Below are 121896 nucleotides of genomic sequence, written 5' to 3'. Positions count from 1 at the left end.
CAGAGAAAGCAGGAACAGAAACCTTTCTGATTTTATCACAGATTCAAACTGAAGGCTGGGGAGACACGATCCCCCATGGTAGCTTAGAGTTCGCATGCTATGTTTCATTTGCAGTTTCTTCTTGGATAGAACTTAATTCTCCTGTAATTAAAAGGCGTCAGAAACCTAAGCTATTTCCAAAGCTCTTGGAATTGATGAGAGGAGGTACGAATCCCGACAGGCAGGACCGAGAGGATGTGTTAGCTGACACCCATCCTGGGGACAGTCTCTGTGAGATGCGTGAGGGTGTTTTGGATACACTAAACAATGCCGATGTGACCTTCCTTTAGGTGTCCTCCGAGTTCACACAATGCCACGAGAAGAGGATCACTTCAGTTACCCCAAGAAGGGGCACGGCCACTCTTATGTCACTGCTGAAGAGTAAGTTAATAAGCAGACTTTCTGGGCTTTCCAGTTCGCCATTTGCAGACAAAGCCTGTTGACTTCCACCCACACATGCCAACCACTGCCACCAGGGCAGACCTGGTGGCCCTATAATGGTCTCACTCACACCTCAAATGGTTGGGAGATGGAAGTGAGAAAAGTTAAATATTGCTATTTTTGTCTGTATCCTTGGGCCTTGGTTGTTGGTTCCAAAGTTGGGAAACATCTATCCAGGACCCAGCCATCTCCTTCCTCAGGCCAATCCCATCAACTCCTCTCAGGACTCCGGTGGGAACTCGGCAGACAGAATAGCGTTAAGATGCTAAACAACCAGCCAGTAGGGGCATGTGTGTGGGTGTCAGCCTGCATGCAGAGTCCAGACTGGAGATGGTGGCCATGACTTTTGCACCATGGTGCCGTTCGACAGAAAGATGTTTGGACTTCTGAGTTAATTAATAATAAGTATTTATGCGATCATGACTTCTAAGAACTCAGTACATGGTTCGGAGATACTGTTCTATATCTCTGAAAAAGTCCAGAGTCCACTGGGAAAGTTGGGCAGGAAGCAACTCCAGGATCTGTAAGTGCTCTCAGGGGAACCCAGGACCCACTCTGCAGGTGCTAGGAATGCGAAGGGTGTGGCAGGAGGGGAACCTGAGCCGGGAGTCCAGCCAGGCATTGATGAGACCAGCAGTTCTCACCCTTCCTAATGCCGCGGTTCCTCATGTTGTGGTGACCCCCAACCATAGAATTATTTCCCTGCTAATTCATAACTACTGTTATGGATCACAATATAAATATCTGATTTGCAGAATATTGATATTTGATCCTCGTGAGTCTTTTAATGGGGGGTGGTGATGACCCACACGTAGGAAACCACTGATTTAGACCATCTTTAAGCCATCTGTTCAGAACCCCAGCAGATCTGTTCCCCTTGTAGGAAGAGTTTCTGGAAACGCTTACATAAATCACACAGAGTCAAACAAGCAAATGAGGAACAGACTCCATCCACGGAGTCTAGCTGGGAGCATTTTCCACACCTCAGCATAGCCAGTGCAGAGGTAGGGGAAGTGATAAATTCCAGAAAACTGCCTCAGTAAGATAAAGATACTGCTTAGGTGGGGAGGTAGATTGGACGTGGTATCGTTTTGTCATCTTTAGGGTAACTCCACTTAAACTATATTCTTCTTAGACTAGAATTTTATTTTCTCTCATTTGGTAGTCCAGGCATCCTAGCCCACAAGTTCCCTTCCTTCTTGTTGTACCTGGACATTGCTCCTATCTAATAAGTGAAGATAGTGTGCCCTCAGCTTAGGGTTTCCCCAACAGAAACTCGGGAACCAAGGGAAGGCTGGGGGCTGGGGAACTGGGAGGCTGGAGGGCTGGGGGGCTGGGGCCACTGTTCCACTGGCACTCAGCCTCCATGCCCTACACCACGGCACCCACGTCTGCCCGCTGTGTGCCCCACACCACGACACCCATGTCTTCCCCACACACCACGACACTCATGTCTGCCCACCGTGTTGTATGTGGGAAAAAGCGCAGAGAAACCAGGAGACCAGGAGATACGCGACAGGATGTGGTGATGTTGGGATTTAAGCGCAGCTCTGTTTGTCCATGAAGCACTAAGCCAGTGGGCTAACAAAAGCAAGTATTTGCACAGTCCTATTCAAATAGAAGAGAGGCCAGAGATCAGCATCTCTCACTGCCAAGCCGGAAGCCGGAGGCAGGCATTGTCAGCTCAGTGGGCTGACAGCTGAATTGTCCTTTATGGTCCTTCACCATCAGTTCCAACTGGTGAAGCTAAGAGCCACACCCACAGCCAATGCAAAATTACTCTCCAGGTCTAGGAAGGAAGATGGACACCATTAAGTCACCTTCAGTATGAGGACCTGGTTAAGCAGGTGGAGCCTTGAGGAGACAAAGGCACGGAAGTAACAAGGGGCAGCAGACACTGCAGGATGTTGCTTCTGTCCCTGGGGCTGAGGGGACAACTAGGAAGGCAGGGGTCACTGGAACCTAAAATGGAGGAGAGCAACCCCTTAGAAAGGGGCCCAAAAGACTGAAGGGGATTTCTGTTGACTGCTTCCTGTGTGCTCAGGCCTCTGGCCAGTGGGGCACTGGTTAGCTGGTGGGGGCATGGAGAGGCCGGTTCTGAGAGTGGCAGGGAGAGAGGGGGCAACTGAACTGACCAGCAGTGTGAAGAGCGGCTACAGGGGATGCCGAACAAAGCAGGAATCAAACTGTCACCAGGACGCTTCCGCTTCCGTTTCTGGGAAACTCAGCAGGGGCCACGGGCAAAGCAGAATTAGGGTCTGCAGAGTCCACTGCCAGCATCCCAGAGCAGGACATAAGAAGGTGGGTTTGGAGTTGGGGACAGCAGTTTACACAGGGCCCCTGTGGCTTATTAGCATCATGTTAGGTCCCCTTCACTGAAGGTTCGTGCGTTCTTGCATCTGGCCAAAGAGTTTGTGCAGGGTCAGGAGAACACTATGGTGTTTTCCGAGAACCCAGAAAGGTCCCTGGTCCAGCGCAGAAGCAAAACAGCCGCTCAGTCTGCACATATGGATGTTGTCATGTCCATGACATCACCAGAGGCTCCAGCACAGTGCAGTAACACTTTGGACCCCAGTCCTTGAAGGACATGACCACAGAGTACCTGAAGCAACACGATTTCGTGCAGGGTAGTGAAAGAGACCAGGGAAGAACTCGAGAAAATCACCGCACAAGGCCACCGATATCAGGACCTCACTCATCTGGCTGCCTGTTTAAATGGGAGGGTCGGACACAGGGGAGCACAGGGGGACACAGGGAGCAGAGGAATCTGTATTGAAGCGATATATCTCTGTAATTCTCGGAGGATATTTCTCCTCCTCTGAAATCTGCCGGAGGTACAATGAGGAAGAATGATATGCAATAAACTCCCACAGCGAGTCAGAAAGGGCTACTGCTGCTTGTTAGCTCTCTCGGAAGCCTCAGTAGACGGGGGTCTTACACCCTCGACTGGGAATTTGCCTAAATGCAGATTCCTAGGCGCCCCCTCCAAAAGAAGTCACTTTAGGCCAGGCGTGGTGCCCCAGGGTCTGCACTTGAATTGCACTTCAGGTGACTGAGGAGCCTGCTAGGCTGGACAGCGGCTTCCTCTGGCGTGTCTGGCGTTCTTTGATGTCTTATGCTTTCAGTCACTCGTGTGCATAGTCTAAGGACAACGTGACCATGCGTAAGGAGCTGGAACAGAGCCCTGTCTGTGTCGAGACGCTCCTAGAAAGAGCAGAGGGTGAAGCGAGAGCACGCGCATGCTGGGAAATTGTGTCAGCTGCCTGCTGACATGACAGCCATTGAACACTCCTTGTGACAGCATCACCTTAGATGGTTCCCCCCCCCCCCAGGAAAGTGCTTGACAGTGGTCCTAGGTTGGGCCTGAATCCTAGAGCTTTCTTGATGGCTGGCTAGTATCACTATGCTGATTCCACCATGTGCTGGCTGCGCAGCCGGAGCATTTTGGCAGCCTAATGTCGGCTGTAAAAACAAACTACGCCTAGCTCAGAGAGATTGCTGTGAAGATAAAACATGGGGGCGGGGCAGTAGCACAGGGCCTGGTACAAAACGGTGTTCAGAGGAGGTCTCAGTGCCTGGGACTTGGGTGTTTGGGTCATGCAGTTGCTAACTTTACTCGTGGGTTGACCTACACAAGGGCAGAGCTTCCTTTGACACAGACATCTTCCAGGTCTCTCCATCCCATCTAGAGTTGACAACCTTGAGATGAAAGTAGGTGGTAATGGCAAAACTTCCTCCTTCATTCACCCTCGTACCCCTGCAGCCACTCGGTTCTGTAAGCATCACCCAGCCTGGCAGAGCATTTCTTAGCAAGCTCACAGTTGCAGACAGTGTCTGGCCCTCAGTGCGGATCGTACCGAGTACCATGCAGATGGCAGCTGACTGGCAGTTTCATACAGGAACACACATGCTAGGCCTTTGCAGCAACTGTACTGCTCCCCAGGGAACTCCGGACACAGGACACAGCGGTTGGCTAAGAGCCTCACAACAGCACCCTGATGCTCAGGACCTGATGCACAAATAAGAGACAGCGGAACTCTGCACTAGGGCCAGCTCAGACTCTTCTCCTTGGGTCACAGGGTCACATCAGTTTAGGGCAGGGATAGCCTCAGGCTCACACCCTGACTCTGCCTGGTGATAGCTCTGGGTGGCAGCCCACTGATCCTCTGAATTCATTTCTTCCTCTGTGAAGTGGCAATAATGATTGGTTCCTTGCTGCAGAGTTACAACACTGGCTCAAAGCCAGTGCTCATTTCTACTTCCCTTTTCTGGATTGAGTTGGGGAAAATGCCTAAAAGAGCTGTGTTGAGAAGAAAATATTTACTTCTTCAGTAAACGTTCTGTCCACACAACAGTCAGGTGCCAAGGCACGCCTTATGCTTGGGACTTGGGTGCTCCATGCTTAAGAGCTCCTAAACTAGGCCCTATCCTTAGATATTGGAGCTGGAGGTCTGGTCAGGTGCCCTGTGTGGAAAACAGCAAACTATCTGGAGACTAGAAGATGCTTTTCTGGACCATGGAAAGGGAGAAGGTTTGTTGTTTCACTGCAGTCTGGACCAGTGTTTCTGAGCAAGGTTGGACGTGTCTATCTCTTGGTCCAGGGCCGCAGGGATTGGCATCCTGACTGTGGTCCTGGGCATTGCTCTGCTCATCGGCTGCTGGTACTATAGGAGACGAAGTGGATACCGAACATTGACGGTGAGTCAGGGTTCCCTGCCGGGCCCCAGTCTTCTTCTGAATCTCTGAGGATGCCCTCACATGTGTGTGCATGCTGCACATGCCATGGTACGGGGGTGGAGGCAGAAGACAACTTTCTGGAGTTGGTTTTCTCCTTCCGCCATGTGGGGCTCGGGAGCAGTCAGTCTGGGTAGAAATCACTCTTCGCTCCCTGCCAAATGCCAAGTTCTTCTAACTCTGTCATACCATGGTCCCCAAGGGTTTGTTGCTGCTGCTCACACCAGCATGAGAAAAACAACCTCCCTGCAACATCAGGGTGTGCTACTGAGTTTTTTTTCCTTCATTCATTTATCTGTCCATTGGTCCTGAAGTGATCAAGGGCAAACTTGTCATAATGCTAATGTTAGAAAGGGGCCTTAACAAGATCTCCTGAGTAAACTGAGAGCATGGGGACCTTGGGGGAAGGTTGAAGGGGGAAGGGGAGAGGCAGGGAGGGGAGCAGAGAAAAATGTAGAGCTCAATAAATATTAATAAAAAATGTATATAAAAAAAGAAAACCAGGGAGGGAGGAACAAAAAGAAAGAAAGAAAGAAAGGAAAGAAAGAAAGAAAGGAAAGAAAGAAAAGAAAGAAAGAAAGAAAGAAAGAAAGAAAGAAAGAAAGAAAGAAAGAAAGAAAGAAAAGAGGCCTTAAAAACCTGAATATTTGTGTAGGTTCCCAAGCAAAGTCTGGGTGTTTTGAGACCGGCAAGGCACAGAAAGGTAGGAAGATTTAAGTGTGATCTCAAAGGGAAACCAAGGGCTACATAGTAAAAACAAGTATTTTAGTACTGAAAGCCACTATATGGGAGAGATGGCTCAGCGGCTGAGTGCCCTGGCTGCTCTTCCAGAGGACCCAGGTTCGGTTCCCAGCACCCACATGCTGGCTCACAGCCCTCTGTAACTGCAGTCTCAGGGGATCTGATAAGCTCTTCTGGCCTCTGCAGGAACCAGGAATGCTCATGGCAGCACACAGGCATACATTCTGGCAAGACACCCATAGACATAAAATAAATAATAAAATAAAAAATTAAAGCCACTAGCTAGGGATGGTAGTGCCTGCATGTAGTTTTCAGCACTTAGGAAGGCTGAGCCAGGAGGGCAGAGTTCGGGCCACCACAGGCTACCAGGAAGAAGGTGTTGAAAACAACAATAAAGCACCCCTCCCGATCCCCCATCAGACTTTCACACACATCACTTCAAAGTTAGATTGTCATAGAATCATCAAAATGTCTTGTCACAGAAACAGCAAAAGCATACTCAAAAAACAAAGCACTGAACTCGGGTGGGTGAAATACGGCAAAGTGGACGGAAAGTTTCAGAAGTGTGAACCCTCTGCAAGTCTGACCTGCACTTTGCTTTTCAAAACCTTCGCTCTATCCTCTCTGGAAGAAGGGAGACCCTAACAAAACTCCACCAGTACCAGGCACAGCTCAAGCTCCCCAGAAGGCATATGAACCCCAATTTCCAGCCCATAGCCCAGGCTGCCTCCCTGGCATGTGCATGCCCTCAGTCCACATACTCAAATCATACTCGCTTTCCTCTCCCTTTTTTTTTTTTTTTTTTTTTTTTGTTTTTTTTGTTTTACAAGATAGGGTTTCTCTGTGGTTTTGGAGCCTATCCTGGAACTAGCTCTTGTAGACCAGGCTGGTCTCGAACTCCCTCCTTCTTTCTCTTGAGACAGGGTTTCTCTGTATAACAGCCTCGGCTGTCCTGGAACTCACTTTGTAGACCAGGCTGGCCTTGAACTCACAGAGATTCACCTGCCTCTGTCTCCTGCATGCTGGGATTAAAAGCATGTGCCACCACTGCCCAGTCATACTCGCATTTTTTAAACGCTGGCTGTCTTCAGGCTCCCAGCTGAAATGTTCCTTTTCCAGGAAACTGGGTGGCATCTGTGTCTCTCTTTCCCAACTGCTTTTTAGCTGAGGGTCCAGAGTGTAAACCAGAGGCAAAGCACATCGGGAGCCACACCATCAAGCAGAGCCCTCTAGTGATGGCACTACCTTGCAGTTGGTTATTTACTGTTTGGATGCAGGGCATCAAGATTTGGCTTCATTGTGCACCACTGACTTCTGGGGGCCTTAGACACTAACTCTTCCATACCTCACTGGTTCTGCTCCACACCTTGTCATGGCAAAAACACAACAGAAAAAAATGCTTACTGTTTTCTTTTTTTTTTAAAAAAAAAAATATTTATTTATTTATTATCTATACAATATTCTGTGTGTATGCCTTTAGGCCAGAAGAGGGCACCAGACCCCATTACAGATGGTTGTGAGCCACCATGTGGTTCCTGGGAATTGAATTCAGGACCTTTGGAAGAGCAGGCAATGCTCTTAACCTCTGAGCCATCTCTCCAGCCCTGCTTACTGTTTTTTTTTTAACATACACATCTTCATCTTTTATTTTCATCTTCAATTATACACATGTATGTGTCTACATGTGGGCATGTATATGAGAGAGCCTGTGTTCATAGAGGTCAGAAGCCAGTCTCCCTGGGCTCAGAGCTACAGGCAGTTGTGAGCTACTAAACATAGGTGCAGGGAATTGAACATGGGCCCTTTACAAGAATAGCAAATACTTCTAACTGCAGTCATCTCTCTAGCCCCATTTCTCTCTCTCTCTCTCTCTCTCTCTCTCTCTCTCTCTCTCTCTCTCTCTCATCTATTTTGATGTGTATGAGTGTTTGCCTACATGGATGAAAGAGCACCACATGTATGCAGTACCCATAGAGGCCAGAAGGGGGTTTAGAATCCCCTGGAACTTGTATGATAGATGATGGTGAGCCATCACACCAGTGCTGGGAACGGAACCTGGGTCCTTTGAGAGAGAAGCAAATGCTCCTAACCACCAAGTCATCTCTCTAGCCCCATGTCCTTATTTTTTGAAGGACAATTTCACAAGCTGTTCATTTTGTAAATGCAGTCTTCCCGGGACTTCTCTTCAAAGCCTCCAGTGAGGGACAGCTGGTGCTGGGCACTTCCTTGGCAGTCTTTAGTTAGTTCCAACACAACTCTGAGAAGTGGGTTGTACTGTCCTGCTACTACAGAGCTAACAACTGGAATCAACAGAGGTAAAGGGAGTGAGGAGCCGCAGCAAGTCAGTGGCAGCAGCTAGTTTAAAGCCCATTTTAAAAATGTTGTTTCTTTTATCTTTTCGTTCATGGACTCAGTTCTTATATTTTTTTAAACTATTCATTTTTATGACTTTGTATTTCAGGACAAAAGACTTTATGCTGGTATGCAAAGTACCCTGAAGGAAAGATGCCCTAGTGATGGTCATCAGGAGAGCGGACTGTCTTTGCAAGAGAAAAAACAGCAGCCTGTGGTAGGTGGAGATTGTGCATCTGGGCATTTTCATGTTAGCTGCTTTCAGGTCAAGTGAACAAAGTAGTTTCCATTGAAAAAGCAATACAAGTCAGGTGGTGGCGGCACATGCCTTTAATCCCAGCACTTGGGAGGCAGAGGCAGGCAGATCTCAGTGGGTTCAAGACCAGTCTGGTCTACAGAGTGAGTTCCAGGACAGCCAGGGCTACACAGAGAAACCCTGACTTGAAAACAAACAAACAAAAGCAACTTAATATCACTGAACTCTTAACTGGCCAATAATGGTCAAAATTAGGGCTGGGATCATAACTCAATGGTAGAGCACTCGCCTTGCATGCATAAGGACCTAGATTTAATCCACACAACTGCCTCTCCTCCATAAAGGTCAAAATGGTAATTTTTATTGAAATATTTTATAATAAAAGCAAACAAAATGGGAAATAGATTTTCTTAAGTTTTATATTCTTACATTTAGATTTTACAGTCTCTGCATCTAAGAGCCACAGGAGGGTTTTTTCCTATAGAACTGAGCCACCACATCTATTAAACACTTGAAGCATAGTAGTTTGAAAGAAGTAGTTTCATGATGTATGTTTCAGAGGCAGAATACATGAATAGAGCTACTACTGACCCGAGGGTTTGATGTTGAAATGACTGTATTTAGTTAGGTATTTTATCTAATTTACCTGCTTTATAAAGGTGAAGTTATTAGGAATTTAAGTTCTACATGTGACTTGCATGCACTTCTGTAAACTAAGCACAGTAAAGTAATGGACATTGACTCTGGGGTCAGGTAACTGTGTTTGATTCTTAGCTCCATGACTTTACTGTTTGTGACCTAAGGCAAGTGACTTGTCCATGCCTCATTTCCCACTTGACAACATTTCTTATGACTGAGCATTAACTGGATAACTGACACATTTGTGCTCAGCTGGTAGATAAATGTGTCTCCCCCAACCTTCATGGTGTTGTCTTTGGATGATGTTTATCTCTGAGCTGCCCCTGCCCCCGGCCCTAAATATGCCTTTAGACACACCTAATAGAGAACTCTGTGGGTGAAGAGGCAGCATTTGAGTGACTCACACATGATTCGAGAATTCACAGGCAGGTGAGTTTCTTCAATGGGGACCTGCTGCCAAACTTGACAGCTTTGGGTTTGATCCCTGGGACCCAGGTGGTAACAGGAGAGAACCAATTTCCCAAAATTATTCCCTAACATCCACATGTATGCTGTGGCACAGGTGCTGCCCTCAAAACAAAGTAAATAATTTAGATTTTGGGAAGCCTCTCCTCTTGTTTTTTCCTCCACCACTGTTTCAACATATGCATTTGTGAGATCTAACCATTACTCCATTGGACAAAAACGTATGTATGAACATTTAGATGCTTTGGTCCAGAGCAAAGGTATCAATGAGATGCAAGCTGTGTTGCCTCACCCCTCCCAGAACATGTACACTGCTGTCAAGCTCACTGCTCTTCCTTCCTCATCCTCACAGGTTCCCAACGCTCCACCTGCCTATGAGAAGCTCTCTTCAGACCAGTGCCCACCACCATATTCACCCTGAACACCAGAAAGGGGCTGGGAATGCAGAAATGGTTTCTCTCACGCTTTTGCTTTAAGGCCGGCAGACGCCCGTGTTTTTCAGAAGGCTATATAATGAGCATCTCTACACTTAACAGGCCAGTGCTAAGTTCTTGTTAGGGCAACCAGAGGATAGTGAGGATTCACAAGAAATAGGACCCTGGGAAAAGTTTTAATAAACACTTTAATGCATCTGTCCCAGAAGAAATGCTATTAAATCATCGTCGTCATTTTGAGGGGTAAACTCCATGGATAATCTGTGAGCATCTGAATTGTGAAGAAAATACTTTTTCTAACTTTCTTTTTATTCTTTGGGTCTTTCACATCATTCATCTTGACCATTCACTTCCCATCCCTTTGTTTCCTCCCTCTGCCCTTGCAACCTCACCCCTCTTAAAATAGAATAAAATAAAATTTAAGAGAAAAAAGGAAATAAAGAAACTCACCCTGGAAGCTGTAGGCACATACAGGAGACTCCTCTCACTCTAGGGATTTAGTAGTGAGCTTCATGGGACTGAAGCTATGCCAGAGGCATCAGTGAACTAGGTTCCATGAGAGTTTAGAGAATTCTTTTGAGACAGTAGGTGAAGTTTTAGGTTACTTTGTTTTATAAATTGGGTATATAAACACATTCATTGAATAAGTCCTATCCATGTGTAATATGATACATTTAAAAAGAAGTTTTGCCAGGCAGTGATGCACACCTTTTAATCCCAGCACTCGGGGGGCAGAGGCAGGCAGAGCTCTGTGAGTTGGAGACTAGTCTGGTCTAGAGTGAGTTCCAGGACAGCCAGGACTGTTACACACGGAAGCACTGTCTTGAAAAAGAAAGAAAAAAAGAAGCAGAAAGTTTTATGTTCTATGCATTGGCGATTTGCCTGTGTGAGGGTGTCAGAGTTCTGGAACTGGGGTGATAGGCAGTTATGAGATGTCATGTAGGTGCTTGGAATTGAACCGGGTCCTCAAGTGCTCTTAACCACCGAGCCATCTCTCTCCAGCCCCCTACAATGCATTTTAAGCAGCACCCACATGACATCTCTTGAAAACCAAGTTTTTTTTGTTTGTTTGTTTTTTTGTTTTTTTTTTTAAATACTGATAGGGAAATGGGGAAGGGGAGGAGTAGGTGATCAAGTAGAGCAGAGACACACTGGTAAAGTAAAGGCAGTCTTAGAGCATGAATATGCATTTCGCGACAGAGAGAGAAGTGGTGTATGTCTGCATTGAGGTAGTAAGATCAAGGGTTTGGGGCTAGCCTAACCTACACTGACAAAAACAATTCTATTTTCCCTTTCACACTGAATAATTTCTTTTCTGCCCCCCTCCTGGATGCTAGGGATGGGACCTATGACCTTGTACAAATTAGGCAAACACTCTACCATTGAGTTAGTCATCAGTATAAAACAATTGTTTGAGAAATCTGAACAACATTTTAGGAACACTCGCTATCCTTTCCACCTCAATAACATTTTGATATAATTTGAATGGAAACCTTTAGGTCTCCTCATTTTCTTTTCTTACATATGTGGGTGTATATGTTGTGTGGGTTCTATGGAGGCCAGAGAAGGGTATGGGGTTCCCTGGAGCTAGAGTTACAGGCAGGTGTTGAGAATTCAGGTAAGGGAAGTAGAATGGCACCCAAGTACTCTGGAAGAGCAGCAAGTGCTCTCAAACACTAAACCAAACCATCTCTCCAGTTCTTCTCTTTTTGTAATAATGAAAAATATGTTTGGTTTTTTTTTTTTTTTTTTTTGGTTTTTCGAGACAGGGTTTCTCTGTAGCTTTGGTGCCTGTCCTGGAACTAGCTCTTGTAGACCAGGCTGGCCTCGAACTCACAGAGATCCGCCTGCCTCTGCCTCCCGAGGGCTGGGATTAAAGGCGTGCGCCACCACCGCCCAGCTTGAAAAATATCTTAAATAGTATTTATTTTGTGTGTATGTGTAGAGATCAGTGAACAACTTGCTCAAGCCTGTTCTTTCTTTCTTTTGATCATGTAGGACACAAGAACTTAACTCAGGCCCTTTGGTTTGGTGGCAAGCATCCTTACCCACTGACCCGCCTCATAGGTCTATGCCTACTCTTCCTAACAGTCTAAACTTTAGACTAGAATGCTGTGATGAGGCTTAATGTTTAAAGTTGAATGTGTATATCTAAGTGTATCTCAATAAGATAATAAAAAATAAAGCTCCAGTAAATACAAAGCTACCTTTTATTTACAATGAGGCACATTCTCAAGCACTACAAAGTCAAGCCCTGAGTCAAATCAACTGAGAACAAAATTTGTTTCATACTAGACCTTAAGCAGCGGCTCTATAATCTGAGTAAAAAAAGGGCACTATCCTTGCTCACTTTTAATTTCAAATGACAAAGAAATTCATGTTCTTAAATATAATTTTGGAAGTAACAATGAACTAAGACTTCAATTTAAACAGAAATGTGGAGAAGGATGGTGAAGGGTGACACTATCACTCTGCATTACTTTGCAACCTCTTACGAACCCAGGTTATTAAAAAATAAGTTTTGCCAGGCATGGCAGTACATACATGTCTACAATCCTGGTATACTCAGGGGGCTGAGGCAAGGTCAGTCTGGGCTATATGGAAAGTTCCAGGCCTGTTTAGGGCATAAAGAAACCTTAAAAAAAGTTTTAAGAAACATGTTTTGGATGTATAGACATAAACCAAATATTCTTATCTGAAAAACAACAATATCACATATTTGTTTTGATCGATATAGAATTTGGTGGTAGCCCAACTTTTTATTTATTTTTTAATGTTTGGAACCACAAAATTTTGAATGAAAACCTCTAAATAAAAGTAAAGTAGAACTATGGTGAAAGAATGTGAAGTATCTGATTCATGTCCTGGCTCTACTCCCCATGAACCAGGAAGTCTGGACATGCCACTTGGCTCCCAAGACTACTGCGCAAATCAAATGAGATACATGAAAGGAAACTCTGTCAAGTGTAAAGTCTGTGTGAGTGCTACTGTTTCGATACACTTCCCAATTTCAACACATTTTTAAAGGACTGTTCTCATTAATATCATTTTTTTTCTCAATGGACAAGAACACATTTTAAAAATGGCATTCAAACAAATACAGCAACTCAGTTTATTATATGCAGATTCTTCTGCATTGTTGCTAACAGTTCACTGGTCCAAAATTACTAAAATACTTAAAAAACTATACATTATGTAAACAAAACATAAATAAAGACAGTATTGTTCTTTGTACATATATTTAGTACAGATTATTAGGGATTTAAGGAATATGTACAATTTTACACCATGGACTGCATCTTCTTAATGCATAAATATATATATATATATTTTTTTACAGAAACAAAAAAATGTCACTAATGACACAGAATACTATACTGTAGATACACCACAACCATCCAAATTTAAGAAGAAACATCAATATAATTATGAAAAGGCTAGCTTACTTAAACCAGTCAAACTTAACTTTGTCCAATTTATGTTATATAGACAGCCAAATCTTGATGAAAATTTTCAACAAAGAACCTTGGAAAATATCCTTACACCAACAAGTGAAATGGTATACTTTGTCCTCCCCAAGAAAACAAAGTCTTGTGCAAGCTAATGAAGATACATTAACACACACACACACACAAACTTGTAACATACACACAATAATAAACAGTATGTTTCCAACAGTATAATAAAGTTAAAATTTCTATGGAAGTTACAACAATGCCCCATTTTTTAAAAACTGGCTCATTTAGTCTAAATTCAAGATGCAGCTGTGTCAGGCTTCTCTGAACCAGATGATTGAAAAGCAGGGAAGACAGAGGCAGGATTTTGACCAACAGATACAACTTGAGAAAGAGATGAAGACAATGAAGATACCTTAGATGCTGGAGTATTTATGGTATTTAAAATGGCTCCTTCTGGGCTAACCAGTAACTTTTTGACAGAGGTATCCAAATGAAATACCGATGTGCTACTTGGCAGTGGAGGATTATTGGAGGAAATGGCAGAAATCAAAGATGTCTTACCCAGAAGAGTAGCTGGAGGGGACTTAATTACTGAAGTCAATGGCACCGTTGGTACAGGTGGAACATAAACTTTAGCAGGTGTATTTATGATTTGTGGTGTTGAATGTACTGTAGAGAGAGAGCTTGGACTTCCAAGACAGTTTACAATCTTTGTAGAGTTTCTTACAGAATGCTTTAAAGGCTGCCCACTTAAAGAATTATTTGATGTCTGTATGATCTTCTGGACAGGATTATCAACAGGTGTAGCCGGTATGCTTTGGGCACTGTTAAGAACTAAGGGAGGTCCATATTTTGGATTAGTAGAGATAAGGAGGACATGGCTACCAGCTCCAAGACCTTGCGGTGGAACAATAAACCGGGCTCCGTTCATCATGATTTGAGTACCTGGTGCCAAAGGTGTACTGGTGTTGATAACTATTTTTTGATGAATACAAGGTTCATTGAATGGAACACCTGCCAGACTAGTTATATTTAATGGTGCTGTACAAGTGTGAATGGCAGAGCCGCCTGTAGTAGAACTGTTACCGGGAGTTGTTTTTACTAATGAAGGGGATATATGCTGGTTTGGTATAGATGTAACATTGGAAGTATTGGTTATTTTACCTGGACTTGGTGAGAGGGATGATATTTCAGCTTGAGGTTTATTTGTGTTTGCACTTGTTGGCACTGTAGCTGAAGTCCCTGGTGAATGAAACTGGAGAGAAGTCTGAGACTGTCTTTTGGAAAGAGATACAGGGCGTGTGGCTCCTGGTACTGTTGCTGAATGTGGAACTGTGTTGATTACTTTTGGAGATGTAGTCACAGGTGTGGGCAGGGCAACAGTAACAGGGATTTGCAAAGCTGATGTCAAACATTTAGAAGACACTGTTGGTTGTGTAGTTGAAATGAGAACAGATGATGCAAGGTGTCCTGTTTTTACAGTTGATATAGCCACAGTGTTTCCCAGATTTGACGTGCAAAGTCTATTTGACAAAACAGGCATAATCCTTGAAGAGGTATCGTTCCCACTGACTAAAACAGGAGGTCGTGTTCCAGCTGAAGCAGAGGATGAGGTCACTGAAAGGGAGTTCAAAGGTACATTTGTTCCTGTTCCTGAAAACATGTTTGCCGCTCTTGCTGAAGAAACCACTGACTCATTAACAGGAGGAAGATTTTGACTCACAATATTTGAGCTTGCTGGGACTGAGTTACCACTTGCTGACAAGGGCGAAACACAGCCCTTACTACTTTTGTCTTCTCCTTTTGCCATTACATTTTGCAATATATTAACTGATGATATAGCTGGCAGATTTCCTGGAGGGTTTATAATTGCTTGGCCTATGTTTAGCCCAATTTTTACATCTTTAATCTGAGACACAGTTGGTGAAGGATTTATCTTTATTGGTGCTCCCACTGTAGATGGAATCAGTACTATTTGGGGTTGTTCTGAAGTCTTAACATATGTTTTATTCAAGGAAGGAGGAAGTGTCTGTTTTAATGATTCTGCAACAATAGTTGTTGAAGTTGAAGGGCCACTAGGAACTGGAGCATTAATAAAAACTACTTTCTGGGTAGAAACACTTGTAGATGTTGGTGCTGGTGCCATATTAACTAAGGGTCCACTGCTACAAGGAAGAACAGGTGGAGCTGATACCAGCATAAGTTTTTGAACAGGAGTCTCACCGAGCACATCTCCGTTTATTGCTGCTGCTGCTTCTGATCTTGTAACTGGGTAGGTTTTTGGTATATAATCTACTTGTTGTGGTTTAGTTGATGTATGAATAATATTTGTATTGGTTTGTCCAAAATTTCCTGTTGATATGCTAATTACACTAACTGAATTATTTGTTGTTGATGGTAGCGGCGAGCTGGAAGAAACAGAGGGCTTCAAGGGTGAAGAGGACACGTATGAGGTTTTTTCTACCACAGGGCCCACATAGCCACTGTTGGAGGGTTGGTTTAACATAGGTTTGAGGTTTTTCCCTACAGATGGATGAAAGCCACATGAAATAGAAACAGAAGTAGGCGTTTGGCTGAAAGATGGGAGGTTAGATGTAGTAGTCATTCCAGCTACTTGTGAAAAAGCAGGGGATGATGTTGATTTTGGCACCAGAAATGCCTGAAGTTGAGGTGCAAAGGAGAAAACAGAACTTGAAGATAAACTGTTGGGTGAATTTTGTTCTGGATTAGTTTGTACTTTTACAACTCCAGTGTTCCCACCTCGAGTCCTAACAAGAATTGACTGTGAATCTCTTATACATACAGTTTTTAGTTCTTGCTTTGCTTCAGAAGAATCAACAGTTTGCTGTGAAAAACAGGTGAGGGAACTGCCAGAATCTGTAGATTCATCTAGTGTTGTTGCTGGTAGGAGAGGCTGAACTGTTGAGGAAATGGTGGGGGAAGTAAGAGGCTGGGGGAATGGGGCTGATGAAACTGTACTCTTGACTTTTCCTGCTTCACTTTGGCTAGTCTGAACTGGTGATGCTAATGCATTACTTACAGAGCTTACAGGTGACAAAGGCTGTGATCTAGCACTCACATTTGATGAAGGTGTAATTGTCTTACTGAAAACTTTATTAGGCAGTTGGGTAGATATTGTCCCTACTGAGGTGATAGGAACAGACACTAAAGAACAGGTCACATTTGTCGTCTGTGGGCAAGATGAACAGTGCTCGGCACCTTTCTGCTGAGGGGCTGCTAGCTCTTTTGGAATTGCTTTTCCTTCTTTGTGCTGAATCACAAAATTCTTAGGCAGAATAAGAACTTGCTGCAAGATCTTTTCTCCTGTTTTAGAATCCAGCACAGGCTGCATTTGAATCTTGACAGAACTATTGTGAAGGTCTACTGGCAACCACTGACCACAGGGCATTTTGTATACCATCTGCAAAGGTCCTTTTGTACTGGCGAGGCAAGTCAATGCTGGCTTTAGGGGGCTTGTTTCTGCAGGAGATAGAGCTGGCTTTTCCACAGCAGGAACACTTCCACCTGTGGAAGGGGGCAGTTGATTTGTTAAGGTCACTTTGTTCCCAATATTCTTTGCAAGCAAGGCCTGAATAGGTTTGGTCCCTTTCTGGAGAGCAGACACTGGTACTGATTCCTTTGAGGCAAATGACTCTGAAAATGGCAGTTCTGTATGTTTTGACTCATTCAAACAGTCAATCTGCATATCAACTTCTAAGTTCTCAAGTGATGCCTCATTTGTGCTTAGCTTTGCTCTCTTCCTTGGGGAAAGCTCTTTTGTGCTATCGTCCAGATAATTATTTTGTTTAGACTGTCGTTTAAGTGTTTTAGGCAGTGTCTTCACTACATCTTTAGATGACAATTCTTTTTTCAACAACTTGCTTCTGGCCAAAGGAAAGCCTATTTCTGATAATTTCATATCATCTGAAAATTATAAAAACAAGCATTTTGTTTATAGCAAACAAGTGACTGAGTAACACCAATTAAAAAAAATTATAGTCAATTTTTGAGCAGGCAATTTAAAAAGTTTATGGTCCAGTCATTCCAAAACTTCAGCACTACCAAAGAAGTTAACAGTGACCTTAAACATGCTGACTTCCTATATCCCAATTACAATAGGTTAAGAGCAACCTATTACTGAGATTAATTTTGGACTAATACTGCTGCCAATGCATAAGCATTAAGGAAAAACTCACAGCTTTTAAAAAGATACTCAATTTAATCTGGCTAGTTTTCTTTCTCTAGATAGGGAAACCCTTATATCATAGAGAAATGGTTATAATTCTGTACTTTAGTCTTTAGAGACAAAAAAATGAAAACAAATGTTTAGCCTTTCTTGTTCTTTATCCTTAAAGAATTGTGTTCATTTCTGATCAAAAGAAGTTCACTATTATAATTCACACAAGATATGAAATATGTTAACATATTACTAACTACAAGTTTTTCATATTAACTTCTTATTTAACTAAATAATGCCATTGATGAGCTGAAATGAATCACATGTAAATTGGTCTAGCTACCCATACTTATATGTGTTTACTTTAGTCTCACTCAGCCATCAACTTTGGCTGCACCTCATTTTAAAAAATATTCACAATCTTAAGGATTTCTCAAATTCATTTACGGCAAACTTTACCAACAGAGCTTTAAGAGTAATAACAATAAAAAAAACAAACAAATTCCAAACAGGTAACAGTTTAGCAGTGTATGATTTGCAACAGGCAATGACACATATATAACTTAGAGTTAGGCACTGGCTTCAGAAACTCTGAAAAATTTAATAATGATTGCCAAGAAATTGCTTACAAGAATGTGGATAGCATTTTGTAAATTATTAGATTTCCTCATCGACATTCACTGACCCGATTACCTTTTGCCTTCACAACAAACAAAGTTCTCTTTGTGCTTATATTTAAAAAGTTTGAATGCCTACCAGAATCCACGTGCTCTTTCTCCAGGTTGTCTAGAGGTTCTGCTGCATCTACAGACTTACTGATTTCTGCTGTAGGGGGATCTCTCTCAGGGTTCCCTTCACATTCTTCAGTAGTCCATAGTTCCCTAGTGAACTGACCATAATCAGGTTGTCTTCGGAAATCATCATAGTCTTTCTTCAGGCGGCTCCTGAAATAAATCAATGTAACATGGAATTTTTGGAAGCTAAATTAATTAGCATTTTAAATTAAATCTTGAAATATTTTCAATTATCTTAAAATTATGTTTTAAGTATATCTAAAATGCCTATTAGTTCAGTCTTACCAATTATTAATTACCCAAGAAGACAAAACTTATGATATATGCTTAAGAAATTAAAGGTTATATCTTAAAATTTCTGAATAAAATTTGAATACACCATCTATTTGTCTTTCTGAGGGTTGTAGTTAGAATTATTAAGAAAAGCAATAAATAACTAAAATTTTCTATCTGAATTGAAAAATGGCCCTGAGTCACTGGCCCGGGGCTCAGCAGGTAGACTGGCCAGCAAGCCCTAGGGATCTGCATGCCCTGTGAATGCTTGACTTTAAAAAAAAAAAAAAAAAAAAGTGATTTTTTTTCCCCCTCTTTTGTTTGTTTGTTTTTAAAAGATAGAATGGCACTATATAGCTCTGGCCATTCTGGAACTTACTATGATGAACAAGTTTGTCTTGAACTCATAGAGATGCCTGCCTCTACCTCCTAGGTGTTGGGATTAAAGGCATGAACCACAATACCTGGCATTAAACATGGGTTCTGGGGATTGAAATTCTGGTCCTTGTGCTTGCAAGGCAATCACTTTATTACAAGACAAGTATTCTACCAATTGAACTACTACTCCAGCCTGAATCAGCCCTAAATTACTCATTACAGTATAGTTTAGATTTTTTTCTTGGTTTTAAAAATAAGGTCTTACGCCACAGAGAAACCCTGTCTCGAAAAACCAAAAAAAAAAAAAAAAAAAAAAAAAATAAGGTCTTACTATGTAGCAGTCTAGGCTTATCTCAGATTTACAATTCAGACTCCTAGTTGCTGGGATTATAAGTGTACACCACTATTTCAGTCTAGAAAAATCATTAAAAATAATTGAAGTGATAATAGTTTTGCATTTTATTTATTTATTTAGTGTTTCCCCCTCCCCCTCAAGACATGGTTTCTCTGTAGCTTTGGAGCCTGTCCTAGAAACTAGCTCTTGTAGACCAGGCTGGCCTTGAACTCTCAGAGATCAGCCTACCTCTGCCTCCTGAGTGCTAGGATTAAAGGTGTCTGCCACCACCACCCGGCTGGTATTTTATTTTTGTTATTAGTGTGTGTGTGTTTGTGTGTGTACGTGTGTGCCTACCTCTGCCTTCCAAGTGCTTACCTTACTTCTAAATATTGCAATGTTCAATGTCTACATAATTTCCACTAATGTCATGACCTTAAATATAATCAATCTTGATAACTCCCAAATTTGTACCTCAAGTCTAATAAAGTCTTGAATTACTTATATAACTCAGATAATGCCTACTCAACACCACCAATTAGGTGTCTAGAAAGTATAACAAACTTAACATGTTTAAATCCAACTATTCCATTCCTGTTATTCTTTAGAAGGGCAGCCAGGATTCTTAACCACTGAGCTATCTCTCGAGCGCTTCCTGTTATTCTTCAAACCTGATTCTCCTTTAGTCACTCCTGTTTCAGCTAATGGCATATCCATCATGACAATCGTTTAGACCAAATTTAATTTTTACTCATCAATTTCTATCACATTTATATTAGCTACTTCATTAACTGCTTGTTTAAAATACTTGACAGAGGTAACTTATGGAAGGAAGAGGCATAATTATTCAGTCTGAGGGTATATTATGGCAGAGAAGTTATAGCAACAGGAACGTTGAGTGGCTGTTTCGTGTGCCCATCAGAAAACAGATGAATGCTGCAGCTCAGCTCCTCTTCTCTTTTTTGTTCAGTCTAGGGCCCCAGGTGAGGGTGAACCACCTCAACTAATCTAATCTAGGAAATCCCATACAGACATGCCTGAAGTTTGTTTCCATACTATTTTGGAAGACTATCAAGTTGATGATAGGATTAACCTACCACACTCTGAAGCACACTCTTTAGGCAAATTTTACCAACCCCACTTTGAAGCTATATCTAAAACCCAACCACTTCCTGTCATGTGCAATGCTACCAGCTACTCCCACTTTTTTCAGGGTAACTATTATAGTATAACTAGTTAATCTGCTTTCACGTTTACAACAATTTCAACATGGCAGTTAGAGTGAGCACTTTAAAAATTAAGGCCAGAGGGGGCTGGAGAGATGGCTCAGAGGTTAAGAGCATTGCCTGCTCTTCCAAAGGTCTTGAGTTCAATTCCCAGCAACCACATGGTGGCTCACAACCATCTGTAATGGGGTCTGCTGCCCTCTTCTGGCCTTCAGGCATAACACGGACAGAATATTGTATACATAATAAATAAATAAATATTAAAAAAAAAATTAAGGCCAGATAGCCTCAGTGATGGTTCAAATGAATAAAAGTGCCTTCCACCAAGACACACATAAGAGGAAGGAAAGAACCAACTCCCTGCAGACTCTTCTCTAACCTCCACTTGTGACCACGGTAAACACAAGTCTAATTCCCGTCCCCACCCTCCACACACACAGAAACAATCAACCAATGTGAAAAAAAACCAAACCAACCTTAAGGTGAGAGATATAGCTCAGTGGGTTCAAGTCTTAGCACTGAAAGCAAGCAGGCAAGCAAGAGAAACACAGGAGGAACATCCTGTCTCTGTAACACCCTTTCAAAAGCTTTTCATATTGGTCCATGTAAACTCTTAAGAGATTAAGTCCTACCTGACCTGGCTACTTGACCTCTGACTTTTATGTCCTATGTCAATCACCATCAATCATTTTTCTTTGGTTATAACTGACTCTTTGTGCTTCCTCCAAATGCCAAATACACTTCTATTCTTATAGAGTGCGCCCTTAGAAGAAAAAGGTGCATACTTTCCCTCTAATGTGCACCTTATTTCCTTTACGAGTAGCCTTCCCAGTCTCAGTCTCAAACATCTCCTCCATCATGATCCTCCCCATTAATATTCATGACCTTTTGAGCCCGTATGTTTCTTCCATTAGAAAGCAAATCACAGAACACGTTTTTGTATTTGATGAAATGCAAATGAATGGAAAAACCCCAAATCTTAAAATAAGGGCCTTAGGATAAGTTAAATACATTGTACAGTTTGTTACCTGTTTCTTTGAAATGCCTTCATTAACTTTGGTTCCCATGGCAGCAATTCATTTAAAAGGCGTATCAGTGTACTATGCAATTCTTTTACAGCTTGCCTCCGATGGTACCATTTGCCCTAGAAACGTAAGTTTAAAAAGTAAATTTCTTAGACTTACTCGAAAATCAGTATCAATCAAATTTTATCCTCTAACAAAGTAACAAAATGTTAATAACTCATCAAAAATACACAAAAAGAGGAAATATCTTTTAAGAAACCTGAATATGTTTAGTTGTAGCATGATTAATAAAAACCCAGAGGCAGATATTGGAGTTCAACCTGAAGACCAGAAAAGCAAGGCAGTCAGACACTGGCTCTTACCTCTACCTCAGTCCAAAAAATGATGATCCTGCCTCGAGGAATCCTCAGAACGACACTGAGACAGAAATCTTTCTCCTTCCTTTTTATATTCTTCTCTTGTGCTGAGATTAAAGGTGTATAACCACTACTGCCCAGCCTCTATAGCAAACTAGTGTGGCCACCAGGATTAAAGGTGTATGCCACTACTACCTAGTCTGTATGGCTGATCACTGCAGCTGTTTTACTCTCTGATCTTCAGGCAAGCTTTATTTATTAAAATACAAATGAAACATCATTACATCTAGTGATCTTCAGTTCTCCAGAATAAATTCCAAATGTTTATCATCTAAGTAGGAAATGCATACTTAAAAAAGTCTAATTATGTCAGTTATAAATATCTTAATAAATAATTTACCAAATGTATGTAGTCTTGGGTTTGAGCTCTAGTGCGAAAGGGGAGGGCCCACCAACAAATGATCAAAACCATTTAAAGGCACAAATATTTAAATAAATTCACCAAATAAGTAAATTAAGCCATGAAGCAAAGTTTTTGTAATTTGTAGGAGAGGGGAAAAAAAAGAGAGACTTTTTAACAAACTCCCTAAGAAAGTGCTATAATTATTTTAGCAGTTTCTAGCATAGAAAAGCAAAACGAGAGTTTACAAAAGAAATATCTTGCATCATATTATCCATATGTATTATTTCCAATGAAAGTCACACAATCATACATTACAGATCACATTTAACATGCATAAAATCACTTCATCCTATCAAGTCTATCTGCCATATCAAGAATAATAAGGTCACTATCTACAGCAAAAGTCTATTCTAGAGGTGTAAACGAAGTTGTCAACTTTTTATATACATATACATACACATGCACACACAAAATATCTTTGCTATTTTAAATGACAAGTCTTTAACTTTATAATCCCAAAGGTTTCAGAACTTTAAAGCAACAGGTTATCTATTTACATATACAAAGAGCTACATTTCTTTTGAGGTTTTGGATCATAGAAGGGTAACTGTTTATTAGAAGAGTAGGAAGATGTTGGATTTTATGCTGTGGACACACCAAATATGAACCCTATGCTAACTTATGTCTTAAAGAAGATTATTTTATTTTATGTGCACGACTGTTTTGCCTGCATGCATATGTGTGTAATGCATATGAAGCTCAAAGAGGGAGTTGAATCTTCTGGAACTATTTGCAGGTACTTGTGCACCTCTACGTGGGTGCTGGTCTTCTGCAAGAGCAGTACGTATTAACAACTGTAGTCATCTCTCCACCCCTAATTTACATCTTAATAGGATATTGGGTCACGGTTTTAAGAAAAATTTTAAGAAAAATCCCTCCCCTCCCAGACAGGGTCTCTCCACATAGCACTGGTTGTCCTGGAACTTTCTCTGTACACTAGGTTGGCTTTGAACTCAAACATCTACCTGCCTCTGCCTCTTGAGCACTGGGATTAAAGGCATGTGCCACCACTACCCAGTTTAAGAAAATTTTTATTTCCTACCACACAGTGGTTCTCAAGCTTCCTAATGCCATAACCTTTTAATACAGTTAATTTCTAATGTTGTAGTCACCCCAACTATAACATTATTTTTGTTGCTACCTCATAACTTTAATTTTGCTATTAATTTAAACAATGTGAATGCCTGATATGCAGATGGTCTTAGGCAACCCTTGTGAAAGGGCTGTTCAACCTCCAAAGGTGTCATGACCCACAGATTGAGAGACACTGCTATAGCATATTAAAATAGTCATTCCTTTTCAAATATATTCTAAGAAAAGCATAAGTCAGACCCAAGTAAGCAGTGAGTTATACCTTAGAAGTGAAAACTTTTCTAAAAGAATTGGTGAGATAGTAGGAAGTGCTCATTCTAATCCATGAATCAAAACTATTAAATGGAACAAGAGCTAGTATTCACTCTTTTGGTTTTAGACAGGATCTCACTATTCAACCCTTTGACTGGCTATGTAGCTTGGGCTAGTCTGGAACTTTTGAGCTTCCTGCTACAGCCTCTCAAGTGTTGGGATTACCGATGCCAATCATATACTCAGCAACTACTTGATGGAAAATGAAATGGTGAGAGAATAGAATTCAGTTTTCCTCAAACTTAAGAGAAGGAAGAATGTTAAGGAAGAAAGCAGAAAGAATATCCTGTGTGTGGTAGAATTCATTAGAAAAAGGATTAAAGTCTTTGAGAAAACTAGTGGGGACCAAAGGAGAAAAGTGACGCCTGCGGAACTAACCTGGCTTGTACAGTTACTGTCTGGATAAGTACAGTGGTGACAGGATAGGGAATTCAGATGACATCAGTTAGGACTAGCAAGATGAGGAACAGGAAGGGTAGACGGTATATCTGTACATCTTTATATCAAGACATTGCTGTAGTGGTGTCTCTGTTAAATTACTAAATTAATTTTTGCTTTATAAGATTTTAAAAGTGATTAAGAAGATTTTACATTTAATTCTGATTTTTAAAATTAATTAATGTCTACAAAATATATGACTGACCAAAAGATTCTATACAAGGAAGGAAACCTAAATATTTAATCAGAGAACAGATTTATAATTTTCATACAAGTGCCTTACCCATTAACCTGTTTTGAAATATCTATGGTGTTCTATCATAGAAGATTAATAAAATGTATAAAACTATAAAAGATATAATGACTCCTGTGAAAGGAACCTATACACTGCCATGGGAATGTGAATCTATACTCTTGAGGTGGTTAAAAGGGCAGAATCACTGCTTGTACTGGTGTTTAAACAGGGTTTTTACTCAACAACTCAAATGGAGGGGGAAATCAGCTTCAAGTGTTACTGGGATAAAATATGATGCTTACAATCCAAATGCAATTAAAGTAACAGCATTTTGTGCCCCACACCACTGTGCTAAGGACTGAATCCTGAGCCTTTAACTGTACTACCAAACTAACTCCTTAGTCCTAACACTGTTGCTTCCTACTGAGTTGGGACCTCATTTTTATAGTGCACAATGGAAGGAACTATTACAAAAAGCATTAAAAGTTTTGTTTTATTTTTTTTTTCCAAGACGGGGTTTCTCTGTAGCTTTGGAGCCTGTCCTGGAACTAGCTTTTTTTTTTTTTTTTTTTTTTTTTTTTTGGTTTTTCGAGACAGGGTTTCTCTGTGGCTTTGGAGCCTGTCCTGGAACTAGCTCTTGTAGACCAGGCTGGCCTTGAATTCACAGAGATCCGCCTGCCTCTGCCTCCCGAGTGCTGGGATTAAAGGCTTGTGCCACTATCGCCCGGCTTAAAAGTTATCTATTTTTTTTAAAGTTTTTTTAAAATATTTATTTATTTATTATGTATACAATATTCTGTCTGTGTGTACGCCTGCAGGCCAGAAGAGGGCACCAGACTCCATTATAGATGGTGTGAGCCACCATGTGGTTGCTGGGAATTGAACTCAGGACCTTTGGAAGAGCAGGCAATGCTCTTAACCTCTGAGCTATCTCTCCAGCCCCAAAAGTTATCTATTTTTAATGAGCAACTAGAGTTAATAAAAATCTTCTTTACCTTTGGTTCAATATAAAAAATCTACTTCAAATAAACAAATACTTATTGTTGTTTAAACTAAGTAACCACAAGCCAGAAATAGCTCTTCTGACTGACCAACTTTATAGATCATATATAGATATGAGAAAAAACAATTTTGATATTCCTTCCAAGATGGATCTATTAAAACTTAAAAGGGCATAATTTTCTAGAAGAAAGCTGTCTTAAAATCACTCTAGCAATGCCGATGATGATGATGACAGCTGAGCTCCAGCTGCTGTGGCCATGGTGTCATGTCCGTCCCCAGCCTCCCAGGGAAGTGCTGCGCTGTTTGTATTTGTCGCCTGGGCCTTTCTGCCTAGTTCTGTGATTTCGATTGACATGAAATGGTTATAAAAGGTTTTGTAATGAAAAAAAAAATCACTCTAGCAAATACTTGTAAAATAGAACTGACTTCAAACTAAAAGTTTGTATCTCACAAATGTTAAAATCTACTCTCCTTCTAAATCACCATGCTGTGTCTTTCCTGGTCCCCATAGAGCCAATTCCTAAATAAGTACTAATAGATTATATTGTGCAACTACTAATTCATAAGTACTGATATTATTATAACATAAGGTTATATTGTACAGATACCTTTGCAATCTTAAAAGTTACAATCTCTAAAGATTGTGTTAATTAAAAGTATAATAGTAATTAAAATGGTGACATATTTTAAAACTAAATCAAAGCAAAGGAAAACAACCTGGCATAGTGGCACAAGTAACCACTTCCAGCACTTTGGAGTTGGAGGCAGGAGGATTGCTGCAAGTCTGAGGTCAGCCTGGGTTACAGAGTGTGTGTTCAAGAAAAATAAGAGTGCAAATAGTGTGCTCCCTTACCTTTATTAATGTAAAATTCACTGATTTCAAGAAAGACAAAATCTTCATGTGTACTGATTACAGAACTAACAATCAAACTGGTAGACAGATGAATCAACAGTCAGGACAGGTAGTTGGGACAACTAGTCAGGTGCCCTAGTGCTAAAACATTAGTAAAAATGTACTTAGTATAATATTTAACATAAACTATGCATATAATCTGATTAGTACATTAATAAATAAGTGAACACAGGCACAATTTTTAACATTTTTATCAAAATTATGATCATTTTCAGGGCTTAAAAATTTTTAAGGTAAAATTCAAACGCATTATATACATTTAGCATTATGAACACCAAAGGTCACTTTAAGAAATAGGTTATGTATAAAAATCACTTATGAGTGAGTACATAAGATAATAAGTGGTTTTTAAACATAAGGCAGAGAAAACCAGCCTACAAATCACAACCCCAGAGAATCTAGACAACGAGGACCCTAAGAGAGACATACATGGGTCTAAGCTACATGGGAAATAGAAAAAGGCAAGCTCTCCTGAGTAAAGTGGGGACCATGGGAGAGGGTTGGAGGGGAGAGGAAGGGAAGAGAGCAGAGAAAAATGTATAGCTCAATAAATCAATAAAAAAGGAAGCAAAATAGGGTAGTTAAAAAAAAAGATTTATTCATTTTATTTTATGTGTGTTTTGCCTGCATGTATATATGTGCACCATGTGTGTACTTCATATCCAAGGAAGTCAGAAGAGGGCATTGGATCCCATAGAACTACAGTTATGGTGGTTGCGAAGCACCGTATGGGTGCTTGGAACTGAATCTGGTCCTCTGCAAGCATAACTGCTCTTAACCACTGAGCCATTTTTCCAGCCCAAAGAGTAATATATATATAAAATTAACAGATTATAAACTTTAATGTGAATATACAGCAGAAAAACAACAGCCAATAGTCTAAATTTTCAGCTTACCTTTCATTGTTTCTCATCCAATGTCCACAGCATTTATTGTTTGCCAGCTCCCTTTGTATTAGATGCTCAACTACCAAACCATGGAGTTTTTAAATGACCCTTTAGGGAATATTATTTAAAGAAGCTGATCTATGGTCACAAGGTAAGTCCTTTATTAATTATGCAGTTTCCTAAGTTTTTTGTGTATAACCTAAGGAATTATATGAGGAATAAAACTTAGAAAACTACACAATATTATAAAATGAAAAACTGCATCTCAATAAGTGTGAAATGAGCATGGGGGAACTCACCTAATGACTAGAGAACAATTCAGTAACCAGGGGTGGATTTGACAATGCCAGTTTAACACTTGCTAGGGTGCTTTACTGTAAAGAGGGAGCTGGCAATCTACTAATGCTGGGGACACTGGGAACCTAAGAGAAAAAAATAGGAAAACAAATTCTAGACGTATTAAGTATCTCATCATTATGGATATGCTTATATATTAATAAATGGTAAACCCACTTTTACAAACCATCCAATTTCTTATGTAGATTTTCTTGTAATGTTGTATATAATCAAAAAAGGTTATGAGGAGCCATATATTAAGGAAGTTAAGTCATGTATAAATGCACATGATTCTTTTTACATGCTACTTTCTAAAATGCTTTGCTTACAAATGCCAGTGCATAAAAAAAAAAAAAAAAAAACCAACCATCGCAAGGCAAAGTACTTGTATTATAGGCTTAATTCTTACAATGAACAAACATCCTATGGCGGAAAAGGACTGTCAATTTATTAGTATAACTGCATTATAATTTTCAAGAAAAATGAAAATAAACTGTCAAAGTGTCAGTGGATCCCTAATGACCAATGATAGTTCATTTAAAACCAAATACAATCCAAAGGTGACTTGTAAAGAATGTAAACTCATATGAACAAAAACAGCACAAATAAAATTTAAGTGTTTTAGTCAGAGGTAGTGGCAGACTCCTTTGATCCCAGCACTGAGGAGGCAGGGACAGGTAAATCTCTGAGTTCCAAGTCAAGCAGGGCTACACAGAGAGACCTTGTCTTGAAAAACAACAACAAAACCCCCCAAAACCCACCCCCTAAAAAACACAAACTATTTTAATAAACTATTTTAATAAATAAAGTTACTTGACATTTTTGTAGTCTAAGTAATATTAAGTGAAAATTGAATACTACATCACTAAATATTTTCTGCTTTTGCAATTTCTGACCTAGAAAAACTACCTCCTGCACATTCAGTTCAGAAGACAGAGATCACCCTAACCACACTGTTACATAGTGCCTTTTGAAACGTGATTGCTTTATAATACAGTGAAATGACTGCACATTACCATGGAAAAAGTTAAAACAGTATTTTAACAATGCCAGAGTAAAATTTTCTCTTGATACTCTTACCAATTTTCACTTAAGAGTAAGTCTCATATCTAAGAGTATATATAACATTTCATTATACACCTAAATTAGCATTAAAACCAAGTACAAAGGCACACAATGACCGCTGTGATAGCACCACTGCTTTGTACAGAGAAACACAGAGATCGCACTCCTAGTGAGGCAGTTTACTTTTCACTAGAGGAAAAAAAAAGGCATACACTTTTTTCTTATGCTCAATCTCTGGGCAAATGTTTGCTTAAAGGCAGATGCCTCTTTGGATAACTATGATAAAGCACAAATTGAGTAAACATGATGATAAAACAGGCTCATATGAAAAGTTCTTAAAGAGTAGCAAAAGTCTTTCATGTTTTTATTACCTAGAATGCGGTATGTCCAACAAGTTCTAAACACAGTAAGACTGAGTATTTATTAAAACATTAATGCTATTTCAGGAAAACTAAAAAAAAATCAGACTAGAAAGAATGTTTTCCAAATAATTCAGTACAATGGAAATTTTTATGTCAACTAAAGTCATAAGAACGCACGCAGTAAAAATGGGATTTGTCTTTGAGAACACTAAAAATTCATGCGACCTAAATTATGATGAGAAAAATTAAAAGGTTTTTGTCAAACTATGTTTCTCTCCATCTCAACCAGAGGCCTCACTTTAGACAAAGCTAGGCAGATGATTAAGCATTACAGAATCAAAAGGAAACAACCTTGATTTAAGAAATTATAACCTTTCATTGTAATAAGCAGCTCAATGGCAAAGCCTGATATATTTAAAGCCTTTTAACTATCAAGTGCTCTAGAATATAGTCTGTTAAATAAGAAAACAAAAATAACCTTTTTTAATGCACTCTTGACTGGATAAGAAAATGGATTTTTCTCTACCCCCAGGACAAGGTCACAGGTAGTCTAGGTTGGCTTCAAGCTCACGATGTGGATGAGGATAACCTGGAACTTCTAATCTGCCTTTCCTGTACTCTACTGCTAGGATTACAGTGATGCACAGAATGCCTGGTTTATCTTGTTATTTGGTAGGAAACAGTATCTTGATAGACCCCAGAGAGAACTCTCTGAAACAGCTAAGTGCTTATTATATGAATCTGTATTACATCAATATCCCATGTGCAATTTCTAAATTCAGTAATGACGCTTATGGGGAACTAAACATTAACATCTTCTGTTATTCACTGTTATTGAAAAATTAAAATCATTATTAAATGAATGTTTGATTCTAAATATCATTTTAGTCTTGACATTAATCCTCAGGGGATAAATATCAATCCTTCATCTATTACAAGAGAAGGAGTAGGTCAAGGCAGCTATCTGTATGGTGAAGTTCATACATTCTATTATGGTCTTCACTGTAAGCCCGATCCTAGCAAGCATGGTTACCTGCATTTTTAGTCCACAGCATTCCAACTAGGGCAGATAAACTGACACAACAAGAGGGGATAACTGACAGCCTAGCAATGGAAAAAAAAAAAAAGACGAGAAGCAAACATACCAAAATAATCCTTAAAAATATATAGATGAATTTTTAATAAGAACAAGTGATAGCAACAGATTTTTACAGTAATAAGACAACTGATATTCACAACAGTGACCCTGGAATCAATTACAAAGGCTTACATTGTATCCAGATAGTAGGAGGCAAGAAAGCTCTTCATTAAATGATTAATATAAGGATTTTTGACATTATTTATGTTTACTAATGTTTAAGTTTTAGTTTATGTAAAAATTCTGTTAAGGAGAGCATATTACTCTTAAACGATACCAAATATAAGCCACTATTAAATAGTAACAAATACCGAATAAGGTAATTTCTGCAACTTACAGATATTCATTAATAGATTTTTGTAAAGGAAAAAGGTGTGTTCAGGGAAAGAGAATTCTGAAATGAAAGCTTATTTATTTTATGCTATGTGGTCATTTTCGCTGGCTGAGACAATTGTCTATGTAATAATCCTCTAGGCAGTTTCAGTCAGGGGAAATAGTTTATACTCTATGCTGGTACGTCAGTAAAATTATCCCTATAAAGTATAATTCCAAGAACCCCATTTCTTCAAGAAATATTAAAAGCAACCTGTGAATACAAAAGAATGTAGTTTGGAGACACAAAAGGGAATCCATCAAACTCTATATAAAGCCTGAAACTTTTAATAAACATTCTCACAGACTATACTGTCAGATACCTTTAGTTTGTTTACTTTTTCTTCTACGTGATCCTGTGAAGGAAGGCAATGTGCTAACACTGCAGTCCGCTCCACTAAGGGAGGAGGACGACTTTGTGGAAAATCCTGTAGTATGTGCTGAAAGTACTTCAATCAGCTATGCTTAAACTACACAGTAGGAAAAATTTTTTTTTATATACACAAAATAAAGTTATGGTTAAGTATATAAAGGTTTAGCAATTTACAGAATTCTGTTCAGTTGTGAAATATGAAAACAATAGCTTCTGAGGCAATAATTAAAAGCAATAGCTTCTGCAAAACTATGTTATGCTCTGATTTTTTTTAAAAAATATTCTTTCCTACTAAATAATCATTCTTTTATGAACATAAAATATTAAATATGATAATAATTCTGGCTGAAAATATTCTCACATGAATTATTTTTTTAGTAGAACATACTACTGCAGTAAGTTTTAATAAAAGTCTTCCACATCAAGAGACTTCCCAGATACCTAAAGTAATATGAAAACATACAGGTCTTTACTATTTTTAAATGGAAGTATTTCTGAAATGTTTCCTCTACTCTCTGATGGTATACCGACCATAAGGTTTTTCTTGTTAACTGATGACGGCTAATTTTGTTTTTGTTTCTTTTTGAGACAGGGTCTCATTCAGCAGTGTTGGTTGGCCTGGAACTCACTACGCAGACGAGGCTTGCTTTGTACTCTCACAGAGATCCTTTAGGCACTGCCTCTCCTAAGTGCTAGTATTAAAGGTGTGTGCCACCACATCTGGCTGATGACTATTCTGAACATTTATTTCACTTCTTAGATCACAGTCATCTAAGACTTCTGAAATATTTAAGGTTCTTTCATTTTTGTGCTAAATAACTCCAGAATGCTGAAGTTTTCTGATACTTCCATCTGCTCCCTTCAAAGTACTTCCACATATCACTCCTAACAGCATGTAAAATGGCTACTGTAAATCTGTTGAATCAGTCATCATTATTATACATATTTATATTAACAGGTTTTAAGTACAAAGCAAGCGGTTTCATGATAAAAGGGTTCTTGTATGATTAATTTTTCTTAAATATTTGACACTTTCCCTGTTTATCTATTGGTATATAATTATGTTTCCACTATGACATAATCCAGTTATAAATGCCAGTTAAGTAGGTGTTATCTACTTGATAAAGAACAACATGGAGCACTTTACCAAGTGAGTGCAGATATGTGACACTCTCATGCTGTAGTGACTTAAGGAAAACTTCAGGAAATTAGTTGACCAACTATTGTTAGGAAATACAGTAAAAATTAATCTTAAAAACCTATAGTCTGATAACAGGTTTTTTTAGGCGTTATCCTGGTAAGAATAAGAAGAATTTATGGTCTGGTATATGTTTTATACTACACATAATTAAAAGTTTGTTACTATGTAATAGGCTTCCATTAAAGATATGTAATTAAGAATATGCAGTATCTAGAAAGCTACCAGTTAGAAAACAATCAGTATACTGAGAAATATCTAAGACTACTTGTTATAAACCAGGCAAAGAAAATGAATCTTCTTGCCCCGATACCATCTTTTTGTATTAAAAATAAAAATTAGACCACATGGGAGAAATTGAAGAAACAATGCTTCTATCTTTAATTGTAAATTTTCATGTAATTAAGAGAACAAGATTTTTAAAAACTTGGAAAAAAGCAGGAATAAATTTTAATGCTGACAATAACAGATAGAACTTTTGGATAAACACCTACCGATTTTTTTCTACTGTTTTCCAGATCTTTGAGTTCATTCTCGATTTTTGTGATTAATTCCCTGAGTTCATCAAGATTAGTGCAAATAAGCTAAAATAAAACACAAAAACACAGCTTGATAACACATAATATAAAACACCAAAAATGTGGTAACAGAAATTGTTTAACATACACTGAAATTAAGACTACTTCTCTGCAATAATAAGAGGAAAGCTCTACAGTTACTATCTGAGATATTTATTTGTTATGATGTATGAACTTCAGGTTTCATATAAAATAAGCTAAAATCACAACACTGGCAGTCTCATCCCACACCCCTAAAATTCTGCATTATAATCCATTACTTTCTAAGTGTTATTAGCTTTAAGCCCAGAATGACAAAGATCTGGAAACTCATTAGATTTCACAGGTGACTGAATCACCTGTAAGAAATAATTGCACCAGGCAGTCTCCGAGAAGGTGAATTGAAGCCCTGTGAGAGTGGCCGCTTTCCTTTGCTTTGGCTTGCTAACTATATAATTTAACAAACTGAGTTATTGCTGCTGGCAGGAGTACTAAAGGAGGACCCAAACTATGTGTAATATATTCAAAAACATGAACAAAATTAAGTACACATTCTTGTCAGGAGTTTAATGGATTTTACCGTTGCTGTTTTTGTTCTTTTTTTTTTTTTTGAGAAAGGGTCTTACTATGTATCCCTGGCTGGCCTCAAACTTATAATGTCCTGCTCAGCCACCAGGTGCTAGATTTCAGACATGTGCCACCCAGCCAACTGACCTTAAAAGGTTTTAGTAAAACCATCTTTACAAGCAGTATCAATTTCTTTTTGTAATTGTGTGATTCATTTTATTTTAGTTGGTTAACTCTGGCAAATGACCAAAATAATGAATTCTTAGTTGTTAACTGACCTATCTTGGTTTAATTGCAGTTTTATAAACTAAAGCATCAGAAATACTAACAAAAAATACTCCATTTGGTTCCTGTAAAATTATATTAAATTTCCAATGAGTTTAATATATTTAACCCCTTTCCTACAATAATTTAAACAAGAGCATCTAAAGGAACAGAAAATTCAGAAAACAAAATGCCATTTACATAGAAAAGTTTCAGAGTCAAGAAAATTTTGATGTTTATACCATATAACTTAAAATACACTATATATTTACAAATTATCACCAACATTTATCATCACTACATTCATTAGTGTAGTCACTGTTTTCTTAAAACATACACTTTCTTTTATTATTAAGATCAGACAAAAGTAACAAGCAAAAGTGGGTCATACAAGATACATGCTAATTGTTATTGAGTTGGTTAAAAGAGGAGACAGGAAATGATTTAAATTTGGTTAAAACTAAGAAATTCAAAAATACATTTACCTACAAAAATGGCAATTTGGTACAACCTAAAAGATTAAAAAAATTATTACAGATACTATACCATAATTAGTACTAATAATTACTTATCAGAAATATCTATAAAACTCCAAATGTATTGATAAAACAGGGAAGTATATACTTAAGTAATCCAAATTAAACAATTTGAGGACTGGGGATATGCTCAGTGGTAGAGTACTTGCAAAATGCAAAAACAAAAGCAATTTCAGAGTAGAAAGCATTACACAGTATTGTAGTGGGATAATGCAATTGATAATTATTAGAAATCACACATTCCAATGTGCTAAATCTGGTTATGAAAGAAATGACGATGGTCAAGCAGGAGACTGACAGCTATGTAAGCACTTGTACAACTAGGTAACACAGTCAGCTTCTACTGAATCTATGAAGTCACAAAGCACAGCTTTCCAGTAGGTTTTAGCGGGGACTCACTGTTGTTATTACTACTACATCAGATCTGTTCTTTGTCACTGAACTTGATGTACTGGTTAATATCACAGCATAGATTTTCACTTACCTACATGACAAGGCTCAGAGAAAGTTTCCTTCTATTTTAGGATCACATGTAAAATGGATGAGCATGCTTTATGTGCAGCATATAGAAATTTACAGGAACAATGAAGGCATATACCCAACAAACTAAACACATCCTAAAAACTTTAAAGGCAGTCATGGTAATAAATAATTATATTTCATCTACTGGAACATAGCTGAGGCCAAAGTGTTAAAAGCTATACGAAGTAACACTTCTTAGTGGCTGACCGAGTTAATAAGCTGTGTTAAATCAATGCTTATCAAATTTCAGTGAGCCTAAGAACTACACGGAACCTTTACAGTTTCATATTTAGTATGTCTCATATCTGACAAATTTATTGAAATAGTCAGTGGATTGCACTTTTGAGTAGTTATGTATTTAATGACTGTGAATTATAAGCCAGCATAGCTACTGGGACATTAAAACATTCTGGTGTTATGTAGCTAATGGACATGCAAATTCAAAATAATTTCTGAACTGAAGGGGATGAGGTATTTTTAGGATAATGTTCTTAAATTACCCTAAGTTCTAAATGTAATTTTTCTATATTTAAGGGTCAAAATATTTTTAATGATATTTATCTTGAAGGTACATTAAAATAACTTAATATCTACATAATAATTTACAGGCTTTGTTGCTGTGGAGATAGGATCTCCTTACATAGAACAAGATGCCCTCAAACTTATTATGTAGCCTAGGCTAGTCTCAGTGTTCCAAGTGCTGGGGTCATAGATATGTGCTATCACAGCCTGCTTTATATTTCTATATAACTAATGTATACCTTATATACAATATGTTAAATCATGCTAAGCAGATAGAAAATTCTGGAATAGAAACAGTCTGATTTATGCCAACTTTATGACACAATCAATTCCTACTTTTTAAAAAATGAAGGTCTTCAATTTCAGATGGTGATCCTATGAAAACTAGTATCAACAGTAAAAATTCACTGTAGTAAGAAGACAGATGCATTTAGTAAGAACAAAGAAAAGCCATCTCATTAAATCTCTTTCTCATTGGTATTAATTTATAAAGTGCTTCTGAAACACAGAGCCTCCTGGGTGAAAAAGATTCCTCCTGAGCAGCTGGGATTATCACACTCTGAGAGGCTTCCCTGCAGGGAGAACATTAAGAGTGACACACTTATGTTAAAGTAAGTCTTTCACTTGACTCAATCAAGGCCGAGCCACAATCAATTTACAGATGAAATGGATTAAAGTCATGTAACTTGGTTCAAGGCTTAGAGTCGGCTAAGAAGAAGGCATCTCTTCAATTGATACACAAGTAAAAGCAACAGATGTAAAGTGACCTAAGATGAAGACCTGGGAGAGGAAACAACACAACTTTAAACTCCATCTACTGTATCACAATCTACAAGGGGTCTTTTTAAGCAAAATAAAAAAACTTAAAACTAGTAAAAACTGAAGACATAGTTTTAGGATACAATTCACAATTAATTATTTATACTGAGTGACAGTATTAAAAGGCCTCCTCTAACTACAAAATTAGGAATGAATGGATGTATTAGGGTAAGGGAAGTACTATATAGTTAAAAGAATTTCATGGCCATATTTCAGAAAAATTACATAATAAAAATTTCCTTACATAAACATCAATCACCAAAATCATGCCATTCTGGTAGAGGCTCACTAGGTTTGAAAGACATTTTCAAATAAAATATCATAGAAAATAAAAAATGTAAGTTATATTAAAAAAGTGAAAAGTAAAAATAGGCAAGTTCCAACAAAATGAATTATTTTCACTACCATTCTAATAAAAAATTCTATGATTTGTCTTAAAAATTATAACTAAAATATTAAACATATGATCCAAATTAAAAATCCACACAGTATTTAAACAAAAAATTATATTAATAGTTGTTAGAATTATGCAGATAGGAAAATTACTTATTTCTTAAGATCACTATGCCACAACAGCAAGGACAATAAATTATAAAAAATATTAATTTGACATAAAAACAAAATAATTTTGACAAACAAATTAACAAAATATTTTAAAATACCATGCAGTTAAAAATATTTTCAATGCTTTAAAGAAAATTGAATAGTTTTTAAGAAGTAAAGTTGAAAATATGTATTTTAAATGGTAGCAATTAAAATATGATTTAATCTATAGGTCCTTATAACATAGTAAAGTTAAAAATTCTGATTTTAATTTTAGTCCCAACTTGTTTTATTAAGATAATTAATACTTGGTTTCTTATTCTTAAATTGGCTAGGTAGAGAAATACAATTCTTTTTTTTTCCTGGGATATTAGTTAAAAGTTTTATGTTTGTAAACAAAATTGTTTAAGTCTTAGCATATGAACTGTGCTTTCCAAATTAACCTGAAGAATGAATAACATACATAGATCAGATGCCAAGTACACACTCATCAAAAAAGTACTTTTGTGTTTGTGTGTATAGGAGATTACCAGTGAGAAACAGAAACATGGCGATAATTAAGGTCACTTAATTATTCTTACACTTTTAGATTTTATCTGTTATTATTTATGTATGTTTGCTTAAGTGAATACCAAGCATGTGAGTGGCTGAAGGCCAGAAGATGGCACGAGATCCCTTGCAGAAAGAGTTACAAGCTCTTGTGAGACAAATCAGATGGTGCTGGGAACAGAACCTGTATCCTCTGGAAGAACAGCAAGTGCTCTTAATTGCTGAGCCTTTCTCCAACCCCTACTTACTAGCACTTTAAGAAATTATTTTGATTATTTTTAACTGTGTGTATGAGTGTATCTGTCTGTGTCAGTGCACGACAAGCACAGGTGACTGCAGAGGTCAGAGGCACTGGATCCTCTAGAGCTAACATTACTGGCAGTCAGTTTGTGAGCTGCCTGATATGTGTGCTGGGAACTGAACTCGAATCCCTGGAAGAGCACTGAGTATTCTTAGCTAATGAACTATCTTTCCAGCCACTCCTTTTACAAATGTGGCTTAATGGAACTAGACACATCAAGTTTAAAAATACTTTCTAACTTAATTAGCACAAAAAAGAGAACTGATATACAATTACAGCTCTAAAATACTGAAAAAAAATGTTCTCAGGGGGGCAAGAATCAACTTTAACAGGAAAACTGACATTTACTTTTGAGTCTAAGAGTCTTTATGTTACAAAATAAAGAAAAAATTAATTTATAAAAGCATAACTGTTAAATCTGATATAAAACCATCAAAGTTATAACCATCTGAAATTAAAAAAAAAAAACTCTATTTTCTTCTTCTTTTTTAATTCTGCTGCCGGTCACTGTGTACTAATCAGGACACTAGAGTAAGCAAGTCTGAGTTTTCGCTCTGCGGTCAGATGTTGTTATTTGGTTTTTCACTTTAAAATTCTTATTAGTTTCCGTCAAGCACTATTTTAATGAGAGCAAACTCAAGGCTTATTTCAATGTCATAAATAGTGAGAAAAGTGCTAAAGTCATTTATCACTTAGTACAATAGATGCAATTAAGTAAATCCCTAACTTAATTGCCCTAATTAAAATGCAGCATTTTCCAACAGAAATCTATGCCAATTTGAAAAATAAAAAGAACAGCTAGAAAAGTAAACTATGAAATTAATCCTCACAACGACTCTAAGAATGTTATCACTCCTCTGTGCAATGAAGAACTTGATTCAGAGGCTGACTAACTTACCTAAGGTGACAGAATAGTCAGGTGGTAGGTTTGGTATTCAAATTCAAGTAGTTAGGATCCACATGTTTTAACTACTGTATCACAGTGGGTATCATTGATACCCACTACTCACTCAATGTCTGTGGAGAGGATGAAGAATCTTCACTTTTAATAAAGGCATCAGATTATTTTAATACTTTATAAACTTAAAGAACCAAGGGTATAGTAACATAGATACTTAGTTTCTTTACAATACACACACAAAATAAAACCAAAGCCATCACTTCAGTGTCCCTAGTGCATACTCTAAATCCGAATGGCAAGATATTTTCTGACATGGAGTTTTATAGTATACATATAAACATGAATTCTCATGAAGCAACTAAGGGAGGCAAATTTAACTTCTAGCACTTAACAAGTCAACAAAAACACTGTCAAAGAAACTGAAGTCAAAACAGGCTTCACTTTTTTTTTTTTAGCTCATTAAGACTTAAAAAAATTTAATTCTTTAAATTGTTTCTCTCTAAGCATATTTTTTAGCAATCAAAGATCAGCCTTTTAGTAAATATGTCAGGTTTTATAAAAGTGATTTTATATTTATGCATCAAAGTTTTATTTTCAGTAATAAGAATGGATATTTTAGTTTAGAATGGCTACTATTAAAATCTTATTTATTTTTACAAAGTATTTTTATGTTCAATACTAATAAACAAGGTGCTAAATATACTGCCAGTACTTTGGGAAGAAAAAAATTCACTTCTTTACTAGATAATAATTGGTATCTTAAAATTAACCTATTTTTATTTTATGCATATGAGTGTTTGCCTACTGTCCTTGGAGGCTAGAAGAGGATGTTGGGTCCCCAGGAACTAGAGGTACATATACTTGTGAGCCACCATGAAGATTCCTCTGCATGTTCCTCTGCAGGTACAGCAGAAGCTCCTCCTAGCTAAGCTACCGCTCCATTCCCTTCCATCTCTATTTAGAGTTTATCTTCATGAATCACAACACAGCACTCACACTGCAAACTAGAAATGAGAGTTACCTTACAAACTCTCCAAAAAGATAGCTACACACACACATACAGAGAGAGAGAGAGAGAGAGAGAGAGAGAGAGAGAGAGAGAGAGAGAGAGCTCTCCTCTACCCCCATGCCCCATGCCTTAAGAACCAGGAAAGGGACTTTATTTATTTTGAACCGTTCAATCTAACAAAACATGTACTTTTGACCTTAAATTTCTGAGTGATAAGCAAATGGTCAATAACTAACACTCACAACAATGTTTTCCAACTTTTTTCCATGAGCCAGAGTCAAAAATACATTTTACCATGCATGTCAACACACATACACACAGAGGAAACTAAAACCAAAGTTTAATAAAACAATATATGCAACTATACATATTCATGGTATTGTATGTAGCACACTGAATATATGTGATATACTTATAATTTTTTTAATATTGATAAAAAAGAAACACTAGTCATGCAATCCACTACGTTGATTTCATAAATCACTAACACCACCCGCACCTGTGCAAAGCACAATACTTATGTGGTCTGTGTTACTATTACATACAAAAGTCTATTCATTAATATAGAAACAAGGAAAATACTAAAAATGGACCATTCTGTTCTAAGCTATATAGAATTTTATAGTAAAAAATTTGAGGAAAAAAATGAATGAGAGAAATAATAAAAGCTAGCATGACTACTAGTGGAAGCATAAAAATATAATATCATACCGTTACATTCCACAAGCAATGAATAGGGAAGGATGGCCTCCAACCAAACAGTAAATTATATTTTACTGAATAACATAAAGGTTATGTAAAAAAATTCTAAAGAATATAATTTATCATAACAATGTCATTAAGGTAGTCTATTATATATATTTTTTTCTTTTACTATTTAAAGGTATCTGATTTTTATCAATTTTCAACTTTCCCCAATAGAATTTTTACTGAAAATAGATGTATGATACTGTCACACAGTATTTCTCTTGTCCCTTTATTTTCATACCTACTTAGACTACAAATTCAAATATATCACTTTTATTTTATGAGTTTACAATTTTGGAAATGGCCACAATACTACAAAGAAAAACTTGTAAAGAAAGTGTCATTTGTTGAAGAAAACACTTACCGGAAAAATAGAAAATAAAAGCATTCTCCCTCACGATGACGTCGCTTATTTTCAATATTAGCATTTCACATATGGCAGCAAATTTTATTTTGCAAAAATGTTTAAAGACTTATATTTAGTCTTTACTGAATATTCTCTCTGAAGCTTATTTATAGCTAATAGTTAAAATACCTATATTCATGTAAATCAGTTCACCACTTCCATATTGGTTAAATACGTAAGAATGGCTTGGCAGAATAACATTATGTGTATAAACCATGATTTTTTTCCTTAGAAAACTTTCATTTATATATTTGTTTACACATACTGAGGAATATGCATAGGCATAAAGAAGAAAGAAATGTATACACACATCTCCATTAAACTATATCTACAAAAGTTAGTATAGGTTGGAAACTAAAAATACCAAGGTTTGTAAGACAAAGAGATAAAAAAATTACACTTTTGCCTACATCTGTACTTTAAAGCAAAGCACACTGTGAAAAAGCCATTAAAAGTATACACCTTGTAGTTTCTGGAAATTCGGCCGTTCTCTCAAAGAACGACACTAAAGAAAAAAATGAAACAGAAGAACTTGTGGCAATGTTGAAACATTACCTGAAATTCCGGCACAGCAGGTGACTTTGTGACAGTTTTCCTCTTCTTTGTGATTGCCTTTTTAGATATGGATTTTTTTCCTTTCAAGATTAAAAGAGAAAGACTTCATAATGCTGTTTACAGCACCTCATTAACAGAAACCAAATTACATAGAGCCTTGAAAGTTAAACAGTAACTAACAGATGGTTGCTAGTAAGTCAAACGAAAATAATGAATCAAACAAGCCTCAGTGAAAGCAAATATTAAACTGTAACCACCGTAACAGACACATAACCCTGCCTCTTTATGTAAGAACCAGAACTACTACACTGTTCAAGGTGATATAAAAACATTAGTTTATTAAGAGGAGTAGGCATGAAAGCCACAAACAAAACTACTGCTCAATTAAAATCTACATTCACAACTTACAAGAGACTGAAAAGAGCCTCACCTAAACAATGACTTCTGCAGTCAGGAATCTGGGTAAGCATTTTATCTAAAGATTATGGACTTCTCAATCAAAAGCGGAAAACTCTTAGTAACATAAGGATGCCTGCGTTCCTTTAGCTCTGTGTTTAGTGAGTTGCTTTGGGTAGTATTTGATACCCAGGTTTTTAGAAAGTGTAATTAACATATCCCTTTAATGTTCAATTAGTACTTTGGGCACTCAGAAATCATGAGAGAAATTAAACCTCATTTTTAAGGAATCAAACTTCTAGAATACACCTGATATTCTACTTCTTTGCATTTAATGTCACAAAGTAAAACACATAAATGCACTTTTGGCAAGGAACATGCTAAAATTTTTCCTTATTTTTTTTAATGTTGAGGATCTCACACAGTAACCAAGGCTGCCTGGGCTCAACCTCACAAAAATTCTCTTCCCACAGGCCCCCAAGAACTGTGAACTATCACATTTTGCTCTCATGTGGAATTATCAAATAATAAATTTATTTAATTGTAGACTGGAGAAATAGCTCCAGGGTTCTAAAAGCATTGGCTGCTCTTCCAGAGGACTTAGGTTCCACTTCTAGCAACTACAGATGGTGGCTTACAACTCTAGTTCCATGAGATCATTTTCTTCTGACCTTCACAGGCTCTGCACGCACATGGTATACAGACACATATAAAGGCAAAACATGCATATACAGAATAAAAAATGAAAAATAAACATATTTACTTAATTTTCAACAAATGATATAAATAGTGCACTAGTTTATAAGGACAACAAGGAATTATTAAATGGAGATCGTTTCTTCTAGAAGCTCACAATTTCTAAGAGCATGAAAATGTTTCTGTTAAATTTTCAGTGTATGCTGGAGATGAAATCCAAAACCCTGGGCAAGTTAGGCAAGTGCTCTACCTCAGAGCTACATCTGCAATCCTCTGTTAATTTTTTTTTTTTTTTTTTGGTTTTTCGAGACAGGGTTTCTCTGTGGTTTTGGAGCCTGTTCTGGAACTAGCTCTTGTAGACCAGGCTGGTCTCGAACTCACAGAGATCCGCCTGCCTCTGCCTCCCGAGTGCTGGGATTAAAAGCGTTCGCCACCACCGCCCGGCCCTCTGTTAATTTTGATTCACCATTATTTCTAGGCTAAAATCAACTTAACATTAACTTTTTCAGAAGAGAAAGATAAAATTACATAATTCTAATATCCTTCTCTAAACAATTTTTTAAACTGGTAAGATTTCACATGAAAGATGTTGATTTTGTTGCAACATTTTACTAAGCCCAACTAAAATAATTTCTAATTATAATAAAATTGTTATTTTTCTGTATTCCCTTTCAATGAAATCACAAAATTATAATTGGATAATTCCTAACATTTGACTCAAAATGTATGTATACTATGAATAACTGTGAATTTTGAGGTGCTTATGTTCATACAGATTTCAGTGTTTGGTTTAAATGAGCATCAATCTGCTGTAACTTAACTCTTACTTTAATTAAATGAGTATATAATTGCCCAACATACATCTCCTTTCTCATCACCATTACTTGCTTCTGTGTTTACACTGTCACCTATGAGAGCACTAAATCTAGGAAACTGGAAGTGAGTGAGCTGTTAAATGAGCAATATTCAAGCAGAAATGACTCTTTGTAGTGGCATGTTATTTGTATTTTGATAAATAAATCTTGCCTGAAGACCAGAGGCAAAGCCAAAGTCATTAGAGGTCAGGTAATGTGACAGATCCCAGGATTTGGAAGACAGAGGCAGGTGGTTTCTCTGTGATTTCAAGGCCACCCTTGGCTACACAAGATCAATGCAGAAACAAATCCAGGTGGGGGTGGCTCACACCTTTAATCCCAGCACTAGAGGGAATATAAAATGGGAGTAGAGAGAGAGAGGCTTAGTCTGTTTTAGTTTACGGTCACCCAGTCTTGGTAAAGGTTAAGATTTTTCTAGGGGCTTGGCTGCTATGCTTTTCTGTTTTGGTTTGAACCCCAATTTCTGTCTCTGAGTTTTTATCCGTGTGCTACATAGCTTGTGAAAATTGGTTCTCTCTGTCCACACTATAGGTTCTGGGGACTGAACTCAGGCTATCAGGCTTGGGAGCAAGTATCTTTAATTGATATGATGTGCCATCTCACTAGGCCCTGCTCCCCCCCCCCATTGTTTCTTCTTCATAGCTTTTGTTTGTCTCTCTCTTTCTCTTTCTCTCTCTCTCTCTCTGGCTTTTCGAGACAGGGTTTCTCTGTGTAACAGAATCACTTTTGTTCTTATATCCGTGTTTCTTGATGTTATTATTATTATTTTTTTTTACAGTAAGTCCACTGATGTGACACCATCAGGGCATCATACCAAATGTTTTCCCCACTGATGACAGAAAATATATTACTTACGATACACAATGCACAGCTTCCAAGAAGTGATCCTCAAATACCAGAAACCCACTTTTCACCAGAAATTTTGATAGTGTAGGGAAAAAGAGAGGCAAGTCACATCTTAACTATTATGTGCATCTATTTCAGTCCATTTTGTACTGAAGAGCACACTGAAATGATTTTAAGTAATTAGTACTTTTTTTCAATACTGGGAATTGTACCTAAAAGCACCATGCTTTCTTGAACAATACTCTATCAGTGGGTTATATGTCGAACTTTTATTAAATTTTGAGATAGGGTCTTGGTAAATTGTACAGGTTGTCCTTGAACTTGAAATCCTCTGGCTTCAGCCTCTGTAGCACCTGGGATTATAGGTGGGCATGATCATTCCTGATTTAATTTATACTATTTACCATAGACATAAAAGGACTAATGTTTATAGTAGTAATAAGAGGACTAATATTTATTGGGATATTGTCATATAATACATGGCATATACTTACTAAAATGATTTTATATAAATTATTTTATTTAATTTTCAAAACTGTTGAAACCAATATTTTACTAGAGATGCTAGAAATAACTAACGATAAAAAGGATCAGTTAACTTACTCAAGTGCCAGTAAGTAAGCACCACACCCAGGGATTCTAACTTCAAAGTCCAAGTTCCTCCATTACATAATTCTATTTCACAAAAATCAGTTACCATTTGTTGATTCTTTCTACGAAGCAAGTGACGAGCATGATAGGCTTTATGAATTTGCTACTCTAATTTATCTTGCTAGAAATTAGCAAACTAGAGTCTATATTAGCTCATTTATACTAATGAACAGACTATAAACAGAAATCAAAGGAGGCTTTATAGCTGCTATGTACTGGAGCAGATATTATCAGCTACATTTTCCTCACTTCAATTCTGTGTTGTTTCCTTTCAGATTTACACAGGGATGAAATATGCTTATGATTGACTTCAGAGTAATCATTTTTTAAATCAGGATTAAAAGATTTGCATATTCACTGTTACTTAACACCTTGTGCAACCTCAAAATATAGTCTGGATATTTGTTTTCTCCTTGTTTGCTAAATTTCAGGCCTTTAAAATTAAACACTTTTTAAAAGAAGCATAGGTTAGTACAAAACCACACAGCTGTTATTTGGGTTTATTTGGAGAAGTCAGCAGTGAAGTACAGACACCTAGTGCTACAACTGAGAAGGGTCCTTTTCTTTCAGGGAAAAGCTGTCCTCACTCACTGAGCAGGCAGCTTGGCAAGGGACCCATGAACAGCTGTGAGGAGAGGGCACTGGGCTGCCTGGCCAGGTAAAGGCAGATCAGCTCTGGCTGACTAATGGAATAAAAGAAGCCACAGCCAGATCACCTTCATATTCCAGTGATTTGGTAATTTGCTTTTGTTTCAGGACAAGACATATACTAACTGCCATCAGTAGAGCATTCTCATGGCTTGAGCATTCCCAGAGCCCCATAACCCAGACCTAAGAGTGCGGAACAGAACAGTTACACAGCATGCACATGTGTGTTTAATTTCCTCCTCACAGTCATCTTCCAGCTTTCCATTTAAACTCTATCAGCTTCTTTTCATGGCTATTTAGGGCACCCGAATTATCTTTTAAGATTTTTTTCTCCAAATCCCACCATTTATTAGCTATGTAACATTGGATAAGTAAATAGATCTTCTTGTTTCTCATTTTAAAGAATATCTATAAAATCTTGGTCCTGGAGAGATGATTCAGGAGTTAAGAGCAGTTGCTATTCTTGTGGACGACCAGGGTTCAGTTCCCAGTACCCACATATTAGCTCACAACCACCTCCAACTCCATTTCAAGTGGATCCAATACTTCTTCTGGCCTCATCCAGCACAGGCACCCAGTGATGTTCACATACAAACGAAGGCAAAACACATACATAAAATAAGTCCTCAAAAACATATAATAAATAAACAAATAAGTAAGTATAAGACTAACAGTAGTTATCCATTTTTAGAGTTTTATAATTAAACAAAATAATATGTACAAAGGCTAACATTTAGTGTTAGATGAGTATTAATTCTCCTGAGGAAAAAAACAGAAGGGAGAGGATGTAACTTAGTGGTTGAACACATGCCTGGCATGCACGAAGACCTGGATTTCTTTTCTAGCACTGCAAAGTACTAAAAATAAAGATAAACTGACAAGATGTACAGTGAATTCTTTCACTCTCACATAATCTTGCAGTCTCTAGTTAGTACTCTAAAAATATTTTCCACAAAGACACATAAAGTTAGGTTCTAGGTGCTATCAATATAGAATTCTACAAACTTTTCAAAAATATAGCCTTATAAGTAACCAAATATTACGAATTATGTTATTTCTGTTATTTTCTATAAACTAACTGCTTTTCTTATATTGGACACATCTCATATATAGCTCGTTCATTTGCTCTTGGATCATGATCCAATTATTTAAGCTGGCATCATATGCCTAGAAAAGGTCTCTCCCAAATGGCATACTCTTGAATAGATTCAAACACCTCAACTTTTACTTCAAAGATTTTTATTGTGCTTTTTAAAAAATGACTTAATTATAAGTATGCTTTACTTATGATATTAATTGCTGTTTACATATTCAAGCCTAATTATTCTTCAAAGTTCTTCATTCTTTATGAAATCTTCCCATGGCATACACTGAGTTTTCTGTTTGCTTCCTCTTTTTGTTGTGTGGTCTTATTAAATTGAGAAGGCTATTTTTCAAGTGTTTTTTTTTAATATTTATATATTCTTATAAGTGTTTGTCTGCATGTATGTAAGTGCACCACATGTATGCCTATAGTCAGCAGAGGCCGGAAGAGTGTCAGATCCCCTGGAAGAAGAGTTACAGATGACTGTGAGCCTCCTTGTGAGAGCTAGGGACTGAACTCAGGTCCTCTGAAAGAGCAGCAAACACTCTCAATAGTTAAGCCACCTCCACAAACTCATATACTTATCAGTTTTGAACTTAATTTTCCCTTTCTTTTTTAATTAGTCAGGTATGCCTTTAATTCTAGTACTCGTAAAGCAGAGGTAGGTCTGGATCCCTTTGAGCTCAAGGCTTGCCTGGTCTTATATAGAGTTCCAGGCTAGCCAGAGCTACACAGTAAGACCCTGTCTCTAAAGCAAAAAAATTACACACACACACTTTTTTTTTGTTGAGAGAGAGAGAGAGAGAGAGAGAGAGAGAGAGAGAGAGAGAGAGAGAGAGAGAGAGAGAGAGAGAGAGTGTGTTTAGGTCAAAGGACAACGTGTAGGAGTTGCTTCTTTCTTTCTACCCTAGGGGTCCCAGGAATGACCTCAGAACATCAAGCCTGGCAGCAAGAACCTTTCTTTACTCAACTGGGCCATCTTGATGACCATAGTTTCTTAGGGATTAGTGAAGAGCTGTAGCTGAGAAAGTGTAGAGTAGAAATGATTACATATTTTATACATAATCATGTATTAAATTCTCAGAAAATAATAAAATACCCAAACTGACCTTCCCCTGTAATCAGACTGGTGAATACCCCAACTATCATATCATAACAAAGCCTTCATCCAGTAACTGATGGAATGAGATGCAGAGATCAAGAGCTCCAGGTGTCCAGTCAAAGAGCGGGAGGAAGAAATATATGAGCAAGGGAGGTGAGGCTCATGATGAAGAAATCTACAGATAGCTAAATTAAGCTCATAGAAAATCATGAACTCTAGACTGACAGCTGTGGAGCCTCCATGGGACCGAACTAGGCCGTCAATATGTGGGAGACAGTGGTGAAGCTTGGACTATCTGAAGGGCTCCTGGCAGTAGGAGCAGGATCTATCCCTGGTGCATGAGCTGGCTCAATGGAGCCCATTCCCTATGGTGGGATACCATGCTCAGCCTTAATGCAGTGGGGGAGGGACCTGGTCCTGCTCCAATTTAATGTGCCAGACTTTGTTGACTTCCTATGTGAGCCCTTACCCATTGGGAGGGTAGATGGGAGATGAGCTGGAGGGGAGATTGCGGGGGAGGGAGGGGGGAGAAGGAAAACTGTGATTGGAATGTAAAATAAAATTTAAAAAAATAAGTTTAAAAAAATGCAAATAAAAAAGAATTATTTTTAGTCTATTCTCGGTTAATCTCACTAGCTCACCTTAAATGATAAGGGTAAAAGGCATAAGTGACTAAAAAAATGAAACTACAATCTATAAAACAGAAATAAAACCCAAGTCTAAAAGGCAAACAAAATACTTAAAAGTTACAAAACTAGATCACAGTGCACTAAAATTATCAAATCATCCAAATTGATTTACCTTTGTACCTTCTATTTAAAAATATCACCTCCCATCACAATTAACTAAAATTCAGAAATACCTAAAAATTTAAAGCCTGTACACATTTTGGACTAGACAACTACATGAGGAATTTAGTCCACTCTAGTGTAAGTTCATAAATCAGTCATGGATGACATCACTTATCCCAGAGTATGCTCTATAAAGCACATGAGCTAACTATTGCTTGAAAAGTTGTTTTAAAGTAAACTTAAAAGAGAATACTATATTAATAAAAAAGTTTTTGTTCCTTTGAAGTCTTCCAGAATTCTTAATACATGGGCCCCAAATCATTTATCTAAAATTTTAAGTTGAAAAGGCTCTGAAAACTAAAAATTTAAAAAAATTTATATGCTTAACAAATTCAGCACTGAACTGTTATAAGATTCCAAAAACAACTTCATTTCCTCTGCTCTAGCCACCCACAAGCTCTACTAGCAATGCTATTTAGTAAGTACTAGATATATCATAATATTCCTTTAAAATCTGAAGATTTCCAAATTTCAAAACAAATGTGGTAGGAGTTTCCAAGAATGCTCCATGAACGTATACTAAGACATAGTAAGAGGAAACCTTGTCAAACTATGACTACAGAGCTCAATTTCTAAAAAATATAAAAAGTACTGGACTCAAACATGATGGAAACTCAACTTTTAAAAGACCCTGCTCGCTCAACACCTAATAAAAATTTATAGAACAAGTGGCCTGAAACCAAGATTTTACCTTATAGCATCTGATACGATATCATTACATCTAAGGTTTGTGATACCTGAAAGCAAGAGAACGAAGACCATCACACGGTCTTTGTCAATTTTCATTCCACAGGCTTATTTCTAAAAGTTACTTTAAAAAGTTAGGTCAAGGGGCTAGAGAGACAGCTTAGGGGTTAAAAGCTCTGGCCGCTCTTCTAGAGGACCCAGGTTCAATTCCCCGCACCCACATGGCAGCTCACAACTGTCTGTAACTCCAGCTCCAGGGGGTCTGACACCTTTGTGCCAATGCACATAAAGTTAAATAAATTAAAAAAACTTTAAAAATATTTTTAAAAAAGTTAGCTCAATATGGATCACTTTGGAAGTTTTAGTCAAACAAGCTAGGCCTGGTTTTGGTAGGAAACATTACACTTCTACTTTAAAAACATATTGTGTGTTACCTAATTCCCCCCCCCCCACACACACACCATGTGCACATGTGTGCACTTGCTAGAACTCAGGTCATCAGGCTTGGTGGCAAGAGCTTTTATCTGCTCAATCATCTCTCTGGCCCTATTTAATGATTTAAGCAACAAAAAACTCACTCCCTCATTTGACGACTCAGTAGCAAATTTCTGCCAATTTCATTAACTATGCTGCTGTTGGAAGACATAAAAATGGAACCCACAATGACGACTGGAACCACAACTCATTTTAGTAAGCAATTCTTATTTTTTAGTTCCATCAAGCAATTTTTTATAAAGGCTAATAAAACTGACCATGTTTTTTGTCTCACCTATTCTGTGGTAAATGAGGCATAAACTGATCAAGAAACAGGAAAAGCAAAAGCAACAGAATCCCCCCAAAAAGAAAGAAAAACAAAAAAGAAAAAGAAAAGGAAAAAAAGGGGGGGGAGCAATGAACCAGCACAGAACTTGTGTTGTTCAAATAGGCTGCTGACAAGCATATAGGGTATTTAAATTGGGCAAAAAACACACTTAAAAATTCTTTTTGAGTTTCTCTGCCTAACAGCTCTGAGAAATCACAGGGACCTGCCTGCCTCTACCTCCCTAGTGCTAGGATTAAAGGTGTGAGCCACCACTGCCAGCTTACAAACCCTTTTATAAGTATATGCTTTATACCTGGTGTTTTATTAGTTGACATAATTGCTAGGTTTAGTTTTTTAGATATGAAAATATATACTGAAAACAAGTGCTAAAAATATGTAATATGGAGAATAAGTTCAGACCCAGTAAATAATCCTATTTCTCTAGATAAAGAAATGGCTGCTATACTTGTGCTGTCCTTAGCTTGGAAGAAAAAAAAAAATCACTTAAGGTAAGTGATGAGACACATCATTACAGGGGAAAATATAAGAATATAATATCCAAATATGTAATTGAAAATTCATTCAAATGTATTATACTAGTTTTTGTTAGTATGTAAAAATCTTTTCTGCCCTGGGTTTTTTTAAATCATGTGAAATAAAACTTGACCCCTACATACACGAGAGTAAGTACACACATGCATTTCATTCTATCAATCAGAGTTCATGATGCATAAATCAAAAAGAAAAATGTAAAGACACTTAAATGTAGGTCTTGCCCATTAGGTCAGCTTACCAGACTTGTGCTTCTTGTGTTTGCCTTTCTTTTTAATGATCAATAACTTATTTTGGATCTCAGGTTTGTAAGACTTGAAGGCAAGAGAATGAAGACCTTCACGCTTTCTTTGCAAATTTTCATTCAAAACATCTTTCAATTTCTTTTTTTTCTTTTTCTTCTTTTTTGCCCTCATTTTAGTTAGTTTGAGTTTTTTGTGGCTCTGCAACGATTGCTCTAACAATATCTCTCTTACAACTTTGTGGCAGTTTATATCTTGATGATCAATGTGACTTCCATTTATATGAATTTGGCAAGATTTCAGAGCATTTTCTTTTAAGGGACTGGGTTCTGTCTTTATTCTGGAAGCTTCACCATATTTTCCCTGATTTTCTATAAACCTTATTTCACCTGGACTGAGTGGCTCTCCAAAGCCAGTAACTTCTCCTGGACTTACGGGCTTCTCCAAATTTTCTTTACAACTATCAGTTTTTTCAATTTCACAGGGCCTGTGGACTTTAACGTCACAGTTGGGTTTTACTTCCATCTCAACAGAAGCGTCATAATTATCAAAGTTCATTTTAGCAGGACGACAGGCTGGATCAAAATCAATTTCCTGCTCTTTCTTGAAGGCCGAGGGCAGACTTTCTCTATTACATCTATGCTCTCCATTCCTTGTACTAATGTAGTCACACTTCAATTTCTCCAGTTTAATTCGAGGTACTCTTTTTACTTTAATGGGTGGAACTGGAAATTCTGGGGCCTGAAAGGGTCTTTGTTTATAAATCCGTACATCTGCACCACAGAACTGTGGAAAGTGCACATAAGCGTTCTCCAGATAGTCGTAGCCAAGGATGACCTCCCTACACTCATGAATGGGCTGCCCAAGCACTGCATCCTGAACTTCCTTCTGTGTCTCATACACAAAGTCACAGAGTCCTTTAAGTAACCACACTTTCTGGTAGAAAGGTAGCTCGTGAAAAGGTTTTTCTTCCAATGGATTCACTTCTCCAAGAACTTTAAAAAACTGAGGACAAAGGCCAAGTTTTTCAGCGCAGTTATCAGGATTTTCAGTCTGTCCTACAGCAATATACCACTGCTGTACCTTCTGCCTCAGCACTGCTTCCCAAGTCCTGTAAGGCAAAGTAGGTCTTCGATGTAAGGTAGGTCTGCGGTGGGGAGGACTTAGTAAAGAAGTCATTATTTTGGACAGAAAGGCATTACACTGAGGCATCAGAAGACAGCGTTCCAGTTCATAAAAGACAATTTCTGGCAAGTTTAGAATCTGTTGGGCTAAACAAAGGAAATGCCCAATGGCTGGAATTTCCCACATGTTCTCCATACAGGCTGGAGCTGCTTGAGCAAGGAGTTTTCTTTCCCATTCTTCTATTTCCTTTTGGCAAGCTTCTTCTGCTTCTTTTTTTTCTTGCTCCCGAAGCCTAAACAAAATTTAAATTATACTACTATTACTTAAAGACAGTAGCTTAAAACACTGAAATTTAAAGTGATATTTATCTTCTGTAATGAGACAACTGTTTTCATTTTTCACATCACTACTAAGTGCCCCATTAAAAGTATGTTGTAACTCAATCCCCATAAGGAAATACATATTCCTCTGTATCCTCAGTTTTACGGATGGAGACTTTTCACTAACACCATCTCCAGGGTGAAACACTTTAACTTATGTATATCTACTTTAGGTAATAAAACACAGTAAATTTTGACTGTAGTTATTTCTATATGTTGACTTCATTTAAAAATTATAAAAATGTTTATATTTTAACCACACCATTTCATTTCTATAAGATTACAGTAATGGGGCTGGGAGTGTAAAGAGTTTGTGGAGTGTCTAGCATGTAAGAAGCTCTGGGTTTGATCCCAAGTACTTCATAAAAACTGAGTGGCCATTCTTAGCTATAATAAGACTATGAGACCAATCTGGAATATGAGAAACACTGACTCAGAAAAAAGAATAGATTACAATAGTAAATAACAATAAAAACAATAACAACAATAATAATAATTTAAGCAAAACATTATGTTCCTTGTCAGTGTTACATGGAGATTTATTAGATAGAAAAAAACCAGAACTATAAAGAAATCGTAGGGGACAGATAGATGGCTCCGCTGAAAGTGCCTAATGCATAAACATAAGGTTATGAGTTCAGATACCAGCACCCATGAAAAGCTGGGCACAGTGGTGCGCAAGTGTGAGCCCAGTACTTGTGTGTGTGTGGGGGGGGTATAAAGTAATAAAGACAGGTGGACCCCAGAAGCTCACTGACTAGACTGTTGTGGCAAGCAGTGAGCTACAGGTTTAGAGAGAGACCCTGTCTGAAAAAAATAAGAGTGATAGAGGAAGACATCTGATGCTGAGCTCAGGTCTCTACACTCATATGCAACTGCACATACATGAACACATGCCTCAGACACATGTACACACACCACAAACACAAAAAAGAAATTATATATATAATTTCTATATATACTAGCCAATATATAAAATGAGCCAAGATACCCACCACAGATAAATGGATAAGGAAAATGCAGTAACATATAAACAATGGCATATTACTCATCCATTAAAGAAAATAATTTTTGTTATTATCAATATGAGCAGAACTGGAAACCATATGTAAGAGTAATAAACCAGATATAGAAAGACAAAGGTTACAAGAACCAAATGAAAAAATGATCACAAGAGACCAGGAAAAGGGAGCATGTAGAATGCAGTCAGAGAATACCAAAACACAGACAGGAAGAATTCTGTGTTTCAGCAACTATAATCTTCTAAGACAAATACACAGTAAGAAAACCACACTGAAGCCAGGCTGGCGGCACACACCTTTAATCCTAGCACTCGGGAGGCAGAGGCAGGAAAATCTTTGTGAGTTCGAGGCCAGCCTGGTGTACAAGAGTTAGTTCCAGGACAGGGTCCAAAGCTACAGAGAAACCCTGTCTCAAAAAAAAAAAAAAAAAAAAAAAGAAAAAGAAAAAAGAAAGAAAAGAAAAGAAAAAAAGAAACGAAAGCCACACTGACAAACAGACAAATATCAGTTTGTTTTTTTTTTTCTTTGACAGAATAACCCTATTTTATGGTTTTGGCTAAGAACACACACTGTTATCTCACTTATATTAAAATGCAACCAGCTATTTTATAGACTTAGTTCATTAAATAAGGTTAATACAGATACTTCCATTAGTGCATCCAAACAATGTTAAATATTATTAACAAAATTCAGCTGTTGAGGGCTAGCAAGATGGCTCAGAGGGAAAGCTACTTATTGCCAAGGCTGATGACCTGAATTTGACCTCTAGGATGCAAAGAAAGAATCAGTTCCCAAAAGTTGTCCTCTGACTTCTAAATACATGCTATATACAGGTAAGTAGCAAACACAAATATATTGAACTTTTTTAATTTCATGATACTACGCTCCAAAAGACAAAACAAAACAAACAAAAAGCTATTTCCTCTAAAATAAGTTTGTGATTTTTGAAGAACTTTATTTTCACTAGATGGTAGTGGCAGGAGTAGTATGCTGGTAGAGACTGGCTTCTTCCTTTTATAAAGATGCCAATCCGAGAGGTGAAACTTGATTATTAGAAAAAAGGAAAGGAAAGAATACATTCCTAGACCAGTACATTCATCTGTGCCTTAGCAGTTCAGGCCCTAAAGGGCTAGCAGAATCCATATACTTTTCAGACATGTTGTCAGAAAACCCTTAAACATGGGCCAAAAGCCAGGATCAAAGCACCCACGATTCAATGTTTAGTTATCCCACATTTCCCGCAACAAAAATACCTTTAAGTATTGTCATGAAGAAACAACACACTAAGAAAGAGAAGGATATAGAATATGTTAAACCTTTGACCAAGAAAATGGAGGAAGCTAATTAAAAAGTCAGGAATAGATTGTCAAGTGGCATATGCTATATATAACTAGCACTAAGGATATTTTAAAAAGCCATATGGAAACTCATTTTATAAGCATTTAGTTACCCATACACAGGGAATTCTGTTTTTCTGCAAAGCCATACACTGCCAAATAAAAAGCCAGTGCCAGGTATGTGTTACCTTCCCTCAAGTAGTTGCTCAGAGGTATCCTAGAGACTGTCAAAGCAATACAGTCTACCGACATTGCTCTCGGTTGCCTACTAGGATATAATGGAAAGAGCCTATTGCTGAAGACACCACATATATAGGTCACAGGACATGGTGAAAGAAGAGAAAGCTTCTTCCCAGGCTGGAGGGATGGCACAGGGGTTAAAAGCACTGCCTGTTGTTCTTCCAGAGGACCTGAGTTCTAGTCCCAACAACATGGTGACTCACAACCATCTGTAATGAGATCTGGTGCCCTCTTCAGGCCTTCAGGCATAACACTATACATAATTAATGCATCTGAAAAAAAAAATAAAGCAAGCTTCTTCCCTGCTGGCTTTCATAGGTACTGGAAGGTATTATGTTGACTGCTTGGCTGCTGGGTAAAAAAGTCAACAGTCTCAGCCAGCTAAGAACCCTGAGAGCTATAATAATAACCATTATGGTAAGCTATGCTTACAGGTGCAATAAGTGGTACAAATGTTATGGGGATAACTAACTACTTTCCGGTTGGGTTTTTAAAAGTCTGCTTCACAGGAGAAAATGAATGCCTGGTGCGGTGGTTTGAAAGAAAACAGCCCCTTATAGGTAGTGACACTATTAGGATTGGCCTTACTGGAGGAAGTATGTCACTGTGGGGATGGGCTTTGAGGTCTCCCTTGTTCAAACTATACTCAGTGTGACACACAGTTGCTTCTGCTTCCTGCAGATCAAGATGTAGAACTCACAGCTCCTTCTCCAGCACCATGGCTGCCTACATGCTGCCATGTCCTGTCATGATGGTATAAACCTCTGAAACTGCAAGTCAGCCCCAAGGAAATGTTTTCCTTTATAGGAGTCGTCATGATCATGGTGTCTCTTCACAGTAAGAGAAACCCTACCTACCATACTTGGTACTGCCAATTTGGTCAAGAACCCATGATTGGGAAGCTCACAGACCCCAGGAATGAACCTACAATTATTCTGCTAACTGGATATAATCCCATCTCTCTCTGCACACAGATTAGTACAGCTATCAGATCTCATTAGAGATATACAGTGGATGATGGTAAACACAGGAACTCATAACTAGTCAAAATGGAGCAAATATGTGGCAATGGAATGCACAGTCATAATAAGGTCAACTATATCACACCCCAGAGGGGTCGGAAGAGGGGTTGTTAAGAGCCAGGCGTCAGGGAACCAAAACACTGTCTTCGGGACATGACAGAACATCACACTTATGAACAGATGCTGGCATTAAGACCCACACCAGATTAAGAATAAACCAGTTAACATGCTAAAACGGAGGAGAAAGGATCCACAAGTCCCATGCGTAACTGATGAGCTATGGACAGGTGATGGTTCCTTAGGGAGGAAGAGTCAGGTTTCTTTAAGAGTGTGGCCCCTGGTATGTTCTTAATTCTAATTGTTCTTAATAAAAACCTGGAGTCAGGTATGGGGGGTGTGTGTGAAAGCTGAGCGATCAGAGAAGCAGAGTAGCCAGACATTAGAAAGACCTTTTACCTCTACTGAATCCTCAGACCAAAAGGACAATCCTGTCCTCTGACTGACTGCTTCAGATTGCACCTGAGTTCATCCTTAGACTGCAATAAGCTTCTGTCTCCTCTAGCCTTATATTCCCCTCTCCACCCAACCATATAACTCCTGTCTCCATCTCCCTAGTGCTGGGATCACCTCTGTGTGAACTCTGTTTCTCTTACAGACTACATCAATTTTGTATAGCCCACGGTGGCCTTGAACTAACAGAGATCCCTCTGCCTCTGTCTCTGGAGTCCTGGGATTAAAGGTGTGTGCCACCACTGCCTGGCTCTTAGTGGATTAGCTCTGCACTCTTATCTTCATTTGTTAAAACACCAACACAATATCATTACACTGGTAGGTTTCTCCACTGGTTATTGACATACACAGTAGTATATAAGCAGCACAAACTGGACTCAGTAGGTTATTCTGAAAAGAGAAAGAGGACACATACATGAGGGAGAAGGTAATAGAGGTCAAACTGAGGAGTCAGAGAGAGAAGAATGGGGGTTAAATATAATCAAATTGCATTGCATGAAATTTTCAAAAAATTAATAAATATATTTTAAAAAATCAGTCAAAACAATCTAAAACTGATGGCACAAAGGAGGCAAAGGAAAGTGAATCTCTTTGAGTTCTAGGTCAGTCTGATCTACCTACTGAGTCCCAGGACAGCCAGGGTTGCACAGTGAGACCCTATCTCAAAAAAACCCAAAAAAACAAAACAAAACAAAAAACCCAAAACAAAACAAAACAAAATATGAAGCAGAAGTCAAAACTAAGACAGAAGTAGAACACGCAACTTTTCTATACCTGTGGAAATAGTTTCAATAGAACTAAATTTTTTCCACACAGGCTAACAATATATAATGCTATACTAAAAAGAGTCAACAGTGATATAATCATTGGAAATGTGAAAATAATTATAAGAAATAGCTAAGCAATAAAAAGTGGGTGATTCTGAATCTGGGACTTGAAGATGAAGTGTAATGAGACTGTTCTCTTTTATTACAAGCATTAACAGTACTATATAGGCTTGTAAATTATATAGTCTACAAACTGAAAAAAAAAATCTTAGCTGGGCAGTACATGGTCCTTTGTACCCAGCATTTGGGAGCAGAGGCAGGAGATCTCTGTGAGTTTGAGGACAGTCTGATCTACAGAATGAGTTTCATGGTATACACAGAGAAACCCTGTCTTGAAAAACAAAGAAACAAAGCAAACAAAAAAATCTTAAATCAAAAATTTAAAAACTAAAGATGAATCAGATTGTTTGAAGATCCTGTTTATCTAATTTGAATTATAGATTCTATTTATTTTACCAATAAATGAAGTCTCTATAGACTTATAAACTAAGATAAGAAGAATGATGGAGGTGGGTCTTGTATCTATCTGTTGCTTTTATTGATTAATTAATAAAGAAACTGCTTGGCCTTTAATAGGACAGAAAATTAGGCAATTCACAACTGTCTTTAACTGCAGTTCCAAGGAGTCAGACACCCTCTTCTGGCCTCCACAGACACCTGGCACATACATGGTATATATACATACATGCAAGCAAAAATTCATACACATAAAATATAAATGAAAAACATAATTTAAAAAAATCAAAATATGTAATACTTTTTTTTTCTCAGAGGATGAATTCACAGGCTGAGTATCTCTATCTGAAATGCTGGGAAGAAAATGTTCTGGATTACATAGTTTTTACATACACACATATAAAATGAAGCATATTAAAGATGAATCCAAATTTAAACATAAAACTAATTTATGTTCCATATATTTATCATATACATACTGACTGAAGGTGATTTTATGGATAGATATGCAGCATTTTAATGAACCAGTGCACTGAGTGCAACCCATATAAACTTTATAAATTTGAGTGTAAATTTCATCAAGTATGGAATTTTCCATTTGTGGTGTTATCAGAGCTTAAAAGCATAAGATTCTGGAACATTAAAACTTTTAAATTTAAATCCAATATGCTCAACTCCTATGAAGGAACATTAAATACTAGATTAAAGAATGACAGGTGAATACCACTACCCAGGCTTACTCTAATCCTGTGGAAACAAGAATGTGGAGTCTTTCAATTGATTCTCAACAATGTGGTGAATAGGGAATGGGATGGCCTTAGTATCCAGAGCTCTAAAGATAATGTATGCAATCTACAAAATTTAAATTTATCTTGTATGTATGAGTGTTTTGTCTGCATGTATGTATATGCACCACATGTGTGCCTAATGCATGCAGAAGACAGTAGGTGCTGAAAATTGAACCTTGGTTGTCTACAAGAAGAGTCAGTGGTTAACCACTTGGAACCATCTCTTCAGGTGTATTCTGTGAGGTCAAGACCAGCATGATCTACATAGTAAGTTAACAGGCCAGTCAAAGGTACATAGTGAGATCTGTCTCAAAGGAAAACAAAACAAAACAAGACAAGCAGGTTGAACCTAACCACATTTTGCTGATAAAGACAGACTTTTAAACCAGCTCTCCAAAAAAGACACAGTAGTAAAGTAAAAGAAGGGCTTAGTGGTTAAGTGTGCTGGTTGTTCTCCCAAAGTTCTTCAATTCAATTCCCAGCAACCACAAGGTAACTCATAACCATCTGGAATGAGATCTTATACCCTCTTCTGGCATGCAGGCATACATGCAGGCGGAGCACTTATAAATAAAAGAAAGTAGTATATAGTTTTAAAATGTTAACTCAAGATACTAAGCCTTGTGTTTGGAGAAATAGTAAAAGACTAATCATAAAACCCACAATCACTCATTAAAAATCAAATAAACAAAAAACTGGCCCTTATTTCTTTTTTCTAGATAAGCTTCTTTTGTTGTTGTTCCTTATAGGCCTAGAGAATATTTATCTCCTACTGTATGAAATATGAACAGAAATTCTAATTAGTGTTATTTTATCTATGCATATGTAACTTAGAAAAAGCATTGCTAATGAACGATTTTACAAAAAAAAAAATCACATCTGAAAGTACCCATACTAGTTTTATAAACTTTTAGTGAATGCTTATTATAAATGAAGAAAAAAATACAGACTTCTTCTTATCATGAGTTTGCAATCTAGAAAAAACACAGACGCTTCAATTAAAAATTATCCTTTTAAAAAAACACTACAATGTAAGCAAACTAATGGCATGACAAAGGAAAGCTAAAGCATTTGCATTTTAAAATGAGTAATATAGATTATATTTTAGGAATATTAACCACTCATATCAAATTTATTAGAGAGGTTTTAAGCTTATCTGTTAACAACAGAGTCTCGCAGTTAAAACCAAAAAGGAATTTAAAGGTTACTAGGGAATTTAGAGAAACCCTGTGTAGGGTCTGAGACACAAATTTAAAAGAAGCCATAAAGTAACCTAAACTATATCTATCTACTTTCCCAGGAGAATTAAGACTTTCAGTAGTATTTTACACTTCTAAAAATAAAAACCTACAATAATCAGAAACTCTCTACTACCACTTCTGCCAAGATATAAAGTCTCCTACCTCAGACTGCTGCTTCATGTTGTGTCTATACATTTTCATGTAAGAATATGTATCTGATCACATGCTCTCTCCTTGGATATGAGTGGGTATGAGAATATGAAATTTTGAACATTTGTCCTGGAATGTCAAGATTTGCATGGGAAATTAACGAAAGTCTGGAAAGCTATTAAAAAAATGCCGAGTGACTATAATTACACTGCTATTTGTTTGTTAAAGAATTTGAAATGGATCATAAAGTCAGGATTTCTATTTTACAAAAACATAGAAACTACTTATAAAAAGCAATTGTGAGGATATTTTTAATACAGTTAAGGTATCAAAAACTACTATCTGATGTCATATTCTATGTTGAGTAAGACGGTGCATGCCTGAGATCTCAACAATTATCTCCTAAGACAAAGAAACTAAAGTGAATGAGCACACAAACATAATAAAAATTCAGACAAACAGAATTTATGTAAGGAGAATCAATATATCCTTTTAACAAATTTTTTTGAAAGTGTTACATACTTTCTTTGCTTAATAAATAGGTCTACAAAATATATTCCTTCCTTAAATGGTTTAAAGTCACCAACAGAAATAAAATGAAGTGGTAGGGAGAGTGCCAAGATTGTTTTAGCAATCATAAATTAACTAGATCTAATTCAATTTTCTAAGTCTCTGACTAATAGTGTTGATGTTTCCTAAACCAAAAGGCCCTCTCTGTACCAGTTAGTTCAAACTTCCCGTCGTCCTGTCAGCATTTTCTTAAAGACAGCTCATCTGATCTGCAGCCAGCAATATAGTTTTAATGTGCAAAACACACTAGAATGAGTAGAGCATGGATACTGTTAAAGCAATTAAAAAACAATCTCATTAGTCTAAATGAGAGATAAAAGAACTAGATGAAATCAGAAACAAGAGACACATATAGATGTAAAAGATATTTGGGAAATAAGCTGTTGAAATCTGGGGGAGTATTTGAAATGTATGTAAGAAATAGGAACATTTCCAGGATGAACCTCAGATTTCTCACCTGAATAAGTGAATAGAAGATAACATCATTCACCAAAAGGGGGCCCTGCAGTAATGTTAAGTCTTAAGAAGTAAGCCCATACATTCATAATTCATTCTAAATACAAACAATTTAAAGATACTATACCAAATTGATATGGGAATCCCCTCTGTGTGCTGTGATTACCATTTAAAGGAAACTACCTTGGCCTGTTGATAGGGCAGAACTTAGGTAGGTGGTGAAGACGGAACTGAACGCTAGGAGAAGGAAGGCAGTGAGACAGCCGCCATGGAACCGCCAGAGTCAGACATGCCAAATCTTTGCTGGTAAGCTACTGCCACGTGGCAATATACAGATTAATAGAAATGGATTAAAGTTATATAAGAGCCTATAAGAAGCTAGAGCTAATGGGCCAAGAAGTGTTTTAAATATTACAGTTTCTTTGTGGTTATTTTGGTTCTGGGTGGCTGGGATGAACAAGTGGCCTCTCCTCCTACACCAAATATCTTGTTTCCCTCTGCATTTACCCTACCCTTTGCAGTACAGATTATCAACAGGAAACCTTACTCCTCGTGGAGACCTCTGGGAATTGATCAGAAAGAATTGATTTTATTCTTTTGGTTCTCTCCTTAGCTTGAGTTAAACTCTTCAAAAAGAGATGTCATACTTTCAAAACAACCTTTTCATAACTTCCTCCTGAGTATCAGTAACTACTTTCTAAAACTATTCTATAAAACAGCACGGAAGAAATGCTTCCAAATTCATTTTTACAACACTAGTCCTACTCTGATAGCAAAACTAATAAAAGCACAACAAGAAGAAAACTACAGGGCAAGATTCTTGATGAACATTTATGCAAGATATTCAATAAAATACTCAAAATCCAAACTGAACAATTAATATGTACAACGTACTTTTATCTTAGGTGTGTATATGGGATATTCCTGTGGCATTGTGGAGGCAAGAAGCCAATGTTGACTGTTTTCTTCTACAGTGCTCCTCCTTGTTTTGGTTTGGTTTGGTTACTTGGCGTGTCTGATCTAGAGTACCATATGCAGCCCTGCTGTCCTTAACTCTCTCTGTGGACCAGAGTGGGCTGGGACTCACTAAGATCTTTCTAAGTGCTGAAACCAATGGCACATGCCATCCCACCTGGCACTTTAACTTACTTTGTGGGGAAAGAGTCTTTAACTGAGTAAAAACAAGAAATGCTAGTGAGGAACCAATATTCTACCTAAACACACGATTTATCTTGTGTTTTTTCTGTTATCAACCCAATCAGCTGACAATGTACACTATTACTTAAGTCTATACAGTTTGCTAGTATGTTACAATTTTCCTTTATTTTTTTAATTAAAAAATGTCTGTGCATGTGTGTGTGCATAAGTGTGTGTGTAAGGTGGGCATGGCGAGGCTACAGGTTGACGCCTTGTGTTTTTCTCTACAGTTTTCCAACTTATTTTTGAAGCAGAGTCTCCCATTGAGCTTGGAGCTCACCAACTGGTTAGACTGGATGGGTGGCACAGTCATGGGATCCCTATCTCTGCCTCCCAGCACTGGATGTGTGGGACCACACACAGCTGTTGGTGTAGGTGCTAGAGATCAAACACAGGTCCACATGCTTGCCCAGCAAGCACTTTACCCATTAAGCCTTCTCTCTAGCCCAAATTATGAGACAGAATCTGATAAAGATCATTTGACCCTCAAATTCCCTATGTAGCCAACTCCTGATCTTCCAAGTGTTGAGATTAAAGGTGTGCACCACCATGCCCAGCTAATTTTTACAATAACGAGTTGACTGTATAATTTAAAAAATTAGAAGTAAGCTGGGCAGTGTTTTAAATATTACAGTTTCTTTGTGGTTATTTTGGTTCTGGGTGGTTGGGACGAACAAGTGGCCTCTCCTCCTACACCAAATATCTTGTTTCCCTCTGGGATTGAGTTCTTCAATCCCAGAACTCAAGAGGCAGAGGCAGGCGGAGTGAGTTACAGGCCAGTCTGTTCTACAGAGTTAGTTCTAGGGCAGTGAAGGTTACAAAATGAAACCCGGTTTCAGAAAAAACAAGCAAACAAAAATCCCCCAAACTTACAAGTATGTAGTAACATTTTGCAATAGATCAAGTGCAATCTGACAAAAGGTCACCAAACTACATAATTACAAGTTAAAATGATTCATAATACAAAATATTTCTAAGAGAAATTAAATTGTGGGTAAAACAATTACCCAGAAATTAATCAGTAATATCCATGCAATATTAACAAAAAGTCCCCTGGACCTATTTTTTTTTGTAAAGAAATTTACAGCATTCTAAAATTACACGCATAAAGCTGGGCAGCAGTGGTGCACGCCTTTAATCCCAGCACTCGGGAGGCAGAGGCAGCTGGATCACTGTGAGTTTGAGGGCAGCCTGGTCTACAAGAGCCAGTTCCAGGACAGCCTCCAAAGCTACGAGAAATTCCTATCTCGTAAAAACAAAAAAACAAAACAGAAGAAAAAACAACCAATCAACTGAATGTCAAAGGTAAAAATTTCTTCTTGAAGGACACTGAAAACAGAAAGGCAGGACACAGGTTTTTGTTGTTTTGTTTTTCAAGACAACGTTTTTGTGTAATAGTTCTGGAACTCACTTTGTAGACCAGGCTGGCCTCAAACTCAAGTTCCAAGCTCCTCTGTCTCCTGAGTGCCAGGATTAAATGTGTGTGCTACTGCTGTCCAGTATTTTCCTGGTATAGGACTTATATCTTGAATATATAAAGAATTCTTGCAATTAAGTAAGAAAATATATAGGAGTTGGGTGTGGTGGTGCCTGGGCCATTCAGGGTAACATCAATACATGTAAGCCTGAAAAAAGAAGATGATTTGGGACTATACAATCACACTTGGATGCTTCAACATTTATCATCATTTCAATCCCTTTATTTTTAGACAAGTTCACTACTGTTCCTTCCCTTTCAGCTCAAATTTTCAAGCTTACACTTTCTTTACTATTTCAGCCGTTTTAAACATCACAGGGTGATGTACTGCCAGTAGCATGGGGTGACTTTGAGCAAACTACTTCCTCTGTGACTCATGATACAAAGCAGACTTCACCTGTTGAGAGCTAATTCAGTCTCAATAAATAAATACTACACCCAAAGTTCTCTTCCTTGTCATAACAGTGCCATTACTACTGCCTGTGACTGGCTTCAAACTCACAGAGGGCCACCTGCCTCACCTCCTGAGTACTGGAATTAAAGGTAAGGGCCAACTCACACAGCTGAGCTCCATTTTTTTATTCTTTCCTTGTTCTACTTATATCAAGCAAGGGATAAGTTCTGCTAGCTCTTCCCTGAACAATTTCCCTATTTGTGATAACTAGTAATGGAGATGCAGTAATGGAGGCATCTTCTTCCATCAGCCTTTCAATTTTTTGGTTCCTCCCATTCTAATCAATTATGTACTATTATCAGTTTAATTTTAATTCTTTCCAAAATTCCCATTTCCTACAGCAGAAAAACTGAGGCACTGAACAAGGGGGAAAAATGTGTTTCATAGTTGTTTCCCAAATTAATCACTGGTATAAAAGCTATAAAAAGTATGATTGCTGAAAGCATCATGACTGAGTTTTAGCCCTACAATTATCAAAGCAAGTTACATTTATTAATATAAGAGCAACAAAATGTTTTAAGTTGCCTTCAACTGGCATTAGGAAATCTTAATTATATCAGCAAACGTTCCTTGCATAGTCTGAGATTTGATTTGGTATAAAATCACTAGTAAATTACAGAAACTTGAGTTTCACTTACCTCTTAGGGGCTCTACTTTCCTTTTGTTACATATAAAATGTTATATAAGGGGGCTGGAGAGATGGCTCAGAGGGCTCTACTTTCCTTTTGTTACATATAAAATGTTATATAAGGGGGCTGGAGAGATGGCTCAGAGGTTAAGAGCATTGCCTGGTCTTCCAAAGGTCCTGAGTTCAATTCCCAGCAACCACATGGTGGCTCACAACCATCTGTAATGGGGTCTGGTACCCTCTTCTGGCCTGAAGGTATACACACAAACAGAATATTGTATACATAATAAATAAATAAATATTTTTAAAAAAATGTTATATAAGGCCATCACTCTATGTTCATTGGCACAAAAAGGTACCATAAATTGAGTACAAGACCCTTTTCTGAAGAATATAAATCAAACAGTTATCCAAGAAGGTAATAATATTACTGAAAGAAATGGCAGAGGTATATTTCTGTCATTTTTTATCTAAATTTAATTTTTATTGTATGTGTGTGGGGTTTTTTGACCCCAGGTATGTCTGTCTGTTTACCATGTGCATGCCTAGCCAGAAGAGGGCACTGAATTCCCCGGAACTAGAGTTAGACAGTTGTAAGCTACCATGTGGGTACTGGGAATTGAACCTGGATCTTCTGTGGAAGCAGCAAGTGCTTCAAGCCCCTATATCATTCTTGAACATCACTATTTCTGCAGTTGGTAATAATTTAGTGGCATGTGATTCTATTCTAAAAATACAAGTCCATATAGAAATTACTATCATCTGAAGTTCCTTGAGACTATTTCTAGAAAACTTGAAAATCTTTTATAAAAATTATTTTTGTATATTGTCAAAAAATTTGTTTTAAAATTTAAAGCTACACTTAAAAAAATTTCACTGTGATTCATTAACAATCCATACTTTGTTGACAGTGCATTACTACTAAATCTACTAAATATGGAATACTACTAGAACGGGACAAAAATGTGATATTGGCATATAAATGCAGCTATTCTTGGAAATCTCTACATTTAACATTTTAACATTTACCTTTTTTCTTCTTTTGCTCTCAGCTGTTCTTCCTGTCTCAAAACTTGAACCATTATAGACTCAAAAACTCCACTTGTCAAACCTGCCAAACTTCGAGGTGTTGACCGGCGCCTTGTTGAAGTACATGCAGTTCCCTTCTCCTCCTCCAATCCATAATAGCCTCTAGATGTAACTGCTATCGTTGTCTTTTCTCTCAAGTGCCTTGGAGAAGAATAAGTCAATTCATATGTCAAATCTTCTGGATAATCAACACACCCTTTCACCAGTACCTTAAGTAGAATTTCTTTTGTTGACTACTACAAAACACTTAGTTAAAACTTTGTTTGCCATGTTCCAGAGTTTTATCTGTTCCCACACAAGAGTCTAACTTCTTTCATATAAAATTCATTGAGAATCCCTCCTCTACATTAAAAGGAAAAAAAAAAACATAAGCATGAAGCATTCAAGTTAAGGACTAACACTAATTCTATTAAAAAAAATCAATAGAAAGTTTTTGTTTGCAATAGGTACACTGTTTATTGATGTATGAGAAAATGTACAATGATATGAAAACATTTTGGGAAAGAAGATTTTGATACATAAACACTTTGGGGAAATCATAAACAAGGACAGCATTACAATATTTGGCAATTATATTACATTGAGCCCCAAGAGAAAGAAATTATAAGGCCCAAGGAAAACAGCCGCCTCGTAATAACAAACTCTGAACAGATAAAGTAGAGGTTTGCTTAAATATGTTTTTACCAAGTGATCTAACTCTGTAACATTAATTATTTATCAATATTAATGAAAGAGAAAATATTAATACAAAGAGAATGAACAATGTAATCTGCCTTCTGACTGAACAGATTCAGAATTTAGAATTCTAGAATTCCTCTTCATTCTCAGTGTATGTGTCCTTCATGATATTTTTATTAATTCGTTGAGATGCTGGTCTAATGCTTAAAAATAGTATCCCAGCAGGTTCACTTAATTGTGCACAAATCGCTTTAATGAATTTGAAATGATTAAAAACATCTATTATAATAGACCTAGGGATGTAGCTCAGATGTAGCAAGCATAAGACACAATTACTGACCTACAGTACTGCAAAAAAGTCAATAAAAACATATTTACAGTAGAAAAGGAAACATTACACTGACCTTGCAAAGTTTTTTTTATTTTATTTTTTTTTTGACCTTGCAAAGTTTTAACGGCTAGTCTTAACTATTGGTTTCTAGGTCTGTATCTATTATATAAATGGTAATTGTAAAAAAAAAAAAAAAAAATCAGAGAAAACATATTTTGACCTTTGTAAAATATGCCAAATCCTCTGAAAATTTCATATGTTATTTCTACAATGGTGAATTTAAGTCAGTTCTAAAGGTAATCACGCAAAATACTACATAATAATTTATATGAGGATTTTTCTCCCTTGGAGCCCCTCCCACTCTTGAATGTTCTTTTCTTACTTTTTCTTAATAAATCTACATTCCCTCTGTTTAAACAAACCGTTACACACACACACACACACACAAAGAATTTATATGAATTAAATATTGGCTATGGCTATATTTCCATTTTCCTAAAAAGCGTCAAAAAGTTCACTGAAACACAACCCTTTAAAACACCGTAAGATATACCATTCCCTCCCTTCTTGCATTGTGTCCACAGCAGTTTACCATTATAAATGAGGGTAACTTACCACTCTTACCTTCACTGGCATCTGGGTCCCATGAATAGAGCCCACTAAACTACTGTTCTGTTCTCTGTTACAAGGAGATGGCACTAACTGATTTAGCTCCTCACAGGATAAGAACATTAGTTTTTTTAACAGTGAGGAATTTGGTTCATCATTTGCTGTGCTATTTTAGGCTACTGTTACCCTTTTGTAAAAATTAATTTTTTAATTAAAATTTTACTTTTATTGTGTACTGGGGGGGCAACATTTCACTATGTCTGTAGTGATTAGGAGACTGCTTTCAAGTGTCAGTATGTTCTTTCTGCCTCTAAACAAAATTTTACATTTATTTATTTATTGTCTGTGTACACAGGCAGGTATATGTGGAGGTCAGAGGACAACTTCAGAAAATTGGTTCCTTCCTTCCACCATGGGAGTTCCAAGAAAGGAACTCTGGTTATTAAACTTGGTAGCAAGTACCTTTACCTGCTGAGCCATCCCCAAGGGGCAGATTACATTAGTTAATGTACCATTCATCTAAAAGACCAGGTACGTGTATATGCACTCAATAAAAAAGACATCATTATATGTTGTACAAAAAAGTTTTTAAATAAAATACTTAACCTACAAACATCACAAATATAAACGGCATCTAGAAGCATGTGTGCCTGTGTATACATGAGTCCAAACTCTTAACCTAGATTACTACAAATTCTTCATGACAACGTTTTTTTCCTTTCATTCTACTCTACCAATACACAAATCTGTGCAATACTTTCAAAAGCTAGTTGGAGTATGCCATTACCTTGCTGTCTCCTCTAAAATCTTTTAGTCATACTTAGAACACATCTGACATTCTTTTAACCTCTAAGACCTGGTGTGATATGGTCCTTACCTCAAGGCCTCTCTTCGCATTTCTAAGTCTTTGCTTTCTGCATTCTAGTCAGTCTTCTATCTATTCTGGAGCCACACCAACACATCTATTTCCCTAGAGTCTTTGTGCATCATTCTTCTTCCATAAACATACTCTTCCACAGACATTCACATGTAGGTCTATCATTTGAACCAAGTTTCAAAGGCACCAAGTCCGAGAGGTTTTCTCTGATTGTAATGTATAGTAACAGCTTCCCTAGCACTCCATGTCCTTATATTGATTTCTTTGTCTTTATTTTACTTATCACCATACTGTGTTAATATTTATTTAATAATTTATTTAATAATTGTCTACCCTCCCCCCACCCAATCTCCCGAAAAAGCTCAGGGTCTATGCAAAATGGAGGTGAAAAGACTGTAAGAGCCAGAGGTGATGGATGACTCCAAGGAAACAGTGTCTTCCAGACACAACAAGACTGAAAAATACAAAAACTCAGAGACTATGGAAGCACACACAAAGCCCATATGGGCTCAATTCAGACAGGGTCCCAGCACTGAGAGAAAAATGGGCTCCCATCCCCAATCAAGAAGCTATCTGCAATTGATATCTGCTAGCACTTCAAGGTAGGCTCCAAGCCCAAGAGAAACTGGACAACACAAAACAGATTCAATAGTATTTTTTTCTGAAGACGTGTCTCATTTTGCTTTGTTTGGGCTTTTTTTTTTTTTTTTTTGCATTATGGTCTTTTGCTTGAATAATTTGGTTTCTATTTTTATATGTGTTTTATGTATGTATGTACCTGTTTCTTGATTTTGTTTTTTTAAAGAGGAAGGGAGGAAAAAGAACATAAAATTGGGTTTGAAGGAGGTGGGGAAGATCTGGAAGGGGATGAATATGATCAAAATATATTGTATGAAAAAATTTTAAATTTAAAAAAATAATTATCTATTCCCCAACCAGAAGGAAAGAGCCAGAAATATAAGGGCCTTTCTCCCCTTATTAAGTGCACTTTATGACTGCAAACTATAATAAATAGGTGTATATATATGTGTGAATACATGTTTAAATATCTTCGAAAGGCTATGAGCCAAGTTGTTTCACATTTTTCAGTTACAAATATATTTAAAACTCCAATCGATGTATTTGTCTACAGTAAGAGTCCCGATTAAATGTGTTATTTGGTTTTTATTCATAAGAGAATAAAATACCATAAAGTAATATAAAATCTCACCTCATCTCCATACAGGAATTGTCACACAATCAAGGACTATATAAACACACTAAAGTAAGCCTTCCCTTAAAAAACAAACAAACAAATAAATAAAACCAACAAGAAACCAAGTTCTTTTCTTCCTATGAGGAAAATTATTGATGAAATCAATGTCAGTAGTTTGAAGATAATATACTGCCAACTATACACAAAACCTTAGCAATAATTATAGGTGAGTTTGTGTCATCATTTCTACTGTTTTTTTTCCTTTAAGGCATAAAATTTCTATGCTAATACATCCTGAATTTCAGAGTTCAGAGGCTAAATTCTACTTACAATTACTGAAACAAGTATCAACAAAAAGCAAATTGATGTTAAATAATCAATACTTAAAACTAATATAAAATATACTTGATATTTACTTAAAATCAATACAAACAGATACTGCCACCTACTAAAAATAGGTATTTAGGAATGTTTCCATTATCATGTCAGGGTTTTTTGGTTGTTACTATTAAAAACAATGTGAATGTCATTAATAGTACAACTATTTGTATGGAAGTAGAGCTCAAAAGTAGATAACATATTTAGCATGCACAAGGCCATGGGTTCAATCCTCAATACACACACACACGTACGCGCATACACACACACACACACAATATACAGTTATAATCTAGAAATAAAATTACCTAATTTATTTAATATTCTAAGTGAAAAGTTTCACTTTGTTACCTCAGTTCGTTTAAAAAAAAACATTAAAATTCAACTACAACCCTATAAGCCCCAAGGTCCTAGCAAGAAAGGTCATGTAAAAGACTGAATGATAATCGACGCAGAGACTATTTACAAATGGCAGGCAAGGCTAAGAAAAGAGGAAGAAATGATGAAGTGTTCTTGGATCAACCACAAGGAGTTATTCCAATTGTAAGCCTAAAAGAGGAACTGAAGGGAATGGGGAATAGTTACCAGACCAAGAGAGCTATAACTAAAGAAGAGAATCACATAATGACTGAGCATAGTTACTGACAACCTGAAGGTCAGGAAAGAGGAAGATGTTAAAGTAAATATTCCTACCTCTTGGTCCTCCTGTCAGTGCCTTCCATTGGCTGAACCCAATCAGAAGTCAGGGGACAAGGCAGACCAGTTGATGCAGTCCTTAGAAATCAGCCTCCTGGGGCACAGAGCAGAGTATACAAGGGTGGAGATTGATTTGGAAAAGCATATGATGACTAACAGCACAGCACAACCTGAGTATTAGTTTTCAAGAACTGAATGAAATTAGAAAAGACAGAATTTACTAGGACTTCAACAAAAACTTAGGCACATTTGAGAGATAAACAACGTAGTCATTGTGGCTGGCAGTGTACTCTAAATATTAGTATCTTTATGAGTTCTGAGCTTCACCAATCATCAAAATCCAGTATCCAAATAAACCTAGCATAGAAGTTTTTCAAATATCTCAACAGTCAAATATTAAACCAAACCTTGACAAACAAACCAGAATGCTCTCGTAAAATTTTTGTATTATTAATGTTTAGAAATTCTTAAATGCAATTTATAAATAAGTATAAACATACTATAGTATACACACTCATTTTTTCCTAAAAATTAAAAAAAAAAAACACCCAAGTTTGGGGACCACTGCTTTCATCTTTAAGCTACTTAATATCCAAGATTTTTTTTTCAGGAAAAAAAATCTGCAAGAAAGCACTAATCACAAACTATTACTTATTTGTTCTTTCTCTTTTGTTGCCTCAATCATTATTCCTACTCCCCTTAAATTCTTAGCTCAGCAGAGTAGTATCTTGTCTTGACTTTCATTTGCTCAAACATAATTCAGCTTCTTTTCACTAGTCATGAAAAGAAGGTGGAACTCAAAATGTATTAACAACTTTTCTTATTGTCCTTGCATGTAGCTTCTCTTAACTCTTAGCTTAAAGTCCCTCTGCTCATACTTCTACTACTATACTAAAGCACTACTGCTGATAACAAAACAAAACCTTACAGTTTTTCTTCCAGCTACTAACAGCTGAGTTCAATCTGTACTAAGATCATCTCTGTTGTTCTTCATAAAATACACTTTGAACACTATCATATGTAAAAGACCCAACTTAGTAAGGTAGTTCTTAAGTAAGATATTCATTATTTTCTGCTTTTGAAAAACCAAGGCTATCTGAATTTAGGCATGTCTTAATGTTTCAGTGAAAATATCTCTGATCCAAAACCAATTGTTTCACAGGTTTTTAGTATCTGTATTTCATGAATTCTTCTGTGTGCTCCTTTAGCATAAAATCATGTCCAAGTCTGATTAAAAACAGCCACTCCCCTTGAAAATATCCATTAACTGTAACTTAACACAATTAACACTTTTGGGGATAGAAAAGTAGAGGGAATATCCATCCATACAATTCAAATGCATTCAGATATCTACTAAACAATAAAGATTTAACAATGAACATATTGACAATTTATATATATGGAATTAAAGGCATAAATATCAAAGATGATAAATATATTCAGGTTGAAACAATGGTGACCATACCAACAAAAACCTAAAAAAATGAAAGTTCAAAAGGAAAACAATGAGATTTGGGTGAGAAATAGTTAACAGTTTTGAGGTAGCAGTTGTATAACTAACTAGAAAAGTTCTGTAAACAGAAATAAACTATTTTTTAAAAGGGAAGGAGGTCTTAAAATACTGATCTAAGAATCTTATAGTAAGGAATGCCATGGAAAATAATGTATCTAGAGCACTAAACACAGAAATATAAACTCTAAAGGCATAACAACAAGAATTACCTACAAATACAAGAAAAAAATAGCAAAAGAACACTGCAAAGATGGGTTAAGGAATAATTTAAAAATGCAAAAAAGAGACCAAAAGTTTAACTGTTAAATAATCTAAACTCTTAATTTTCCAAAAAGGACTGAGACAGAACAAAGTAAAAGCCAAAGATTGAGAAAGAAGGCATCAATCATTAATTAGTAAAAGTCAAGACAACCTGAGTAGGAACTAAATGCAAAGACCCTTGAAGCTAAACATTTCTATGTCTTAGACATTTTCTGAAACAGCAGCAGATAAATAAACATACTATTCTAAACTGAAGATGGACTACTGTAATTTTTTCAAACCACACATTTTTCTTAGATTAAATCTATGTCTTGATTTTGTTTACTTCAATTTAAGATTTGTTGGTTAAAAAGTTCTCTACTTTTATTTTTAAAAAGTGTTTGAAAAATGTCTTACCAACTTTGACAAGTTGGTTTTTAGTTAGCTAGGGCTGCTGCTCTCCCAAACATATTACTACTACTTAGGGCTATTTCTTGCCACACAGAAAAATTCAAAAGATCTCAGTGTAGGCAGAACATAAATAAGCTCATTACTGAGTGAGTTAGTAACTCATTGCCCAAATATGTTGGTGCTATCTCAAAGATACTTGAGGCAAGTAGATAGATACCTTATAATCCTGGCCCTGGCTCTTCTCTATATATACCAGGCAGCAAGCAATAAGGCTTTGAAACACTACAAATTTGCGAAACTTTCAGATTTAGATAATTACACAAAGACACAGAGGAAAACCTACCAAGTTTTGCCTTTGACAACATATAACAAAGTAACAAGTCCTAACAAAGAAAGGAACCTAGCAAAGTTAAAAACAAAATTGAAATTAGGAGGATCTCACTTGGGAGGCAGAGGCAGGCAGATCTCTGTGAGTTCGAGACCAGCCTGGTCTACAAGAGCGAGTTCCAAGACAGGCTCCAAAACCACAGAGAAACCCTGTCTTGAAAAAACAAAACAAAACAAAACAAAAAAGAAATTAGGAGGATCTGACAACTGAATATTGTGATATCTACAGAAAATACGCAACACCTCAACTGTTCGTTTCCTCTTTCATTTCACAAGTGTGAACAGTATCATTTCTATTCTGTACAAACCAGTAATCTGTACAGTTTTCTCATATGTATCTTATGCCAATGAACCAAAACAAGAGTTTTTACAAAGCTGAATCCATTGAGTTACTAAAAAGATACACTTGCTATGGAAAAACAGAACAAAAGCAACTTCAGGGGAAAAAAAAAATAATCAACTTGTCTTGGCAGAAGACCCATTTTTACAAGATAGTAAAGGATTTTAGGGGCTGAAGAAGTGGCTCAATTAGTAAAAAGCACTTGCTTTACAAACACGAGGGCCTAAGTTCAATCATGAAAACCCAGGTAAGAAAATGTGGGTGGGACAATATATACCTGTAATCCCAATACTGTGAAGACAGGAGGATCCCTGGGGCTTGTTAGTCAACTAGTCTAAGCCTGTCTCAAAAGAGGTGGGCAGTGTTCCCGGGATGACACCCAAGTTGTTCTCTGGCCTCCATACACATGTGAGCAGAGCAGAGTGCACATGTATGTACAGTCTTTCTCTGTCTCTCTCTCTCTCTCTCTCTCTCTCTCTCTCTCTCTCTCTCTCTCTCTCTCTCACACACACACACACACACACACACACACACAAATAAATTTAAAGTCATAAAAATAAAGGAATATATCAACAAATAAAGATCAGCAACAGAGTGGAGAGTTAAAAATACACTACAGATGTTATCATAAAGATGTTGCAACAACTGGCTACACACGAGAATAACAAAACTGCTGGAATTCAACTTCATTTTTTGACTAATAAATCCTAGACATACTCATTAATTTATTTCATTTTATTTATGCTTTTATTCAACATTAGTAAAATGCTTATAGGTAGTGTGGCTAAGTACTGGTACAACTACTATAGCAAAGATATATAAAATCAAAGTAAGCAAACATATACACAATTTCTAAGTTATATACTCTTGGTTCAGTCAAGAATAATTTCTCTGAGGAAGCAACAGGGGAGCCAAACATGCAAAAACAAATCAAAATAGTAAAAAACAACTTAGAAGTATATCTTCAAAATAAAGACTAAGTACAAAGGCCATGGTTTAGGGATGATGAGATGGCTCAGCATGTAAAGTGCTTGCTGTCAAGCCTAATGACCCAAGTTTGATCCCCAGAACTCATGTGGTGGAAGGAGAGAAAGAACCCCAACTTGTCACCTGACCTGTACTCTAGAACCAGAGCACACTCCCCCAAACACCAAATGAATAATGGAAAGTGGAAAGGGTTGGTGTGTCGGTGGTCTGGCAGGTATGTAGGAAGAATAGATTAAATTCTTTAATATACTCAAAATGCTAGTGAAGCATTTATCTGTAAAAGTACTTATTGATTTCTCTTAATGTATATTTTTAAATGGCTGATGGCAGAAAATGATCTCAAAGGAAAAAGCTGAAATTAGAAAACTACAGGTAAAAAATGGTAATGGCCTAAACTTAAGTGGCAACATTAGAAATACACAAACTCAGAACTGATATTTTTTAATAAGGGAAATGAACTGGAAAGAAACTTGAAAAACAAAGGTTTTTTGGCCACAGCTACACAAGTTTATCAACAGTAAAACTATAACCACTACCATAACAAAACAAGCCACAAATACAGGTTTGAACATGTCTGAAACAGTTATTAGATACCAATCAGATACAGGAAACAATTGTGGTCTCAAATCAGGAAGAGACCCTATGACTGGTAAAGGAAGACACTATTTACTTATTTAAGAGTGCATGTGTGGGCACTACACATCTGTCAAGTGCCATGCCTGTGTGTAGGGCTGTGGAGAGCAGAAGCTCACATCTGGTCTATTTCTCAATTGTCTCCTCCTTATTTTCTAAAACAGGATCTCTCCCTGAACCTGGAGCTCACTAACTGGCTAGACTGGTTGGTCTGTTGAGCTCCCCAGCACCCTCCCATATCTGCTTCCCAATACTAGGATTACAGGAATACATTGTCACACCCAGTTTTTATGTGGGTGCTGACGTTCTTAGCTTATACAATAAGCACTTAACTCCCTAGTCAGGGAGACGTCTTAGAAAAACTTTACTTTCTTCTTATACCATTTAGCTTTTGCTAGCAGATACACATGCTATTTCTTAAATTAATAAACAATTAACAATGCAAACATTAATCACTGGATTGCCAATTACTCAACACACATTAGACATATTTCAATCACTTTCTTTAGATTTCCTTAATAGTTATTTTATATGTTTAGCTGTTGGTTTGGCTTTTTGAAACATGGTCTCACTGTGTAATTCTAGCTAGCCTAAAACTCACTATGCAGAGAGCAGAAGGCTGCTCTCGAACTCAGGGATCTTTCCCTTGGCCTCTGAAGTGCTAGCATTAAAAGCATGTGCCACCACACCTTGCCTATGTTATTTTTTAAGTAATATCGCAAATACTGTCAATCCTACAGCCCTAAGTCTCTAACTGGCCTATGTTCCTTGACATTCCTTATAATCTTTTCCTTCCCAGTCTGTCTCAGTAGAAAAGACTCCTTTTTCTCAATCCCTACATTTTTTGGCAATACAGCCCAGTGGTTAAATGCTGGCTTTTAATCCAAACCACCTGCAGTCATATTCAGGTTCTGCCACTAATTAGTTTGGGCAAACTAATCTTTTAGTGCCCCAATTTTTCCAATTGTAAAATAGCTCATGAAATCAATAACTATCTTTTTTCAAGATTTTGTTTTATAGATGTGAGTACCTGCATGTATTCATGTGTACCATATGTGTGTCAGTGCCCTAAGATGCCAGACAGTGGTACTGGATCCCCCAGAACTAGAGTTCCAGACGGTTTTGAGTCACCTGATGTGGGTGCTGGGAACTGAACTGGAATCCTCTGCAAAAGCAGTTAGTGCTTTTAGTCTGAGTCATGTCTGTGGCCTCTTAATAAGTATCTTAAGCGCTATGGGAATAACAATGTATGTGAAGCCCTTCAAACAAGGCAGCAGTGACAATAAATGTTAACTAGTGTTAAAACATTATGTCAAAATGTATTTCAAAACCTTTTTTGGGATTTTGTATATTAAAGGCAACCAAGACAGGCTCTTTTTCTATTGCTTGCTCTAGACCAGTGGTTCTCAACTTGTGCGTCATAATCCCTTTGGGAATCAAATGACTTTCTCAGGGTTTGCATATCAGAAATCCTGTGTATCAGACATTTACATTACAATTCATAACAGCAGCAAAATTACAGTTTTGAAGTAGTAATGAAAATAATTTTATGGCTGGGATCACCTAAATGAGGAACCATATTAAAGGGTCACAGTATTAGGAAGGTTGAAAACCGCTGTCCTAGACTGATAAACTAGCCATGAGAGTACTGTTACAAATCAGAATGAAGTAGTGAAAACTCTTAAAAAAAACTAGCTAATTTTATATGGCATGAAATATCAAAAAATTGTAAGGTATAGTTTTAATTCTTTCAAAATCATAATGGCATGACTGATGGAATCACCTTAGTTTGTAATGAGTCGAGCTGACTCAGTCAAAGTGGTTTTCTTTTCTTTCTTAGCAGCTCTATCAGTTACTTATTTATGTGAGGAAATCCCTGGAAAGCGCACTTTAATGAAATGAGAGGTATCTGGCTCACAGTTTGAAGAAACAGTCTATCAAGGCAGGCCAGGTCACACTGGATCCACAGTCAGGATGCAGGGAGAAACGAGTGCTACTTCAGCTCATTTTCTCCTTTTTATTCAGTCTAGACTCTAGCCCACATTAACCATACTCTACTTTCTTTCTCTTCTCTTTTTAAGATAGGGTCTCGCTGCATAGCTCATGCTGGTATCAAGCTTAAGATCCTCATGCTTCCGTCTCTAAAGTGCTGGTATTGAAAGCAATACCACCACCTCCAGTTCATACTACATTTTGTTATATACACAGTTATTTCTCCCTCTCATTCTCTTTCTGTAGTATGGACAGCTGAACCCACCAGCACTTATACAAAGAAGACAAATTCAGTATCACTTGCTACCCCAATCATCCCAGGTAGGCTCTCACTCAACTGTCCAGGCAGATCTAACCTCAAACTTAAATTTAATAAGGTTTCTAAAACTGTAAACATTCCTTGAGGTCTCCCTCATATGGAGGCTTATAGAGCCTTTTTTCAACCTAAAAAGTAATCACAGAATTCTTTTGTTCTTAAAGAGGTACCTACTTTTTAGTTTCAAGTGATATTCACAAAAGTAGCAGCAAACCAAGTAGAAAATGTCCCTGTATTCACAGTTTATATTCTACTGAGTGGAGAGAAATAGATTATAGAGAAATAGCTTATCTATAACAAACTGAACACATACGCATTATGTGTTAGGTTGCAAAATGAAACAAAATAACAACCTATTAAGAACAAAGCACTTGGGGGCTGGAGAAATGGCTCAGTGGTTAAGAGCATTGCCTGCTCTTCCAAAGGTCTTGAGTTCAATTCCCAGCAACCACATGGTGGCTCACAACCATCTGTAAAGAGGTCTGGCGCCCTCTTCTGGCCTTCAGGCATACACACAGACAGAATATTGTATACATAATAAATAAATAAATAAATAAATTTAAAAAAAAAAAAGAACAAAGCACTTTAAAGGTGATAATGACCCGGAAGAGGAAAATTATTAAGAAAGGACGGTTAGGAAATTCTAGATAAGGCAGTATCAGAAAGGAAAATAAGGGTGAATGTATTTGTAGTATATTCCAAGTACAAACACAAATATTCAAAGCAAATATTAAACATGTCTTCAGCTTTGTTATTTTCTAATATCTTCATCTTCAAATATAAAATATCCAGATATTTGAAAACAACTGTAGCAGAAAAGTATGCAATGAGAGTTTTAAACAGCCTGTTGCATTCTATGTGAAATGACGTGGACTCTTCCTTTTTAGGACAAACTTGAGAAAATACTCTGAATTGTCTTTCTAGTAATTATTTATTTAGCAATATTTCTAAAGAAAATTTTTTGTTTTCTAGATTTTTGGATTTTTTTGCCTGTCTCCATGATCAAGCACTACAATCTAAAGTATGCTCCACCACATCTGGTATAGTATTTTGTTTCAGTTTTTTTTTTTTTTTCTTTTTTTTCCAGCGTAGGGTCTCATAGAGCCTAGCAGGCCTTGAACAGCTTAGTCTATTTGACCTTCCAGGTGCTGGAATTTATAGGCCTAAGTAATCAGGCCTGTCTGAAGGCAATTTAAAAACAAAAATATGAGCCAGTAAGACTGTTTGGCAGGTAAGTCTGATGACCTGAGATTGATTCTTAGGACACACATAATAAAAAGAGCTGACTTCCTCAAGCTGTTCTCTGACCTCTAAAAGCTTATTGCTGTGTATGTATGCACAAATACACATAAACATACAAATAAATAGATGTAGTAAGAAATAAATATAAAAAATAAAGACAAAACATAAGATGCTCCTGGGAAAATAGTGTTCTGAGTACATATTTTGTGGAAAAGTTTTTTTTAATGTCAACCAAAAAGGCTGAAAACATATATTACTACAAAAGTCATATACTATGCTAGTAAACTGTAATTTCTTCCTTTAAAGAAATTGTATATATGTGCATGTTTGTGCATACGTATGAGTTAGTGCAGACATGCAAGGCTGGCTGTTTCTCCATAACTCCCCATTTTACTATTTTAGCAAGACTTACTTTATTTTATGTCTATAACTGTTTTTTTTTTTTTTTTTTTTTTTGGTTTTTCGAGACAGGGTTTCTCTGTGGTTTTGGAGCCTGTCCTGGAACTAGCTCTTGTAGACCAGGCTGGTCTCGAACTCACAGAGATCCGCCTGCCTCTGCCTCCCGAGTGCTGGGATTAAAGGCGTGCGCCACCACCGCCCGGCTTCTATAACTGTTTTACCTGCATGCATGTTGTGCAAAATGTGCAGACCTGGGGCCCACGAAAACCACGAAAGAACATTGGATCTTCTGGAACTAGAGTTAGGGATGCTTGCAGAACCATCATGAACGTGCTTGGGATCAAACCTGGGTTCTCTGGGTGATCTTAACCACCAAGCCATCTCTCCAACCCTTTCTACCTTCTGTTTTGAGGCAGGGACTCTCCCTGAACCCAGAGTTTACCAGTTGGCTACACTGGCTAGCCAGAAAGTCCTGAGGACCTGCCTGCCTCTCTGTGTCTCCGTGCCTCCGTGCCTCCGTGCCTCCCTCCCTCCCTCCCAGTGCCATCATATCCAGCCTTTACAAAAGCATTGAAGATCCAAACTCAGGTCCTCATGTGTCCTTCCAGGGAAGGCATTTATTGACTGAGCCATCTCTCCACCCCAATTTTTTTCCTCTTAAAAATTATTTTTGTCAGCATATATTAATTGTACAAGGGAGTTTCATTGTGACATTTCCATATATGAATACGGTGTACTTGCCCAAGTCCATCCCATCATCTCTGACTCTCCATTTCTACCTTTCACATGCCTAATAATCCAACTTTTACTTTCATGATACGTCCCCCACCATTCTACATACAAAAAAAAATCATATGATAACTCTTCTTTGTTAGACTGGGTTGGATGAGAAATTTTTTCAGTTGCTAACATAGCTAACCTTCAAGCTTTTGCAAACTAAGTCTGTAGTCTTTACAAATTTCATCCTTAACAAACGAGATGTATCTGAAGAAGGCTATCCTTTGGGAAAAGAAAATCCCAAGCACATTTCATGCTCTAAATCACCACTTCAAACACTTTCTGTGTTTTATCTCTTAGCACTGCTTTTCACTGATTTTTAACACAAAAGACAAACCTCACAGATGAGCAACATTTATAAGAGGAAGCAGTTTTATCTTCTACATTCACTACTTTTTAATATTTTAGTGGATCCCATATCAAATGAGCAAATGTGGACTCTAAGACTCACTCACTAACATCTGTAAAGGCATAAAATACTATCAGAAAAGATATTTCTATATAAAAATGCTTTTGGATGTCTGGGCCCAAAAGCTTTGACAGTAAAATACGGATTCTACCTTAGTACTAGCTATTCTATTTTTGGTTATGAGTCTAGCCTTTAACAGATGAGCCCTCTTTCTAGCCCTACTAGCTATTCTAAAATTTTAAAACATCTAGAAAACTTTATTTTGAGTAAAATTAAAAAATAAAACTGTAATACATGCCTTTGCAGAAAAATTAAGAGTAAAAAGACAGATTAAATATCCACAGTTCTACTATGAAGTCACAAATACATACATATATCACTGCCCTGATTATTCACATTCAACACTACTTTTTACCTATATAGTTGAGTCAAAATTATAAATATACGTTTTTAAGTTTTTAAGAGGAGCTAAGGATGTAGTTCAGTTGGCATAGTGCCCGCCTAACATACACAAACCCCAGCACTACATAAACTGGGTGTGTTGTGAGACTACACAATGAATTCAAGGTCAGTTTAGGACATTTAGGAGACTATGGAAAGAAAAAGAAAGGGGGTGGGTAGATAAATCTAGTAACTTTCTACTTGGCAATAACCACAATTATTATTTTGCTCATTTTTCTTGTTTCAAAGTAATAATACCCAATATCCTAAGACCCAAGCATGAGTAATTCTAGAACTTTTACAAATCTTAGGTGAAAGATGATACAGTCAAAGGTTTGGGTAGATAATATTACTTACTATTGACATTTATTAGTCTTTCCCAACTAAAGCAAAACAAACATTAGGAAATTTAATAAGAATTTTAAACAAACATACTAATAGGCTAGAAAGTAAAGAAACACTGCTCTACCAAGGCAATGTTATTATATGAGATCTACAATATTTTCAAGTGAAACAGAAACTCTAGACAATAAAGTTTACAGTACTGAAAATAATACCTTTTATTGGTACTATAATATACTCTTTCTAGCCTCACTAGCAGCCTCCTATTAAGCTATCCAGTTTTTAATATATGGTATATTACAATTTTCCACAATTTTTCTCTCCCAAAAGACTGATAAAGAAAATCAATTCTCATATGAAGCTTTGGTTTGGTATCCGTGTCCAATACTGTACTCTCCTATCTCCAGATCCACGTGATTTCTTCACGTATCTCCTTGAAGGAACAAGACAATGCTTACCAATATATCTAGAGGATTTTATGCATCATCTAGTACTGTTCAAATACTTATTCAATAAGATCAATTTCATCTAGCTCAAAACTACAATGTCTTGAATAAAATATAGAAAGATATTTTAAACTTCACCCCTGCCCCATACCAGTTATACTACCTCTACATACCTCTAACACTCTAGAACATAGGTGACCACAGTAATCCTAAAGTATGTGCCCGTGGAACACAACACACAGAGTACTTTATTTACAAACTAAGCCAAGATTTACCAATCAACCTCCATCAAGAAATTGCTTTTCTCAAGTTGAGGTAGATAAGGTCTAGATAGACTATCTTCCAGGAGGGGATTCCTCCTGTAATTGTCTTAAGCCTTTTGGACCCTTGAGAAAAAACAAAGTGAGCGACATGCAACTGCATGAGGGCTGTGATACAGCATTATGCCATCTAAGTGTTCTGTCAATGGAGCTATTTTATAATCACAGAGTAGGCTTTACCTTTTACCACACCTGGGCATGTGTTTTTAAATCTTTTGGAAAGAGGGAATGATCTCAAATCCTAGAACAAAAGAAGTGATCAATAAATGTCTTACTGAATTCTATTTTCATCCCACATTTAAACATTTTCAGGGCCTTTTCTGAATAAAACTATTCTAAAACAAACGGCAATTATAATAATTATAATAGAATTACATGCAATATCAAACTCTTAATATTCTATAGTTCTGAACAAGAGGAAAGTCCAGATTCTATTACTAAAGGGCAAAAGTCTCCAATGTTTAAATATATATAAAAAGGAGTTCTATACTTTGGGTTCTCTTGAGCTCCTATAAACCTTCTACTTTTTCATAAAAGAGAACGACAGAACTTGGTGGGACTACCCAAAACAAGCCTCTTGTCAAAATTTCCAACCAATTTCTAAATTTCGGCCTTAGTCAAAACAACCAAACCTCAAATTTGACTTAGGACAGTATTAAAATCAGTCTAAAGAATTCACTTTGATTCAATTACTACTTGCACTTAGACATCTTGATTTTTAAAAATTTGAGGCTTTTGTCCGCTATGATTCTTTTATATTTCTGTTTCCAAGGAAAACATTTTTTTGCCAATTAAAAAGAAATTTCTAAACCAACCTTCAGCTCTATTTTAAGACAGCATTTCTCTACCTGTGGGTCTCGACCCCTGGGGGACGTCGGATGACCCTTTCACAGACCACTGGAAAACACATATAATAATATTAGGATTCATAACAGTAGAGAAATTACTGTTATGAAGTATCTGTAAAAATAATTTTATAGTTGGGAGTCACCACAAAATTAAAGTATTAGGAAGGTTGAGAACCAGTTTTAAGAGATATTTTAACTCATATATGTATCATTTTAATAATCATTTGATTATTTTCATCAAAATATCTGAAATATCCAAATGCAAAAAATCTTAATTCACCTTCATTAGTGTTATCAATGATGGATATTTTATAACATCAACCTTTTAAAACTAGAAAAAGCTATTCTTGGACTATATGTGAAAATATTCTTTTTATTTTCTTCTTCTTCTTTTTTTTTAGGTTTTACAGACAGGGTTTCTCTGTAGCTTTGGAGCCTGTCCTGGAACTAGCTCTTGTAGCCTAGGCTGGCCTCAAACTCACAAAGATCCGCCTGCCTCTGCCTCCTAAGTGCTGGGATTAAAGGCGAGCGCCACCACAGCCCGGCTTTTCTTCTTTTAAAAAACGATTTACTTATTTTTAACTTTATGTGCACTGGTGTTTTGTCTGTGTGAGCATGTTGACGCCATGGAACTGGAATTACAGACACTTTTATGCTGCCGTGTGGGTGCTAGGAATTGAACCTGGGTCCTCTGGAAGAAGTCAGTCCTCTTAACCACTGAATCTTTTCAGGCCCATGAAAATATTCTTAAAACCTTCAAAAATACCTCCATTGATCAATTTTGAGAGAATCTTAAAATTTGTCATTTTTCTAACTCTTTCTTTTAAAAGATTTTGTGTGTGCGAGTGTGGTTTTATATATATATATATATATATATATAGAGAGAGAGAGAGAGAGAGATCTCAATATAGATAGATAGACAGATAGACTGACAGACAGAGATATATAAAAGCAAGCCGTCCTCTAATTCTTGAATTCTGGGATTGAAGGTGTGCATTACCATGCTGAGCTTAATCCCTATTTGTAATGCTAACTAGTGTTTCTTGGTTGCCTTAAATGATATTCCTTCTAAATACACACATTGTCTAAAGAGAAGAAAGTCCAAAGGGATGGAAAGAATCCTGGCTAATTGTCAACTTGACATAAGCTAGTATCATTTTAGAAATGGAAACGTGAGTTTAGAAAATTCCCCCACTAACCTGGCCTGAAGATTGATGTGAGAGAAACCAGCTCACTGTGGGCAGTGACACCCTGAGCAGAAGGTCCTGGAAGGTATAAAAAGGCTGGCTGAGCAAGCCATGGAGAGCAAGTCGGTATGCAGCACTCCTCTCTGCCTTCTCCTTCAGTTCCTGCCTTGTTTGAGTTCCTGTCCTGATTTCCCTTAACTGTAAGATGAAATAAAACCTTTCCTCCCCAAGTTGCTATTGGTCACGATGTTTTAACACAGCAACAGAAACTAAGACAAGTGGTATAAATTATAGCTTTAAAATTAATTACTTAAAAAATTATGTTGTGTCTTTCAAAAATATGGTGTCACTTTAGGGGAAAAATATACACATCTGTAGCTCAATTCAGAATGTATGCAAGCATTTAATTAGGTTTTGGAAATTGAAAGAACAAGACCTAAGCCTCAATCCTAGTTCTGAAAGAAACAATTCAACAACATATACGAATTTAGTTTATAGGTTTCTATATTTAGCACTACTATAAATGCCACAAAGATACAAGCCAAAACAAGAGTCTACTTAGGTTCTAATATTTTCTTCCCTTCCTAGATACTACATAGCTTCCTGCAGCATAGATATATGATTTAGACCCCTACTAAAGCATACAGAATAATTTGTGCTTTCTAGAAATCTGTTTCACGCCTTGCATTCACTGTAGTGTACTGGAATGTCCCCATATAACTCCTGAAAAATCCAAGACCATTATTCAGCTCCTTTAAGAATCAGTTCAAGTGTAACCCTCTAGCAGCTTTAAACTACTCTCTTCCCTTCTCCTTCCCCCTCACTTGCCATCCTACTCTCCCTTAGCTTTAAGTCAATTTCCTTTAGATTTCTGTTCTGTATATCCATTATACAAGTATTATAATAATCATATACAAGTATTATTTTAAATGTTTCCATACCACTTGGAGGCAAAGAACTAATATTTTCATCCCCCCCCCCGGTTGATTTTTTTGATACAGGGTTTTTCAGTGTAGACCTGACTGTTCTGGAACTTGCTTTGTAGACTAGTCTGGCTTCAAACTCACAGAGATCCACCTTGGTGCTGGGAATAAAAGTGAGCAAAACCACTCTCGGCTTTGATGTTTTCATTTTAAGGACAATGCCTAACTTCACTAAAGAAATATTTGTAGGGGCTGGAGAGATGGCTCAGAGGTTAAGAGCACTGACTGCTCTTCCAGAGGTTCTGAGTTCAATTCCCAGCAACCACATGGTGACTCACAACCATCTGTAATGAGATCTGGCACCCTCTTCTGGCGTGCAGGCATACATGGAGACAGAATGTTGAATACATAATAAATAAATAAATAAATCTTTTTTAAAAAAAGAAATAGTCTAACATTTTTACTGTATGGATGAAGAAACAGTTCTGTTACACATGTTCCTAGCACCAGTACCACTCAGCTGTTCTCTAATGATAATGTGGCATCCTCTTTACCTATTATACCTCATCAAATGCTTAATGGAAGGCTCAACTATGTGTAGCAGCTCAAAAAAAAAAAGGTTTCTTTTTTTTTTTTTTACATTTATTTTTGGAGGGTGTGTGTGTGTCCCCACAAGTGAAAGAGGACAACTTTCAGGAATCTATTCTCTCCCTCTACCACGAGTTCCAGGGATTAAATTCATGTTCTCAGACTTGGCAGCAGCTGCCTTTACCCACTGAGCCTTCTTGTCAGCTTCATATATGCAACATCTTTAAAGTAATCTTTACCATTTAAAAACAATAGTTAACTAGGTGTCTAAGAAATACACATCAGAAGATAAATGAAAACAATCTGTGATGCTGGCTTAATTACAAACATGGCACACATCACTTTAAGACAGTTACAAAGTCATCTATTTCCTGAAACACACAAGAAGTCTGTAGAACACTGCCCTAGTACATCTATTTATCTAACTTATATTCCAGCAGCTGTAGTTTTCATCAAGTTCTGCCCACTCAAAACACTCAGTTATGACTCATATTTTAAGCTAATATATAAGATTTTTTTGTATCTACAAATATAGTCTAGCACTTACAAAATGTTTGCATACATCAAATACATGTATACTGGTACAAAAACACAAGAGATTCAAAACTATCTACTTGAGACTATCACATTACTTTTACTACTAAAATGCAACTTTTATTTCTTTTGGCTTAAAAAAATCAGAGCTACATATTTTTATTAACTTTACAATATAAGTTTAACTTCTAAGTGTAGATACTATTGATCACATGGGATTATTTCTGAGCATAAGTCACTGGGCATAATGATATTTGTAAATTTTTATGAAAAAGAAAATAACTTGTCCTTTTAAAGGGAAAGATTTCTTATGCACAGTAACTTTGAAAATATCTACAGTCTAGTTATATCTATGTTACTTTCTAGAACTTCTATGTAGCTATTTTATCTCATTTTACATACCTGTTTCTCCATCTGTAAACTAGATGGACTACAAGAATGCTAAGGTTCCTTCTGTGTTTAAAATCCTGTGACATCAGTTTTAAGTATATTTAGCTATTTAAAAATAATGACATGTGGGACCAGAGAGATGGCTCAGATGGTTAAGAGAACTTACTGCTCTCCCAGAGGACCAGAGTGGATTCCTAGCACTCACTTCCGGTGGCTCGGCTCTCAAACCACCTGTAACTTGAGCTCCAGCGGGTCTGACAAACTCTTCTGGTCTCTAAGGGCAGCTGCATTCACATGCACATTAACACCCCACTACATGTGTGCACATGCGCGCGCATACACACCCACAATTACACACTTAAAAATAAAATCTTTTTTAAAAAAGCTTTCTTTATAAAATGATGACATGTGAATAAACTGGCTTTTTTTTTTTTTTTTTTTTTTTTTGGTTTTTCAAGACAGGGTTTCTCTGTAGCTTTGGTGCCCGTCCTGGAACTAGCTCTTGTAGACCAGGCTGGCCTCGAACTCCCAGAGATCCGCCTGCCTCTGCCTCCCCGAGTGCTGGGATTAAAGGCGTGTGCCACCACCGCCCTGCTAAACTGGCTTTTTATATGTACCATCTCCGCCACACCACAATGCCCTGTAAAGGTAAGCTACAAACACAGTAAGAAATATCCATCACCAAATAAACATATTAAAAATAATCTATAGCTATTTGCAAATAGTTAACCTATTGCCAAATAATTCTATTTTATTGAAGAATGCAAAAACATCTTTAGCTTGTTTAAAGGGAATTTGCCTTCTAGTAACTTAAGCACTCACTATATTACTCTTTTAATGAAATTAGTCAGCAACAGATTTGGAATTAGTATATGAGCAGCCAAAGACAAATGAAGAATAGATTATTTTACATATATGCAATGCCCAGGTCCAGATTTGAGATAATATTCATTTTACTGCATACTGTGATTAATACATTGAGTTACATGACCAACGGTATTGACTTTGTTTTTAAAAAACCCATTTAGTTCTCATAGCAATTTTTTGAAGAAGATGAGATGATACTGTTCCCATTTTACAGGCAAGGAAATAGGTCAAAAAAGTCAATCAGGCAAGTTCATTCAGCTAATAAATAGCCAAACTCCTATTCTGAGGACTAGAGAGGTAGATGGTTCAGTGGTTAACCAACCCTTGACACCCAATCAAGACGATCCATTCGATTTGTTCAGATCCCATTACCACAGAACAAGCCCATAAGCCCAGCTCCACAGGAGATGAAGACAGGAGGCTAGCTGGGTATTGCTGGCTTCCAATCCCTAAGAAAATGCAAGTCTCACATTTAGGGAGGAGCCATGCCGCACGGGAAAAGGTGGAGAGTAACAGCACACACTAGGCACTTGCTCCTAGCTTCCACTTCCTCATCATGCTCCCACACATGCAAGCGCACATACACACTCTCTCACACACACAAAGTAAAAAATCTTGGCAATATATTATTCCACCTTTATTAATACTCCTAATATTTAAAGACGTTTCTATTACTGAAAATTTTTAATTAACTGAGCTCACGTCCAGTATATAGAGATTGTTCAATTTTAGTGTCCTATGTTAACTTATTTTCTCTTCCTAAAAGGGGGAAGAGGAGGATTTAGGTGATGTATATCAAAACAATGGTACAATTTGAACTACCTATAATTCCTAGTAGAATAAAAAATTTCTAAGGCTCTATACTTAATTTCGTGGTAGATTGCTTGTCTCGTATGTTTGAAACCCTCTGTTTTATCTAGCACTGGAAGAAAAGACAAACAGACACACACACAGTACAAGTCTAAACCTATGAAAGACGTTGTGTTGATGCATTCATTTCGTGTCATTGCAAAAATTTAACTTCCTCAGATGGAACAAACCCCTAATAACACTAAATTTCCAATGGCTGAAACTGGTAGAAGATAAAAATTTTAAGCGGTCATCTTTCTACACGAGCCCAAATTACTTTCTAAAGGTTTTTCCGCCCTACATGCTGTTTTAGACGCCATGCTAAAAATGTCTGCAAGTGGCGGGTTCAACTTCCATCCTACAAAAGGCTTTCCCTTCTGCCTACTCGTGCGACTCTTAACATCTGGAACCTCTCTAATGTCCTCGGGAGTTCTGGGCTCCTCCGTGGACGCACTCGCCCTTCTAGCCATGCCCATCACACCCCTCCGGTTCCGCGCCCAGCGCTGCTCCTCCTCCCGAGGTGCCAGCACCAACTCAGCACCTATCAGCGCCGCCCCCCAGGCCCTGGCCCAGCCCCTCCTCGGACACGTGTGCGGGTGTGTTTGTGTCTGTCTGTCAGTCCCACTGGGGACCCGGCTCGCTTACCGAGAGAGAAGGGCCAACTTCTGCTCCAGCAACATCTCCAGCTTCTGGCCCTGTTTGGAGATCCAGTGGTCGACTCCGTGCAGACGGTAGCACGTCTCCAGCATCAACCTGAAGTCCGCCACAAACTCGGTGATGCCCCTGTACTGGCCGCTGGAGAACTTCTCCTCCATCTTCAACAGACACATGCCCTGGCCCGGCTGCGGCGGGACGACGCGACCGCCCCGGCCCCCGGCGCGCCGCCCTTCGGCCACCTCTTCTTCCCCGGCGGCAACGCCCCCCAAGGGCTGCAGGAAAGGGGCGGTGAGGCCGCGGTGCTTCTCCTGCAGGAACTCGCCCAGGATGCGGTAGCCCTGCTGCAGCTCGTAGGTCAGGTCCTGCTCCCTGCAGCCACCGCCCGCGACCACCGTCGCCTCTGCCACCTCCTCCTCGTCGTCGTCGTCCAACGAGGAGGCACTCCTCCTGCGGACCAGCTCCGAGGCCCGGGCCGCCGCTGCCACCTCCTCCTCCTTCTCTTTCCCTTCCCGGGTCGTCGGTGGCGGCCGCTCCTCCTCCGCGGCCCACTCCATCTCCCCCGGCGTCCCCGGTTCGCTCATGTCCCCCGGCAGGCCCAGGCTGGGCGGTGAGGAACGACCGCTCGAGGCGCCGGGAGACGCGTGAGCGCTGGCCGCCTCCTCAGAGAGCCGAGGCGCCGCCGCGCAGCCCCAGCCGCATCGGGCCTTGCTCTCCAGTCGCCGGCCGGGACCCGCGCGCGCGGGGGTCTCAGGCTCGCGCCCGCGGGGCGGGGTTACATGGCGCGCGGGGGAGGGGGGAGAGGAGAGCCTAGGTGCCCTCCTCTCCCCTCCCCGCGGCGGCGCGAGGCCCGCGCCGGCTTCACCCTCCGCCCGCCCGCTCACCGGCCGGGCCGCCGGGGCCTCGGCGCCCCACCCCCTCCCGGGCCGCCGGGGCGCTGGGAGGGGGCGAGGAGGAAGAGGGCGCTACTCCTTCCCGAGTGGGCCGCAGCACCGGGCCGCCGCGGCTCCGGCTCCTCCTCCCTCACACCCCCTCCCGACCCTGTCTACCTGCGGGGGACCTGGGCAGGAGGAGGCGGCGCACTGACCGGGCCGGCGACAACTGTCAGTTAGAAGCCCCGCTGGGCGGGGGGGGGCGAGGGGAGGGGCGGAGAGGAAAGGGGGAGGGCACTCAGCCCCCCCGGCCGGGGAGAGCTGTGTAGAGCGGCAAAGAAAGAAGCGCCGTCGCCATTCCCGGCGCGCATGCGTAGTGGCACGAGGTGGCCCCGCCCCCTTTCGTCCCGCCCTGCGACGCCGAAGCCGGGACTTGGCTCCTCCGCCGGCCCGGAGGCCGAGTGTGGAGGCGGGCCGATGATGTCATCAATATGCGGACTTGGGCGAGGGGTGGGGTGGAGGGAGAAGCAGAGCGCCTGCGCGGGCGCACGCTCTTAGGAAAGTGACCAGAAGACTAGAAATTACTTTTGTGAGACCTTTTCTGGTCCTAAAAGTTTTAATATAAGTTTTTTCAAAGCATTTAACTAGTTGACCTTTATTAAGGACAAATGAATAACGAGAACACACAAAAGTAAATCCTCTCCCTCGTAAAAGTAAATCCCCTCCTCCCTGTGACTTGCAGGTTTCTTTACATAAAACTAGCGGTTAGGAAAAATCAGAAAGGAAAGTCTAAGCACTGCGCAAAAGAAGATTGGAGGATTGTAGAACTTTAGTACTCGAAACTCCAGCTCCAAGTTAACACTTTTTAAAACATATTTGTAAACCAAATCCTGTTTTCTATTGATATTTCAAAAACGGAAAACACCTGGATTCTTAAGTTTAGCTAACAATTATGGAAATGCAATCTCGCTCAAATGTCTCCAAACATTTCTACTCAAACTAAGCTGTACAGCTTGTCATTGGTGTAGCTTTAACAATCTCGCTACATATTTATTCATAAATGACTAAAATGTGGACGACTCATCATTCACAAGTTAACATACTGCATAAAATAAGGGGGAAATGAGATATTAGATATAAAAGATATTACTGTTTTCTAATGCACATAATATTCACTTACTTGCTTGAAACTTGAAATGATATATCAAACCAAAACTATAGAAATGCAATTTGAACATGAAATTTTTAACTGAGATAGTCTCACCTTCAAGATTGTTTACTTTTGTATAAACAAAAGGACTGGTAAAATGCAATGCCTTAAAACCTTTTTTGTGTGGGGAGACTCAATAAGTTAAATAATAGTTGTAGGTAAAAATAGTGAAAAAGGAACATGAATTCGTGGAGTACAGACACATGCACAGACTTACACACATGCATGCACCCATCTGGTATTTGATTTCCTCTCTGTCAGACATAGCTCATGAACTGGCAAATATGTCTGGTTGGGCTTCCTTTGTCTCCTTTGACAAAACCGAAGAATCTAAAGCCTACCAAACTCAAGCAAATGCCCACTCCCTTTTAGCCACGAGATCTATTTCAAAATTCTCACACAATAGCTTTCGTTTATTGACCCCTGTGTTGCTCAGCACTTATATTCATTATCGCCTTTGATTCTTACAACAATCACATAAGCTACGTGTTATTCTTATCTTGCAGATGGGGAAACAAACACTTGGGAAAATTGTTTGTCAAGATTCAAATTGAAAAACTCCCTTACTTCAAAACTTCAAGTACCCAATTACAAATCATTTGCCAGAGTTTCACAAGACTGTATAAATTACAAACAACACATTGATAAGCGATTTCTGAAGTCACATAAGGGGAAAGGGTTATAGATGAGTAAAAGGAGCCTTAACTCCAGTTCGTGAAGGGGTCAAGATGATAGCAAACCAGGTCCTTGAAGGCTACAAAACAGTTGATGAAAATGCATTCTTTGTAGGTAAATAATAGACAAGAGGAGAAGTTGCCATTTAATCCCACCACCCAGAGAAAACTATTCAACATCAACGTAGCTTTTTTCTACTTATTTTAAATATACTTGTAACCATACCAAATATCAAATTCTGAACTATCTAAAAATCCTAAAAATATTTTTTAAAAAAGCTTTATATTCCTGTCCACAGTAGTCTAGATAGACCTAGTAGGGGAGAGATTTTGTATAAACCAAATTCTGAAGTATAAAGAACACAGCAGAAAAACAACCAATGGTAGTAACACTGACAATTTATTGAACACTTACTGGGTCTGACATATTTGCTGTTACACACACAGCACTCACAACAGGCTCAGGGAGTCACAATAGACATTCTTGCTTGTGAGTTTTGAATGAAGTTTTGCTAAGTAGAAACTTTTTTCTACTCTACAAAACACCTTCAGCAATAAGACATTTCAACTCATATAACTGACCCTAAATTCATAGAGTTGTTATAGAACAATACACTGATATATGACTAATCTTAAAGCTCTTTTCTTTTTAATGTTTAAAGATAAAATTAAGTTTGTTTCATTGTTTCTGTAGAATCTGTCAGGAACTGCTTCAAAACAGAAATCTATTTAAGCCCCATCCTGAAAGGAAGGGTTCCTCGTTTGGGGTGAGGGTAGGGGGATAATACACACAAACACAAAGCAATACTCTGCTAAACATGCAACAATAACTGACACCCACAAACACTGACTACTGATTCTTTACTAAGCTCTGTCATGGCCTGTCACGTGCTTACAGGATGAACTGTACCAGCACTTCCTTCTCCACACCCAAGGATGTTTCAGTTGACAAATTTTTAAGACCAATTTGGTTCTTATAACTCTCAGCTGAACACCTTGGGAACTGGAATTTAGTCATGCCCCAACCACTTTATAAGAGCTCTATATGAAAAGTTCATTTATATTATAGAAAAAAACCTCCTACATCCACTGTAGTACCTTGAAACTCTTTCCATTCTAGCAACCTTCCATTACCATAACGAACAGAAGTATTACCAAGGAAGAGTGAGTCTGCCAACGTACTCCACCCTCAACTCCACAGATGCTCACCCTGGAAGTTTCCCTTCCTTCGTGAGTGCTTTACAAGATGTCACAGACATCTAGAACCGCGTATACCGTTTACCCAGCAGCAACAGTTCAGACAAACAGCAATGAGTTATACATTTCACACTAAATAGGGGACGTGACAAATAACTTTAAGGCAACTGGAAGCACGAGTTACAACCACAGTTCCTTTAAGAGATGACACATGCAAAATAAACAGAAGACCTTAACACTATCCTGGGGAGACACGGAAGTATGAACTGCTCAGCAGAGAGAAGTGGTGTCTCTCGTGTGTAGCGGACGGCTCCACTCACAGCACTTTGTAGTTGTATGATAGCTGATACTCAAGTGACAGTGAAGTACTTCAGGCAAAATTGAGCAATTCTTGTAAAGCTTCCTGCTGGTCTTCATCGAGGTGGGATATACATTGCAGCCATAATTCTTCAGAAGTCTGTATCTGCCGAACAACGTTAGCTAGGCGTTTGGCACAGGGGTCTTCATGGCTAATAGTCTCATTAATTTTCCCTTCTGCAATTATACTGATGATTTTGGGAAGATTGGAATTATTGGGACCAATCACAACCGGGTGGTTACTTTCAATCAGGTCACAAAGAAAATTCAAAGTCTGAATAGCTTCCTCTTTATCTTCATGCAGCGGAAGCCATGACAGCCAGTGTGGGAGAACCTCATCTACGTTTACACAGTTGGGCTTGAACTTCATAATCTTCCCTATTGCCGAGATACAGTTCTCGGTGGCAATGACGTTTTTTTTGGTTTTGGAATTTGCACACTTAATGACCTTTACCAACAGCGGAACAGCTTCTGAACATAAAGAACGATAATCGTCTCCACCGAACTGTGCCATCACACCCAATCCATAGGCGGCAGCTTGCCTGACTTCGGGGTTGGTATCTCGCATATTGAGCAGCATTGGCCACCGAAAATACTCCACATATTTGAACGAGGTTGGGCTGCAGTGCTCGATGATATCATCAAATATGCACAGTCCCCACTGTCTGTCTGGCCACGGCCTACTTGAACAAATGAGATTCACAATCAACGGAAGGAGCTGCTCAAACCACGGCAGAATCTTCTCCCTATAAGTGCTAAAAAGTGAGTGCAGGATATCCGACACTTTGGTCAGGATATACACGTCACACTCATCCTCATCTTGAAGCGACATCTCGACCTGCTGGTCGTAATTTTCTTCCTGCCTTTTCACCTGCCGCAACTCCTGGTTCTTAAAGTGCCCTTCAAGCTTTGCCTTCAAAATGCCTCCCAGCTCCTCCAAGTGTTCATCATTAAGACAACCGTCTCCCATCACCTCGATGGACTTTGCAAAAGAGTTCATTATTTCTGAGAGTACATCTGTGTCAGGTTCAGTTCCAATGGCCTTGATTAAGGGGTCACATATCAGCTGCCACATCTGTGAAAGGTACTCCGAGCCCCGGATCCTTGCACATTCCAGGAGGAAGGGCATGGCTTCTGCAGCCGCCACCCGAACATTGTCGTGAAAATAAAACTTCAGCAAAGGAACCATCAGCTTCACAACTTGTTCCGTATACTCCACAAACCCTTCTTTTAACTCCTTAGCATAGTAAACCAACATCTGGCAAGCAGTTGCTTTTGCCTCGAGTCCTGAGGTCTTAATTCCAAAGCTTTGCTGGTCCCCAAGATTTACAAACTGCCAGCCATCATCATCACTCATGTTCTCCACATCTTGGGTGTCCAGGAGAGCGACATCAGGTTTAGCTGAGGCAGTCTTAATAAGGGGCTCGATCACCAGGGGAAGATACTGCTCAAAGTCTTTCCCAAGAATTTTACACATTCGAGCCCAGGCTGACACCATGTAGGAGGTTTGAGGGTCGTCGTCTTCCATAGCATTTAAGTCTGACTGTGTCTTCAGCAGTAACTGCATCACATTCGATGCATCCTGCAGAAATTTTTCCTTCCCCACGGCAAGACCCACATGGCTAATGCACTCAATAGTTTTTCCTCGAAGAAGCTTGAGTTCCTTTTGAACCGCGAGCTCAACAACGTGTGTGAGGGAGGGCATAAATAAATCATAATATGGCACAAAGCTTTCCTCTATTGCATCTGCAACTGAAGCAATGGTTGTCACAAGCTGTTCTAAGGCCAACTTAGTTCCATTCCGAATCAGCTCTTGCAGTTTAATAACCAAGATGGAATGGAGACTTTTTACCATATTTTCCAAATACAGAACTAGCAATGACTTGGGGCAGTCTTCAATAAAAATAACAAGAGCAGAAGCCGCATGAGACTGCACACGCTGATTACCTTGATTTTCCATGGTTCGCAGCAAAGCTGGAATCACTATTTCATGGAATTTCTTTTGGAAGCTAGGTGCAAAATCGGTAGCCATCTGTCCAAGCGTGGTGCAGGCAGCAGCCCTCACCCTTGGATGAGGATCCTGAAGAAAAAGCAAAACCGAGTTAACTGTTTCATCTAGAATTGGTTCCATTTGCTGATGGCAACCTTCTCCAATGGCCGATAAGGCCATTAATCCAGCATGGCGACATTTCCAGTCATGGCTCTGAAGCATCTGCATGATATGCTCCTTGGTCATGGGCAAAACAACTTTTCCACCAAGTCCACAAGCCAGTCTGTCTAGTGCACTCTCGGCAGCAACGGCATTGCTGTCAAAATCATCTTCTTCCATCTCATCAGCATTTACCCAGTCCTCATCGTCTTGCAGATCAACCATCATCGCTAATATATGAGGCACAGCCTGGGCAATAATATTCGTATGTTTTTTCAACATCGGCGTTGCCGTTTCGGATAAGGTCACTATTACTTCCAGAGCCAGCTGGCGTTGCAGGTTACTAAGCCTAGAGTCTCCGCATAACTTCAGGCTCAACTGTAGAGTATCTTCTAAATAGGGACCCAAATACTTAGGCACCGTGTCCGCAATCTCAACAAGGGACTCAAGCACCGAATCATCATCCTGGTAGCAGGAATCATTCACAGCCTGTAAGATGCCAGGAAGCAGGTCTGCGAAGTCTTTGAAAAGCGCAATATTGTTTTCATTGGCAAGGACAAAGGCAGCTGCAGCTCTAGCAGATAATGTCCTGATTGCTGGATGCTCTTGATCTTGAATACACTGGTCCAGCAACCTCTTGATGATATCCAAATCGTGGCGATCTTGGTTCCCAAAAATCCCGGGAAAGTGCCAGAAAACGTGAAGTGCAACTTCCCACAGAACCACATTTTTAGAGTGAATCGAATCAATGAGGAATTTCAGACCTTCTGGCCAATGGTTAGTGCCATCCTCATCTATCAAATTCCTGGCCAGCACCGCAAAAATATCGCAAAGCTTTTTCCTCATGCTAGCATGTGTTTCTAACTTAACGGCCAGTATCAGCTCAATCTTGACATCCCTCTGCACATCAGAAGGCAGATTTGGATAGACCTCCTCAAACCCAGAGGACAAAAGCCGTCGTAGCAGTGCGGCAGCCATTTGTCTCACCTCATAACCTGCTCTTCTATTACGGACGGCGTCTAAGAGGAATGTAGTCTTACCCAGACCTGGGATATTCTCATAGACTTCCTCGGCTTCCCTCCGCACCATACAGCTGGGATTGATCAGGTTCTTCAGAAGCTGGTAAAACTCCTGCTTTTCCGACACGGTTGCCGGCAACCCTGCAGACCCGGCCGCCGCCATCGCGCCCTGTCAAAGCTACCGCGACGGGGAAGGAGGCAGGCAGTCTGCGGCTGGAGCAGTGACGTCAATGAGGCGACGGCGGGGATGGGCGGGGCACGCTTCCCAGGCCGACGCGGGGGTAACCCTGGAAGGCGAGGACGGGGATTTACGGTTCTGTGGGAGCAGCCTTCGTGTTGTGGGTTTCGTCCTTGTGTTTCTCGATCCCTGTTCGCCTGCAGAGGCGGGAAGGAGATAGAAGGAGAGAAATTCGCCCCGAAAGTCTACATACTGTATGATGCCCTTTTATAAAAGATCTCAAATAAGCTCGTCTATACGGATTTTAATTAGCGGTTGCTATGGAGTATAACTGCTCTCCGCTGTCCGGGGATTTCTTTTTGCGGGTTGATGAAAATGCTCTGTAATTGATAGTGATGATGCTTCCCCAGTGCCATACTGTTATATTAAGAACTACTGAGTTCTACAATTTGAATTGGTGAATAGGGTATATAAATAATACCATAATAAAGCTGTTTGCACAATAAGCTCAATTAAAGGATAACGATTTCCTTCCCATTATCACATCCAACGAAAAAGACCGGTGGTTCTCAAATTCGGGTGTACATCAGAATCCCTTGGCCTGTGGGTTATAATAGAGATTATGAAAAGCTACTAAATAAGTCTGGGGAAAATGACCTGGAGTTATAATAAGCTTCTTCAATTCTGGTCTTCTATCTAAATTAATTTTGTATCTTTATTACTCAAGATGCTCCTTACACGTGTTTCTAAGCTGTAATATGACCGCGTTCTGTGATTAGAATCCTAATTACTCTTGAATAGGACGCTGCAGAGGTTATCCTAAGAACAAATTCCCGTGGCTATGTATCTTTAATTTAGACAGGTGTATCGTTTGAAACCATGGTTATAAAGTGTAACTGTCTGTGGTCAGATCGTCCTGTCCGCGGTTGTCGCACTCATTTTAAGCCTTGTGTAATTCTGTAAGGCTGATAGGGACAGATAGTACTGCTTTTAGGTGAGAAGTGGAGAGCTGGGGAGACGGAAGGACCTCGCCTAAGATAACAGCTGAGTCTAAAGTCTGCCTATTCTTTTTCACTACTAAACTTCTCCTTAACTAAACTTGCTTTTGCAACATCATCAGAGACCTTCATTCATTGTTTTTTGTCTTAAACTTGGCCAAGCAGTCTGAATTTCAGTTTTGTGAAATTCTGCTGCCTATACCCACAGGTTGGAGAAGAGACAGTTTTCACATTAACAAGATGACAGACCAAATAGGTGGTCTCCTCAATTAATTTGTAATATGAAACTATTCTCTGAATAGTATTTCTCATTCTGTGGACCATGTCAAGATCACTTAGGATGTTTATTTTAAAATGCAGATATTGGGACCAGCTTCCAAACAGCTATACTAGCGTTCTGAGGCCTGTAATCCCAGCATGTGTAATTTGAATATACACAGTGAGTTTTCACATAAATCCCCAAATTTGAGAATTATGGATCAAATCAGTGTTTGTTCTGATTCTAAGGTCTTACCTATAGTTCTTCATCTTGTACCACATTTCCTGGTTTTCTTCTGCACTTGGAAAAAGCTTGGCTGCAAAAGCCTCTGCGTCTGCAGTTTTAGGAAATGTTAATGAATGAGGGAGAAACGTTTTCCTTACAGCTCCAGCCATTAGCATACTAAGGGCTTTTAAAAGCTACAGCAAGGTACAATGACAGAGCCACCGCTGTGCTCAGAATGTAAACGGCTGACAAAGTCAAGGCTGGTGCAGATGTGGAGCATCAGGGAGCTTGGTTATATTAGACTGGGAGTGTATATAACGTAGTACAACTTGAGAGGATGGATGAAATTCTGTTCAGTCATGCATTTATTCCATCAGAAACTATTCACTGGAGCTATAAATACGAGAGGAGCTAGGGAAGTGACTCAGTCGATAAAGTTCCTGCTATGTAAACATGATGAGTACCTGAGTTTGGATCCCAGTGCTCATGGGAAAGCTGGGCACCCCCTGCACATATATAACCCAGCCCTGGGTGGAAGCGAGAAGAGACAGACAGATCTCTAGAGCTCAATGGTCAGCCTGGACAAATTGATGAGCTCAAAGTTCAGTCAGAGGCCCTTTCTCAATAAGATCAGGAAATTTAGGAAGACGCCAGAAGTTGGGCTCTGACCTCCACTTGCCCAAATGTGCGCAAACCTACATGAGCACACACATACACCACACACACAAAGATCAACTTCGTGAAGATGCTTATGGGAGATAGTAAATGTCACACACTCGAGGAATTAGTGTGATAACAATTCTGCCCCATGGCATTAAGAAGCCACCTAACACCCTGGGGTATAGAGAAGATCAACTGCGAGTCCCTCCAGAACATTTCCTCAACAATTGTTTGGTCAATGCGAATCATAATTTGTGCACAGAAAGGCAGGAGAAAACTTGATTATTTCTCTTAGTCAATTTTCAGAGTGGGTGACGGGAATCTCAGATGGAGGTGATATCTGAACTGGCTTTTGAAGAATGAGTGGGTCCTAACCGTTTGAAGAGAGAGAGAGCAGCTTGCTGAAATGCAGAGGCTGTGAAGTAAACCGTGAGAGCTCTCTGACAATGTTCCAGAGTCAGGGCATTAGGTGTGCAGCCTGAGGGGCCTGGGACAGCAAGGAGGAAGACAGGGAGATAAGTTGAGGCCAGATGCTGAAGGGTATCATATTCCATGCTAAGAAATGTGGGTTCTTTTCATAATGGTGGCAAGATTTTAATCAAGTGCTATAAATCAAATTTTAGAATGATTTCTTTGGCAAGAACAGGAAAGCCAATGCATAAAACATGATGTTGGTCAATCACCCAGTTCAGTTAACCAGAAAGTCTAAATTTTTCAGTAGCTGAATTTTGATGGCCGGAAAGAAGGCAAGGACTGGAGAGGTATTAATAGCACACAGTATCCGAGGACGAGACTAAAACATCCTCCCAAGAGTTGCCCTGGTCACTTGGTTTGAGGTGCTGTTATCTGCCAGTTTATCTATTTCTAAAAGAATAAAGAACAGTGTTTATATAAATCAAAACAGTACTATTTGGGAGGAAAAATCTTTCCCAGGAAAGTGAATCTTGGGGTCCACATTTTGTTCTCTTACTGCCCTCCACATGCTAACATGACTGCTGTAATTTCAACAGTAAGGAGCAAAATTAAAACTATTTTAAGGCAATCATTTATGACTTCTTACTTTTGAAAACTGCAAGATGATTTAAAATCTTTAGCTTGCGTTTTAGAATGAATAATTATCCGTAGTTACTTTTTATTGCTATTGTCCCTCCCTTTCCCCATATAAGAAGTGCACATTAACTCCCATTTGGTTAGAATTGAACAATTTTAAGTTCTGTAATTAACTGTAGCTTTGTTGTAGCTATGGAGAGGGCATCTCAAGATCATTTCCCTAGAGTAGCCCAACACCAGACAATTAAGGTGTTTATTAGCATCTTACCAAGTCAGGGAAAGTTCAAGATAAGTTGCTAATTTCACAGAAGAACCGAGAGATTTAGAGTCAAATGAAAGGGATAGAATTAAGTTGATCATGCATGATATTTTTTCAAGAATAATCCAGAACAACTAAAAAAATTACAAAAAATAAACCAAAACAAAATGCCTTGAAAATGCCATGAACACTTAAATGGCCTAAAATAAACCAACTTTAATATAAAAATAAAATAAAATAATGGCCTACAGTAGATTAAAAGAGGATCAAAAATACGAACAAATGTTACAGATTTCTAGTACCAAAAGTTACTAAGACATTGATCATCTTTAGATTCCTAAGTCGGCAACTCTGGAAGTTGGCTAAGAGCAATAATCAAGTTTCTCCTGTGTTTTCCTACATAAACTTTAATTCAAATCAACCAAATAGTTGGCAAAGGAATGTTTCTCTGAACAGACTCCACCTAATAACTGCAAAAACGATGCCTCAGTCAGAGAATTGCTCTGCCACAGCACTGCCCAAAGCAGTGCATCAAGACAGCGATAACCAACAGGTGCAAAACCAGTAGATGAGACAGACGTACCTTGGGAATTCTAAAGTGGAGAGTTTAGACTGAAGCTACCGGAAATCATTGTTTAAACTTTCGGTTTAAACCGGAAGTGTCATTTGCCAGTTGACTTAAACTCTCCTCCTATACTTATATAATCAGTTCTCTGATGCTAAGGTTTCGGAAACAAGTGTCTCCACTGGGTTCCACCAACAAGAACCTCAAGAGACTGGATGATTTAAAAAGAGGCAGAGTCGGGAAAAAGATTGTTTCCTTCTTGTTCTTTCTGTTTTTCTCTGGGTTGTCTCAGCAGTGGCCCTTCTTTCTGGAGGCAGAAGCCTCTTGTAGTCCTTAAACACACACACAGACACATACACAGATACACACACATACACACACACAGACACACACACATACACACACAGACACACAGACACACATACACACACACATACACACATAGACACATACACACACACACAGAGAGAGAGAGAGAGAGAGAGAGAGAGAGAGAGAGAGCTCATTTCTGAGGGAATAAGATAGTTTATTTAGCAGCCCAGTGGCTTGGGAATACAGATTCAGGTTACTCCAAATTCCATGTTCGAATACTGCAATAGTTTCATAGTAGCAGAACAAAGAAAGTCAGAAATAAAGGCATTTTTCAAGTAAATCAATAAAACCATCAAGAAGGTGGGTTACCACAAAGTGGGGAAGTCTCTGCTCTAGGCCACCCATCTTTACTTTGGTTGTGACACTGGTCACATATCCAGGAGGAAATCCAAGGGCACAAGGACTCTTGCTCCCCTTATGTCTCTCCTCAGGAGGCGTCATTAAATCCAGCAATCTACCACTGTCTGGCCACAGTCTCAGTGGGCTGAACGTTGCACTATTAATCTTAGAACTCTAGGTAACTTCATATATTGCAATAGTATGTGGTCAGAGACTTCCTATAACAGCCTCTTTCTACCTTAAAAACTGCCCTTTGATCTGCCATTCATTCGTGATTAAATGTGATCATGTTATTTCAGTGTGTTGTAATTTCGGGTATATTCTGTAGATATTTGTTAACTGTGTTCATAAACGTTTTCTTTGTGTAAACTGCCTTCATCCATTTCTCTGTATCCTAAGGGAAGCGATGAATAGTTAGACCTGTGGCCATCGTTAAAATTATACAATACCCCTGACTTTTAAGATGTGTGCGTGTGTACAAATGAGTGTGTATATCTATGTGAAGCTTCAGTTACAGTAGAGACCCCAGACAGTCAAAACGCCAGGACCACTGGACAAGCCCTGGGGGCAGTGGCAGATGTGGACTAGAGCCAGCCCGAGCCAACAGGACAAGCTGCATGTGTGCTGTAGACGACGGGGCCGGAGAAGTAGGACTGCGACACTTTCCTTATTTTCTCCTTTCTGTCTTTTCTCTCTTACACTGCCCCAAGGCCTAAGCATGCGCTCCCAGACACACATGACTTTCTTACCCTCTCTCTAAAGCCACCTTCCCCTCAGTCATGTGGCTGCTTACCAACCTCCACTGCAAAAGGCATGGGTTTCCTCTTCTCCGTTCCCCTCCTCTAGGTACCTGCCAAGATTTTTTGTTCACCCACCTATTTCTTTTTCTCTCAAGCTTGAATAAAGCTGTATGTGAATTTTCTCCTCAGTCCCTTTTAAAATTGTTTTATTAATGACTAAGAGCCATGAAAAGAGACCCCCAGTTTCCCCAGTAACAAAAGGACAGTCCTATTTCATCTACATACTTCTGTACAGTTTGAGTCTTCTGAGTGATGTGGTTTTTTGCACTACTTGTGCAGAACACAATGAATACAAAATGATAGTCTGTTGGTGCCTGACTTGGGTGTGAGTCCTCATTGCCACAGGGAGGATCCTGAGCCTGTCTAGGGAAACTTGGAGCTTCAGAGCCCTCAAAACACCAGCATGGCTCCTTCCTGCACAGCATGAAGCTGCCCCACAAGTCTCGTAGTTTCAAACAGAGGCAGTCCTGGAAAGACAGTGATATCTGGGTCAGCTGCTGTTAGAGTGGGAGGCCAAAGAGTCACAGCACTTACTTCTGTCCATTAGAACCCATTGCCACCAGAAAAGAGCTGTAAAGCTCATCCGATTATATTTACCTAGATATTGATAACTTCCTAGCTACGGTGAAGGACTCCAGGTTCTCTTCTGTCACCTGTGACAAGTGGTAATAGCAGAAATTCTATGGCTGACCCAGGATTCTTCCTTATGTTTATATTTGTATCAATATAGATCTCTGGGTGGGGGGTGATACTGGACCTCACCGTGTAGCTCTGGCTATCTGGAACTCTCTATTTAGACAAGTTTGACCTCAGAGATCTGCTTACCTCTGCTTCCCAAGTGTTAGGATTAAAAGTGTACATCACCACACCCAGCTCTCAGCATAAATTTTAAAGCGTACTAATTGGTTTCTTGAAATATTATTCTTCAATTCAGTCTTTCTTTAAGGATCAATACAGCAGAGCAAGGTAAATGAGAAGATGCCCGTAACGCGAAACAACACCGGAGCATAAGATTCTCTTAATGAAGGAAGCAGAAATTGAAGACAAAAGCCCAAGAGTCAAAATGAAATTCCATCCTGATAAATAGCATCCATAGTGAGTTGTGTGTAGGGGCTTGCACACGCATGTGCAGGTGCACGTGCACACGCCGAGTTCAAATATGGAGGTCAGGAGACAATATGAAGGAATTAGTCTCACCCTGTGGGTTCTGGGAGTTGAACTCAGGTCATCAAGCTTGGAGCAGCACATGCCTTTACCCATTTTGTTGGGTCCCCAGTTTGTTCCATATCTATCTATCTATCTATCTATCTATCTATCTATCTATCTATCTATCTATCTATCTATCTATCTATCTATCTATCTATCTATCTGCCTGCTTTCTCTCCATTTGCCAGGTATGTACATGAATATGTGTATATGTTGGGGGAACATGTGTGTGACTGCATTGCAAGTGGAGACCCAAGGTTGTTGTCTACCTTCTTCACAAGGCAGAATCTGTCAGTCATATCCAGAGTGGTCAGATATGGCTAGTCTGGCCAGCAGGCTTGCTCCGAGGAGCCTGTCTCTGCCTTTGGAAGTTGGAATTACAGGTGGGCTGCCGTCACGTTCCCAGTATTTATGTGAGTTCCGGGGACCCCAACTACAGTCCTCACACTTGTCCAGCAAGGCTTTAAACACTGAATCATTCCCCAAAACCATTGTTTGTTTTAAGTGGGGGAATAATGAAATCTACGTCACGGGGTCAATATGGCAGCTAAATACGAGAAAATGTGAATGTAGGAAAACTATATGACATTAATTGATACGAGACGGTTTTCTTCACTTTTTCTAGTCTCCATTTCCCAAGGTCATTAATGCACTTTTTCTTGGGGCTATTTATAAGGAAAGGAGCCTTTGCTGAAAATAGTTTTCTCTGCTTTGTAGACACTTTAGCTCGACAAGGAGACTGTGTCAGGGGTGTAGAGAAGAAGGAACAGGGAGGATGCTGGCTACCCTTTCAGGGAAAGAGTTAAGAAACAGATGACAGAGCGGCTATTTCTGCCAGGTTCGTGGAGATGAGGGAGGCTCTGTAAGGATGGGGAACTATGCTTTTTGGAGCTGGGTCCTCTTACAGGGCTCATGCTGGAAAGGGGAGACTGGTTGCTAATTGCAAAGCTCCTAGCCCTGGCAATTATCAGTATGTACAAAATGAGGCCGTATGACAACCGCCTGCTTCCAAAGGGGCCACTTGATTTTGAGTAATGAGTATCTTAGTGGTGGTTTTTGTAGTGGTGGCTCTTGTGGCCAAAGCCCAGAGAGAGTTCTCGACTTGCTTTTTTACTTGATAAGGCCCCTGGGACTTTGAAACAAAACAACACAAAAAGCTTAGTTGAACGGGAGGTGTCTGAACCTCAGACATATGCCTGAGATGAGGCACCAGTTTCTAAGAGAGTGACCCTCGAAGGGACCTTTGATGTCTGTAGCCATGGCTGGAACCAGAGCCAAGGCTTAGAAGAAATGAAGTAAGGGCCCAGGTGTTTGGTGCAGGAAGCAGAGCTTAATAATGACTGAGGGATATGAGGCACAGGGAGCTTTACATTTTATTCTGATTTTAAAAAGTAATCCATAAACTTTTGGAATAGAAGCAGGCTTAATTTGGTTAAATGTGAATGTAATCTTTCTGATATATCCTTTGTGATCTAGGGCTTATTTTTGCTATAGCAACAAAATAGGCAGTATTATAAGCATTTTGGAAAAAAAACCAAGGTTTCTTCTAACGATACACTAATACCTGTAAGCATTCACATACAAATAAATACATACTCATATCTAAAGTATAAGGCTAAAAATCTTGGGCTAAGTATGGAGCTACATGCCTTTAAGCATAGTACCTGGAAAGTCAGATACAAAAGATCTTTGTGAGTTCCGGGCCAGCCTAGTCTATACAACAAGTTCCAGGCCAGCCAGCATTGCTGACTTAGTGAGAACTCTGCCTTAAAATATAAACCAAGAAACAACCTTCAAAAAAAATTTAGGATGCTGCTGGGTAGTGGCGCACACCTTTAATCCCAGTACTTGGGAGGCAGAGACAAGTGAACCTCTGTGAGTTCAAGGTCAGCCTGGTCTACAGAGTGAGTTCCTGGACAGCCGGGTCTATACAGAGAAACCCTGTCTCAAAAACCAAAATAAACAAGACAAAACAAAAGCCCCCAAACTTAGGATGGGCTGTGACTCTGTACCTGTTTGTTAGTGTCAGGCTTCTCCGGCCCCCACCGAAATTGATGTGGAATCTTTCCCTGCTTACCAAAGAGCTGGTTTGCTTTTGACAGGTGCTTCCGTACTTTATTCCACATCTCATCATTACATGGATCATTGTTCCATTATTATCAGAGCTTCTCAAACTTTAATATCTATGTGTATATCTCATGCAAGGAGTCGCTTACCTGCTGTCTCTGTCTTGTGGAGGTCCTTAGCATGTAGCATGTACCCTTTAGTGTAATGTATATATACACACACATACACACATTAATATCATATTCATTATTTTTCTTCTCTAGACTACAAGCTTCACAAAGTTAGGGAATTTTGTCTGTTTGTAACTCTGGTATGTAGCATTATATAGTTTTTTGATTGGGAGAAAAGTGCATTTTGTGGAATGTGTGTACAAATATTTAATTTCTTAAAAAGTTGAAAGCACGTTGAGCAGCCTGGTGGTGGCGGTGCACATTTTTAATCCCAGCACTCTGGAGGCAGAGACAGGAGGATCTCTGTGAGTTTGAGGTCAGCCTGGTCTACAAGAGCTAATTTCCAGGACAGGCTCCAAAGCTACAGCAAGACCCTGTCTCGAAAAAAATCAAAACAAAAAACAAAACAACAAAAAAAGCACACTGAGCACGTGGGGGGTGTGAGGTGTTCTGAGAAGTGTTTGTGGAGCACTAAAATGGACGAGCGATGGATGGTGGAAAAATACCTCAGACCAGACAAAAGTCCCCTGCTCATGACCCCACCTGGCTCTCGGTGACTTTGAACAGCTCTGCGGATGAGCTGTATTATGTTGGAGTGACGAGTAATGATGCCTCATCTCCAAATATCTCAGATGTCACACGGTCACCATGGGTCAGCAGGCAGACATTGCCCCTTTTAATTTCTCAGGGTCTCAGGCTGGTAGAACAACTACCTTGACTACTGCCAGTCTTTAGGGAACAGGAAGATCTGTAAAGTAGACGCCTCTTTGTTATTTTAAATGAGGAATAATAAAACCTACTTCCCTAGGACTTGTGGCATCTAAATGAGAGAGGATAAGAATGTAGAAAACATCGTACAACGTTACCGTCTCTGGTTTTCTCTTCTCCACTTCCTGAGGTCATTTGTGCACCTTTTCCTTGAAGGTTATTTATAAGAAGGGGCTCAAGGCCTCTATCTTGGATCTCATTCCAGAGGGCAGGCTGTCCTGCCCCACCGTCTGACCAGCGCTCACAGTGCCCTCTAGTGGGATAAGAACCACCAATCAGAAAGCTCAGTAGCAGATCTACGGAGAGGAGTTGAAGAATAGCGTTTATTTGTACGCTACCCTGCTTTGTAGGCCTTGCAAAACCATTCAGAGGAAGCGGGAACACTACAGAGCAGCCTTCTCAGCTGAAGCCTACTTTTTCTCCTAGACAAAAGCATCAAAATTTCTAAAATTTATAGAACTTAGACACACAACCCAATATTTTCCTCCAAAGAACCAATTTAAAAATTTTAAATTATATTCATTAGTGTGTGTGTGTGTGTGTGTGTGTGTGTGTAGAAACAACTGAAGGATGTCAGTTCAGGTCTCTCCACCTACCACGTAGGTCCTGGGGATGGAGCTCAGGTTATGAGTTTTGGCAACAAATACCTTCACCTACTGAACTGTCTTGCTGGGCCCAAGTAAATAATTTTTATTGCATAGAAACTTCCTTTATGTGTTCAATAACCCTTTTTAAAATCTTTACAACATATAAATATTTATGACGGTGAGGACAAGGTACAATGTAATTAGCCTTTCTGGAATAATGATTCTTGAATCACAACATAAGAGACAGGAGTTGTTTCTACAGGAACTATAATCACAGCTTTTCAGTTTGTTGTGGCTTCTTAACTGGAATCAATAGACTCTTGGCTGCAACAGTGTTCTCACACAATTTGTTTCCTTTGTAACCGACCTCCCTCACTCCTCCCTCTACACACACACACACACACACACACACACACACACACACACACACACACACGTTAAAACTAATCTGAGAAGGAGTCAAAAATCCAGTGTGCTGCAGAGTTCCTTGGCACATGTCATAGTCAGTATCAGGAACCAGGCTGACACGCGTGAGAAGAGGGAGTCACATCTGAGGAGATGCTTCTATTGGATTGGTCTGTGGGCTCATCTGCGCGACATTTTCTCATTTGCCGATTGGTGGAGGAGGGTCCACCCCGCTATGAGTGTAACATCCCTGGGCAGGGGGCCTGGGTTGTATAAGAAGGAAGCTGAGCAGGTCAGGAGAAGCAAGCTTGTAAGCTGCTTTTGATTGTGGTCTTTGCTCCAGTTCCTGCTTCCAGGTTCCTGCCCTGAGTCCCTCTGCCTTAGCGTCCCTAGGTAAAACTGTAAGATGAGATAAACGCTTTCTTCTCCAAGTTACTTTTTCATGGTATTTGTCGCAATAACAGAAAGCAAACTGGAACAATACGGTAACGAATTTTAAGTTCAATTAATGTCTTAGTTAACTTTCTATCATTATAACAAGCCATCCGGAGCGAAGCAACTTAGAGAAGAAAGAGCTTATTGGAGATTTACAGTTTCAGAGGATGAGTCCATGACTACCATGGCGGGGAGATTGCAACTTACAGGCCGGATCAATAGCCAAGAGTTTGTGCTTTGATTCACAAGCAGGTGGCAGAAAGAACTGACTGGAGATGGCCTGGCCTTTTGAATCCTCAAAACTCACCGCCAGTGACACCCCTCCTTCAACAAAGCCACACTTTCTAATCTTTCCCCAAACATACCCACCAACTGGGATTTAGGCATTCAAACGCCCAGGTGGGTATGGGCGCCTTTCTCAAATCACCATCACTGTGAGACAGCATTTTAAATCTTGCCAGTAGGTGGCACCCTTGCTTCAAGAGTCAGGAAGAGGGAGCCAACGGCAAGGGGGCCGGGCTTCATAGCGGTTTAAGGAACAGTCCAAGAAAATCGGCCCCAGAAAGGTACAATATTCCTAAATCGTAAGCGAAAGCTATAAATTTCTAGCAAATAAAATGTAAGTCCACTAACTAAGATGTTATGGTCTTGTATATAAAACAGAGGAACCCGCACAACACAGAGCTGGTTATAGTGACAAAAGCAAATAACAATTTTTTCCTCCCCTCCCCCCCAAAAAATTGGGAGATAAGGTGGTGGTAGGGAAGTGGGCAGATGAAGGAAGAATTCTGAGTGACTCTTGCCAAATCAGGGTGATAGATAAATAGAAGGTTCGTGTATAATCTATGTTTGCGTATATATCTGAAATTTTCATTCGGAATAAAATCAATGTATATTTAAGATTACAGCATCAAAGGGCTGAACTTATTGAACTTATGACTTTCAAAGCAGATTGGGTGAGAATACACACCAAACCGCAGAATTAGTAGGAAGGAAAGGGTGAGTTCAACACAGAGGAAGCTGTGGGTCACAGGAAATGAATAACTTGAATGGATGTGTACTACTGAGTCATGCCGCTCAAGCCTCAGTTGATTAACTTTTTTTTTTCATTGAGAAAACCAATTTTTCAACACTGGAAAGTCAGCGTTTTAGTGACCTTTCAGTTGTCCTGTCCTTTTGTCTGGGGTAAGGAGATGAGTCACAGCGTCAGTAGAGGATCTGAAGTTGGGGAAGACAAAGAATTATAGCTTCTTTAGACACGAAGGGGTGGGGGACAGAGAAGACCTAGTTAGTTCATTCTTATTAACGATGGTTCGCTTAAAGATACTTGCTTTAAGGAATCTGTTTTATGTCTGCTGAGAAGAGATTTTCCCAGGTTGTTTTAGATATATATCCGTGGAATTTATACATTTTTGAAGCACTAAAAAAATTACTTTAAAATATATGAATGTTTCCACTCATGCTCTCGCTACAAGGGGGTTAAAAAAAACTTTCAACTGATCTTCCTTAACATTCAGAAAATCCTTGTTTTCCCTTTTTTAATTAAAAAATTTTATAGGTATTGATGTACACCATGTACTTGAAGTGTCTGCAGTGATATTAGATCCCCTCAAACTGGAGTTATAGACAGTTGTAAGCAACTATCAAACCTGGGTCCCCTGAAAGAGCAGCCAGTGCTCCGAGAAAATCCCCATTTTAAAAGATTTTTCAGAATAAGATAAATGAGGAATTTCTATTTTTAATTTTACAAGGTCAAGTAACAATCACCATTTACTCTACTATACAAGCACAGGACTTTAGTCTCTTAATTAAAAGAAAAAATGTAGCCAGGCGGTGGTAGCACACACCTTTATTTCCAGCTCTTGGGAGGCAGAGGCAGGAGGATCTCTGTGAATTCAAGGCCAGACTGGTCTACAATGCCAGTTCCAGGACAGGCTCCAAAGCAACAGAGAAACCCATCTCGAAAAACAAACAAACAAACAAACAAACAGAAAACAGTTTGTAATTCTTTTAAACCCCAAATTATTCATAATCCTATTAGTAATGTAGTCAGTTATCTTACTGGAAAACTGAATATTTTCTCTTCCACATTCTGCTTAGCATTAAGGCTCTGCCAAGACATAAAGAGTTTAGGATAAAGATGACACAATTTGTAGGAAGCCAGAGGCATGACTGTCACGTTCTGGCCACTGCTGTGGTGAAGAAAGACCGAGGGGCAGTGACTAGAGGGCTGTGCCTCATACCCCATTTGGGCTCTAGAAGGCGCTCTCACATCAACTGGGGGCAGCCTCTGCACAGTATGAGCCTTTGCTCATTCCTCCTGAGATGACCTTGACTGTTAGGTGCCAAAGATGGAAAATTATGGCATATCCCTGAAAGACTATGAGGAGTTTAAGCACAAAGCTGGGACACGGAGCAAGTGTGGGAAAGTGGTATTTGGTTAGGGGAGCATGAGTGGATAGCTAGGGATGCTGTCCTTCTAAGCATAAGTTCAAAAAGAAGGTCAGGAAAAGGCTGGTTATCACTGGACTATCATGGGGCCAAGATGGCTCAAACCATTTCAGGCTCAGTAAATGCTTGAAGTTACATAAGGAGCCTGAGATTTCCCTTGTGGACTCCCTTGTCTCACAGGACAATTTCAGAGAGAACACAAGCATGCCATCTGTTTGTCCTGTAGGTGAAAGCTGCGGAGTTGAGCAAGGTAAGAAGACTCTCCTTGCTTCCATTCTGCTTGGTATCATGCTGCCTCCGCATCTCTGATGTGGAAATGACCGAGCAGGAACACATTTCTGTTTCATTTAAGGCATCATTGTTGGTGGCTGCCAGTCTACATGGATTCCCAGCAGATTCCAATTTCTTCCAGTGCAGAGTGAGGGGAGGGGCTAGAGCCAGCAGGGATGGCGTGACTCAGGAAGAAAATAAACTTCTGGCCCTGTGTCCTAAGCATCATAGGTGCCTGAATACCTCTGGCACTTAGGGTAGTGGCGGTGATGAACCCAGGAAAACTAGCTTCCACCCACAGTGAGCCTGTGCATTCCTTTACTTTCTAGTCCGCCAAGAGAGTCTGTGAACAACTAGGTTAACCTTTAATGCATCTCCTTACTACCTCCTCCTCCCCTTTGTCCTCCTCCTCTTTCTCCTTCCTTAAACCGTTGTCAATTCTGTTGTTGGTTGCTAAGTTGCCTAACAATATGGTCCTGAAAGGCAAATGCTATCATTCAAGGTTCATACATGGATTAATACTCTGGAATTTCCACTGGCTAACACTCTGATTTCTGCTTTAAAGCTATAACTTTAAATTTGACCATAATGTTTTACACTGAGTTTTCCTTTAATGAGGGGAGAATGGATTTGTAACTGAACACCATCATCCAATCACATCATGGCAAAGTGACATTTCAGGGCACCCATAGACTATACCTTAACTTTACAACAAAGTTCAGTGATACTATGATAGTTTTCCTTTTTTGTTCCCTTGTTTGTGATGTTTGGTTTTTAAGACAGAAATTTCTAAAGTAACATTTAAAGGCAGGTGTGTATAAGATTAAAAGTTTTACTGACGCTCCTAACATAAAGCCTGGACCCTTAGAATTGTCATTTATGGTCAAGACCAGATATCAGGGATCTGACCCAACCTTCCTCCACCAGCATCTTCTGGAAATGTTTTTAACTTTTACAGTAACAACGACCATCTCCTGCCAGACATCTAGTCCAGATGAACTGGCGTCAACAGAGACTGATTTTGAAAATAGGCAATACTGCCAGAATTTGACCTCCTGGAAATATTTTTCTGAATTCTCCCTTTCCCGAACTGCTTTAGAAAGGACACCGTGCACATTTGCCAATGACGTGTTTGTGAACAGAGATTTACATGCTCAAGAAACTACAGCACTTGTAAGCATCCAAGACCAACACACTAATCACTTTTGAGAAGTGTGTGGAGCCAGGATGTCTTCATTTCTATTCCTGTTGCTGTGATAAGGAACTCTGGCCCAGCCAGCCAGTGGTGGTACATGCCTGTAATCCAATCCCAGCATTTGGGAGGTAGAGGCAGGGGAACCTCTGTTCAAGGCAAGCTTGGTCTACAAAGTGAGTTCCAGGACAGTCAGGGCTATTACACCAAGAAATTCTGTCTTGGAAAAAAAAACAAAAAAACAAACAAACAAAAACAAAACAAAACAAAAACAACAACAACAACAAAAAAAAACCAAACAAAAAAAAAAACAAAAACAAAAACTCCGACCAAAACCAACCCGAGGAATTGAAAAAAAAAAAAACCCAAACCAAAACTAAACCAAAAAAAAAAAAAAACCTCCAACCAAAACCAACCGGAGGAAGGAAGCGTTTATTTGGGCTCACAGTTTAAGATGGGGAAATCATGACCTCCGGAGGTCGAGGTCACGAGTCTGTGGTGAGGAAACAGTGATGAGGATTGGTGCTCACCTTGCTTTCTCCATCTCACACAGCCCAGGATCCTCAGCGGCAAGTCTTTCCACCTCAACATAATCAAGATAATCACCCGCAGATGTTCCCAGGGAATTCTAGATTCTGTCAAGCTGGCGGTTAACACCAACCGTCCCAATGCCATCTCTATTTCTGCCTCGGTTTCTTTTCCTCTGGCTGTAATGAAATACCCCGAAGAAAGGGACTTAAGGAAGAAAGGATTTGCTTTAGCTCACAGCTCCACAAAGGCAAGGAATTAAGCCACCAGGAGCTTTAAGCTGGTCCTATTGTGTCTGCAGCCAGCAAACTGAGAACAGTGAAGGCTTCCCACATTCTGTAGTTTCTCAGCCCAGATCTCAAACTCTTCCACATTTCAGCTACAAAACAGTGCCAACGGCCTCAGAACCACATAGTCAGATTTATCACAGCAACACTCACTTCTTGGTCTGTCTACTTCCTCTTCCTGTGTCTGTCATAAAGTAAGTCTGACAAAACCCACTTAGAGGAAGAAGGAGTCATTCTAGTTCACAGTACCAACGTGTGGTCCATCATGGTAGGGGAGCCTGGGCCTCATCTCATCCGCCCAGTACTAGGAAGCGAAGAGTGATGGATGCCTGTACTCAGCTCACTTTCCCTATGTCATACAGTCTAAAATCCCATCCACATTAGTGGATCTTCTCGCCCCCACTCACATAATCAAAGTAATTCATCGCAGGCATGCCCAGAGATCCTTCTCCAGGATGATTCTAGATTCTGTTGACAACACTAACCAATACACAAGGTGTGGGAAAATAAACCAGAAGCTGAAGAGTTTTAATAGGTAATTGCAAGGGTAGGTTCATTATTGTAAGTTTTACTTCTTATAGGCGTAGAGCTTTTACTTTTTCATAATTTTAGGTGATAACTCTTTATGAAAACTTTCAGTGAAAAATCCTAATAAGAGAATTAAGCTCTGTTAGGATTCAATAAATGGCCCAAATTCAATATCTTTCTATCATTGCCTAATTTGTCAATTTTCCCTCTAAATCAGGGTCTCTCAATGTTAGTGAGCTGATATTAGACAGAGTGACTTTTTGGGGACAGCCGTGTGTGGTGGGGGTTATCCCCGAGCACATCAGGATGTTTGTTTTTGGCAGCAACCCTGGTTTCTAACACGTCAGAATCATTTCTATTACTTGCACTGTGACAGCCCTAGGTGCCGCATGATATCATTAGTGTCCTCCTGTGAGAGGCGCTGTCCCTCCAGCCAGAAACCACTACTCTGAAAGCAGATAGTGTTTGTCTTGTGGTTTTCCCACATTTTGTTTTGTTTTGAGACAGGGTCTCCCTGTGGAGATCTCTTAGCCTACTGGAAGCCATATTGACATAAAAATATGACATAACAATTGATACTCAAGGTGTCAACCCACCAGACAATAATTTCTGATAGAGAAAGGACCTTGTTTTGTAAAGCCTATGAGATATGTCGACTCGGCACATCTGTTGCTTCTGCCTGTAGGTTTACACATGTGCCAGATTGAACTCTCTTCCTGGTGGCTGTGGGGAATTTCCCCATAGCCTGTATATTCTGTGTGTGTTTTTTATGAATTAATTCCCTTTCTTCTTGGCATTTTTATCCACGGAGTATCAATAAGATGGCTTTCCTTAGCTGTATTGTCCAATTGTTATTAATAATGTTAGCCTATGCAGAGTTTTGATGAATAAGATAAATACAAAGAGATGCTACCCAAGTTTGGAGTCATAAGTTTCCATCAAGAACTGTCTTGGAGCACAGCTTAAGAAAACAGCTGTTATTTCCCCAACTGCCAAGATAACCCTATCCTATAAACTGGGGATACAAAATTTCGAAATAACCTTAGATCAGACTAGGTGTCCTGCTAATGGATTTTAAGATAAACTCTTACCAGAAAAATACTCTTATTTACAAGGACGCGAACCCAGCAGTGTGATTTGTTGAGCCAAGGTAAATAATACAAAATAATCACGGTGCCAGAAACAGTAATTAACTCTTTGCACAAATTCCTAACCTCAGTTTTATCACCTTTGTTCAGACACCAAGGGATAAGATTCCCTGACTGGCCAGGGCTAACTACAAAATATAAAGTAACTTCATAGTCCCTCCCAAAGAGTAACAAGCTTCCCTTTCCACAGCCAAGGGTTATACACAGGACATATTTTAATATATGTAAATATATTTTAAGACTTAAAATACTTTTAATGTCACTGTGCCTTGGAGAGTGATAAGAAGCTCATCTGCCCGGCCTCTATCCCCCTGCTCTGCAATTACCTGACCATGCCTTGAAATGAATTCAAGCGATGAAACTAGATTATCCTTTTCACATTACAGCTCACAGGGCAGTGGTTCTCAACCTGTGGGTCATGACCCCTTTGGGGTTGCATATCAGATACGTACATTAAGATTCATAACAGTAGCAAATTACAGTCATGAAGTAGCAGTAGAATAATTTTATGGTTGGGGGGGTCATTACAACATGAGGAGCTGTATTAAAGGGTCTCAGCGTAAGGACAGTTGAGGGCTACTGTTTTAGGGAATCACCCACACATTTCATATACAAATCCTTTGATTTTTGAATTGTAAATATTTTCTTCCAATCCTGCTACTTCTCTCTTTATTTTGGGGGCTCTAATTTTAAATAGTTTTCTTTTAGACATTGCATCTTCCACTTGGGACACGGTGTTTATACAGAGAAGTGTGTTTTCCTTTTCCTCGGCACCAGCTCATTACCGTAGCAGGGCCAGCTTCAAAACTGCCACACAGCTCGAGAAATGTGGGTACCCATGATCCTTCACTGTGGGAAAATGTTATGTCTCCCACTTGCTTTCTTTCTTTCAGTTTTAAAAAGAGCTTTTCTCGGAGAGCAGGATGTCTAAAGCTTACTGGGTCTAATCTGTTTTTCCTTATGGTTAGTGGCCTTTTTTTTTGTTTTAAAAATACTTTGCTTCGACTGTCAAAATAGTTTTCTACTTTCTTCATAGTTTAAGCTTATGCATTTGGATTTCATGGTTTAGCTTCATAGCTTTTATTATAACTATGATCCACAAAGAAAGAATTTTGTGAATGTTGTATGAGTTATGGGTCCAGACTAATATTTATTCATGTAAATACCAGTTTTAGGAAAATTTTTAAGTAAAAAGTTTCTCTCTCTCTCTCTCCTCTATATCTGAGAGAAGATGACTTTTACCTTTATTTATTTACGATTTTTACCTTTTGATCCTCCTGTCTCCAGCTCCCAACTTCTGGGATTGCACAGGCATGTGTGACCGAGGCCTATTTGTGTATTGCTTGGAAGGGAACCTGGGGCTTTGTTTATTGTTTGACAGTACTCTACCAACTGAACACATTGCAGTCTCAGCTTAGTGAGTTTTAATAAAATGCTTAATGAAAACCAGCACACACACACACACATAGTAGGATCAGAACCATTGGGTGTATGTGTGTATTCATGGGTATGTGTGTATATGGGTGTATGTATTTGTGTATGTGTGTGTATGTATGTGTGTATATATGTGTATGTGTACGTATGTGTGTGTATGTATGTATGTGTTGTGTGTGTGTTCTCTCCAGTTTCTGTCTTCTACCTCCCTGCAGGAGCACTGTGATGCAAACACTCAGGCTATATGTCTATGGTTTTTTTTTTTTTTTTTTTGGCATAGGGAGGTTCTGGGAATTAAACTCAGGTCATCGTGCTTGTGTGGGAAGTATTTTCACACACTTGCATGATCTCCCCAGCCAAGAACCACTTTTTTTTTTATTGAAAAAAAAAATTTTCTGCCTCCTCCCTGCCTCCCATTTCCCTCCCCATCCTCCTGCCCCTCTCCCCCTCCCCCCACTCCTCTTCTCCTCCCTCTCCAGTCCCAGGAGCAGTCAGAGTTCCCTGCCCTGTGGAAAGTCCAAGGTCCTTCCCCCCTCCATCCAGATCTAGGAAGGTGAACATCCAAACTGTCTAGGCTCCCACAAAGCCAGAACCTGAAGTAGGATCAAAACCCCGTGCCATTGTCCTTGGCCTCTCGTCAGCTCTCATTGTCCGCCATGTTCAGAGAGTCCGGTTTTATCCCATGCTTTTTCAGTCACAGTCCAACTGGCCTTAGTGAGCTCCCAATAGATCGGCCCCACTGAAATAGACAAGATTGCAGGGCAAAAAATTGGAATCTTGGGGGTGGGGTGGGATGGGGGTAAGGGGAGATGGAGAGAGAAAAGTGTGAAGGAGAGGATGAGGGGAACTTGGGGAAACGGGATGATTGGGGATATAGGAAGGTTGGCTAGGGGAGCAGGGAAACTCATATCTTAGTTAAGGGAACCACCTAAGGGTTGGCAAGAGACTTGAACTTGGGGTGGCTACCAGATGCCCAGGGCAATGTCCCCAGTTAGTTCCTTGGGCACCTGAGGATAGGGAACCTGAAATGAACCTATCCTATAGCCATACTGATGAATATCTTGCATATCACCATAGAACCTTCATCTAGCGATGGATGGAGATAGAAACAGAGACCCACACTGGAGCACCGGACTGAGCTCCCAAGGTCCTAATGAGGAGCAGAAGGAGGGAGAACATGAACAATGAAGTCAGAACCACGAGGGGTGCAAGAACCACTTTTAAAGGTAGAAATCGTCACAAGTACCAAATCTTGTGATTGGTAGGACTTTAAGTGTTGTTTTTTCCTCCTTTCTACTCTATATTTTCTCTCCAGTGAACTTAATTTCTTCTAGGTAATATACATGGGAGAAAAGCTTTATTTATTTATTTATTTTTATTCTTTTTTACTTAAAATTTCCAACTGCTCCCCGTTTCCCATTTCCCTCCCCCTCCTCCCACATATTGCCCCCTCCCCCCGCTCCCCTCCCCCTATCCCCACTCCACTTCTCCTCCCCCTAGTCCACTCCCCCTCCCTCTCGATACTGAAGAGCATTCCAAATTCCCTGCTCTACATGAAGACCAAGGTCCTCCCACTTCTATCTAGGTCCAGGAAGGTGAGCATCCAAACAGGCTACGCTCCCACAAAGCCAGTTCATGTATTAGGATCGAAACCTAGTGCCATTGTCCTTGGCTTCTCATCAGCCTTCATTGTCCGCCTTGTTCAGAGAGTCCAGTTTCAACCCATGCTTATTCAGTCCCAGTCCAGCTGGCCTTGGAGAGCTCCCAATAGATCAGTTCCACTGTCACAGTGGGTGGGTGCACCCCTCGTGGTCCTGATTTCCTTGCTCATGTTCTCCCTCCTTCTGCTCCTCATTTGGACCTTAAAGCTTTATTTTAAAATGAATGTCTTTCCCTCTGTTTATAACCCGAAAGCCAAGTAGTAACTTTTGACTGGATAGCAACAAGTCCGGTCGCTTGGTGTTTTGACTTGACTGCAGGTCTTCTGTGGTCCTCCAGACCCTGGAGGCAAGATATAGGTGGGCCTTGGGCCTCTGCACTGGCCCCAAGCTTCCTGAGAATATTTATATATTTATCTGTAGTAAGAACAGTGAGGAGGAAATCCATTCTGGGGCAGACACTTTAACTGAAAGCGGAAGGCATTAAAGGAAACAAGACTGGAATTTGATACACCAGTCCTATTTCTTTTCTGAATTCCTGAAGCCTAGAGGCCATGAAATGCATTATAAAGACTTTTTGTTCTATAGCAGCTTTGAGTGTCACAGCGCATACTTTCTGTGTTTAGTTTGGACTCTGGACAAAGGAAAGAACACAGAAGGCTATGACTAAGGACGGCTGCATCCTCTCCAGAGCACTCGGCAGTCCTTCATCTTTTCATAGTGGGTCAAGCTACTCTGTCATACGATACCCATTTTCCCAGAGCATTATTCCTCTCTCAACCACATCTTTATTTCCTAAGTAGCTAGCCCTATTTAATAGCCGCTAATCCCCACTTACTCCACCCAGACCCAGTTCTTCCTCACTTCCTGAACTGCATGACTACTTACTTCTAATAGACTGGTTGTCAATGCAATTCCATGGCCTACTACAGTTTCCTCTTTAACAGACCTCACGTCCAGAAAATGCTGTACTACAATGCCATGGACATTCAGTCATATTGTAGCTAGGAAGATCAGGAGAGCATAAAAAAAAATCATGCTGGCTATGGTGGTAAGCATTTGCAACCCTAGTAGTCTGGAGGCTGAGGGAGGAAGTACATAAAGAGTTCGAGACTAACTGGTGCTGCCCGAGGAAACCATGTCACAACACACACAAAGAGAGGAGAACAGAAAACAAAAATCAATAGAATGGCAATATTGAAGAAAATCTGGCAAACTGGGGCAGCCTTGTTTACAGAAGGGTTAATTCCTAGAAGGCTCTATTCTGGGAAAACAATGTCAAAGATATGGCCTTAAGGATACAAGGGAGAAGAATAGCGTACAACGCTGGGTCAGGGGGGAAACTCGGGAAAGACTGTAGGGTCTAGTCGTCTTAGCACAACCCCTTCCAGGTTATCGGATTCTGTGAGGCTTGTGCCTCTAATGGTCTATACACTTAGAAAACGAATAGCAACTCATGTGATTCTAATTCACGTTGGGCAAGCGAGTTCCGCGTCCTTGAGGGACGATCTGTTTACCAGCTCTCATCCAGTTTGGCTGAAGTTTTCAGTTATTTCCAGCATTCCCATTGTCTCTGCGGGTACACATATGTATCTCCGAGTTCTCCTCAGAAAAGGATATAAAAATATCATTAGTTCCTTGGCAAAACGTTAAAGTCTTTTGGCACACACTCGGTTTTTATGTGCAGGATAGTCGTAATTCTGCCTTTAGAAATATTCTTTTGGCAGACACTTAGGTAGGAAAGCTAGAAGACTCAAAGCATATGGCAGCAGGGTCTTGCCAGCAGAAATGATGATAAACATTCAAATTTGGATCCTACCATCCAAATTTGGTAGGATCCAAATTTGAACTGATAACTTTATTACAGCTCACTGGTGGTCTGGACTCTGAGTTCATAGGGACTAAGAAGCTAGACGTGGTCTTCTGGGACACCTGATGCCTCCACAAAGACTTTCTCTAGAATTGGTTAGAACCACAGTTGTTTCTCAACTGACTTTTTTTTTTTCAAGTGAAAATTTGCTTTTGCTTCAGTTAAAAAAAATTAAAAAAAAATGGTACAGCTTTAAAAAGCCACCACAACGTCTAAAATGGACTTGATTCTATGCAGAGACTCATTCACTTTTTTTCTGTGCCTCAACCCTGGAGCATGGCACCAGTTGTTTCCTGTTCCTACATGACAGAGTTAAGACAATTCCTATAAGAAATTTTCAGTATGATGTTGACTAACATAAGGAAATGTATTCTTCCTGGATCACTAGGACGTTCTAATCTAATAGACAACTTAGTTGTGCCGTTAAGTTTCTTCCATCCTTTTGAGATGAGGTCCTTAGAGAAACGCCCAAGCCCAAGTCTCCACCCTTTCACCTTTGCCCTCCTTTTCTTCTGCTGGCTGGAACAATTCCACCAGGCTCGTCCCAAGCTCCAGGAACCATAGAAATGGGTTCTGCTGGGCATAGAAATAGGATCGCACATAGCACCAACTTAACATGGCATTCAGAGATTCAGCCCTAAACCACTCTGCTGTCTGTTCCTGTGTCTACTGCTTCCTGCTTTCTTGTTACTGTGGCCATTAACTTAGCTGCAGCACTGACCTAGACTTTGGAAAGATGCTGGATTTCACTCTTTAAGATTTTTCCTAGCAATGGCGTGTCTTTGACTTGCACATATTGCTTTCATACTATCTTAAGTATTCTCCCAATTTATTAAAATAGACCCAGGCCTATAATCATTGTACCTATTGTTAAGGTCCTACCAGCTCACTCAGGACTTCATCAGGAAGTGGTCATTTCCTTTACATCTCTGAAGGGTCATCTTGTTCAGTAGGTATCAAACAAATGTCAGTGATATTAATGACCCACTGGAACAAATATGGCCAGGGGTTCCCAAATAGAACACCAAAGGCGGCTCAGTTTGTTCTCTTTCACTCTCTCTGTCTCTCTCACATCCCCCTCCCTCCCCTCCTCTCCCTCCTCTTACCTTTCTTGAATACTCATTGATTTTTGTGTATGTGTTTGTACCTGTTGCTGCATGAAGATGAACACATGCTGTAACATACATGTAGAGGTCAGAGGAAATATGTCAGTTTTCACAAGGGTTCCAGGGATCCAAACTCAGGCTGTCAGGCTTGTGCTGCAAGTACTTTTACCCATGCTGGCATCTCCCAGCCCTCACTCATGCTTTCCATTGCTTATTTAACTATCTCCAGACACATTTTGATATTGGAGTTTTATTCTTAGTGGGTTGACTCTTGCCATTATAACTTCCCCTCTGCAACAAGTCCATAATAATCAGAATGATGGTTTCTTAGGTCTACCTCGGCTTTCTTTGCTATACTGGGTTAATGGAGACTGCATAATGTATAGTGAGAATATGTTCACTTAATTTATGAATTTTTTTGATCCAGAGCTGCAGCGTAGGAAATCAGAAGGGCAAATGGGTGTGAGAAACAATATTCAAGGACAGGAGGTGACCTTGTGTCCTGCTTTGCCTTCTATTACTGTGATAAATGCTGTGGCCCAAAACAACAAAGGGAAGAAAAGTATTTGCTTCATTTAACAACTTCCAGGTCACTCCATCACTCTGGGAAGTCGGGGTAGGAACTCAAAGCAGGAGCCTGGAGGCAGGAACTCAAGCAGAGACCATGAAGGAACACTGATCACTGGCTTGCTCAATATATATATGTATATATATATATATGTGTATATGTATGAAACATATATTTTCATATATATTAAGTAATCTCGTATATATAAAATCATGTAAATACTTGTATATTATATAAATAGAAATAACATTGTATATAATTATATGCAAATATAATATATAACATATATTTGTATTTCTATTTATATGGCATATAAATAGAAATAATATTACATATAATTTATATAAAATATATAATATATATAAAATCAAGAACCATTTGACCAAGGATGTCACCACCCACAGTGGACTGGGCCATCCCACATCTATCAATCAAGAAAATGAATCACAGTCTTACCAACAGGCCAATCTGATGGAGGCATTTTCTCCACTGACGTTCTCTCTTCCCAGATGACCCTGGTTTATGTCACGTTGACAAAGACTAACCAGCATACCTTCATTTCGAATTACTCATCCTTAGAGCAGACAATCTCGTCCTGCAAGAGCTGTGTCCATTCATTCCAGTGGGCAGAGGCTCCGTGCCACGATATTCTCTCTGCATTGTTGCACCGAGGACCAAATTTCAACATGAATTTGAGAAAGGATGAAGCATATTGAAGCCAGAATGCCTGATTGTCACAAAATCACTCCAGGAACTGACTCGACCTAATTAACCCGCAGACACGATAGTTCCTTTGACCCCGCCCCTTTGACCCCGCCCCCCACGTGACGCTTCAACTTACACAAAGTCATGTACCATTTGTCCATTTCTTTCTTCTTCACAGAAACAGTCTTCAAGACTTCCCATCTAAGATCCCCACCATACAGAATTGCTCTGGTTTCAACTCCACAGCTTCCTCTTCTCCTTTCTTCATTATTTCTTTCTCCTTCCCCCCCTCTACTCAGTCCAATTTTGAATTCAGTTCAGATACTCATTACTCTGTCCCAGTATTACATACTCCTCATCCCTCAAGGTGCAGAATTTTAAAGAAATTTATTTTATACGTATGAGTGTTTTGCTTGCGTGTATGTATGTACAACACACGCATGCAATGCCTGAGGAGGCTGGAGGAGGGCAAGGGAACTGGAGTTAGAGGCCAGTGTGAACTGCCATGTGGATGCTGAGAACTGTTTAGAGAAACTTTTCAAAAGATGTCCCAGGAAATGTTGTCTCAGGATTGTTTGTTGTTAATTGGAAGAATATTTAGGGCTAGTGAGATGGCTCAGAGGATGAAGGCACCTGCTGCCAATTTTAACAACCTGAGTTGATCCTGGTACATGCACAGTGCATAGAGAGAACCAATCTGTACAAGTTGTTCTCTGATGTGTACACATAGAATAAATAAGTAAACAAACAGAAGTAAAAAAAAGCAAACAGCAAGAAAACTTTTTAAAAGATACACTATTCCTAAAAAAGAAAAAAAAAACATTTAGGCTCACACTAGTTTGGGGGTGTGTTGGGTTAAACAGCAAAGTTTCTTCATTTTGACTTTTAGTTCTTATGTTGTGCCATCAGTTAGGAGTTAAGGACGAGTGTGGTCCCTAAGCTGATGTCCCAGCATCATCTTACCTGTGTGCTGTTCTGAACAGGGAAGCATAGACTTTCTTCATCCTTGATCATGAGGAACACC

At 38.9% G+C, this 121896-nt stretch overlaps 3 protein-coding genes across 7 annotated transcripts; 1 reads left to right on the top strand and 2 right to left on the bottom strand.

The window, feature by feature from the left end:
* The first annotated feature begins 349 nt into the window (after positions 1-349).
* Mlana (melan-A) lies at positions 350-10133 on the top strand. Its single transcript, XM_057779517.1, has 4 exons — positions 350-420; positions 5082-5178; positions 8417-8524; positions 10020-10133. Exons 1-4 carry the CDS (start codon positions 350-352, stop codon positions 10086-10088), a joined length of 345 nt encoding a protein of 114 aa, XP_057635500.1. The 3' UTR covers positions 10089-10133.
* Positions 10134-12219: 2086 nt separating this feature from the next.
* Positions 12220-89438, bottom strand: Kiaa2026 (KIAA2026 ortholog). 5 transcript variants are annotated; one of them, XM_057777862.1, is made up of 8 exons: positions 88298-89438; positions 65448-65648; positions 50538-51955; positions 41107-41186; positions 32803-32892; positions 21770-21885; positions 18493-18680; positions 12220-17483 (listed from the first exon to the last, which is right to left on the bottom strand). In XM_057777862.1, the coding sequence occupies exons 1-8, from the start codon at positions 88888-88890 to the stop codon at positions 13855-13857; spliced, it is 6315 nt and encodes a 2104-aa protein (XP_057633845.1). In that variant the 5' UTR covers positions 88891-89438; the 3' UTR covers positions 12220-13854. The 5 variants fall into 5 exon arrangements, with proteins under 5 accessions (XP_057633845.1, XP_057633846.1, XP_057633847.1 ...); XM_057777863.1 differs by having other exon boundaries at positions 18553-18680; XM_057777866.1 differs by lacking the exon at positions 88298-89438 and adding an exon at positions 70269-70366 and having other exon boundaries at positions 12221-17483.
* A 417-nt stretch (positions 89439-89855) lies between these two features.
* Positions 89856-95984, bottom strand: Ranbp6 (RAN binding protein 6). The gene has a single exon (XM_057779368.1). The coding sequence runs from the start codon at positions 95945-95947 to the stop codon at positions 92630-92632; it is 3318 nt and encodes a 1105-aa protein (XP_057635351.1). The 5' UTR covers positions 95948-95984; the 3' UTR covers positions 89856-92629.
* Between the last annotated feature and the right edge of the window lie 25912 nt (positions 95985-121896).

Source organism: Chionomys nivalis, chromosome 8, assembly GCF_950005125.1.
Source record: "Chionomys nivalis chromosome 8, mChiNiv1.1, whole genome shotgun sequence".
In the NCBI taxonomy this organism is placed as follows: Eukaryota; Metazoa; Chordata; class Mammalia; order Rodentia; family Cricetidae; genus Chionomys; species Chionomys nivalis.
Note: the sequence above shows the minus strand (reverse complement) of the source record. Positions and strands in the feature narration are given on the sequence as shown.

Coding starts and splice junctions, on each gene's coding strand:
- Mlana (XM_057779517.1), top strand. CDS start 350: ATGCCACGAGAAGAGGATCACTTCAGTTACCCCAAGAAGGGGCACGGC. Junction 421..5,081: donor TCTTATGTCACTGCTGAAGA/GTAAGTTAATAA, acceptor CTCTTGGTCCAG/GGCCGCAGGGATTGGCATCC. Junction 5,179..8,416: donor GTGGATACCGAACATTGACG/GTGAGTCAGGGT, acceptor TTTGTATTTCAG/GACAAAAGACTTTATGCTGG.
- Kiaa2026 (XM_057777862.1), bottom strand. CDS start 88,890: ATGAGCGAACCGGGGACGCCGGGGGAGATGGAGTGGGCCGCGGAGGAG. Junction 65,649..88,297: donor AAGTTGGCCCTTCTCTCTCG/GTAAGCGAGCCG, acceptor TTCTTCTCCAAG/GCACTTGAGAGAAAAGACAA. Junction 17,484..18,492: donor GAAAGAGCACGTGGATTCTG/GTAGGCATTCAA, acceptor TATAATTTTCAG/ATGATATGAAATTATCAGAA.
- Ranbp6 (XM_057779368.1), bottom strand. CDS start 95,947: ATGGCGGCGGCCGGGTCTGCAGGGTTGCCGGCAACCGTGTCGGAAAAG.